Source organism: Aphelocoma coerulescens, chromosome 2 (genome assembly GCF_041296385.1).
Source record: "Aphelocoma coerulescens isolate FSJ_1873_10779 chromosome 2, UR_Acoe_1.0, whole genome shotgun sequence".
Taxonomy (NCBI): domain Eukaryota; kingdom Metazoa; phylum Chordata; class Aves; order Passeriformes; family Corvidae; genus Aphelocoma; species Aphelocoma coerulescens.
This window is the reverse complement of record NC_091015.1, coordinates 137,952,479-138,096,657: the sequence shown is the minus strand read 5'-3', so window position 1 is coordinate 138,096,657 and position 144,179 is coordinate 137,952,479. Positions and strand designations below refer to the sequence as shown.

Sequence of the window (144,179 nt, the reverse complement as noted above, 5' to 3'; positions counted from 1 at the left end):
GAGTGTCCTTGTAATATCCCATGCCAGGGCCCCAGGGAGCCAGCAGACTTCCTGTGGGAAGGGTCTGGTCAACATACAGGGTCCTCAGTTCCCTTCAGAAGGGAGTCACCTACTACAATGCCCTTCTTTTCCTCTTAATACCTGAGGCTGTGATCTGTCTGACAGACAGAGTGCAACTGGGAAAACTTCCAGATAGATTTTTTTCTCTAGTGTCATCTGCTCAACCCTCTGGATCCAGGGCCTTGTACCTATTCTGTAAGGGCACCTGGGAAGGTGATGGGGGTTGGGAGGGGATTATTTTACCTCCCCTACTAGGGACCCATTTGCATTCCCTTCCATCTACTGGGTCTCCTCCTTCTGCCAGATGGCAAGAGGAGAGGGGCTGCTTTGACTCCTGCTGAGCTTCTCTCAGGGTTGGAAGGGTGTAACTCAACCAGTCTATTTCTCTTTTCCTCTCCCTAATACTCCTTAGCCTTTCCACTTCTTCCTTAAGCTCTGCCACCAGACTCACCATGGTGAGAAATACTTCTCCACAGCAATTTTGTTCTGAGTCAAGTTTCCCCATAGCCCCTCAGTTTAATTCCTGCTATGCCAAATTTGTGACTGTGATGCTATGCAGCATTTTCTATCATGTTACAGAGGTCTCATCAGTCCACACTGAAAAACAGAGACACCTCCAGCATCATCAGTTTGGGCCAAGGAAGGGATTGCTTCCATAGGATTTTACCTTGTTTTTCTGCTTCATCACCTCTTACGTACAAGTTGGGGGTTTTGTCAAATGTGAATGCTACTTAAAAGAGTAGAAGAGGTACCCAGTGTAAAAAGTGTCAGAAATATCTCTTTTTTTAACTATTTTCATGGCATTTGGCATTTTTACTTTGCTGCCAGGAAAAGGTTTCTTCTTACTTTTCAGAAGCTGAGTGTGGCACTTGACCAGTGTGAGCATTACTCTTGTACCAGGAGAGCATAGTAAGGGAGGGAGGTCATGGAAGTGTTACAGGAGAATATTGTCATCTCCAGAAACAGCAGCCTCTGATTGTTCCATTGGCCTTATTAAAGCTTTTATTTATATTATATCCAAGGATGAGGGAACTGCTTCTGATAAAATAAGTAATAATTCATGGGATGATGTCTCAGGATCACAGATAACAGTATATCTCCTCTGGATGGAGCAGTCATCCAGATATTGTTTGACAATATCTGTCTTGTCCTGGATATGCAGGCTATAAAACTGTATTGAAGAACTGCCTAAATCTAACCATGATTCTCATCAAAACTCTTATTGTAGCTTATAAAATTTTTATTTATAGGAAAAAAAACTACAGGCATGTATCAATTTTTATTAAAGAAGAACAGAGCTGTTTCCTTGCAAAATTAACAAACAAGCTGGCATTTTAGTCTCCAAGGTATTTGATTTTTTAGATCAGAATGTTAAAACTTTCACCACAGAGAAAGCATTTTTGCTATCGTAACAGTTAAGAAACCATCTCATATATACCCACATCATTCCTTTATTCTGGAAATGAAAGATATGATTGCTTTAGGAATCAGTATTCAGTATTTTTTCTTGTTCCCCTGCTGAAGTAAAAAAAAGACTGGTGAATTTGAGTACAGTTAGAGTGCTGTGCCAGGTATTACAGCTGCTCCCTTGAGAACAGGACAAAGACCCCAAGGCACACAAAACCTTCTCCAGTAAAACAGCTTGTGCATGTTCCTACATACATATCTAGGTTTGTTTCCATCTGTGCAATGAAGATCAAAAGAACTGAGCAAATGTGTACTTTAGAGTCCTCTGAAATAAATAGATCTTGTAAGAAAGAAGTATTTAAATGTTTTGCTCAGTTCAGGTTAGAGCTGATCAATCCTAGAGAAAGCAGAAGTCTGGATTTTATTACAGTCACTTGAATGCAAGCTAAATTGCATGGGTTTGATGTTTTTAATCAGTGGGTTTATATGAAATTTTAAAAAAAATTGATTCATGGCATAAACAAGGCAACACGAATAGAAGTATCACCTATGACCTCCTTTTTTATTGTCCCAGAAGTTGAGCAAGAACCTTTCTATATAACACTATCTTTCTTTTTTATGGTCTAGTGGCACAGCAGCAAAAGGTTACTAAGAGAACAGTCCAAGATTTTGAAGCAGAAAAATATAACTGTATTGCAGCCTACCCTAGCAATAGCTTCCTTTTATTTAAGGTAGCTTTTGGGACTGTCAAATATTTGTGTGTTTTGTTTTAAGAGTTTGGACCAATGTGATTTACAATAGTAAATTATGAAAAATATCTTTCTAGTCCCTGTCCTTATGCATCATTTGAGATTAAGTTTCCAGCATATCTGTCACAGTATTTTAATGGTCTGTTAACACTGGGCTTCCACTTTCAGAGCCAAGCAGAGAAGAAATAGTCAAGAATCTTAATATAAATAAATGCTAAAATAAGGTTAGCTAAGTCTTAAAAGCTGATGCAGTATGCTAAATTCTAAATGTTTCTCTCAAATCCACAGTGCAATTTAAATTCTACCTGCTTTTTACTGTATTAAATTTTTTGTTGTAAGAAAGTCTGGCCAGTTTTTTGTATTCTTCAGTTAACTGTGATGGAATACAAGGAAGAATGGTTTCCTGAATGACTAAAATTAGAGTAATTCAGGATTCTGGAGTATATAGCTTTCCAATAAAATGTGCAAATGTTCAGTAATGTTTCTGGGTTTGTTACCTTGGTTATGTGGAAGATGGGGAGCATGGAGCAAATCACTTGGCTCAGCCTTTGAGTCGATTATAAAAAATTTGGTTTAGCAGAGGCAGAACTCTTTTAAGGGATTTCAGTCTTAAATGGCATCAGATTGTGGATGTGGGAAGATTTCACAACATCTACTTTCTAGACATAAAAAACTGAAAATCTGTGGCTGATTTGAGGAAGAGAGATGAGGGAGTGGGGAAGAGGATTTCAAGGCAATTTTTCTAATATTGGTCCAAGACCTATAAAATTCTGCAGTTGTGCAAGCCAGCAGAAGACTTCAAAACCAGGCACGTTCAGTATGAGTACAACACATCCTGTCTGTGTTCCAGCAAATGAATTGCTAGCAACATAATTAGGCTTTTAGTTACATAAATAACAATATGTACATACAAATGAAAACTTAGTTTTGAAACTCTCTGTGTTCCCTAAAATATCTCCAGTTGACAGTAAATATATCTGTTTCTACCTAGTGGGAATATCCAGGTAATTTGCTTAATTTTTATCCATATTCCTTCACAAAAAAAGAAATAGTAATCTAGATTTTGAATCAGCTGTATTTTGCATGTAATCCTGGAAAGGGAAAGTACATGATTTTACAACTTCAGTAAAATAATGGGCCAAGAAATACACATTTTGATTCATAAATTCATAGTGAAGTTCACAGCTTTTCACTTAATCTGCAGAAACCCTGTGCTGGCTTCCATTTCTTTCCTTTCTAGGACAAGTATCATGTGATCCACCCACCAACTCTCCTTCTTTGCTCATTTGCACATGGAAGAAGAAACAGGAGTCCTTTGGATCTATATAACTGAATTTCAGTTCCCATCAGTTGGAAATTCAGATGTTTTTCTTTTTATGACCATGAGGAGATCATCCACACACAGCACTTTACAGGGCTGCCAGCACCACCAAAATTACAGCCTCTGTCCTGGGGAAGGAAACCACTGAAAGTTCCCTCAGGGCATGCCATGTGTTGTAGTGGGGATTCCTACAACACATATATACAGTGAGGCCCGTGGAAAAGAAATATAAGGACGGATTCTTGGTAGATGTTTTCAGAGGGATGTTTATTTTTCAGCCGCTTGGCCGGGGCTCTGCCGAGGAGCTGCTCAATCACAGGACCCGAGGGTCCTTGCCCGCGCAGGGGAACACAAAACAACCAATGGGGAACGAGGCTGACCAGGGAGTAGGGAAATCCCGTGTCTCCACCCCAGGGTCCCCCTCCCCCCGGACCCCATGCCAGGGGGAAGGAACCCCAACACCATAGCTTCAGCAAAAGTATGATCAGTACGAGCTGTTTTCATGCTGAATTATTCTCTGATGAATGAATAAGCTTTCTCCAATGAGTCAGTTGCAAAACAACTTTAAGTGGAGTGCCCAGAACATTGTATTATGAACAACCCCCCAATTAACACTAGAAGGTTAAGGTATTTTAAAATTTTCATCCCTGACTTTTGAAGCTATATTTGAATTTTTCTCTCACACTATCCCCACAGGGCAGAAGTTATGTAACGATGCATTTCCACCCTTTTAAAGGTTTTCATGCTGACAATGGTGTTTACTCTGACCTGTAGAAAGGTACCATATCTCTTAATTCCTCATCAATTTTTGAGCTGTCTAGGAATATCTTTCACTGTTAAATTTTAGCAATAATAATACAATTATTAAGAAATCTAAGGACACATTATTTTTACTTTTTTTTTTAACGGCTCAATTCATAATCACTTAGGAGTTGTTAAATGTAACCAGAGCAGTCTAGCAAGACTAGGTTTCACTAAGCAGCTGGGTGACGTGTTACTTTTATCTTTTTTCCAATAATGACATTACTTTTTGGTTGTCTTCCTGTTACACACTTAGTCTTGCCCATAGCTATATTTGTTTAAACATGTATGTAAATTATACCTGCACTAGTGGAAAATAAATATCTAAGGGGAATCGTCACTTTTGCTGCTGTTTCCAAAGCAGCTACAAAAGCTCACACCCCTTGAGATCATGACCTGTCTGTCTTGTAAGGAGGTGCTGGATGGCAGCAATGACCATCATATAGAATCACAGATGCATTTAGGTTGGAAAAGGTCTCTAATATCACTGAGTACAACTATTAACCTAATACTGCCAAGCCCACCACTAAACCATGTCCCTAAGTGCTACATCTGAGTATTTTGAACAGCTCCAGAGATGGAGACTTTGTTGGGCAGCCTATTCCAATGCTCAAGACCCCTGTCAGTTGAAAGAATTTTTCCTAATATCCAGTCTAAACCTCTCCTGGTGCAACTTGAGGCCAATTCCTCCTGCTGGCCACAGAATCAGAGAATCAATTAGGTTGGAAAAGACCTCTGAGATCATCAAGCCCATACTATTGCAGACACAGGCCAGGATGCCACTGGCATTCTTGGCCACCTGGGCACAGCTGGATCATGTTCAGCTGCTGTCAACCAGCCAGTTTTTTATCCAGTGAAACACTCGCTCATTCAAGCCATGAGCATCTTTGGCAAAGGAAGGTTCTGGTTCCATTTGCATCAAGTGCAGTGGGAGGTAGAAGCTCTTTGTATACACAGCAGAGTCCTCACCAAATTTTGTTGGAGCATGACCAGCGATGGTGCTTGTTCTCCTGAAGAATATTTATTAGGGTCCTTCAATTCTTTAAAATCCATCAATGGAGGATGGATCCTTCCCATACAGTCAGGGGCAAATCATAGCTTCATTGCATTGCCTATAAACAAGCACTTGTATTGACTTCAGAGTCAGAAAGCCTTTGCAGGTCAGAACTCACAGCTAACACTGGAAGCTAACAATGTCTCTCTCGCTTTTTTTTTTTTTTTTTCCTATGACAGCCTTGTGGATGGAATATTTATCTTAGTTTAAATACAGTCTATATTTATTCACATGACTCTGTTCACATGCCATTTCAACTCATTAATTTGACTACATTGTCTTTTTGGAACACCTAAATACTTTCTGTCACCTAAAGTTATGTTTCTCATATGTTCAACTACTAATAAAACTAGAAGCCAAGATTGCTCCTTGTTTGTTTTCTTCAAGCTTTAGAAGCAGAAACCAAGCAGGGTTTTTTCAGGTATTTTTTCCTGGATATGGACAGACTAGGTAAAACAACAAATGTATTTGCTATAAATACTAGTTCAAAGTTGCCAACACTAACCACAGTTTATCTATTCCTTTTATGCTTTGTATCTTAGCAAGAAATATTTATGATAATCATGCCCCATCTTTATTCATATTGGCATTGAAGCCAGCTTACAAATATCTTGAGTTCTCAGGATTTTAACTGTACCAACTAGACAAATGCTGGAAGTTTTGTTGGTTAGAAACAGCAAATGCATATTAGTGTTTTCACTCCTACAGATTATGTTCTAATCACTCATTTTTAAATTAAGTAAAAATTAGGGTAGAATAGCAACAACAAATTGAGTCGTGCTGGTGTAGTGATAGATTCCTTCCTTAAGATTTCCTATGAATTCCTTTTCCATGCTTCTTATGAGTATACTAAATTCACTTTATCTGTTTACATTCTATCAGAGAGGAATTATTTTTATCATAGAGGTTTTGGTTTCAGAATATGCTATGTCTCAAAAGAATGAGAATGGGGAATAATCATGAACATAAAAACATCTGGCAATACATTTCTCTTTTTTATTTTAAATGGATAACTCAGAGGCTTATTTTCAAAGGACCTAAATGATGCAGCTCCTGAGAAAGTCAAGCCATTGTGAAAGCAGGTCCTAAGTATTTTGAGAGACATATTTTGTTCTTTACTAAACAAATACAACTTTTAGTAATACTGTTTTTATTGTATGTTGACAAATGCACTGTTTCCTCTGTAAAAAACCATGACTTCTTAACATCTGCTATGCTGTGAGGTCACCTAGTCCTGCACTGACTTGTTTAGACCAATATACTCTATACATTTTTCTTTGTTGTAATGGTGACTTTAACAATAATGTATATACTGAGTCTCTTCTGGCAACATCTTAGAGCATTCTCAAAGCAATTCTAGGACCTTGATATTAACAGTTTTCTTTGGTCAATAGTCCTCAGTTTTGTTTGAAATAGAGCTTATCTGGGTATATATACCCTATTTTCTGGATTCTTTTAGAGTCAGAGTTCTTTTTCTTGGAAATATAAGTCTTTGCCATAAGTATGTGTTTTTCCAGATGAGCATTCCCAACATACATGTTTTAAAAAAAAGATCTAATGCCTCTTTATCAGACTATAGTTCTACTCTTTTTTACAAATATCAAAGGATGTCATTATTCTTCCTTTCACAAGAACTCCAATTTCCCTGTCACACGTGCAGACTTTTGGATGAAGATTCTGGGATTTGTTTCTGTTGCACTTAATCCACTGCCAGCAGAAGTTTCAGGGCAAGGGGTGGAGGTTGAGCTCTTCCATGAAACCTTTAAATTTCTGGTGCTGCTTTTGTAGAAGCTTATGAATAAAAATTAGGAAAGGCATTTGATAATTCCATGCAATCTGTATTTCATCCTGGACTCAGAGTGACCATTTCTCCATCCAAATTTGTGTGCTTAAACTCCAGTTAGAGTATATCCTTCAGAGCGGGTAGCCTCACTCCACACAAGCTAGATGGAGAGATAATATTCAGTGTTTGCAATTTCATATTAAAATAAGCCCAAGGATGTTAGAAAATGTTGTGATTAACATTAGTAATGGCATAATGTCAAAGGCAGAAACATCAGCTACTTGTCTGTCTCTGCCACAAGGAATAATGAGTGACTGCAAACAACAGAAGGCAAATAGTATAATCATAAATGAAGAATAATTTTCTCAATATCAAAATGACAGTGAAGGAAGGATTTTTGCTGGGGACATTGTTGGCTGCTGTTACTTCATCTTACTATTTTTTCAGGTTTTTAGAGGATTTTCTTGGAAGAGAAAACTCCAGGGAAGAAAATAATGTCAAATAACAAGACTGTCAAGAATTAGGGTTTTTATACAGTTTTAACTGAATTATCCTCAGCTGCTATTATAATATTTCTTTGATTTATTTTAAGTTTATGGTTTACCTAAGTAAAATTCTTTCAAAGTAAATATATCTTCAATAATACATTCCCTTTATATGCATATTTTCTCAGAGTCAAGCCAGAATTTTATAGCCTGTTCCAACTTTTTAATTCCACATTTCATGAATGACAGCAGTATTTCTCTCTGGAGATTTTTGAATGTCCCATTAAAAAAAAGTAACAACCCAAAAATGTTGGGCAGTGGTCACTTGCGGGAAACACAAAAGGTGGAAAGGCTCTTAGGTGTGAGAAAAAAGCAGGCTTCAGAAACAAAGCCAAAGAATTTAGGAATCAGCTCTGGCTGAGAAAACTTGAAGATAGAAGAAGATACAATGGTATAGCAAGCAAGGACACTAAAGCAATGGTTAGAGTTTTTGGGTTCGGCTGAGATGGGTGTTGAAGTTGTAGAAAATAGGCTTAGCAAGATAGATAAGTTCAATCTTAATAATGGAATATTGTGCATTATTATATAAGGCATAACAAGCAAGTATTGTGTGCAACAGATACACATGTGTTACTGAAGTTTGGTTTAAACAGTTGTCTGTAAACTTTAGAAGCATACCATTGGCTAAAAGGCCTTTAAGAATGCTCTGTAACTGGGAAATCTTTGGCTGCCTGTGACGATGTGAGCCTTGTACCATCTCTTGTGTCTCAACTCTGTATATGAGACTGATGCTGGAATAAAATAATGAAAAGGCTCCTGGAACATCTGCCTGGGCTCCCTGTCCCGTTTGCTCTTCAAAAACGCTGACAGTCACTGAACTTATGGAAATCTGGTTACACAAAGTCTGCTCCAAGCCTACATAGCTGGACAGTGGTCTGGTGCTGACTGCTTATTAGAAGGTAAAACAAATTTCTTTCCTTGCTCCAGTTAGTAAGAATTTAAAACACTGGACGACAGAATTTGCATTGCTAAATCCAGTGTTTAGATGTCAAGTTCCAAAATAAGTTAGAAATTATAACTGTTTAAATCATGACTCATAAGATGTGCAAGACCATGCTTGCTTTTTCTTTAGTCATATTCATTAAAATACATGGATCCTGCATCAAAAAGATACCACACAAGGCATGTAACTTTATTTTGCTTATTTATAATTCTATACAAATTAAAAAGCAAATTTTCTTATTCAGCTTGAACAACAGCATTCTTTTCTCCTATGTAAATTAATGTAATGGTATAGAATAAGACCTTAGATGGTAACATGCACTCAGACAAAAAGTCACATGAGTCCAACTTACATGATTCACATCATATCAAGACAATGGGATGCAGTAGAAAATTCCATTTGCATGGAACTACATGCAAACACAAGTTCTTCATATTGAATAATTTTGCTTTTTTTTACAACAGAAAATATTCCAGGCTTCTCTACATATTCACTACAAAATGTGCTGTTAGATCATGTCACTGCTGCAAACGAGAGTAGAGGGGTAAAAACTCCCATTCCCAGTATATTTATTGCTACTGATAGTTCTTGTTCTTCATGCAGGAATCAGGCTCAGCTTCACAGTTCCAGCCTCATCTTCTCACATCATTCATGGCTTTTCTCTGTCTTTCTTCTGAGGAAGAACAAGGTGCCTATGGCTCCTGTTCACGGTAATTTTGTTAGAGGCAAAAATCTAAGAAGTTCCTATTCATTTAACCATTTACACTTTCACACAGAGAGTGACATAAATAGAGCTGAAGAGGGATGCCAGATGAATGAGTAAAGTGAAAAGAATGACTAGCTGGAAGTAAGCAGAGATGATTTTTTTTTTAAACTGGTATTAACATTTGGAAAATGTTAACATCAATCTGGAGTCTTAGCATGGGATCCACAAGGCTAGTGCACTGTACATAGATGCTCACTGTAGGAGATGGGGATCTGGAGACCCTTGCTTTTCTACAGGTTTTGAATACAAATCTCTGTACAGGAAGGAGTCATCTCCTACTGAGGATTTGAAAGCATGAAACTCCTCACTGAGATAATCACTTCCTCTTTTTGACTACAGCTCCCAAGAAAGAAGAATGCCAGTCTTTGTACCAGCAGTTCAGCAACCCAAACGTTCATTTAAAAGTAGATGTTCAACTTTTCTCCTACTTTTGCTAAGATAGCAGCAAACTAAGCTAAAATCTCCTACCTGTCAGAGAAAAGTGCTAAGCTCTGGGCTAGTGGAGTGTCCTGTCATGTCCTGGACTATATTCAGTTGCTCTTCCTAAAGCTTATGTATTTACTGGGTCAATATTCCACTAGGACAAGGCTAGGTATCAGGCTGCAAATTCTTGGCCTTACATATTTTTGGCTCAGTATTTTTTGACACATGATACTGCTATAAAACAGAAAAACGAAAGGACACAGCTTCCCACAGCTCCATAATACAGGATCCCACCACTGTCTACAATGCTTACAGTTATTACTGCAACCTTATAATAAAAATAACCTAAGAAAATACTATTTTCCCTACAGTTTCCATCTGACATAAGAAAAAATAATACAACAGTCTTGTAGAGCAGAGTCCTAAGAGGACTAAGAGGAATTGATTTGTGTCTAAAGTGCAGAGTGGACTCACAATGCACCATTTTGAAGCCTTGTACGCTGAAGATCAGATATTTCCTAGGAGATACCCAGAAAAGTGTTTGGTGGCTTCTCATATGCCTTCTGTTTTTCAAGTACTTGTGACTGTGGGGAATTGAATTCAGATGGCACCTTTCAGTGCTGTACTCCTGAAGGCTTCACAATTTTAAAAAATACTTTATTGGAATGTTTTCACAGCCTGTTGAAAGTGAGAATCAACTTCACTCAGAAAGGCAGAAAAAAAAATGTCTAGCACTGATGGATTTTGTGCTGCTTCAACTTGCTGTTTGCATCTCTGGCTCTGTAATGAGTTTGTATTAATTGCCTGAATTTCAGTGTCATTTATATTGTAAACAACACATGAGATGCAGTTGTACGATTATCACTCAGTATAGCAGTTCTCCCAAAGAGGGCAAAGAGAAAAGCACAGGCTTTACCATTACATTTTCATTGAGGGTACCCCATAGGCTTCAATGATCTTTGTAACCTCTCAATCCTATAACTGTGATAAGACCTATGTAAAATGATATAAAATACCCTCATGCTTAAAATGTAGATATGGTGAAGCTAAAAGAAATAGAGTTTGAGATTAATTCACTTCCAGTACAACAGAAATCTACAGAAGAAGAAATGTCTACTATAAATATAGTGGAAGTAAGAATTATTGGCTTTGATTACAAAATGCAAAGTAAATCACGTTGTAATGCACTCAATCTTTTTTATATCTATTGACTTTAATTTGTATATACTACTCTCTTCCTCTAGTAGGGTTAATTTCTCTGTATGTTTTCTTCTGCTATATGTGCTCCAGGTATCACTTCTATTTTAAAAGCCTGTGTGCTTGTAGACATACAAAATTACCAATGACACATTTCCTGTGGGGTGGGGGAGGGAAAAATAAGAAGGTACTTTGTTCACACAAATAAGACACAAAATTTTGCAAAGCAGGTAATTTCTTTGTCCCCATTTTGTTTTGGCATCTTTTATAATCTTCCTGCAAGTCCTGATGTGTTTTAACATTTGCTAATACCATTTCTTCCTGTAAGCACTTAATGCTCGCACAAGATTCCCTGAAATCCTTGCAGAACAAAGCTCCTGCTGTCATCCTGTGGAAGTCACAGCTCCATGCCAGTGCTCCTGAGCAGAGAATTTCTCCTGGTCATTTCCATATCATGTAACAGATGATGTCATCACCAGAACATGCCTAGATAATATCCTCCTGCTACGAGAAGAGTTTGCCTCTCTGTTCACCTTTTAATTATTTTGCTCTTGATAGCATATATAAGCAAGTGTTTTAATATGCATTCATCTCCAACACCCTGATTTCTCAGGAAGCAAAGATATCTCCACACAGAGATATGAACATATCAGCATTGCTGACAATACACAGAGCATTGGGATGAAAAGTCAATCCTCTGTTGTGACAACTACAGTGGTTAAACAACTTTTACAGCTATTTTAGTGACAATAAACAATCTGCCAGTGTTTGATCAATTTCAGGTTCTGAATATATTCGCAGAACCACAGAACAGCAAAAGAGTTGGGGTTGAAAGGGACCTCTGGGGATCATCAAGTTCAATGTCACAGTTCAAGCACTGGAGCAGGTTGCAGAGGATCATGTCCAGGCAGGTTTTGAATTCTTCCAGAGAATTTCTGGAACTTCTCTAGGTAGCCTGTTCCAGTGCTCTGTCACCCTCACATTAAAAAAGTTTTTTCTCATATTCAGAAGGCACTTCCTGTGTTTCAGTTTGTGCCCACGTCCACTTGGAAAAGAGTCTGACACCATCCTTTTGACATCCACCCTTAAGATATGTGCATGTATTGATAAATGATGTATTGCTTGCCCTCTGTCTTTTACGGGCTAGACAGAACCTGTTCAGTCAGCCTTTTCTCATCACAGACATGCTTGTAATCATCATCGTAGCCCTCCACTGGATCCTCTCCAGCAGTTCCTCATCTTTCTTGAACTGAGGAGCCCAGAACTGCACACAGCACTCCAGCTGAGGCCTCACCAGGACTGAGCAGAGGGGCAGGATCTCCTCCTTTGACCTGCTGGCAATACTCTTCCTAATGCGCCCCAGGATACCACTGGCTTTCCTGGCCACAAGGACACACTGCTCGCTCATGGGCAGCTTGTTGTCCACTAGGACCCCCAGGTCCTTCTCCGCAGAGCTGCTTTCCAGCAGGTCAGCCCCCAGCCTGTACTGGTTATGCTTCCCCAGGTGCAGGATGCTGCATTTGCCTTTGTAGAGCTCTGCCCTGCCAAAAGGTGAATCTACCAAGGTGACAAATAGGATAGGAGAAGAGAGCTACAGATATGCATAGAGCAAAAGGTTCAACAAAGACAACAAAAATCTGGATTAAGGGGTAGTGCTTCAGGGTTCTATAAATCCATACGTTCATTATCAGGACATAAATTTTATTTAAGAGGCTATAATCTAGACAAGTAAAATGTGCTGACGGTAATTCACTGTAGCCTAATGTGAATCATACATGTATGAATCAAACATGATAAAAACTGCAGAAACTTACATTTAAGAAGTGGCCATACACTAGCTTATAAAAGATTAAACTATTCTGAATTGTATTTCCCTGTACAACTAGTTGGGAAGCTTTTTGTTTTATTATAGGATATTGCTTCTGAAATGTTACAACCCTTTCACCAAAAGAAAAATGCAAGAAATTAATTCCTATGGTTTTCACATATTGAAACAGACCATCTTTATGCCAAAACAAAAGAAAAACTAACTGAATCAATAGCAATGAAAGTAATGGAATAAAGTTAGTATATTATCATTTACACTTCCACAACCATTCAGGCACCAAGTTGGACAGTATCATAAATCATCTCAGGCTAGAGAGAAAGATCTGGCAGAAAGAGGATTTTTGACAGAGGTAACTCCAGATAAAACAGTGACCAGGAGTTGAAGGCAGTAAAATAAAATTTCTGGAAGTTTTAATCTTGATCTTTTCTGCTACTTTATAGACAATGGTTTGTAATTAAAGACCAGAGATTAAGCATTAAGGATTTTTTTTCTAATGTTCGTAATCAAAGTATCCTTTTGACCATTTAAGCTTTTGTAGGCAAGACTAAACGTTTTAAAACTACAAGGCAATGTCACCTCTTGTTCTTAAAGGCTAGTTTCAGCATATCAGAAAGTTAACAATGACAAATAGATGTGGAAAGGTCATGACATTTCATCAAGAGAGGTCTCTTGTTCTCAGGCAATCAGGCCTGTAAATACACACCATTCTGGAAAGTTCTGCTGCTCCAGTAGCTGCCAGTTTAGAAAATGTTCTTAAATGCCATGAATCCCTGTTCTAGTAAATCTGTTTCTATAAAAACAAGAGTCTTACCAAAACATAAATTCAAATAAATCAATCAGTTTAGATTAGCAATGCGAATCTTGTGTTTCTGTGAAAACTATTTCTTTTGTTTAGTTAATTTTATTTATTTCTGTCACACTCTTTAGAAATATAGGAATGCACAGACAGGTAAGAAAGGAAAATTTAATAGCAATCAAATGAGCTGCAGACAGGTTTACCAATGGCATAAAATTTTGTGTGGCGATGAAGGCTACTTGTCACGAACACGGAGGAGTGTTGCTCTGTGGGCTGCTCTGCCCAAAAAAAAAAAATAGGATTCTATAATGCTTCCTTTCTGCTTTTATTTTGTTTCCATGGATCAGTAAATGTAGCTATTTAGGGAAGAGCAGTGATTAGCTCTTCAAAACAGAAGTTATGTTTCCTTGCAGTTAGGGGAGAAATGCAAGGGAAAAAAGTGAACCTGGACACAAAAGACACACACGCCCTGCTAATCATGGTCTTAGGGCACCAGGAATTCTCTGCTGTATTTAGTACTGGCGGGGCGGGGGGGGGGGGAGAGAAGGAGATAGTGTGTGGTTCTAAACTATGGATTAACACAGCTGTCTACAGATCAAGAACAGTAATCTCTGCCATATAACACACCACTTACAAAAAAGTGCCTACTGTTATCAGCTGAACTGGAGCACAGCTCCAATAGTTCAGAGTACCTTTACTGAAGGGAGAAAAACTACCTCAGTAGAGGCAGGTGGAAATTTCAGAGAAAAGAATGAGGTTCTGCCAGCTTCCTATCGACAGCACTGTGTTCTACAAGTACTTCCATTGATCCATGGAACTATTCATGCAGTAATGTTCTTTGTGTAAGGGAACAAAACTGGTTAAATGTAAATTCAACCTCAGCATGGTTAAGGTGCACAATCTGGCTCATTTGTTTTGTAGCTACAACCCACTGACTTTCTAAATTATTATGGAAGTATCAACAGCTGTTTTCTCCATGCAACTATTTCATATTGAGCTGGAATGCACACTTATCCATCGGTAATGAGAACCAGCCCTTTCAGAAACTATGAATAAGCAAAGAAAATCATACTGGAAAAACTGGAGATGTAAAAAGTTATTTAGAGATAAAAACATCCCAACTGTCTCAGTGAAAATAACACATAGTTGATTCACATGAAAAATCACCCTTGAGAAATGGGGAAAAAAAAAGAATGTTCTGTTTCTGTGCTAGGTGAATGAAAACGTGACAAATTTGGGAGGAGAGATTCATCCACCCCTGGGGTAGAATGTTATTAGCATTTACATACACAAAAAATGACAGCTGTTAACAGCTGAAACTCATAATTTCCTTCTGATCCTTAGCTGGCAGGGGACTTTACAGGTAGGCCAAGACAGAAGGACATTACAAATGCAATGAGGAATTTTGCACTGCACAACATTTCTCAGCAAAACCAGAGCTCTCACAAAAATATCTCTACAGTATTTAAAGGTGTAAAATGAAAGGAAAACTGGTACCTCTGCTATTCAACAGAAAGACGGTTCAAGCCCAGGTTCAGAAAAGCATTCAAAAATAGTTTAATTTTGACAAGGTTCTCTCAATTTCAGTTTTCATTACATGTGCTATTCAGGAAGGAAAAGGGGGAAAAGAGCTCCTAAAAATTGCTAGCAACCATCACAGGCACATTGCTTGTTCTTGACAAGACCTCTCAAGTCCTTTTTCTCTCTATGAAATTACCTGAGTTAGAACTAAGATGGGGACTCTTGGACTGTTGTGCTTCCTTCCACTGTAAGTCCCAATGGGGGTTGCATGAAATGTCATCATCATCAACAGCACCCAGCTCAGCACCCAGCTCTGCACCAAGTGTAACTTTAAAACAAAACAAAAAAAACCAAAACCAACTTTGATATTAAACTTAGAAGTATGTTACTTTATCCTACATTAAACATGAGAAATACAGCTAATGCGCTTTTTCACATCTTAAGCTTTAAAGTTGTGTTTCCAACCTGTTTGCAGGCCACAGAATCACAGCTGAAGACAACAGAGTGCAGATGGACTGCACAGATTGATTAGGAAGATATCCTGCACCAGATAAGGCAGGTGTAGACAGTCGTGTAGCATGTAACTCATTACTGGACAGAGACAATGGCAGGAAGTAAGGTAAAACTCTCAAGCAAGTACATCTAGGCTGTGATTTAAGCAATCATCAACCTGTTCTTGAAGCCAAATGTGTCTCTCATACTCCCTGATGGACTCTTCAGCTGATAATTGGAGATAACTAGGGAGAAAATGTCACCCTTGCTACTCAATGCATGCACACATATATAGTTGAGGGGCAAGATTGGCATTATTAATCTCCTCTGCCCTTGTTTTGTTGCTGATGATGAACAGCCATTTGGTCCTGTAAGCTTTTCTGGAATTGCCTAATGCTGCAAACTGCCAGAGTAGTGGGATTTATGGCCAGTGCAAGCTAGAGCTGTCTTGCATAATATGGGGTCATAACTGCTTGGCTACAGGCACCACAAAACTGGCAGAGTGAGAGCTGGTGCAAAGAGCTACGTTAACAAACAGGCACTAGCCCAATCCATTATCCAGTATAAAAGGGTGGGCATGGGGATGGGGTCCAAAGGAACACTGTTTACTCTTCATCATTGCTAACAAAAGCAGGAGAGTTCCACACACAGTGGTTGGAAGAATAAAGAGCAGTGGGTAACTAACTGTTCTTTACTGCACCCAGCTGGCACAGGACAAGATGAAATAAATCCCTTGGAATAAGTAAATTCACAGGAAAACTATTCCTGACTGCAAGCCATCTGTAGCTGTAAATGTTCCATGAATAGCAGTTTATATGAGACATGTTTGAAATTACTGAGTAGGTTAGCAAGACTATTTGGCCTTAGATTTCAACACAAGATTTTTAGCTGAATCACTGAACTGGTGTGCCAGTTTACTGCCTCCATACGGCATCTAGGTCCTCAGCACATTCATAGCTAATGCATACCAAATGCCCAGAGTGAGACCAGCAAAAACAACAGAAGGAGGAAAACAGCAAAATAGCAGGCCTAACTAGAGAATTAGGGATACTTTATCTCTATTTTTTTTTGTGCAGCAGAAAAACTATGACATAGTTGCCATCACAGAGACATGGTGAGATGACTGATACATATGGAGTGCAAGGATAGACAAGGAAGGAGAGGAGGTGGAGTGGCCCTGTATTTTAGGGAGGGTTTCAGTTGTATAGAGCTTAGTGATGGCAAAATAGGGTTGAGTGTTTATGCATAAAAATCAGGGGAAGACTAACAAGGCAGATATCACAGTGGGAGGCTGTCACAGACCAACCAAACAGGATGAAGAGGAGATATTCTATTTCCATTAGAAATTATTATTTCTATTTCCTGCCAGGAGAAGTCAGAATCGCTAGCCCTTGTTGTTTGGAGGACTTTGGCTTACCAGGTATCTGTTGGGAATACAATACAGCAGAGAGGAAACAGTCTAGGAGGTTCCTGGAATGTGTGAAAGGTAACTTCCTGGTGCAAGTGGTGAGTGAACCTACAGAGAGAGCCACCTGCAGTTCTTGTGAACAGAGACAGACTGGTGGGTGATGTGACTGCCAGTGGTCACAAAATTATAGTTTTCTTTTCTGGTCAGCAGAATTGCCACCTTGGACTTCAGAGGGCAGACTTTGGCCTGTTTAGGTGACTCTCTGACAGAGCTCCTTGGGACGCAGTCCTGAAGGGCAAAGGAGTCCGGGAAGTCTGGACCTTCTTCAAGAAAGAAATCCTGAAGGTCCAGGAGCAGGCTGTTCCCACGTGCTGAAAAATGAGCCAGTGAGGAAGAAGATTGGTCTGGCTGAACAGAGAACTTTGTATGACATTTGGAAGAGGGAGTAGACAATGTGGGAGGACTACAAGGATGTTGTGAGGTTATGCTTGGAGAAAACTAGAAGGGCCAAAATGCAACTAGAACTTAATCTGGCTACTGCTGTAAAAGCCAGCAAATAATTGTGCTATAAGTAAATCAGCAAGAAAAGGAGGGCTAAGGAGAATTACTGGAAGTGGGGGGAGAAGTAGTGATGAAGGAAGAGGAAAAGGCAGAGGTACTCAATGCCTTCTTTGCCTCAATCTTTTAATATCAAGACCAGTTGTTCTCTGTGTCCCCAGACCCCTGAGCTGGAATACAGGGATGGGAAGCAGAATGAAGCTCCTGTAATCCAAAAGAAAATGGTCAGGTACCTGCTACACCACTGAGACAATTGCAAGCCTATGGGGATGGATGGGATCCACCCAAGGGGATTGACAGAGCTGTTGGAAGTGCTCACTGAAGCATTTTCAACAATTTACCAGCAGTTCTGGTTATCTGGGGAGGTCCCAGTTGACAAGGAGTTGGCAAATGTAACGCCCACCTACAAGAAGAGCTGGAAGAAGGGTCTACAGGAAGAAGAGGATCTACAGGCTTGTCAGTTGACCTTGGGGCCAGGAAGGGTCATGGAGCAGATCATCTTGAGAGCCATCCCACAGCACATGCAGGACCGCCAGGGGATCAGGCCCAAAGAGCCTGGGTTTAGGAAAGGCAGGTCCTGCTTGATCACTGGTGAGGTTGCACCTCAAAGCCTTTGTTCAGTTCTGGGCCACTCACTACCATAAAGACACTAAGGTGCTCGAGTGTGTCCAGAAAAGGGAAATGGAGCTGGTGGAGGGTCTGGAGCACAAGTCATATGAGGAGTGGATGAGAGATCTAGGGTTGTTTTTCCTGGAGGGAGGAGGATCAGAAGGGACCTTATCACTCTCTATGACTACCTGAAAGGATGTTGTAGCGAGGTCGGGGTCAGTCTCTTCTCCCAAGTAACAAGTGACAGGATGAGAGGAAATGGCCTCAATTTGTGCCAGGGGAAGTTTGTATTTGGTATTAGGAAAAAAATCTTCATCAGAAGAATTATAAAGGAAGGGTTATTGGAAGTGGTTGAGCCACCATTCCTGAAAGTGTTAAAAAAAAAATGTGGTTGTAGCATGGCTTAGTGGTGAAGATAACAGTGCTGACTTAATATCGGACTCGATGATTTTAAATATCCTTTTCAACTTAAACAATTCTACGATTCTGTGAAAAGTCCTAAGATACTCACTGTCATGATCTGAGCATTACTGATGCTCTTACAACTGCCTTCCTTTTGTCAGCAGTGCCAAACTGAGAAAGGTGCTCATGCTGCCTTGTAGCTCACTGCCTGCTCTGAATTCTCACCCTTGAGTAGAATGAGTTTAAACCTCCCTTTTACATGACAATGTCCAACATTGTAAAGCATGTTCTTGTGATGCTGGGGAATGAATGAAATTATTTTCAGCTCTCCCTCTGACATAAACTTCCAAATCACACTGGGGAAAAAGAGATTTATTATAGAGCTCTGCCATTCATTTTGGCTTTTCCTATTATTTTTCCATTACTTGAAAGCATGCTTCTCCTACCCATATTAAGCACCTAAAGCTATTGCAGGCTTTTTATTTAAGACACATAAAATGGTTAAAGTATTCTATGCTTTTGGTGTAAAGAAAAAAAAAGTAGAAACTTTAAGGCAGCTGCTACCTAACAGTAATTGAAACATAATCTTTTCCAGATCAAAGTACATTTGTGTCAATATTTAAGTGATTTTCAGAAGCAGGGAACACTTTAGTGGTTAAAAAAATTACTAAAATTATTTTAAGACACAGATATTGCAACAAGACCGAAAATGACAGATTTCTTTGAAGATCTGAACCCAAATTCTTAAGTAATGAATAGCTCAATTAAGAGTAGTTTTTCTTAAGAGTCCAAGTGTTTCTTTTCATCTTCTGCTTACAAAAGAAAAGCAAAGAAAAATATTTGGCTGTGAAAACTTTTCCTTCTATGTGTCTGGATGCCAAATTAGCAGTTACATGATTTATAGCTGCCATGAGATACATTAGTAGTGTGCATTAAAGTGAAGCCTCTTGTTCCCTCTTCATTTGCAGTGAATTCACATGTCTTAAATTACAAACTAATACTGGGCGTTAGGGTTTACTAAGGAGATCCGTAGTTATACTGCACTTCTGTACTACAGAGAGAAGGGCTGCTGTAACACCACGTAATTTGATACACTAAGATTTTTAGAAACTAAATGCCAGTGAAAAGGAGAAAACACATCAGAACATAGTACACATTCATGAAAGATTTGATCCTTAATCCACGCACAGCCTGTTTATTTATTTGTGTTGTAGAAAATGTGGCAGGACTTAGGTCTCTCTCTCTCTCTCCCCATACACACAAACACCCAACACACCCACAGCCATGCATGACTTATAAAATTCTTTTTATTGACCTTCAATTTAATGCCCTTTAACATAATATATTACTGAGTTTCACTAAAATATGGCAAAGTGAAAAGAAAATAATTTCTCTGAGACTTTCATCACTCCTAAATTCTTCTTTGCTTCAGGCTGAATAATATTGGCAATTTATTTTCAGTTTTTCATTGTAATATAATGGTATTTTACCCTACAGATACCTGTAATTCCTCTGTGGTTGATCGAGGCTACTATCCACAGGAGACTTCTACTTAAACACAGAAAGAGGAATTCTTCTTGAGATAATTGATACCCAGTATTTGTGATTAGGTGTAAGTCAGATCAATGCAGAGATTGCTAATGATTACAAAGACACATTTTAAATCACAACAAAAATTCACTAGAAAAACATGGGGAAAATAAATAATTCTTTTTGCTGCTTCTTGGAATTTTTGTTTATTTTACTTTAACAAGAATAAAAAAGTCACAGGATACTAGAAACTAACGTTTGAAATAAAGCCCACACCCATCTGTATTTTGACTATGCTTTCATCACTCTGTCTTGGTAATTTTGACCAAGTGACAATAGCATGCATTTGCATAGAAATATTCCAGACTTTCTTATCTAGATCCAGTAGTAATAATTCTTTCTGGAACTCATATGAGTTTGGTTATTAAATATTTGTAAAGCTTTTCATAGACAATTGCAAACCCAAATTATACTTGTTTTGCTTTTTTTTGGCTAACATATATCCCATAAGCAATACCTGGACAGCCAAACTAAGCAAGACACCTGCACAGACTGCAAAAGCATTTTTCCACCACACACTGTGAGAACAAGATGAGAGATGCAAGGCTGTCCCATTTTCTAGCCTTATTTAACTGAGAATGAATTCCTTCTGAAAATGTCATATTCCTTCTTTAAGTACAAAACTGATATATCCAAGACAGCTAAAACTGGGACTGGAAACAGATAAGTCCATTTTTAAGAAGTTTTTTTTACTGTCCCGAGACCTAGGGAGATGAACAATTTCTCTGACAAAGGAACAAAGCCCTCCATAGGAAGAGGTTGTGGAATAGTTTAAAACACACCACATGAATGAGATGTGTTCTCATGGCTGGGATAAAATATTCTTTGATGTATTTCAACGAGAAGTTTGAGTCATAACTGGGAACTGTGATGAATAACAAAGCAATAGCTAGAAAAGGTCATGAGAAAGGGAAAGGAACACATGCCTGGCTGTGGCAAAGTACTAATTCTGTCTCCTGCTACAGCCAGCCTCTACCTACCTGCTCCTGAGGGTCCTCCACCCAAGTCTAAAAACCTCTTTAAGGCAATGGGACATTTAAATCCTGAGTATTATCTTCTTCTAATAGTATTGGTATATACTGAGGTGGTGGTGTGAACTGCTCATGACGCTCAAACCTCTGTTTCTTTTTGCAGTAAAGTCAAGCAGTGGTGCGTCTGCTTCCCCTGGATGTAAATGCTGATGAGGGGTACCTTGCAGCATGAGTTACAGAAATACTGTCATGGACAAGACAAGATCTGCTTGTTCTCTCCAGTGAGCTTATATAGCAGAGGGAGATGGAGAGAAAAAAAATATGAGGGAAGAAATTCTCTCATCTCATTAAAAAAAAATTTACATATGTGAGACTATTTCCCAGTAAATCAGACAGAAAAAAGCGGACGCTGCCAAAACACACAAACAACATTCCTTGCAAAGTGGCAGGACAGTGATACCTTCATTCATCATGTGCCTCTGAGATCATAGTCAACACCATGTTCCAGATTGACAAACTGTCAAGATACAAGATAAGTACTTCTTTTCACACAGGGGCAGCAGAAAAACTGGTGCATTATGTGTTCATCAAATAATCACAGGGTTTTTTTGTATTGAAAAAAAAAAAAAATCGAAGAAGTTGGATGGGAAATCTGTTTGCTCCTTTTAAGAGTGCTATATAAAGTATTACAGCTTTTATTTAGAAAAAAATATTATTTTCTTGTTCAATTTCACAGTAGTACTACATCTTCAAACCAGGGCCAAAGCAGAGACTGATTTATTTATGGATCAATAAAAATCAGGCGCTCTTATAAATCTCATTGCCCTCTCATCTTGTTCTGTGGCTCAGTTAGCGTTCCTAGTTTTTCACCAAATGATGCACAGTGTCTCAACACACCTTGGAGACCCCGGGCCACCTGCTACAATAACAATTAATACTTTGTAAGACCTTTCATGGTTCACAAACCCAAGTAACATGCAAATCATATGTATTATATGTGAATTATAGATATAAAAATGGGATCATAGATATGGATAATTTACATATAATGATAATTTATGATATTTTGGGCTTGAAGATAGGAATATAGTAACTGATTGAGACACAGAAAGTAGGCAAAATAGCTTAACTTGTTCATCAATGACTTGAACAACGGGATGGAGGGCCTCCTCAACAAGTTTGCTGATGATACAAAGCTGGGAGGAGAGACAAATACCCAAGTGCTGTGCAGCCACTCAGCAAGACCTGGACAACAAGCTGCAGAGATCGTCAGAGAAGAGCCTAATGAAGTTCAACAAAGGCAAATGTAGGGTCCTGCCCCTGGACAGGAATAATCCCGCTCACCAGTACTGGCTGTGGGCTGAACTGCTGGGAAGCAATTATGCAGAAAAAGACCTGGGGGTATTGGCAGACAACAAGCTGTTCATGAGCCTGCAGTGCCCTTGTGGCCAAGAAGGCCAATGGTATCCGAATGCATTAGGAAGAGCATTGCCAGCAGGTCGAGGGAGGTGATCCTGCCCCTCTACTCAGCCCTGTGTCCAGTTCTGGGCTCCCCAGTACAAGAGTGACATGGAGCTCCTGGAGCAGGTCCAGCAGAGGGCTACAAAGATGACTGGGGGACTGGAGCATCTCTGTTATGAGAGAATAGTTTGAGAGAGTTGGGCCTGTTCAGCCTTGAGAAGAAGAAACTGAGAGGTAAACTCATCAATGTCTGTCAGTATCTGAAGGGAGGGTGTCAGGTGGATGGATCCAGGCTCTGCTCAGTGGTGCCAAGCCATAGGAGAAGAGGCAACAGGCAGAAGCTGAGGCACAGGAAGTTCCACCTAAACATGAGGAAGAACTTTACTGTGCAGGTGACCAGGCACTGGAACAGGCTGCCCAGAGAGGTTGTGGAGTCTCCCTCACTGGAGATATCCAAGACCAATATGGACACAATCCTGTACAACTTGCTCTAGGAAGACCCTGATTGAACAGGAAGGTTGGATCACATGAACCAGGTCCCTTCCAACCTTCTGGGATTTTGTGGAAAATCATGTTACTGCCTGATCTAGTATTTGGGAACCTCTAGTGCTTAGTATGCTTGCCTCCATAAGAACTATTCAATACCTGTAACTCGTCCTAAAACCTACTCTGTTTCTATGATGGTTTTCCCCAAACTTGTTGGTCCACAGGCAACAGAAGCAAATAAGTAACCCACTACTTAGATTTTCTTACAGACCTGGGGAAGAAAATATATCTGCAGAAGGTGACATAAGACAGTTTCAGAACCTGCAAACTGGGGAACTCTGGGTTACTATCGTGGCAATGAGCAGAAATGGCTCTGTTTTATTCTCACTGAGTAAGGAATCTCTGGCAGTATTTCCCTTAGCCTTGTGCTGATCTACAGATCTTCACTAACTTCAGTTCTGATACTGGAAGGACTTAGGTCAGTCACCATGACTGCATACAATCACAATTATCTAGGAATCACAGTAAACAAACCACACAGGAATGACTCCTGCTTCTCACTGCAGGTATTACTTACCTAAGTAAGTAATTAGATACTTAATTAAGTACTTAAGTACTTACTTACTTAAGTAAGTTTTGTAGATATTCTATTCAGTATTCGGATCCACCCCAAGCTTGCTTCATTTGGAGAACTTGACAAATGTTGTTTCAAATCTGTATTGGTATTTTTCTTCCAAGAATTCTGATCTTATCAGAGCAAGACCATGACCAACATGACAAATCACAAGCCTGCACAGCAGATGTTATTCACTGAATTCAAAAGTTACCTTTGATCAAGCAGTGTGGGTATTGTCAGGAAGAGTATAAGCCTTCTAAGAGGACAAAGTTCATGTGTAACATGAGGGCCACAAGCCAAAAGAACAATTTTGTCTTTACTCCTCAGGAAACTGATTTCGCTTAATAGTAATCCCTGCTGTGCTGAATCTTAATTACAGGGCAAGTAGATTGCAACATCACTAAAGGAACACGTATGGGCCATTAATTTCTCCATATAGAAGTTTATAGTTTACTCATTGCACAAATTATTTTAAGGTAGCTGAATACAGATACAAATGTTTTCAAGGATGAGGATCTGGCTATTATCCGTGGGATAATTTTACTTGCAGTCACTGTGACAGCTGCTATTGCAGGACAGTTTATGAATCCTCAGCAACTCCAGACAGCCTGTATAAATGGTTTTAAGTCTGAACGATAAACAAGTCTCTTTTACTGAGATATATCCAAACCCTGGGAGCTGCTGATGGCAGAGCATTTGCAGCCTCGCCCTCCTGCGCTTGCAGCCGAGGAGCTGGGGCTGTCGCCCTGCCTGCTGCCAGCACTGTGATGCCAAAAGGGAGCATGGAAAGTGACTAAGACATACATATGCCTCTGTATCTATTGGTGAACACACACACTGGATTTATTTGCCTCTAAAACAATATTTAATGATTTAGTACTCTCAAGTTATGTGCACTTAGCCTGGACTTGTGTCACTGAGATCACCCACTGGCAGAGGAACAGAGCCAGGGCAGCATGAAAGCATATTCCTAGTGCTGTTATGTTCATTGACACATGCAGTTTGCTCTTCACTGACTACTTTTGTTCCCATGGCTTGCTGGGACCTGTTTCATATTGGACTGCAAGTTGCTATGAGCAAAGAATGTGTGTACTTGGCCATACCTACAGGACCCTGGCTTGGGGCTTAATTGTTTTTATTATAAGTAATGCATAATAAAATTAGTCACATAACCCAAGAGAACAAATAGCACTAGGCAGTTTCTAAACAACTTGCTGATGGGAATTGTACAAATAATTCAACAAGTATTCAGTATGAGATATTTGACTAAAATAAAAATGTCTCATGAGTCACTATCTATAGGCAAAGCTGTCCATGACAAACTTGAACAGAACCCTGCCTCATGTGCAAAGGCTTTACTTCCAATTACTTAGAACTTTTCTAATTGTTAGCAGTTTTTAATGAAAGTTGTCTATTCTACCTATTACCCGAATTGTACCTTCCCCCCCCCCAGTGTTTCTGTCGGAATATTTCTGAGAATGAGGTAGGGAGAAGAAAACCCAGCTGTTTGGTGTCATATGAAAATATTTTAATAGGGTTCAGGGTTTTACAGTTTGAAAAGAAACAACAAAAGATGCTTTTTATCTTGATCTAGAACACAAATCAAAGAGTTCTACTAGGAAATATTTAGAGATATTTTGATGAAACCTATGTGCACAGTGAATATTCTTCGAATGTGTTTGTTATTACTCTCAGAGAAATTAACCAGGAAAAATAAGTCATGTCTTTTGGTTACTGACAAAAGTATACACACCTAGCTAATTATCAAAAATTAGGAGGATCCAAAGCATGTTGTTAGAGCTGGTATGTTAGTGATCTGTATGTTAGTGATGAACATACTGCTCACTGCAGGGGGTTCGGATTAGCTCACCTCTAAAGGTCCCTTCCAACCCAAACAATTCTATGATTCTATGAGTACAATGTATGTTAACAAGGTCAAGCTAACCCAGAGTCTTATAATACAAAATTAATTCTATTTCTTTTTTCTTTTTCATAGAAGCTATTTCATATTCACAAACTTATTGAAAAATGCGGGCAAATGTCTTAAGAAAAAGTAAGTTAAGCTCCATTCTGATGGAGCTAGCATAGTGGGTAATCTCAGTGTATACTACAATATGGATATGGTCTAAAATGTTAACAGTTTAACACAGTAAATGACACTGGGTAGTCCATAAACCCAGGCATGGGCTGTGCTAAATGTGCTGATAATAGAGGTAGCCCCATACTCTAAATTCAGTTCTCTTTCCTGTGCACATCTTCACTCCTAACATTTGTGATGAGTATGATAAAGTTGCCACAGAAACTGACTTTATTCCTGATGGTAGCTGAGTTTGAAAGCAAGAAGACAGCATGCTTTAAACTGGACTGACAAAAGAAAGACACTATGGCAGTATATACATTTTAGGACAAAGTATATATACTTATGTTTATGTTTATGTTTATATTTATATTTATATTTATATTTATATTTATATATTTTTAATAAACCTTTGTGTTATTTGCACCAAGAATTCACTTGCTTTGGAAAAAAGGTCCTAATTCAGATCTTACTGAACATGCAGGTTTGTGCATTGCAATGCCATAAAACATCAAGATTATAATTTCTAAAGTTTATATAAGACAATTTCTAGCCATGTTAGTGAAAATGGTAGGGGTATGGTAGAAGTAAAATTATAATCTCAAGAAGAAATGCAGAATATATACAAAGAAATATGAATTCTGTACTACTTTCTTAATGATGAATGACAAAGATCATTAGAGCTCCAGATAATAGATTTCTAGACATAATTTACTTCATGCAACATATAATGAACCATCCATCTTACACGGTCTGTCATTCTGGAGAGACAAGACAGTGGAGTTGCTTTGGGTTTCTGTTTGTTAATTTGCTGTACAATTTACTGCTGAAAGCTTGAGCAAGGCACAGTGAGTCTAGGGTCAAGGCGTGACAGAACTGGATCAAGATCAAACAGTACCCTAAAGTCCGAGGGACTTCAGGTGAAATCTCAAAGCCTGTGTAAATAAATCTCCAGGAACAATTCTATCAATCTTCTGTAATCTGCATTTTTTTTTTCTGCCATCACTTCATGGTGTTTGGAGAATTGATTAGAGGTGTTATAATTGGACTAAATGCTAGCAAAACAGATACAAAACAAAAACGACTCAGAGTCCTCCAGGGGAGAGAGGCCACAGGAAAAGCAGAACATTGTCTTTATTTCTTAACCTAAATTCCTGATCAACGCATTCCATTGAAGGCAGTGAGGTTTTCCAATTTTTATTGCATTTGTTTTAATTAAGACAGATTCCTACTTTTTAAAAATCATTTTTATGAGTTACTATAGATTTCGAAGTTCAAGTATTGTCTGTCAGTCAGAATACACAGGCTCAGATACATACCTCCATAGAACTAACTTTCTATCTTATGCTCTGATATTTCTAGGGAAAAAATCAGGGCATTTTCAGAACTTCTATTTCTCCTGTGGGGCCAACCACAGAACAACTGAGAAACTCAGTAGTGATTCCCTTGGACACTGAGCTTTCTTTGCAAAGATGAGCCCTCAAAAAGATAGCTCATGATTGAGCCCAAATTCATTGTGTCAACAGCCAGACTTTCTTTTTTTTAGGGCTTTTTTGGCTGGACTTCCTTATACTTCTAGGAAGTTCTGAAGATCAGAAAAAATAATAACTCTGTGTGCAAAAGATATTTTTCTGGCTTTAAAAGGATTCTAAGGAATTGAAAATGTTTTATGCTGTTAATATCAAATTATAATATGAACTTCCCACAAAATAGTCAGTGATAGAAAAGACACTGTGTCATTGGGCAGTTTTATTATCATAAAAAAAAGCACATGTAATGATATACAGTGTTTTGAACACCACAATTTATTTGCCTTGATTTACGATAAGACTGAAGCATATACTCACTAGGACTAAGTTTGAACGCTTTCCTGATTGGCACTTCATTAAATTTGAGGAAAACCATAGCCTGCTTTTTCTTTTTCAAATTCAATAACCATGGTATGAAAATTAATTTCCTTTAGCTAAAAGGAAGAGAAACCAGGTAGGAGCTAGTACTGTCCCAGTTCATACAAACCATAAATGAAAATACAAGCTTAACTTGCACTACAAAATCCATTCTAAAACATGCAAAGAACCTCTGTGAGTTATCTTGTTCTCCCTTGTTTCTGTCTCCTTTCTGCTTCCAAAAAAATCCTCTGAAGTTGGTGATGATTTGGCAAAAGCTCTGAGTTCCCCATCTGGTTCAGCCTTTGCTTCCTAGCTCAGAGCAGAATCACTAAGGTAACTTTCAATGCCAGACTAATGCTCCCTGAGGGTGCTCTGACAGTGCATGTGTGACTAAATGACACGTTACACTGCATATTTCACACTGTGAGAACTAAAGGGATTTAATAATGTTTATTGCCTAGTTAGAGTTCTCCTCTCCCTCTCTCTAGCCTTCCTTTCAATCCATAAACCTATGCAGAACTGATGGATTGCACAACATTGCTGAGGAGTATACCCATTGTTTCAGCAAAGGAAGAGCTATTTTTCAAACCACTCATCCAGAAATTTGGCTGATCACAATAGCACTCTAGGTCCCTTAGGGTATTTCCCTTTTCTTCTGGATAAGACAAGACACTGGAGAATATGTAATTAAAAAAAAAAAAAGCCAACCAAATAACAGGAACAAAAAAACCTCCAAACCCTACATATGGCAAAGTAAAGCAAACAGGCATTGGAATATTTTGCTTTTGTGACTCATTATATTCCTGAATTGGGTATGACAAGTATGCTAAAGAAAACATTTGGATGCTTGAGTAGCTCTGGATGTCCTGAATTTCAGCCTTACTTCAATTCAGGAGTGTACCTCTGAGATGAATTTTCTGATCATCCTTGCTTACCAGTTAGATTCACAGGGGACCAGGCTCTGGATACCCATGTGTTGCGACCGGTTTAAACCCAGAAAAGCAAAGCAAGCTAAGTCTCCGTGCATAAACCAGAAATAACTTAGAAGGTTCAAAATATTCCCAGAAACAAGATTAAAACCAAACGAGGTTAGATGTTGATGCCAAAAAATTGATGTCTTTTATTTAATAGTAAAAGAGGCAAAGAGAAGGGAAGAGAAAAGAAAGAAAGAAAGAAATAGAAAAAGAAGTGTGCGTGGGGGGTGGGGGAACAGGGAGAGGTGACAGGGGTTATGTGGAAGCACATCACCCATCCGAGGGTCCCAATGACGTCTCGTTGCTCCCCTCCATCTGCTCTGCTGGTGGTGAGGGTCCCCCATCGCCGCCGTGGCCGCGCTGCCACACGGCGCCACACACCAGAGAGTGCAGAATCCCGTGGATTAATACACACTTTGGGCCAGGTGGGAACGCCCACGTGTGTCCCCTTGCAGGGGCCAGCTTGACACTGTCCTTTGCAACACTGAGGGTCTGTTGCATCATCTCTGGCGCACTGGTGCAGGGTCTGGGGACCCCTTTGGGGGGCCCCTGTGATGGGCCATGTCACCCCCTTCTGCTGTGGATAAGCTTCCCCCACCCTGGTGAGGAGCCCTCAGCTGGGCTCTGCACAGAGGAGGATGGGCAGTCACTGCGCCTCTGACCAGAGGCTTTTCCAAAATACCCAGAGCCTCTCTTCCCTCCGCCCCTTAGTTCGAGGGTCTGTGTGAGCCTGGCAGCTGATAGCCCTGGGGCTGTTGTCCTCATCTTGGAGGCGTTAAGCCTGTGTTTTGTGAATGTCCCCAGCCCTGAGCTGTTACTTTATCTTATCTTCATCATCGAGCAGTGTGAGGAAGGCCTCAGTCAGGGCCCCATTCAGGGTGCAGTAGTCTTTTTTGCAGCTTTTGTAATACAGTTTTAAAAGTCCTTCAAGAAAATATTTAAGTCTTAAACGACAATATTTCAGTCTCTGACACCATGTGAAATTTCTTTCAGATTAAATCAAACCTGAAGTGGGGTCCCAAAGGATGCTCCTCCAAAGTCTAAAATATTTGGTCCACAGCCTGTAAAGCTGTAAGTAAACTTCCCCTGAAGTCCATATGGTGTCAGTGTCAGACCTTAGCACACATTCATTTGCTCTCCAAGTGCTTCTGTAGTGCTGTACTGATTGTCACTAGGATCGCTGCCTCTATGGCCACATTAGGATACAGTTTGTGCACACAGTCATGAAACCTATTTCTACAAATAAGAAAGAGTTTTGCCTACAACCATTCTGGGAAATCAGGCTCAGTGAGTGTTCTTTCTGTGATACAGCTACTCTCCAAATGCTGCAGGTCAGTATTTCAAAGCATATGACAGAATGACTATAGCTGAAATCAATAAAGGCAGAAACTTGGGGTGTTTAATCCCTTAAGATTTAAAGACCATTTTTATTTGTTAATAAAGATATATCTAACAAAAATTGCTGTTCAGAGATTTTCAAAAGATGTCACAATTTTTATTGTTGTTCTTATATTAGCATACTTACACCTATCTATAGCTTCAAACTGATGAACCATCAATCCATTTGATTAAAAAGACCATTTGCAGACCCATGTTCACAGTGCTTCTATATGTCTATAGGGACAAGATCACAGCAAATTACTACAAAACCTGATGGAAGTCTCCAGAAGCAGAAAAATTTTAGTTTATTGCCAACACGTGTGACCCCAGATATGATGAACCCCACTAAAAGCATTTCGGGCAAGTATATATGGATGAACACGTGAGAATGATCAGAGAAAGCTGGATAAATTACTCTATGAAAGCATCAGTGTCTCATTACACAAAGAAAGTGTAGTTTGGCAGAAGCAAGTATTTCTGCCTTCAGAAGAAAATGGAATATGTACATGTGAGTTGCTTAAAAAGTTGAGGTCATAATATTTGTGTCATATTACAGACTTTTTTTGAGTATGAAAGCACAGTTGTGCTGTGTTTCTTAAAAAAATATGTATGAAAAGTAGATAAAAATGGAGTCCATGTTTTCACTGTCTTTGGGGACCACGCAGGTAACAGCTGAAAATAGTTACTAATGGGAAAAGTTTTGTACAAAAGCTCTGGCTCCTTGCAAAGAACAGAAACAGAAGACAGTGCAATAGAACAGCATATCAACGTGCACAGCTGGTTAGGAAGAATTTTTGACTCAGGCAAATGTGGGAGGAAAAAGTGTTGCTCTGCTGCAGTTTTCTGAGATGTAAAGCCCTAGATTTTTAAGCAACAATTTATGGAGTAAGCAGATAGTGTACTGTAGAAATGAACTTGCATTTATAGGACGTAGAACAGGGAAGAAGGTAATAGGTCTTTTTCAATTCAATTACACTGTTCCTTTCCTTGCTGAAATTAATTCTGGAAAATGGGTCCATAGATGATGATCACTGCTTCAGAGCCAAAGTTGCAAAATCCAACAGAGTATAGTGTCAACTACAGCCAGGGGGTAGTTTCAAGAGACAAAATACAGTTTAATGTGACTGGTTTCTCAGCTCTTTTTCAGAAGGGCATGATGATTTTTTTTCAGAAAAGCTCTAAAATATGAAGGAAGTTCAGAACACTGAAGTACACTTTTAACGATTCTTTATTTATCTTGTTTCAGACATTTCAAACTCCTGACCAGGGCTACTCTCTGAACAATAAAGTCCCATATTAATATATTTTTCTGAAAAGTATTGTAGGCTGAAGCCAGAGATTAAGTTAAACTAACCTATGTTAGTGTCTTTGGAATATTGTTGCCTTTTCTCTCAGTGATGCCATAGTAAAGATGCTGGTCAATGTAAAGAACAAAACAGGGTGATTACTCAGACTTTTGTGGTTTCAGCATTAGGTTGGAACAGAGTTTCAGTGGCAGACACAGCTGGATACAACAGTGATTTTGTCAAGATGGAGAAGAGAACTCCAAAGACTGCAAGAGTCCCCAAAGGTCTTCAAAGAAGAAAATATCTTAATATTTTCAGACATATCATATTTGTCTTTTTGATTGCATTTTAAGGTTCATTAAGTGTAGGCAGACCCTACATTTAGCTCAGGAATACACAAAATCAGTTATTCAAGAGTGCAGTCAGGCCCTTAGGCACCAGAAAGCAGATCAACTCTGCATCCTGAACCTTGCCAGCTGCTTTTGTTCTCCCCCTCTCACTTTGTTAGGGCTTTGTTTACATGGAAGTATGCTATAGGGAGTGTATCACTTTTTTAAAACTATATTTAATAGAGTAAAATGATGAAATGGCCTTTTGGTGAAGATGGCTTGGACTGAAATTCATATATAGTGACGATCAGGATTAGGGGTTCCAAATAGAATGGGTGAAACACCATAAAATACTGTAAGATGACTTGAAGTATTGATTAAGAGTTCACAGCTTTCCCTGACAATGAATGGCATTAGTCTATGGAGATTTTTTTGTTGTTGTTTGGTGGGCTTTTAGCCCTTTTGTTGCAAAACTTTGTTGTTTTTAGGTTAAATGCTTGTACTACAATATCTTAACTTTATAATGGCGTTTTAGAAGGAGAGCTGTCAGAAAAGCTAGGGCCCCTTGCTTGTTCAATGGCAATATGTTTTGCTGAAAAGTTTTTTAGGAGTATGTGGAAAACATAAGTGGTATCTGTTCTGGTAATACCATAATTGTGTGTCCCACAAATGATACTTGGTCTTTCAAGGCTCCAGCATGGTAAATCCTGGTGATGCATTTCCTCATAAAACATATCAATACTCCAAAGCAGAGAAAAATACCCCACCACTTTATCAAAAATATAATTAGAAATAAATATGAGATTTCAGAGACTACCAGAATATTGACGTGTAAAAATCAATTTAATTGTAATCATAGAAACCCATATTCTTTACAATACACATCAATGATTAGTAGAGTTAACAGTCTGTGAGGTAATTTTTCAGGTGATATTTCAATTGGCCATGCAATGATATTATTACCCCTGGAGATATTTAAAAGACATGTAGATGTGGCACTTAGGGACATGGTTTAGTGCTGGACTTGGCAGTGCTGGGTTAATGGTTAGACTCCATGATCTTGAGGGTCTTTTTCAACCTAATGATTCTATGATTCCACTGCCATAATGGCCTTGTAAAGGCAACCACTCCAAATGCTCCTTTCTGGAATTTCACTCTGACCGGAGTCCACAGCTGGGACTATTTGGCTTGGGTAAAAGACCCAAATCAGCATAAAAACTCAAACATTTTTCTCTTAGGATTTGTTCCTTGTGAAACAATTTTTGCAAGGGCAATTGTGAGTCACCAGAAGGACACTATGACACAGCAGCCCTGCTGATGGGGTGCAGGGGCACATTGGATAAAACGGTGCACAGCTGAAGAAGCAGCATCAGAGGCTTTGCAGATGGAATATTAGGGATCATGACACTGGCCACAGGAGTACTGCCAGGCTGATTGCAATGCAGTTCCTCTACAGTGACCTCCACAAGGCTTTCTTACCCTCCTAAAGAAAAAAACTTACTCTTCATCCATATTAAGGATGAGTAAGATGGATCCTTTTCATTTCCAATTCTACTCATTTTCTATGTTCGTTGTTTAAAACTGGTCACCCGGCACCAGCATATTTATAAAAACTGATTAGTTATATCAATCTAGCTGCTGGCTTGTTTATGAGGTTTGTTATTTACAAGATAGGAAATTAAACTTTGCATAGTGAATAAAATCAGATTGTTACTATTCCAGTCATTAATTGTACTTCACTTGTAATTTTCATACTGTCAAACATATATTCCCGTTTGCAATTAGTTTAACAGCTTTTGTTTATTCCATCATATCAACTTTCCTCTTAATTTTAAAAAACTTTTAGGTTTCCTAATCTGAATCCTGTAATTTCATGATAGAATTATGATTCCAATGCTGATAATACTTTCCAAGGCAGTGTTTAATTATTTTGGGATGGATTGAACCAAATGTTCAGGAAGAAAAAGAGAACAGAGAATACAATATCACTTACTTGATAGTTTGGTGTCATTATGGATTTCACTCACTTATTCTGACCTGGATTCTCAAAGAGCCTTCTGCAGATGCAAAACATGCCTGCTCACTTACAGCCTGGATATTCTATAGGCAGAAAGAGAAATTTAACTGGATAACCGGTCCCACATACAAAGTCCACTCCTACATACATCTGCAGTTACTTACACCTAATCACATCAGTCTAAGTCTATTTAGAAAATTGCTTACCTTCTCACGTTGCCTATGCAAGCATAGGAAAAAGAAGCTATAAATGTCCCTTACCCCAGTAGTCTGGCCACATAACAGATATGCACTTCCCATTTAACTTCCCACACTGTTTTCCACTTGAATATGAGCTACAACTCTGTTACTTTAAGAGACAAACTATTTTTTGCAGAAATATCATACAAAAGCAAAATATTAAGGATATTTAATGAAGCCCTATCTTCAAAACATAATGGAAATTGGACAGATTACAAACAACTAAGTGAAAATTTGACAAATATTTTAGGCTTTACAATATTAAAATTAATCCAGATGAGCAGAATAAATTAGGTTAGCAGCTTGATTATTATTGTTTAAGGCAAGAATAGCAGATCCTGATGGACACTCCTATTTTTATAAACTACATTTATATTTCATTCTGTCACTTTTGCCTGCTTTACAAATAATTTTTAAAATCTAATGTTAGACACACTACTAAAAATTGAATAGTTCAGACGTATAATTTGGAAAACTGAGCCATAAGACTTCTGGATGGAGAGCTTGTCACTTAAGAATGTGTTTGTTTGTCATTTGGTTAAATCAGATCCAGACAATGTAAGTACCACCAGCTGGGAAGTATTAATTACAATAATAGCAATAATAATAATTACAATAATAATAATTACAATAATAATAATAATAATAATTTAAAAACCTTCAGAGAAGTACATTTGAATATGCACTGCTTTGTACTGGTACATAAATACACAAATGAAATCTGTGGAAGTAAAGATACATATGGGGTCATCCTGAAACTTGCAAAAGCGTGGAGAAGCCTCCACGGAAGGAGTTCGACTTCTTCTGAAAGACAGTGGAAAACTCCAGCCAAGTTTTATAATGGCTGAGTGAAACAGTCACAGTAATTGAATCCTTCTCCAGCATAAAAAACTAGATGGCTTGTAACCCAGTATTACTGCATCAGGCCATATGTGCTGGATCATTAAAGGCAGTTAAATAAACAGATAAGCAGGAAATACAGTCTGGCTTTACAAATCTAGAGTGCAATCAGCCACTTCCACAAACTTAGTGAAGTGACCCAGAGCTCAGCAATGAACAATGAAAAATGTTTATGCATTTTACTCATGAATTGTCCTTCACTGAATGCTTGGGGCATGCAAATAAAATGCTTTGTTTGTGGGTTTGTGACATTGAGAGAACAGGTACTCTTAATCCATAATAAATATATATTTTAAAATCTGTTCTTTAAAACACTTAATACATTAACAAGGAAATGAAAATCAAGAAATATCCGTAGTCTGTTTTTCAGTGATTTTTCCAAACAGATATTAATATAATAATATATTAATTAATGGAAGAAGCACAATTTTTAGTTAGTTTAGGGTACAGCCAGCCAACATATCTAGGTGATTGATATCCAGTATGCATAGTCTTGTTCAAATGGTCTGCTGAAACCAGAACAAAACGTCTAAATCTGAGCCAAAATTAAACACTCAAGAAAGAAACAGGAACAAAGCTAATTATTTGTAAGGCAGATATTATATATTGGTATTTTGAACTGATTGTTTGTTTTGCCTGGAAGCAAGCCTGTCATTTTTATACCACTTTTTGGGGATTTTTTACCAGTTTTATGCCACTGGGTAGTATCTACTGATGAAATGCAGTCAGAAGAGCTTTCTGCATAATTGCACTTGCAGTGAAGCAGTCAGATCCTCTTCTTCAGCACTTGCTTGCTCTCACACCCACATATTCTTATTCGTATGCAGTGTCTTATCTCTTGCTGTCTGGCCTGTGAATTATGTGTCTGCTTTTATGTTTTCTGCCTGTGTTTGCTCATCACTGGTTGGTCATTTTTCACCTCCTGAGCTACACAGTCATCACTGTTACCACTCATACTTCCATGATAGAAAATGAAAACTATGCCCCTTCACTTCAATATTTAACCCTGTTTCTGCTGAAAGAGGCTGAGGACTATTCTAATGACAACATATGGGAGTTTTTTTCCTAATCAAGATGGATCTAAAGCTGAAAAATAAGGTAATGTTTCCATGGTATATTGTTACTAAAATTATCAGAGTCAGCAACAGTCTTGGCCTCTGTCTATGAAATACTGGGCCATAACAGATGACTGTGAGGTTAAGTCTGCTCTTCCATATTATGGTGCACAGCAGGCTGAGTGGGGGAGAGACAAATTAAATGGAGATGCACACAAGTGTGTGCGAATCAGAGAACACTGCAGGGCAGCAAATGGCTTCCGGAAAGCAGCAAGAAGCACTTAATCAGAGGGACCATGTGAGTGGCAGGAATTACTTGCTCCCTTAGCTGGGAGGTGTGAGAGCATCTGCTCCCATGCTGCCATTAAGTCATCATAAACACCCACCATTCTCTGCCTTGCAGCACTAAGAATCAGATATTGGTGGAATGACTGTCTTTCTGGTATTGCTGCCAAAAATACTTCAAGGGCATGTGGGAACGGAGGAAAAAACCCAACAGTTTGCTTTTCAGACTGAGTTATCAGCACAAAAATACATGCATTTCAATGAAAATTCTGTTTACATAGCAAAGTGTTCAAGAAATTGAAATACCTATGGGATTTCCAGTAGTATATCCTGAGAGGATTCCTCTATTTACTGTGACTTTTTAAAATAAATTAATTGCTGGCAAATTTGTTACACATTGTGTGCACAGATCTTCAATAGTCTTTGGCTGTGCATTTCTTTAAAAGCACTTTGTTCTTGACAATACCAGGAAAGTCTCTAGACTGAAATGAGTCTGGAAATGCCAGAAATAGTAATATTTATGCAAATTCCTTGGTCCCAACTGAAAGTCAAGAGAAAAAAATACAGTTAACCATTTGCTAGAAAAACACCAGTATTGCGTACAAAGGAAAAAAAAAATACTTAAATGACTATTTATTTCTGAAATGCTGAATCATGGAACCAGATATGCCAGAAACCTTGCCAGGATGTTTCCCATCCTGTCTGGGTTTTTTTTTACTGAAAATGGATTGAGAGAAATGAGTGCATTCTCCAGATCACAGACTCTTTTGCAGCAGTTACCAGAAAAAGATTGATCATGAGAACAAACCCATCTCCATCTGGGGAATGGGTTCCATGGGTTCTGTGCCCATGGCAGAAGGGCTGGAAACAGATGAACTTTAAGGTCCCTTCCAGCCTGAACCATTGTATGACTGTATGAAATTACAGTCTGACAGCCCACTTTGCACAGCAAAGCCCTGTGGCCAGACACAGGTGGGACTCCAGCTTCAGAAGCACGAGGCTGTCTGCCCTGACCCCAGGGTCCAGCCACACCCCTCCAGGGGTAGCTCAGGGGGAAAAAAAATCCCCCCTCGCCCAGCCAGGACACTAGCAGCCTGCCAACATGGGTGAAGCTGAGCTGATCAGAGGCACAATCAAGTGCCTCTTACATGGTCAAGTACCATGACAAAGCTGGCCAGTCCTCAGAGAGCTACAGGCATGTGTTGGAAGTCATAGCTCCTTATTTCCAACAGACACTCAAGGAAAATCAGCACCCGAGGCAAGGTCAGAGGAACGCCATATAGGACAACTTCTGAAACACCTCCAGTTAAAGTTTTAAAAAGCACAAAAGCCTAAAGAAAAGCAGTTAAAAGTTGCCTTTCTGGAGATTGGAGCTAAATCACGAGTGACTCGGCAACTTGTTTCTCAGGAGGTCTCTGAGAACGATCAGCGAATTTGCTGCTGGGAAGTATAAAAGGTAACATATTCACAACTATGGTTCCCATTCCTGAAATGGCTGTGCTGCCGGCAGTGGTCTATAACCCCTGTGTATTTTGTGCTGAAACTGCCCATTCTTTCATGAGAGCTAGAATTAGGGTGAGAATGTTCAGGCAAAGACTGTCTGGACTGAACTGAAGACCAACACTGTAGAAATGAACATGCAAAAATTCATTGTCGTTTTCTGCAGTGTGCAGCAGTTAAGTATTCATACCCAACCTTGTGGGCCTGAAAATGTACTGGAAGCCCAACTGAATAAAACAACTGCTGTAGGGCATGGAACAGTATCTTGTGCTGCTTTAGAATGTAGCTGTGTAGCTAAACAGTGCTGCTGGTGGGAGCCTCTTTTATACAACCAAAACAAAGGACTGTGAGCAGCCTGTGGACAAGTTGAGTTTTGTGCAAGTGACCTGTGCTGCTAACACTCTTCTGACCAGGGACTCATTTTTAAATGTATGGAGAAAAGAGTGCCCTAAATGAGGCTTGCTCCTTGCAAGCAGACCAACCTGAAAATGTGTGAATCTTGGGGTTTACAGAGCAAAAGTCGAGACAAATCTAGGAAATTTAATACATTTTGAAAGGCTCAGAGGGGACACATACTTGCTTTCTCTCCCATTCAGGACCTAGAAGCATCTTCCATAGTCACAGTAAAAGGCCTTAATTTTTCACCTTCCAGCTCACTGGAGGGCAGACAGGCCACTATTCACAATTCATGTTCACATTTTGTTATAAAAAAACATGTGCCATTCTGGTCATCTATGTCAAATACTTGCCAATAAAAACCTAAAATTTGAAAAATTCTCCTCACATGACACATGAATTTTCCTGAGGGCTGAAAGATTTTTAGGACATGTCTTTTACATGAGTTCTCCATTGCAAAATATCACCTTCTGTTACCTGCAGTTTTGGAGGATCTGATTGAGTTCCACTGCGCTTGAAGAGAAGAAAAACAAGCTGTTTTCTCTGGCTCTGGAGACTGAAACCACTGAAACAACATGGTTCTCTAACGCAAGAGCCAATTTCTGTAACGAACATCTTGAAAACAAATCCCAAACCTTTCATTACCTTGAATATTCTAGAACAGACAAACCTATTTTATCTCACACTTGTTATTTTGATTTCAGAAACATCATGGGTTCAAAAAGTGGAACAGCTGGACAAAAAAAAAAAAAAAAAGAGATAAAAAGGAAAAGGAAATCACAGCAAACAAAGCTGATGGGATGTTCAGTTGTGGAGAGATCTGGAGAAATAGGAAAACAAGCCCTTCCCTACTCCAGTGGGCCAATTCCTGGTGCCTGGGTTTATGTACCAGTCATGACTTTTCCTGCTTTGCAAAGGATGCTAACACCGTAAGCCCTTGCCCTTCCCTCCACTCTCTGGCAAGGAGAACAGTCATGGCAGGGAGAGGGTAGCACAGTTTGGGAGGCAGCGAGGCCTGGGAAACCCTCATCTCCCCAGGGATGCCTCTCCCAGCTGGCTTCCCTCTCAAGGCTCCCACTGTGCTTCCCCATCATCTCCCACTGCTATGTAAGACTCCCAAATGCTTTGCTGTGGGCATCTAGCAGAGTATCACCTTCAGGAGGTGAGCAAGGGGGAAAAGTTATTCCACGTGCATAAGGCGAAATTCCAGGTAAAGCTCTCTGTGCTGCTGAGTAAACAGCCTGGCTTATCCTGCGCAATTGCCTCCTATCTCCCCGTGAGATAAGGACTGGGGTAGTCCGTTGGGACAGTGACCCAAAGTCTTTTCCAAAGCACAAGAGATAAGACAAAATTGAAACTGAAAGAGATTACATTTAATTTCCTAGCTGCTGCCAGAAGTCGTGATCCGGTGGGAAAGACTGTGTGTGTGCATACACATTCACATCCTCTGTGCTAAAGGGAGTGGTCAATGTCTGGTGTTGCCAGCAATTGTTGTTTTGCCTTTCAGGACAAAAGTTCCAGAAAGGAGTAGGAACTGAAGCATCATTTTAGTCTGGGGATGCAATTACATACTTCCACTTACACTTTTTTTTTTTGCTTTTTTTTAAAATCAGTAGCGTTCTAGCAAGTTTTAGATGTGCTAAAGCTTATGCCAAATCAACAGCACGCAGTTGTGGACATGCACTTCTGAAAAGTGAAAGAAGCCCTTGTTCCTGAGCCACTTGTTGTAAGCAAAATGCACAATGTAATTGTGAAAAAGGAACATGAAAATTCTGCTAAACCAGACCTTTACATGGTCTACTCCCTTTCATTACGCAAAAGTTTTCAGGTTAAAATAACAGATTCAGTAGGTTATTTTTCAGTAGATAGACAAATCCTTTCTCAGGCAAGCACAACACATTCTGAACAAATTATTACCACAAATGCTGTTTGTAGACTATTCTCCTTTCCTCTTTCAATGTTTTTCATTCAAATTAACTTTTATAATTTCTTTTTTTTTTAGAAGTACATTAGTAGTAATAAATACTCTAAAATAACATGAAATTATCTTTCATGTTTCAACTTTCACCTTTCAACTACTCTCAAAAAGAGTAAAAAAAATCTTGCACAAAATTTAATTAAAATATGATATTAATATTCAAGAATACAAACAGGAAAATGAAAATCCCTTGAGCTATTATAACTTTCTCTGATTCAGCAGACATAAAATACTGTAGCATAAAACCAGTTTAATGCTGCCAGATAAATCAGTGTGTCATGCTCACATTACTATGTGTTCTTGTTAAGTAAATGTTCACTTGAGACAAAGGATATGCTACATTATTTTTTAAAAGCATGTAGAAATGCATGTATATATATATGTTATGTGGCACTTAGTGTAATTACAACTGAGCTGAATTTTGCAGGAAAATTGGGATTCACCTGACTTTCAAACCTCTGCAACAATAATTTCAGCCTGCAAACAACAGCCCCACAGTCAAGAATTCAAAGGAGAGCTTTATATCAGGGATTCAGTTGACCCATCATTTATTTTCACTTCATGAGAAATATTTTTCTTCATTTGCAGTAATCATCTAAAACAGAGAAACATATTTCCAAACAAAGAGATGAGGTAATGTTATACATCTTTACCAGCTATCTCCTTTTGTTATGTGCATTGATAAAGATGACTTTTTAGCTTAAGATTGTTTTCACTAATCATTAACAAATGTCATCTTATCAAAGATGTTATTCAATACATGTGTACTTTAGAGTTTTCTAGGGAATATTTATTGGGAAATGTATTTAAACCCATGCTTTTTTTATAAAACTTATTATATGTACATCAATGAATTCAAGACAGCTTCAGTTTTAATTATGTTTTTTATATTTTTTGCCTATTAGTCCTCTTTTATTCCTGAATAGATTAAAGCAATCTCTTGAGGCATTGTTTATAAATTCCAGAATAGCTTGGATTTTCTTATATCCTTTTAGTTAAAAGCTTGTTTTCCTTACTCTTTTCATATTCCATGGAGATATTTTAAAATTTCATGTTTATCTAATTGTTCATTTCAAATTTTCAGTTGACTTGTGTTCAGGATTACTGCCTGTATTCAGTTTTCATATACTTTCACGCCATGCAGATAAACCCCAATAATTCTGGAAAGCTTCCAGTTGTATCAGCACCATTGGCACATACTGAAGTCCCATTTGTTATAACAATGATCATAATAAGTTTGTCCTGTTCCAGTGAAAATTCCCAGAGGGAGCCCAAAGTGCATGGCAAAGGCCACAAAGCTCTTATTTTAGAACTTGTTTTGAGGTTGCCATCGCCTGGGGATAGTATCCAGCCATCAGAACACCAACACTTCACAGCACTCTGCAATATTCAGCTGTCATGTTCTCAGCCTCTGGCTCCTCTTTGATACCTGATTAATTTGTTTTCTCTGTCTGTGGGGCTGACTGATGGTGCCAAGGCTCCCACAGTAGCAGCTCCCCAGTTGCTGGTGACCAGGAGCAGCATGGGGTTGGCCAGGAGATCCACATGCTGTGGAGCCTCACTTCAGGAGAAGGCTGACAGCATGGAGAAGTCACAACACGAGCTCCCAGTTCCTGGATGTGTGGCACATGTGATGCTATACAGACATCAGAACAATCTGTACCAAAATGCTTTAACTTAAATTGCTTAGCTGGACTTTAACTCACACTTCAGTTTCACAGCAGAATGCACTGTTAAGCTAGGTTACAGGGTCAGCGTGGGAGAGCCAGGCTACGTTCCTTCCATTGTATTCTGCTCATTATCCACTGTGCTGGATATTGAGGCATTGCAGTTTCATTTTTGTAATGATTCAGCTCTCATACTGGGAGTTAGCATCTTCTTATATACTTCTTCGTCCCCCTGCAGTTTTTCATGAGCTTCATTCAAATTCCACTGAATGAGAGCACTGCCCAAATGAAGCCATGATACTTTTTTAATAATAACATTTTTCATCCATGGTTTTGGCTGCCTTTATAAGAGAAGTTTTAACAAATAAAAGAGAAAATGTGTAGCCATTCAATCTATTTTAAGGAAAACCAACAGAGACAAGCTGCTAACAGGTACCTACTACTCTGGATGTCTTCTCTGATCACTGAAGTCAGGATGTCTTTTTTACATGATATGTATTTTCTTTTTCTCTAAATAAATATGTACCATGCTGAGTCTAAGGTTCCTTAATTTCACAGGTTAACCATCATTTGTGTTTACATAATGAGCTTTAGTCCTATTGTCTGTACTGTGATTACATCTATACCTAGCAGAGACTTCTAATTTTCACTCTTTGCTTTAGTAAATATTGATTATCTGTAACTATTTTTGATATCCAGATATGCATTGGGAACTTATGAATTTTGCATAAGCAAATGATTAACAGAGAGCCTTGTAATATAGAGAAGACATGGAGAATTATGTAGTGTAATAATCAGAATGTGAAATTTGGGATTATGTGCACAGTGAGAAAAATAAATACAGAAAGCAAAACAATAAATATTTTAAACTAAAAGATTACCTTGAAACACTAACAGAGAGGTAGCTTATTTGATTAAACTGAGTTTATTAGAGTATTTTATAGTTTTTGTAAACAAGATGATCTGTGTAAGCACACTTTTAGCCTTAGAGAAACAACAGCCTGAGGTTGCATTTGACTCACTGGGATAACAGATGACTTAAACATCTTCCTTCACTACCTTTAATGGTTGAACTGGATAGCTTCCTGTCTGTCAGAAAGAAACCTTCTTTCCCCATGGACCTGTTCTTTCATAAAGGTCAGCACAGCCTCTGCTTTGCCTTTGTCACTTTAAAAAAAAAAAACAAGTCTGTAAGTGTACCAGTATATTTGCTAACCTTTGACTTCCTAAGGGGTTTTTTACCCTTTTTTTAATCAACTAAAAAAAAAAGAAAGGAGAAAAAATGAAAGATACTTTTCATTGAAAATGTTTGCTTTATGATTTTGTAATATTTATATGACAGCAATCTTAAAAAAAACCCCATATTGGCGTTCTGCAAGTATTTCTTCCCTTGTCAGAAAAAAAGTTATTTTTACTTAACAATTAAGGCACTTGCTAAGATGCTTCTCAAAGATATTTCTTCCCATGCAACTGTTTTGTCATATAAAGAGGATAAATGACTCTTAAGAGATGTTTTCAACGAAACAAGCTGGCTGAAGAAAAATATGAGTGCACTTCCAATTGCTGGGCACATGGTATTTTAAATACATTTTGGTTCTATGCAGTCTTCCAGTTGTTTGCATTAGCTGTCAACCATAAGTTGACTATAAATTTTAGCCACACTTTACTTGGTGTCTGAGCTTACTAGTGATGCATTTTGTATTTTTAAGAATCAGTCATAATTCATAGAGCATGCAAGTCTAACAAAGAAGCCTGAATATAATCTTGCTCAGTGTAATTTGAGGGGGCACTGCTAGGCACATGCAAGTGTCAATATTATTCTCTATATGTAAATATTCCTTTTGTTTGCATAATCCTCATGGGTATCATGTTTCAGTATTTGGCTGCTTCTAGCAAACCAAAGGGTAAAGTGATGGACAGATCAGCAGTAATGTATATTATAAGAAGCCTTCAAACAAGAAAAGCCTTGGCAAAACCGAAGTCACCAAAGTCAGTTTCTGGTTATGATTAGGTCAGTTTTACATATGACAAGTGATGTTTTCAGGAGTCAGACCAACTAGGGCTTCACCCTTCTCCCACAACCCCCACTGCAGCACAAGTATGAGGAGAATATGCTAACAATTCCACCCTGGGGTGTGATGCAGCAAGTGCTTGTACATCCACACACGTTCACACTCCTCCACAAATAAATGAAAACCATATTTTACAATCCAGAACATATCCCCTGCCTTAAGAAAAAAATTTTCATTCACTCTTTTTAACCAGCTATTAATGCCCCTCAGCTCTGGCAATCAGGTCCATCAGACCAGGCTCAGGCCAACAAGACTAACTGGACACACGCAGTAGATCCCAGAGGTGAGGCAGCTGTGTCAGGGGACCTCATCAATGTCTGTCAGTATCTGAAGGGAGGGTGCTAAGAGGATGGAGCCAGGCTCTTCTCAGTGGTGCTGAGCAATAGGACAAGAGGCAATGGGCAGAAGCTGATGCACAGGAAGTTCCACCTGAATGTGAGGAAGAACTTCTTTACTGTGCCATGACTGAGCACTGGAACGCCTTACCCAGAGAGGCTGTGGACTCTCCCTCACTGGAGATACTCAAAAACCATCTTGTAATAAATGAGGGTATTTTGTTCATTGAAAAGAGCTGACACAGGCCACAACGTACATAACAGGAAATGTCTTAACAAATCTATATGTAAAGGTTGTAAGTGCTGTAAGTGTACTATTGTTTAAGCTCCAGGAAGAAAAGCAGGGGATACTAACTGACCAAATATGGAAAAGGTCACCCAGAAGGCACTTGAAGAAGACTACTAGCCTTCAGCCATCGACCACCAGAAGGCAGAAAACGACCCCCTAGCAACAAGTTCACACATGCGCAGAGTACTCCCTTAAAGAAGAGTTAACAGGAAACGATCCTGCATAAAAAAAGGACTGAAATTTGCAAACCCCTGCGGCAATTCGGTGAAGCGGGGACTCCCCTGTCGCCCAGCGCTGATTTTGCTTATGCCTTGCTTGCTGTAATTAATAAATTCTCTAATTTGATTAAACCTCTTTGTCTGCCTCCATCAATCACAATCTGGACACAATCCTGTGCCATGGGCTCTGGGATGACCCTGCTTGACCAGGGAGGTTGAGCCAGATGACCTGCTGTGGTCTCTTCCAACCTGACCCATTCTGTGATTCTGTAATTGAGGGGGTTTGCCTCTCTTTCACACAAACTACTTGTCAAATCCTGAAATTCTTCTACCTTATGCCTGAAGAACAGTGTTTGTTGCATTGTAAAATCCAGTGATGCAATAAACAATAGTTTTCCCTGTAAAAATGACACTATTCTTGCTTGATATTGTTGACTTTAAAACAATGGCATTTTTATATTTTGTTCACTTAAAAGTTTTCTAAAATGTTTCATTCTCTTTTATGTACCTACAGGCTTTCCTGCTTGCAGACCTCTGCCTCAGATTTTGGACACTTGTTGACCCAGAAACCTCCCTGAAAAGGCATCTTCACAGGACGCCCCTCAGTGCACAGCCTTGCTCAGTTAGCTCCACATTTCCAGCATGGGATTCAGTTTAAGCTTCATGTGTTCAACCAGCAGCTCCAGCTGACCTCCTTAAGGGACACGTACTTACCAAAGGAGTTTTTTGTAGCAGTAGCATTTTTTAGTATCACTGACTCTTACTTCAGATCAGTTTACTTTTATTGCAGCCAATTTCAAAACTCCGAGTTGTTCCAAAGTCCACTATCACCCACTATCTGGCTTTGTAAATCTGGGTTTTTTTCCATGTAGCACATGTATTCCTAGAAGAAGGACTCCAATTAGAGACTTTGTTGTTTTTTGAGTCTTTAAGTCAGTAGGAAGCACATCTTTGCATATGCAACTCAGTGATCCAAAAAGTATTCTTACCTTCTATTGCACTGTCAGGTGCTAAATATTTTAATTCCAGTTTCATCCCCTCAGTTTGCCCCCCGTATTTACTGCCTCAGCTAAACAGAATAATAAACTCCAAAAGCATATAAGGGATTGTATTCTTTGCTGATTATCCCAACAAGGCTAACAGCAATGAGACACATTCGTGTCTTTGCACAGCCACGGCAGAATTTCTTTGCATTGCTGGTAATTCCTCAGCACGGTACACACCGAGCGCGAAGGAGAAGAGGAGGAGGAGTTGAGAATCCAGCCGGGGTGGATCAGAGCATGTCCCTCACTGCCGTGCAAGCCTGGGCTGCCCTGATGCGAGCGGGGCACAGCCTGTGCAGCAGCAGCTCGATGGGTACCAGCCTTGGCCAAAACACTGCCTTGGCCAAAACACTGCCTTGGCCAAAACACTGCCTTGGCCAGAAGGCGATGGCAGCGCCTCGGGTCGAGCTTATAAACTGCATTCTTATTTCACAGGGTTTACTGCTGACATTTTAAGACAGTTCTGGCTCCCTCTGGTGGAGCATGAGTCACAGGCAAGGTTTTCCCATGCACTGGTTACACGTTTACATATTCCTGGCCCTAAAGTTCATAGAATAATAAGATAAGCCTTTTCATTAAACAGATGAAGAGGACCTCGCACTCTGATTTCTAAAAAAAAAAATATAGTTCCTTTGTCTGCACTGTCTTCCTACACTAAACTACCACACTCACCAGCATAATGCCCCAATTCTTCACCAGACTTCTGCTCCAGAAGGCTCCTTTCCTTCCTCAGCACTTCCCTGGCTGCCTACCTGATATTCACCTTCCACCTCTAGCTCCTGCATGCACCAGACCTGAAGACAGAAGATGCTCTTGCCAGTTTTCCCTCAGCACACAGCATCACACAAATTTCTACCTCTAGGATAAACAGGACCAATATTGAAGATAATATTTCTAGTCCATTCTTGTGGTTGTTTTCTGAGATGTTTCAATTTTTTTTACAGCATCTCTTTCATATGAGTGAAATAAAAAGTGACACTGCAATGTGGTAAGAATAGCTAATGTCAGATACATAAGTAATGCATATTTTCCTTTTCTTCCTGTGTGTTTCAATTCAGCTCTCCATGGATCCATAAAATATGAAGATGACATCATCTTACTCAACGCTCATGTTTATTTGATGGTTCTTCATGATCCGAAGTCCTTTGTTTCCTTCATTAAGCAGAAGAAAATGCAAAGTGAAACAAGAACCAGGGGAGAGAAAAAGCATAATTTAGACTTAAATCTAAGAGGATCCCATATTGTGTTTGGCTGGTGAGATAATACCTTGCTGTTTCACTTCTACATGAAGTTTTCTATGCGATTTTTATATGAGGTATTAATTCTTATGGCATATCAAAATAAGCAACACTTTTTAAGATGAGAATTCCACTATGTGCCATGTTCATCATTGCGCTCAAAGTACAGACCACAACAGAAGTCAATTTTTTGTACAAAAACTGTTTTTAAAAAAGCAAGTTGTATAGCCTTATAGATGCAAAAAGGAAAGTGATGGCATTGCAGGCATAACAGGATTGTTCTGCAGCACTTAAAATGCCATCCATTAGTCTTACTGTTCATTAATAAACTAAAGCAAGTAACTTTTATATTACATGTTTTATTTCTGTCTATAAGTGGTAACAGATATTGAACTGATAAGTGAAAAAAAAAAAAATCACAAGACTGTCAATAAGAGAGTGTATGACTTTACAAAGAAGCATGCCCCAGAAGAGGGTTACTTACATTTTTCTCAGCCTCTGCAGGCCTCCACTGAACCAGTGAAATGCTTCCAGCACAGTAAAGTGTTGTGTTTCCCTCCATGACAGCAAAGAGAACAAATGCAACAGCTGCTTCCTAGGAAATTGCAGCCAAAAGGAGTAATATGGGTGCTCCTGGAAAAAGAATGGACACCTCCTACACCCCTCACATGTATTCTAGTCTTGAAAATGTTTATATAATCCCAATCCAATCCACAGAAGGCTACTCAGTTATCCCAGGCTGAACTGTTTGGTTAGCCTAATCCTTCTTACTGTGTAAGCACTCATGCCAGCAATCAAATAAATAATAATAATAATGCTAAGTAGTGCTCCTTGAGAGACTGTAATAATTTTGATTTGAAACTTCTGCACTAGTGAAAACTGTCAGAGACAACAACCATCTTCGGAAAATTCCTGCTCCTCATAAATTAAGGCTGTTATGGTGGTTATACTTTTTCCTCTTACATTTGTTATGTGTTTTATTTTCATTTTTAATTTTCAGAAAAACAAGTGCCCCTTGCAAAGAATCTATTTTGCAATAACACAAATCTGTGAAAGCACAAATGACTCCGCCAATAAGAACTCATTCATTTCAATAAGAACTCATTTCATTATGGTTGTGACTGGTCTTTGCAATATTTTCTTTCAGTATTTTGAGGCAGCTCACAATCAGCAAATTCACATCTACCAGGAACTTACCCTCCTACTCAGATGAACTGGAAGAATTAAGTGGCAAACACTGATTCTGCCAGTATTGCTGGTTCTTAGCCAGTCAAAGCTCTCAGCAAAGATGACTTGCACAGAATTATACTTTTTTTGGCAAAAATATTTTTAAAATATGATATGACAGGATAAAAAAAAAGCCAAAACCAAATGAAAACCCAAGTGTGCTTCCTTATTCCACCCTTGAACATAAACATAAATTACATACTGGAAATTGTTCCACGCATAACAAGAGGCTTACAGGAATGTCAAAAACAATGCATATGTCTTGCTAAAACCTTCAAAACTCTGATAAAATCAAAACTTTAGGCTTCTTACCACCATTACAGGGCAAGAAAATATTTTATTTGTATGTAAGGAATCAAATTATATCATAATTGCTTTTCACAAGGCAACCATTGATTTTAAGATGAGTGATCAGTTCTTGGGGACAAAGTAAAAACATAACCAGGAGTTACCAGTTAATTCTTTAAATAATAATTAAAATCAAAGAAACTCTCTTTTCTTTCCCCAGAAAACTACTCTTTTTAACTCCCACCTTCAAAGAATCAGCAGATACATTAGTGTGGTTGTGCTAAATCTGTTTTTGCTTTTAATTATGTAGGAGATATAAAAGTGTTTATATTAAAAAAAAAAGTGAGTACAAGAGACATGCTTTGAAAATATTTTCTATAGGACTGAAAGGTACTATTGGGTCATTTTATTTTGTCTCCAATAGCCTCCTAGCAACAGTATTTTCGTATTGTTACCACACCTTTTTTTTTTTTTTTTTTTTTAATCTCTATTTATCTCTGCCACAACACAGGTTAAAGGCTAAAACACAAAGATATGGGGTTTTTTCCCTTGGTTAGAAGCCATCTTCCAGGATCTTGCCTGAAGTTATTTGCAAACTAATTACACACATCAATCACCCATTGGTTTATCTAGCATCAATTACCCATTAGTTTATCCAGCTCTTTCCCATAGTGCTCAGTCTCTAGATTTACCCTTGAGTAAACCCTGTTCTCCCTCTTTGGTAGACAATAATCAGCCAGTTAAGTTTGCTTCCTTTTGCACCAAAGGATCTCTGCCCCCTTGATATCAAGTGTCTGCATCAGTTCTTGTCAACTTTTATTTTTCCTGCGTATGCTCCAGTTGTCTTCCTTCAGATCTATATTTCAACAGCACCTTAACACTAATGTTTCCTCTATTCATGGGAAATGCCTTTACTGATGATCTGCCAGTTCTCTCTGCCTAGAAATGAGAGTGATCTGGCATGATTATTCCTTAAAATAAGTCCTTAAAATTCCTTAAAATACAAGCTGGAAAGGGAACGGAAATGAACAGCCCTTCTACAAAACACTTCAGACATCTGTACCAGTGAAAGAAATGTAGGATTCTGAATGGAAGTCCCTAAAAATCTGAAATACTAGGTGTGGTTGCCCAGACCAGTTAGCATAGCTGAGAATGGATTGGGTAATTGATGTAGGCTGAATGTGTGGCTGAGCAAGCCTGGGGGGGGAGGGGGAGGGGGAAGAAACATCCTGTTATCTTGTACCAGGAGAGCATACCACTTGGCAGAGTGGTATATACCTTGGCAGTGGGAAGTGTTACGCTGGAAGTGACCTGGTAAAGGTGATGAGACCCAGAATCCCGTCAGAGGAGCTACCCATGTAGTTGTCCAAAAATCTGTGTCCTAGTGTTGAGAAAGAAAAGCAAATTCTGCTAATGATTTCAGGGAGGAGTGAGTTTGGCCGTGAAGGTGAAGAAAGCAGTGAGAGAAGAAGACTACAATGGTCAGTAGTGCTGCCAGGAGAATCAGCTGTGCATACATAGGTAGGTCAAGTAGCAGAACATTATATGCTAGTTTAGCATTTCTAGGGGAAAAAAAAGAGTAAGAGCAACAAGGGACACCAAGAGAGAAGATACCAGTTTCAAGGAACTGATTATATTTCACTGGCAGAAAGGAAGTACACCTCCAAAAATATTTAAGCAATTGAATCATCTGAAAAAAAAAAAAAAAAAAAGGAAACTTAAAAATTGAGAGCAGTTGTGGGTCCTCAATAATCTGAACTCAAGAAGAAAGTAAACAATAGGAAATGAATGAGGGGCAAAAATCATTTTGAAGCATGAAGGACAGAATGTGGCTGTTCAAAGTACAAAAGCAGATCCAACAGGCAAAGGTCATAAAGAACAGAAGAAAACATGCTGTCCACACGTATTGTAGTGGGAATGTTTATTATTCATATTGTAAGGGCAATGTTTACTCATTGTCTGCTTTAGAGTCACACTCACAAGTCTGTATTTTGCTTTGTGTTGGCTCACACCTACCAGGTGCATCTTCTTATTGAAATGCTTATTTTCCTACTCTTGCTCCCAGAACTACCTCAGCTCATCAAGGTTATTTACAGTATTTATCCTCCAGCATGCATTATACCCCTCACAGTTCCATGGCACACTCTCCATCACATAGGTAATATATGGCTTAGCATGGCACACAGAATACATCCTTGCAAAATTATTTTCTACGTCTTTGATAGTGCTCTCAGTGTCAAGTTTGTTTGAAATCTGAATTCTAGGTCACGCACCCAGCTAGTTATACATTGCCTTGGCCATATATCTCTTACAAGCCTGTCATAAATAACAGTATCAAAAGCCCTAATAACACCAAGGCAGATTAAATTTACTGCTTCCTCTCTGTTCAAATGACATGTCATCCTAACAAAGAAAGACGTAATAGTGGCTCAACACAACTTGTTGATTATAATTCATCTCATTTTGATCTTTCAAGTACTTACATGTATTTAGAAATTTTATTCCAGAATTTATCTGGAAATTGGAGATAGCTGACTGGTCTACAACCGCCCACCTATCCCTACTTTTCCTCTTTCCCTTCTTCCTCTTCCCTGCTTAAAATGAGTTCCACATCTTTTTTCTCAGCACTTTTCCTGTCTTTCACGTCTTCAGAGAGCGCAAGCAGCTCTAATTTTCAAACAATTTCAAACAATTTTAATTTGGGTTTGCATAAAATGTTGGCTGATGCAACATCCTTCCTCTTAATTGCTGCTCTAAATTCTATTATTTGAGAAGGACTACTATTGAGTAGCTCTCAATAGTATAAATTACACACACATCTCCCTACAAAGATTATTTCCCTGTATCTCAGAATCAGAGGCAAATAGACATGTTTTCAACCCCTTGTTGAAATTAAGACCACTGATATAAAGTTCAAAAGTTTGCACTTCACATAAAGTAAAAAATGAACATGAGTATGTTCAAGTAACCAGTAAAAATTCTGTTACTCTCTTAGAAAAGGTGTATGAGATAACCTATTAAAAAAAAAAAAGGACTGGAAACAAAGAGTGAAAAAGATTAATATATTACAGTATTATGTTTACACTAATAAGCATCATAATTTATTTCATGGATGGCATATTTTTGTTTTCTCTCCTCATTTCTGAATCAAAGTCTTTGAATAGCCAAACACTTCTAATCACTACATTCCCAAAAGCAGAACACAGTGTAGCCTGAGAAAGGAGAGTATTGGTGGAAATGGAAGACAAGAAAACAATCCATATCTCATAACAGATGTCTGGTCTTTGGCACTTTAGATATTCTTCCTTCATGTTTGCTGATTCATTTCTTGACTCTTTCTTGGAAGTCTCAGCTACTTAGTCACACCCTTCACTTTTGTATCTTTTGAAAAATAACATAATTTTTACCTAGTGCTGACAGCTTGACATCTTTCTCCCAAGAATTCAGACTGAGGGACGCTGATCTTGATGTGTATCCAAGATTGAAAGAATCTGCTTTTGGTTTTCACTTAATGAGCTAAAATCTATAAAGAGCTGTGGTTCATGAGATTGCACTGAAATACTGAAATCCATTTTTGTTTACAACTCTTCTCAGTGCAATTCTCTCATTTTTAACCCTTTATTTAAAGGAAGCTTGTCAGGCATAGCCTTCCCTGTTTGAGAAGAACTTGAAGGATTAGAGCTCAGGGTCAGAAGGACACAGACCTGTGTCCAGGCATCCCTACCTGGAACCTGATTTTGCAAAACTGGTGCAAACTAGTTTCTTGTAACAGCAGTGTTTGACCTCCTCTCAGGAGTAGGCCCCCGGAGGTAATTTTGCTTTTCCCAGTCCTTTGTTCTTTCTGCAGTGAACGGTTCAGAAATGAAGGGCTAGCCTACAGGAACCCTGGGGAGGTACTGTCACCAATTTTCAAGCCTGAAAAGTTGGTTAAAAAGTCCGCATCATTCAGACATGGCTATACCCAAAATCATGACAGTAAAGACAAATGGAGTTTTACTTATGTAATAAAATCCTCAATAATTAGGCTAGGGAAAAATCTATTTAAAATATATCTCATGTACCACCACAATGCCATGACATACCACCGAAGAAGATGAAGTCTAAGAAACACACACAAAAAAAACCCCAAAATCCTGAGAGTAGAGCGGATATGCAAAGGAGCAAATAAAACCCTGTAAAAGTAATGGTTTGTTCAGGTTAGTTTAGTTGCTTTTTTTTTAATTGAGAGAGAAGACCTGGGTGGCTATAATTTCATTACAGGGAGCATTACCCTTATTTAATATTAGAATGGAAGTTCTCAAGTGCTTTTATGATGTGGTTGTATCACAGTGAACATACAAAACTCACTAATTCCATTTGCAGTCACACAAGATTCCTGTCTACCCTGCAGAACTGGATGAGACACCATCCTCTAAGCATGAAGTGTCTGGAGCAGTGCCTGCTCAACATGAGCAACCAGCTGTCTTAAGGCCACCAACAAGTGTTTGTGGATCAGAAATTCCAAAATCCTTCAATAAACAAATATTTAGAGCATCCATGTTTACAAAAATATTTTCCTGCTACATTTCCCAAACCCACAGAGTAATGTTCAGAGACAGAAAAGCGGTGAAAGGTCACCAGAAAACACCATTCCAACATCTGTGCTTCCTTTAAGCTCTTCAAAATGCAGACATGATGACTCATACAAACTCACACATGATCATAAATGTAATATAGTTTTTCAGGGCATCACAAATCTGAGGACAAAAATATGAGCACACTTAGTGTCATCTACTTTTCACCTTTGCTGTTTAGAAAAGGGCAAGTAATTTTTGGTACTGCTCCATTAGGAAAAACCATCACAACGAATGAAAGAGCTGTGTTAGGACACTTCAGACATTCCCCTAAAGCCCTGCTCCTGCACAGAGTGGTGGTAGTACAGCACCACGAACTGAAAAAAACCAAAACAGGGACTGAACCATACTTGGTTTTCTCTAGCTTTGCTTATCAGGTTGGCTGCAAACTGCAAGGTTTCATAATTCCCTCTCTCATGTTGATTATCTGATTTACAACAAAGCACAAGTTTATATTAAAGCCACTCCTTCTTTCAAGGCATTGAGTTTCTTTCACCCAGCTACCAATTTCACAAAACTTGGAGGAACTGTGTATCATCATGATAGCCAGCTTGCTGTTCGTATAAACCAATGAAACCAGCATTTTGAGATAATAAGGCACAAATCCTTTGGTAGGAGTGCTTAAAAGACAGCATTAGGCTAAGAGGAGGTGGATGCAGTGATGATGTAGTGTGTAGGGAAGGACTCCTTAAAAAATATATTTGCTTATGAACCAAGGATTAACTGGCTTTAAATAAATTCTCTTCAGTAAAGTACTGACAACAATTAAACGTTTCCAAAATTTACTTAAGTTGATTCCATTTCTAATGTTTGGAAATCTTGGCTTTAACAATCTTATATATTCTATTGAGCCTTTGAAATTTTTTTCTCCTGACCACAAAAATCTCATATATTTTTTGCACAAGAAAGGGTTAATAATGAGGGTTGTCCAATTCCTCTATAATCCTTTCACTAAAAAGGAAGAAGATCTAATGGAAAAAAGTTGAGATTATAGTTTTATAGTTTGCAACCACATACAAAATGTTAGCAGTACTATGACAGGGTGTTTTGCACACTGGTGATTAGTTACAAATCAACTGTACAAGAATTTAAGAGTACATTACACAGGTATTCTTAAATACATTAATGTAATGCAATATTATATGTATAATATAATAAAAAGGATTCTATCAAATGAGAAAGTAAAATGTGTGCTTTTTCAAAGACATTGCTTTTGCAATATTTAAACAGTAAGTACTGGTTATGGTCTAACTATGAAAGAAGCTTGACAGGTGTGTCCAACAACTACTGCATTATAGTGTGACTTGGTGCTACAAGGAAGTAAATTATTTAATAAGTGAATCACCAAAGTTTATAAAAGAAGAATTTATATCCTTCAGTGTCAGCACTTTACACCCTCACATATCAAATCACTATGCCACCACTTCTCAGAATAGTAGCCTGAATAGATTTGCAGCCCAGAATTTTAGATTAATTAGGAAGACAAGGTATTCCAGAAACCAATCCACTTCTGCACTGGTTATTTTTTTAATTTTTTCTAATTTCATCTTTCCAAGAATGTAGAGTATGGATCCAGAAAGAGACATCTGTACAAATATGGCACATTAGGAAAGTTTGGTGCATTTGGAAGGAATTAGTAGAAGTTAAACTACTACGAAAAGTCACTTAGTCTGTTTTTGACGCACATACAGTTTCAGATAAACACATACAACAGGAAGTCAGAGTGTTATAATCTCAAGTAAACCAGCAGCTATAGGAATACTTATTAAAACCTCTAGGAGTACACAGAAAATCTGACCTTGTTAAATTGGCATCTATTAAGGACATGGCCTAAGCCAGAGATGAGCTACAGGGAAAGTTTCATACCCACTGCAGTTTTGTACTGCAGTACAAATTTGATGTGTAAACCATCAGCCATTTAAGTTTCCAAATTGGCAAGGCTACAGCTCCAGTTATCAGAGCACAGTATTTGATGTAATCCCTCAAACATGTTTTGTAGCTAACAAAAAGGTAAACATGTCTATGCAGAATTTAACACTGCAGGCTACCTAGACTGCCAAGTTTCAGCTGCATATGTTGGCCAAAATCTGTCACACTAAACAAGGATTGCAGAGCACATCTCTCCCAACCTCTGAACTGTGTTCCAGTCACCTAAATTAGGAGGCAGAGGAACTCAGAATGACCACTGGGCCTTCGTGGTTTTGGAGATGAGACTAAATATATATTCTCATTTTTTGCAAGTTTCTGAATTTAGGCAACTTTCTTTGTTAAAGACCTACTCAGGGTTCTCCAATGTGATTTCAGGTAAGGCAAAAAAAGGCATTTTTGTTCAAGAAATCTTTTTTATTCTCAGCTCAAACAGTTTTTGTTCTACAAATGCATTTGAAATAACATGGCATCTTGAGGTGTATAATTATTCACTTTAATTTAAAAATATCAGGTGGACCATCAGTTTTACTCAACACCTAAGTGGCAGAATTCAAAAGTTTTTGGCTTACTGACCTGTTTGGCTTGAAGTTCCACCAGAAATAATAAATGTGTAACAGAAAGAATTCTTCTGGTTTCTAACCAGCCTTTATATCCCATAATTACCTTCTACTTGGTGAAAATGTAGAGCATTACTTCTACCTAATGGGTCATTTTCTTCAGAGCAAGAGGCAAATGACCTATTAGATAAATGATAATTTTATCTGCCTGCTTCTTTTTCCATGTCAATGAAACAACCAGCAGGACACTTAGAAGTGGTAGTTCTGAGTGTGCAGGCACCATGTTAATTTTTAATGACAGCACTGAGTGACAGTGGCACTTGGGTGAAGCAGTTAACTGCATAATAATCACTGTGGCGAATGCCACTGGATTCAGTTAGCAATACACTTACCAGTTTATCACTCTATAAATCAAATAAATCATCTTTCAGCCTTGGCCCTTCTACTGATACTACTTTTCTGCATATCTTATTCAGAAGCATGTACCTCTGAAATCAGTCTGTATTCATGGGCAAATCTGTATTCATGGGTAATCTGTATTCAAGGGCAAAAAAACTGATTGTCTCACAGATGACACAGAAAGGGGAAAGCAAACAAAATCTTCATTGGTTACTGAAAAGCAGGATAGGGAATCAAATTGCTTGTTGATAAAGGACAAAACAAATAATAAATTACATAAGAAACAGCATGAAAATTTTTCCACTATATGCAACACCTTTTATTTTGGTCCTAACTCTGTTGAGCAATGAAACACTTTCCATAAGCTTTTGCCGCTTATTTTCATGCTGCTCCAAAGCAGGTCCTTCTTTCCCACCCCACTGTAGCAAGGGAAACAGCAAGGGAAGGGCACCCTTTAATGCACATACAGACAGACCCAGCCAACACTGACAGATACCTGCAAAAGCCAGAACAAATATTTGCTACAGCTGACAGATTGTATCAAGTTTTAACTGGAATATTAAAAATGTTTTGTGTGAACTATGCCAATTTTCTCCCACTTGTGGGCAGCTAGAGTGAGCAAGTTCCATCCTAGCAAGTATTTTTCTTCAGCGCTTCTCCTCCTTTCAGAAGTCAACCAGCCTGTTTTTACTTAAATTTTCCTGAAATAATCTATCAATAGTATTGCCAAGCTGGGAACAGACATATCTTTATTCTGCTTAAATAAGAAAAAAGCAGCAGCCAAGAAGCTCTTGGATCAACAATTTACATATAACTAAAGTCAAAAATTATCTGGGGGGAAGGGGTGTTCCAGCTTAAAAACTCTATTCTAGTCGACTTTCTCCCCTCAAAGTAGCCTTGGAAAAAAAGACCTTCAACCTTTTTTGGTGAAGATACTAGTAAATGATGACACTTGAGATATCCTGATAATAGTAGAAGCTAAAGACATCTTACTTAGAGAAACATGCTTTATTCTCTTTTACCACACTTGTACTGTGCATTTTTTTTTAATCTCCTAATTCCTCAGCACTTATTACAGAGATACTGAAAACCAAAACCTGAAATATGTCAATCCTAGTCCTCACTTCCAAAAGTGTTTTCAAATTGCAAGAAATAGATAATTTAATTTTAAAAAGCATGAGCACTGTTGAGAGCACCAACAGGCAGATCTCCCTTAGTAAGCAAGGCAACATATCAGCAACTTCATTCTCTTGGGGCTAAAGTGTCCTGCATTCCTGATTGCACCTTAAGCTTCTCCACACTGTTTAGCTTACAGCCTTGCTCCAGAAATCACTGTGAGGCACATAAACCCGTGCAGCAGCAACTGCACCCTCATGGATGCTGCCAAACCCCTTCCAGCCTGCCCTGTTTCAGGAACAGCTCTCACCTGACTCATGGTTTTGTTTAGCTGCTGGCTCTGTTCGATTGCCATGCAGAGTTTCCCATGCAGCACAACCACAGCCTGTCTCACGTCCAGAGCATCATGCAGAAAGCTGCCTGGCTGAAAGATGAGACCCATTTCCAGAATACTCACTTTCCCCCCTCCTCCTCTTCCCATTTATTTGGTGCCCCTGTTTGGACAGGAACAATCAATGAGTTTCTTACCATCTGGTCTGGCACTGGCCTGCTTTTAGATACTCCTGGTTCTACCTAAGCCACTCATCCAAGCTGTGCTCCAGGGCTTAGTAGTGGTAACTCCAACCTCGACAATCCTGAGCAAGTTTTAAATTTCTGGACCTGAAAGCTTTTTGAAAGACTTCTAGAAAAGGGCATAGAATAGATTTAATTGGCAATTGGCATCAGAAGGACCTGGGAGGCAGGTATCCCACTGAATCCAGACATCCAAGGGAGGGAAGCTGGCATGCCATTGAATTTTCTATAGATGTGCCTGGTGAAAAATGTCTTGATCACTTTCTGAAGCTTGTGTTGGAAACACCTCCCCAGGCAAGGAGCAAAAGAATGTCCTCTTGTTCCCCCTCCCTAATGGGGCTGCCCTGTCTTGTTCTGACCACAGCAATCTCTGGACTGCCTGGGTAGATCTCCATCTGGGATGCAGACAAGTTTGAAAGGTCACTGTAGGATGTAAGTTTTCTCAACAGGCTCTTCGGTAATTTGCCAAGCCAGAAGTTACTGACAATGGAGGGTTTCTTTGTGGTGCAATGGCTAAACAGATCTTTTGACAGAGTCAGGGAGAGGCACTTTTCCAGCAGTTTAAGCTTCCAGCACCTGGTTAAAATTTATTCCAGAATCCTTCCTCAGGGGGCTTCTAGATGAACAGAAGACACTTGTGACTTGACTTGTTACAGCCTTGTGCCACACATCAACTCCAAACAGTGTGAACAGGAAGGACAGAATAGGAAGAGACTGTCGGGGTCTCCTCCCCCCGTCATGTAGCTCTGGGAGAGGGGCCCTGAGGGCACAGACACACGGAGTTTCCCTGCCCCTGGTCAGCCTCGTTCCCCATTGGTTGTTTTGTGTTTCCTGCGCGGGCAAGGACCCTCGGGTCCCGTGATTGCAGCAGTTCCTCGGCAGAGCCCCGGCCATGCGGCTGGAGAAATAAACATCTCTGAAATATCTAGCAAGAATCCGTCCATAGATATTTCTTTTCCACAGGACTCCTGGTTTGATATAGGCGTGTTACAGTATCCCCACTGTAACAAGAGACATAATCTTTCAAGGAGAAAAATGGAAAAGCTGGTAATTCCTAGCACTTGCCATGCACTAAGCAACTCTTGGTAAGCTATATACACACACTAATACCAACATGCAAAATGCACTGAGAACCCAGCCCAAGAATGGCCAGTCTTGGGAGATGGAGCCTAACTGGGGGTGATGACAGGGGTGCCCATGCACCATTGTATCCTCATACTGTTCTTTATGCAATCCAGTTTCAAGGGAACATACTTCTGATGTTCCAGTGCAAACTCTTGTATAATATAGTCTTCACAGCTGCATATGCTCCACTGTATCAACTAAAACACTTCTTGTGAGACAAACGTGGCTTTTTAACAATTTTGTAACCCATGCAGATAGCACCAGCTTGTTTCTGCTATTTTATTCAGCTATGGTGAGGCAGCAGGAGTGGGGGTTCATGGTCACTGGCTGCTGTGGGACCAGGGAGTTCATACAATAGTTTGGGTTGGAGGAGACCTTAAAGATCATATTGTTCCAACCCCCCTGCTGTGGGCAGGGACACCTTCCACTAGAGGAGGGTGGTCAATGCCCCCGCTGACCTGGCCTTGCTGCCTCCATACTGAGACCCTGAGGGCAACTTCTTCTGGGTCCATTCTCTATTTACTATCTCCAAATGCTAACGAGCCAAGGTGTCTTGGTTTATACAACAGTAGAGATTTGTTTTGTTCTTTTACAAGGGTCAGAAAATTTAGTACTTTCTTTGCATCTGTCTCCTAGACTCACATAGGAGCTCTTTTCCTAAAAGCACACAAACCAAGGAAGTTCCCATTCTTCTGCTTGCTAAACAGTAACAGTGAGCTCTGATTCCCAGTGAGGAGACATTTACATGCCAGGGAAATGGAGGGGATGGCAATTTCAGCTTGTGTCCCAGGATCTGCAGCTAGAGGAAGCTGTCCTTACATCTCCTTAATGCCTCAGTCCAAACCCATGGAAGCAAAGGTGCTAGCATATTCACCAATTGGCACTGCAGAAGCCTTTTGTCTGGGTTCACAAGCGGTGTTATGACCACCAGTGGGTAATATTTGCATTTAAAAAGACCCTTATAAACAGAGCAGGGCACAAGGAATACTGAATTGGGGCAGGATAAGTGCAAGAAGAATGTCCCATGGATTTGAGACTGGGTTTTTTCCCAGGAATACCCCAAGTAAGGATGCATTTGCCGTACCAGAAGTCCCTTGAGAGATCATAACACAAATATGCCAACACTGTGCTACAGGGATCTCTTTCTAAGGTATTCTTCAGAAGCAACCGAAGGCAGCGTATATGATGCCATAATATCTGCAAGGCTCTGCCTCTGTGGAAGATGGGGCAGTTCTACCCCTTACAAAGCCCTCCTGATTTGCCACTAGTGGACTAGCATTCCCAAAGAGACCCATGTCCCCCTGCTGAAACCCCTGTTCACCTCCTTAAATATCCTGGTCACACAGTCTTACCTAAACACATCTTCAGCTGCCTTGCTCACAGCCTTGCCCTAGTCTTAGCCATACACAGACAAAAGGCACTAAATTGTATCATCTAGGTCAGGAAAGATAACAGATAATGCTGGGTGTGACACACAGAGAAAATGCCACAGCTTCTTAGTGCCCATATAAAAACACATTAAATAAAACATGTGGCAAAACGGAACTTTGCCTGTGAATGACTTGCAAATTACTGGCCAGTTATTTTTCCTTCCAAAACTGTATGGCCTAGAATTCCAACAAATAAACCAGGGATAAAAAATAAGAGATGTGTAGTATATTTCTTTAATACTTCTAGAGAGGAAGGGGTTAAAAACTCCTGAGTCAGGAAATCTTTACTAGTACTGTACCAGCCTTTATTAGCTGCATCTCCTATTGCTGTTGTTTCTTCATAATTACATGCCTTTTTAATACCTTGAAAGACACCCAAACCTTTGATGCAAGGTGGGACATTCTAGAATATGTTTCTGAAATCACAACAGCCTATTAAAGACTGATTAATTAAACAGCAGTAATTGTGGATGCAAGGCAAGGAGAGTCTCAACAGTCATGTTTAGCTTTGGCTCTTCATCATCGTTCTGAAAAGTGTCACTTGAATATTTTGGGGACAATTGTTGAACGTGATTTAAAACAATAACAAAAGAGCTACTACTGGCACTCATTTCTTCCCTTTCATTTTATAGCTCACATCATAATTTGATCCATTTTCTGTAGGTTAGAATAATTTCAGGTCATTTTTTTAGAGCTGGTGTTATCTCTGCTCTGAGGGAGAGAAAATAAACCAAAGGCAATAAAAGGCTCAAACACCACAGAACAAGCACACACATATCCACTCACTGTTTCAAATTCAGCCCTTTAAAATGGATACAATAAAGCAACTAATTGCTCTTGCAAAATACTGTGGCTAGATCTTCATGTAATATATAAGTGTACATTGTTAAAAAAAGAAATTCAAGTCTCAGCGTGCACCGACTTGATTTCCAAGTGATGCTTATTGGGCAAACTGCATCATATTTTAATTGTAAGTTTTCTTCTTTCTTAACCACTCCCTCCCACTCTAACCATGCACAGATCACACACTCACTGCAAACAAGGAAGAAAGGTGCATTTGTACTGGTTTACACTACTATTACAACATAATTTGTAATCTTCAAAGATATAGATGTGTTTGGAATTACTTTAGGGCAACTCCAGACAGCAGCAAAATAAATGTCAGAAATAACTCAAATCTTCAAAGGGGAAATGCTCTATTTTCATTCAACTTTCAAATCTGCAAATTAATCTTTTGCTTACAAATAAGCATGCAAGATAGTTATGTTAAACTGGGGCTAAGCAGGCATAGGCTTGCAGGATTAGGCCCACAAAATCTGCATTTACAATGAGAGTTCTCTATTTTAAACCATTTGTCCTGATTTTTTTTTAATTAAATCAGTTTGAAGAACAGGCTTCCTCTTCAGGATAATTTACCAACATGCAATAAATGCAGCTTCTTGATAGTAAAGAGTACATCTCATAAGGTTTTTTAAGTGGGTGGATTTAAACATGTTGCTGGACTAAACAAATCAAGTCAAAGGTGATCAAGTAAAACCATAGCAAGGCTGGAAAGGAATGATTAGCAAAATAAAAAAACCCTGAAGTTCACAGAATTCATCACATTTAAATAAGTTTTCACACTGTGAGAAAGGAGTCAGCTTTATGTTATGTATGAAGGACACCGAATATCTTTTTCTAAAACAAACATTTAATCAGAGAAGGGATTTTACAAGGAAAACTGGAGAAAAATCTAACAAAATCCTCCACACCTCTTTCAGATGGAGAAAAAAATGTCTTTTAATTAATTTAGGAACAAATCTAAACCCTTCATCAGAACTATAACAGACATTTATTAATACAAAGCAAGGATAAAATAGCCTTTAGCATCCTGCATTATATTTCCAAGATTTAAGACCCAAAACTCATTCCTCAGGTAGTCCTCTGGTTCTAAAAAAATTGTAGAGATTTAATTTTACTCCCTGGCACAGGGGCTCCAATTAAGTTGCTGTCACTTTTCAGGGCGATTTTCTGGCTGCCTTTAAAACCAGGAGGAAGACTTCCAGTTCTCTTAAAAAAAAAAAAATAAAATAAAGCATATTAAAAGGAAAAAAAAAAAAAAAGGAAAAGAAAGAAAAATGGAAGAAATTGAGTACTATTTCAGTGACAGTTTGCCTGAAATCAACTCAGTAACCACATTTTCTCAAAACGAATAATGGGCAATGAAGGAGAGAAAACTATAAAGTGCAATAAATGCTTTTTTGTACTTGTATAAGTAACATTGTAAAAAGAAAGACCGCTAAGACACAGAGGTTCACTCAAATAATAACAAATATTTTACTATCATTTTGGAAAAGAAACTCTTGAAAGAACAACACCAAACCCAAAAGAAATTCCACAATCCTGAAACACAATGAAATTTTCATAATTTCAATATGGATTAATATCTGCAATGATTATTGCTGTTACCAAACCTCCCCATCTCCCTAAAAACGCACTTGTTAAAGTAGGAAAAGTAAAAGAATATGCACTGAGAGAAACCAACACCCAAATCCTTCTTTCCTCTGTGCCTCACTAAAGCAGGAACAAGATTTTCATAATTTGTCCTGGTTGAAATATTCATTTCTCCCACATTCAGCCTTGTCTGAAGCACGAAAACAAACAAGAACCATCTCAAAACCTCCATGCAGTGAGGAGAACTGTCCTGCTGAAGCCTCTCATCGCTCCCAAGCTGACACAAGCAGATGATGTGACCCAGGGGCACAGTCCCAGCTGGGTTTCGGGCACACCCAGGCACCAGCAAACACAGACCAGGAACAATTCTCGTGCCTGATGGAAGCCGGGGAAAAGCTGGATTCGTGCAGCGGGCTCTGGGGCAGTGCCCCGGCAGGCAGGGATGAGGATCCTCATTGCCACCATCTTCTCAATACTGGTAGTGCTGCTCCTGGGGAACTTCCCCTTCCTAGTGGTGGTTTCTCAAAATACCCACGTTTGGCATATTGCTCTTGGTAAAATCTTTATTGGCATCTTCCTGCACAGCACGACAGGAAGAGAAAGTAATTACCACTTCTGTTTCACAGCTTGATAACAAAACATTCGTGTGAGCTTCCCACACTTCCACAAAACTTATCTTAATAGTTTTCCAGAAATATTTTTGTTCTTTTTTTCTTTAATTCTCACCAAAGAAATAGAGATTCATACATTACATCTGAATTAACGTAAGATATAATTCTGCATTAAAAACAGTTTATCAGTCAGTTCATGTAGTTTTTTTCAGTGCTCATCTCAGTGACAGGACAAATGAATTGTACACAAAAAGTAGCAACAATAATTACAAAAAAAAAAAGGGTGCTCTAGTGCAATGATAAAATTAGGTCCCTTGATCTTGCCTAAATACAGCAGATTAGAACTTCCCAGACCTGAGTACCAATGAGTTTTGGGTGCACAATAAACAGAACCCTGAATCCCAGTTAAGTAGGGATTCTCTTGTGGGTTCGGATGAATTTGGAGGAAGGAGTAGGGGGGAATATGTCTCTTCTTCTTCCCATCCCCCCTAGTTAGTTGAGAAAAATTTAAGTGTCAGACACATTTATTCTTAAAAATAAGAGCATAATAACAGTGGTCAGACTTTCCTGAGTTTCACCAGTTGGTGACAACTGGAGCACATATATTTCATTCCAAAATGACAGAAAAAATGGGTAACTTTTTAACTAATGTTATTCAATAATAAAATAATTCGCTAATAGTACTGTAAGTTTGCAAGCAGCCTAAAGTCAAATCTAAAGTCATGATCAAAGGAGCTTTTCAAGCTGACAAGCAACAGCTGGATAAAGACAGCAACAATCCCAGAAGTACTTAGTCTTTGGAGAACTGAATCCTAACAAGAAGTTATGTGCTTTGCAATCATGTAGTTCTCACGTAGCAATATTAGTATTCTGGTGGAGGTTAATGTGTAATGCCTGCTTTTCTAAGAATAAATTTGACCATGTCGGGAGACAACTGGATCTCTAAATTTAAACTTTTTTAGGGAAACTGTCCTCAGGAAAACTACTGAACATGAAATACGTTCATATATGAACAGCTAAAATTACTGGTGCCTTTCAGTTGTTAGATATGCAATTTGCAGTACCCTCCTTTATGGTTTAAAAAGCTATTTTCAAAAATAGTGTGAAAGAGAAAACTGCACACATTTGCAGCAATGCCCTGCACTGGACTACATCTTTCCAGAGATTGCTTATTTGGAATCTTACTTAGTCAAATTATCTACATAATAAAGCTAATATATCTCCTATTAAAACAGTCAGCTCTATAAACTGTCAAGGTATGAAAGTGAAGTGGGATACCTAATGTCTCGGGCATTCTACAGAAACATTTCAGTTTTATTCTCCCCCCAAAGGTTTTACCCACAGCCCCTGTCAAGCTGCAGTTGAATTCCACTCCAGAGGGGAGGTCTCTACTACAGCTCAGCACCAACCATGTTTCACAAAACAGGAAAACTGATACCAGACATTTAAACAAAGTCAGTCTCAGCTGGGATAAACTTTTATATGTGCAGGACTCCTTCCTTGATTCCTTGATTAAAATGGATTGTTAAGATGATATTTGCATAATTGGTCTTAAATTCCTTCTTTTAATTTTTCAACTGGTTGGTGTTTGTTTTTCCTTTAAAAAATACAGTATTCTCTGAACACTTGAATTTGATATTTCTGCAGGCAATCTTTTCAGAAAGAAACCTCACAGCATTGCTAAATTAAAACTTTGAAAATAAAATGCATATAGTGATTCAAAATGTTTTTCAAAGCACATAAAAGTTACAGACAAAGTTTGACTAAGCATGCTCTACATACAAATACATCAAACAACGTCTTTATCACAAGTTTATGCCATGGTCCAGGGTTAGGTCACAAAGGAGGGATTGACTGGGATCTAAACACATGATATGGGGCAAAGTACAGATCACACCATCTATTTCACTTTGACTGAAGAGAAGGTTTTCCATACATTTAACAGGCATTTCATCTTAAAAAAAAAAAAAAAGAAAAAAAAGAAAAAAAGAAAGAAGATAAAATCCTTCCACTACTGAAGAAAGGAGCAAAACTTCTGTTAAAGACTCCAGCATCACCTCTCAGTCAAGTTTCCGTTAATGTGCTAAGCCACTATGCTGACTTCTTCCATCAATTACATTATCTAAAGAAAAAATTAAAATTAAGCAATTATCAGTCTTCCTGATGTTTCAGCCAGAAAACTAACACAAATAAAGCAGCTAAAGAAGTTTTTCCTTTATATTTTGCACCCTAACAATCTGCATAAACTATCTCATTTTCCGAACACACATGTACTATCATAAGAGATTGGAAGAACTACTTGCCTAGAAGTAAAGTTGATCTTGGTGATATGATTTTGCGTGACTGGAGCTTCATGGTGCAGCTTTTTCAAAATATTTGACTATTGAAAGTGCAAGTCTCTAAGTACCAGACCCTAGAAACCGTCACAAATTTGCTTACACCGGGTACTAATCTCCCCCCAAAAGAAGAGCCCTGTAGCATTCTCTGAGTTGCACATGCCAGCAAATTGGAATGCACAGAGATGTTTTCAGGCAGTATTTGACGTAAGACAGAAAAGAAAAAAATAAATGAAAACAAGCAAAAAAGACAACTTAAGACACAATAAGAACTAGATAATTTAGCCATTAATGAGGCAAAATCGTTGTTCAAATTCAAGAACTGAACAACCCATCACATCCAGCCTGGCATTCATTAAAGGAACAAGCAAGGACAGGCGCTCCTTGTGTGGAACTGTGTTGATATTGATCCCTATTCTTTGCCATCATAGTGATGGGCAGTCATTAGTAAAGTCAAGCAGCTCAAAGCTAAAGAGTTGGAAAACCACCTCCCTCTGGAATCTTGACAGAATACTTCTGAAGAAAAATTGATTAAATTCTTTTCCGAAGAAAAAGATATGGGAAATGTATAGCCAATCTAAAGCAGAGGGTAATTCACAGACAATAAAGAGGACTAAGAACTTCCTTACACGGGACGGAAGCAGCACAATTTCAGTTCAAGAGAAGGGGAGGAAATTATCCTGAGCATTCCACATATTTGCTCCCTAATAGTCACACCTCAACATCTTTCTTTCCTTAGAAAAGCACTCTTGTGAGAAGAAAAGGGGGTTATGGAATCAGCTCTCTGTGCTCATGTAGAGCAGGAAAAGTGATAGAGAACTGAAAACAGAAAGTATTCTGGGCAGGAGATGTGAAGGGGACACTACTAAGAGATTTTATATCCTGTTTTATTCCAAGCCTTTTCAACTGCACATGACAATTTTTGAATTTTGAATCCACCTAGAAAAACATATCTTGCTACAGGTTTGCCTCTTAGAATTTGGGTTTTAGCCTATCTTCCACGCTAAAACACCTTCCTGAGCCATTCACCATCCTTTCTTAATCCTCTCAGATACCACAAGATGAACTTTGAGGGGGAAGGGGTGGGGTGGAGGAGGGGTGTAGACGACTAACTGCTGAAACCATCCACCTTGCGCTTCTGAGCCCATGCCAACAGCCTGGGGTAACCCTTGACCGGAGACAGAGCCCTCTTGGCAGTGCCTCCTCCCACAAACCCATCCAAGGGCAGCCCATCAGCTTTCAAACCCAGCCGCTCTCCTCCGAAAAAGCGACTGCACATCACGGAGTGATTTTTTTTTTCTTAAAGGATATCCTCCCCGCGGATGAGCGGCTCTTTCCACGAGTAGTGCCAAGATCCATCATCCCCTCGCCGGCCGCACACACGGCACTGGGCGTGTAGCCGGGGCTCTATGTAACCCCCGCCGGCACGGCCCGGCCCCGCCAGTGCCGCTCCGCCCGCCCCGAGGCGCTCGCCGACCCCGCCGCGGCGGAGCGGGGATGCCGCCTGCCCCGGGGGCCGCGCAGCCGCCCGCGCCCGCCGCCGGCCCGCGGAGAGCACCGCCGCGGCGGAGCAGAAAGTGAAAGTAGCCGCGGCCGGCGGAGCCCCATGGGAAAGGCAAAGCCCGGCCGTCCCGCCGCCGCCTCGGACAGCGCCGCGGCCCCCCCGGGCGGGCGGGCGGCGGGGGGCTGCTGAGCCCGGCCCGGCCGCCGCGGCCCCTCTCGGCCCCTGCGCGGCGCTCCGCGGGCTGCGGGCGTCATGGGCGAGGCGGCGCCGCCACCATGACCGCGGACCCGTCGGCGCAGCTCCCCGACAGCCTCCCCACGGACCATGTTCCATGGTAAGGAGCGCGCCCCGCACCGCACCGCTCTGCAGAAAGCGCCCCGCTTCGCCTGCCCCCGGGCTGGACTGGGCTCCGCCGCGCTGCTCCGCACCCCCGGCCGCGCTGGCTCCTCACCTGGTCCGCTGGCTCCCAGCCGTCGGCCCCGCCGTCTCGCCTGCTCTGCCGGCGCGGGGCTGCCCGGTGCCTTTTAAACTCCTGGTGACGGCCGGGGAAATTCCCAGTTTTGCTTTTTTTTTCCCTTTCCCCCGTAGAACGAAAGTAAAACAGACCGGTTCCCATCACGCCTGATGCCGGGAAGGGCAGCTCGGGAGTGGCAGAGGCAGCGGGACAGAGCGGGGCGGGGGAGTTGCGGGAAGCATTGCTCCGCGCCGGTCCGCGCTGCGCCCACCGCCGGCACCTGCCTTCCCGCGGGCATCTGCCTCCCGTGGGCACCTGCTGCCCCGCGGGTGCGCCCGGAGCAGGTGCCGCGCAGCGCCGGGGGTGCCTCGCCTCCGGGCGGGAGCGCTCGCCCTCCCGCCCCTCCGCACGGGTCCAGCGGGGCAGAGGGACAACTGGCAGTGATCCGCTCCCCGCGGGAATTGTGGGCTGCGGAGCGGGGCCGGGGACAGAGGGAGACGCCCGCCGAGATTGGGGTGGGTTGTGGGGCACCGGGGCTGCTGCAAGGATCCCGCTGGGTGCGGCCGAGGACGCGCCTCGGGCTGTATGCACAGGAGGGTTTTTTAACATAAAAAAGCCAAGAGGTTTTTTTAAAGTATTTGGAAATACTGGAATACTAGCTCTTCCTGTCTTTTCTAGGAGAATTTTCGGGGCTTTCCAGATATGACCTAGGAGTTTCTGGGAGTTTACTGGAAAGATGTGCTATTACCAGCAATACATGCTCTCCTTCTTTTGAATTGCTGGTCATATGGAGTGCCATAGACTCCCATTCTTTTGAAGTTTAAGAAACTTTAAGAAAATCCCTTTCAATTTTCAATCTACATCTCCTAGAATTTTTTATGACACTTGTCTAATGCTTTTTCCAGAGGACTCATTTAGGAATGTCTAAAAAGATTTGATCACCATCCTGCAGTGGCTCAAGGGACTTCCTGAATGCGCAACTCGTGACCTGCTTTTACTCTGTAATTTCCTCATTTAAAAAAGATTTGCTATCTGTATGGGACAGAGAAAGTAAAAATGAAAAAATAAAAGTGGCTTTGCGTGTTTCACCTCTTATCTCCACCTGTTGCCAGACAACCAAGTTTAAAATGATGGAGTCAGTAAGGTTGCTTTAATTTAGAGGATTGCTGTTTTTGTCCCTCGAAGCATGTTTGTGAAGCAGCATATCTAAGTTGTTTGTATCATCCTATTTGCAAACAAGCATCACAGTTTATCTTTCGCACTGGAATCGACAGGTGAATGAGAGATTGGAAAAATGTTGCCCTATAATTGAGTTCTTGAATGTTTTTTGTAAACATCTTTTAAAATATTAAATCTTAGTCCTTCAAACTGATAAATCATTCAACAGAGATATTGTTAGTGTAGGAATTTACAAAGATAATGCTCTGTGGAAGTCAGATGTGTCCACTGGGAGCTTGAAGATCATAATAGAGTCACCTTACAGAGTTTTTAAATTACTACATGTGGGATCCATTTAAGATCCACTAGCCAGGAAAAGCATGCATTCTTCTTTGAAGATTCATTCTGCTGTGTGTGGTGGGATTCGGCTGGAATGGGCTGTAAATGGACTGTGTTTCTTTTAATGGCAGTGAGCTTGTGGTGTGACCACAGCTTTTGCATCACAGAAGTAGGTGGGTCAATAAAAGTTACGGTCAAGTTTCATTGCTTTCTTCTTAATTGTTCAAAATGTCTCTCTGAGGCTGTGATTTACTAGTGATACCCAAGTCCAGAGGTGCCCGTTTCTTGAGTGCTGAACTGGCTGTACCGAACAGCCCACCCTCACCAGAGAGCAAGGAAAGTAGCAGCTGGGGCCAGGACATCCCTTCTTCCTTTCCTGGCTGCTATCCCACAGTTACTCTGTATGCAGTTGTTGTTCTTACTCAGTAGTGGAGATGGGCAGAAACAGTGCATACTCCTCCAGAAACCTGCTGGGATCTTTGCTAGTCCTCCAACATAAATTTCTAGCTTTGGGGTTTTTTTCAAAACCTTCAATTTAAGCATCATCCTAGCCAGACTAGCAATAGGCCAGAGTCCAATTATGAGCTTCCTAATAATGTATTATTATGTGCTTAGTCTCCCTCATTCCCAGTACCAGGTGAATCACCTGCAGCCTCCTGTCAGTCCCTTCAGGCTTTTTCGATGTTTCGGTCTTTTCTCTCTGCCACAGAACTCATATTTTCCTGGATGTCATACAAGGATAGAACACCAGGGGTCTGAGCAAAGCAAGATGGTCCATTAACGGGAGAAACAGAGTGAGGGGTAGTGGCAGAGAAGGTTGTGTTGCTGCTTTATCTCATGTTACAGCCAGTAGCATGGATTTGTACATTTGGTCAGCCTGAAAATGTGCTTAAACACACCTTTGTTGTGTGTTCATGGGGATTTGTAGAAGTTATCAAAGGAAAAAAGGACAATCAAGGTGAGATTCGTCTGCTGATTAAGACACTTGAATGTCTAAACATACATGATTAAAACACTCCTCTACACATGTTCGATGTGGTTATGGTCCAATAAAAGTCAATGCTTGCAGTGAACCCTGGAGGTGAATTCAGCCCAAGCAGTCACCAAGTATCTGGCCAGCTCAATAGTTGTAGGCTCTTATCCATGCTGGCTAAATCATCTTTGGGTGTGAGGAAGTTTAGACACTCAAAGAGTGTCTTAATCTGGACCTGAATCCTTCCCTCAAGCAAGGCACAAGTCATTTGGTTGTACAAAGATCCCTTTTAAACTCTTTCACAGATTACAGAATGTATTTGTTAATACAGCACACACGCTGTGACATTAATATGTGCCTAACTGTTCTTCTTGTAATCCAGCCTTTTTCAGATCTACCTTACCAGTTCTGCCACTGCTCCTTGTTCTGTCTCCAGTGAATTCATCTAGTTGTGCAATGGGAAATAAAACAACTGAAATCCGTGTGAAGTATGAGAATATACTAAGTCACGACATCAATGAGCTGGTAGGTAATAGCTCTTGGGCTTCCAAAAGAATGTTGATTATTTTTAGATGCTAACAATTAAAAATAAAAGCTTTAATGTTAAAACATGATAAAAGACCAATGTAAAATCTCATGTTATGATGGAATGGTGGTTTTATTTGAGGGGGTGGAACAATTCAGTCTCTTTAAAATCTCTGAAATCTGTAGATACTGCCTATTTGCATGTACAAATACTGTGATACAGTTTTTTGTGCCTGTGCATCATGTACCATTTGGCCATGTCTTGGTTTGAAAGACCAGTGTCTGCCAAGGAAGGCAGAAGCCTTCCTTGGAATAGCAGATGCAACCCCCTTCCCTCCGAGTTATTATAATTTTGAAATCAAGGGGGCTTTTAGGCAAAGATGTGGAAAATAGGAATAACAGTTCTTTACTATTATATATCTATATGTGTATAACCAGTCAAACAAACAATAACTGTGGCAGTAACAGCAAACAATCCCAAACCCAGTCCCGGCCTTCTCGGCTGTCAGGCCCTTTCCCCTCGGGTGCAGTTCCACTCACAGCCGGCAGGGGCGCTGGCGGCTCCCGGTGAGCAGGGCAGGTGCGATGGTTCCCCCGCGGCTGCAGGGGGCGCTCCGGAGCGAGCTCGGGGAGCACGCGGCACTGGCGCCCTGGGATCCCGGGAAGGGATGGGACAAAGGCTTCACAAACCCCTGGGCAGCCGATCCCGGTGTCCGGCCGGACCCTCGGGAAGAGCAGGCTGGAACGGCAGGGACAAGCACAAATCCCGGGTGGCAGATGAGATGTATCCAAATGGGGAACCCCCTGGAGGTCTGGGCAGGCAGGGCAAGCGGGGCTACAGAGTAGCGAAGGCTCAAAGCAGCAGCGGGGCCGGGCGGCCACAGCCTGGCTCCCAGTGGGGCAGGGAAGGTGGACTCGGGATCCTGGGGCTTCTCCAGCAGAAGGAAAAGCAGCCGAAGAAAGCAGCTTCCCTCTCGGTCCAAATGCTGGAGACCGACTGCCCACACACCCAAGTGAAACAAAAGAGTAGCCAGCTCTTTTGTTTTTCTTAAATACCCAGCCATGTGTCCCCCTAGCAACATGTATGGGAAAATTCCTTTAACAGAAAAAAAAAACAAACCAGGAGAGCTCCTAAAACCCCAACATTATCCACTCTGAATTTTTCCCATACTAACATGTTACATGAAACTTAACCCTTTTAACCATATAAATACATGCATCACCTGAATTATATACATATATACATGCTGATACTGATACAAGTACAGAGCCATGGGTAGTTCACCCTAAAACAAGGTCCCCTTGAGGTATGCATCAGGTCTCTCCATCCTTTTGCATCACCCACCAGATTGCAACCTGGTCCCTGAGCAAAGACAACCCCATGGATGGGTTAGTGTAGTGGTTTGGTCCAAAATACTCTTTGCTCAAGGCAGAATTAACCCCCCAAACAGTTTTTCCAAGCATACCTCTCATGTGCACCACAGACCATAAATCATATATTTCATTAAAAAGCACTCTCTAAAGTAGTTTCATGACTACTTCTGTTAGTATATTTTTATCAAGAGAAGAGAGCATTACACAATCTGTAATTTGTTCTACTAATTAGAGACTTCTTGAGTGAAGTTTTATGTTGTCCATTGAATACAAATGCACAGAGGCACAAAATTCATATGACAGTAAAAGTCTTTTCGTATCTTAATAGGTTTCTTTGTACCTATTAATATATCTTGTTTAGCCAACAAAAATTATCTTTTCTAGATGGCAGAAGAACTTAACATTCTCATGTGTAAATCTCCTCCATTATGGCTTTATCAGCCACATTTACTGCAGCTTTGCAAAACAGTTTCATAAGAGTTTACCAATCCATGCCCAAAATTTACCTTCCAACTCTTCCTCATGAATTACTAGCCATTAAAATCATCTGTCAAGAACACTTCCATGGGAGAACACTTACCACAGTTGTATTAGTAGAGGCATTCCCACAAAAATGGGATTTTCTGACAGGTTGTCCCTAAATGAGAATTCACCACTCTGTTGCAGTCTTAAATCAAGATCTATTTGCATTAAATACAAATAATATACAGTGCTTTTCCAAGGGCAAAATCAGGAGTCATTGCATTTCTTGACACGTATGAACTACCCCCATCCTTCAGAGCATTATGACAGTGGTTTTCAACCTTTCTGTACCAAGACACATCAACCCTCATCTGGAAACAAAATACCTTTAGGGTCAGGGAAAGATCTTTTAACATTTTGATCACGTTATGTTTGTTGAGATTATGAGAGAAAGGTACTTCTCTGCAGATAAATTACTTTATCCTGAATGAGGCATCACATTTGGGGAGAATATTAATGGCCATATTAGAATAGATAAGTATTCCCTTTAGTTTGCTGTTTTATTTCTGACAAAGATAACTATTCCCTAGAGAACAAAAATAAACCCTCTGGGTGAGCAGTTAGAAGATAGCTGACCTATAAGAGAGAATGATATGAAGGAATAACACCCTCTAGTAGGCAGATCCTGCTGCCTTCCTGTGGTGGAGAGCCACAAGGCGCATCCCAGCCCAGCTCAAGATGCAGGGTCAGGGAGGCTGGGGGACTGTCCCAGCGTGGATGGGGCAATGCCTTGCCACTATCTTGTTGTAGGATAGAGCTTGATGCAGTTGGTGCCCCAGGTTGCCATCAAGGATTGGAATGGAGGAATGCCATTATTCCAGATATATTTTGGAAGTATTTTTTTCTTTTTTTAGTTGCAGTAAGCATTTTAGAGATTTTTTTAAGACGAAGAGATTTTTTTAGAAGACTGCATGAAAACTAGAAGAGTTATCAAAATAAATACATAAATAAATAAAACCTTCATGAATTAATGTTTGTGAAAACTAATGGGAATGTACTGAGCTCTGAAGCTTTTACTTCCTAGAAGACATACACAAGCAACTCCTGTGCAAGTTTCTTCATTTTTTGTCTTTACTTTTCCCCATTTAAGAGAAATTTGTCTTCTATGTAAAATCAGTGTATTGTCACTATAAGTTAACAACAAATATTATGGATTCTGTGTGGGTGATAGAAACTGCCCACTAGGCACTTTCCTGCAATTGCAGAGTCAATAGCTTTCAGTCCCTCAGCCTGATGGTTGGATCAGCTATAGGTTTGCTACAGAGCAGGCTAGTGAGTTATATACTAGATCTCTGTAAAGTAATTTAATTTTCACTAATGCCTTTTCTGAGGTCAGGATTTCCCTTAGGTTGGTTTAGTCAGCCAATAAACTGCCTTCAGACATGGTTACTGTACATAATACTAAAGGCGATCTGAGAAAACTAGTGATGATGGGGAAATCCCGTAGCAGTAAGCAAATGAAGCAACAGATATACAGTTTCTAGGGTGAATATATGTATATATAATTATGAATTTTGGTGCTGTGTGACTGCAGCAACATTTCATTCTGTTGTGGTACAAGAAAAGATGTGCATCAGCTTCCAGATATTGGTGGTTGGGTTTTTTAATTTGGTTTTGTTGGTTTGTGTTTTTTTTTCTTTGTCAGTGAATATTTGATTCCTCAAACTCTTGGTTTTGAAAACCCTTTCTGGACAAAGTTCTGTTTATCTTGGATGAACTTCTGAAACACAGGCAATTTCTGCAGAAAAACTTTAAGAATTAACTGTCTAATGTGTTCATACACATGCCTAAGTGAAGAGAGCTAAAATAATACTGTAGTGAGCTAACTTTTTAAAAGCCATTTGGCTTAACTGGATTATCTAGATACAGGCTGAAGAAGAAAACAAAGGTTCTGTTGAGTTGGCTTCCATTGTCATCTTGATGACAAGTGTGAAAGTGGAAGAAAAAACAAGAGAGCATAAACTATTGATAAAATACTACAATCAGGCAAAACACCATGTGACGATGCTTAGGCCATCATATGTTATTACCTATGCCAAGTGAGTGCTACCATCTGTTTAGAGCTGAGACATGTATTTATGGAGACTAACATTGACAAACACTGTATTCAGTGTATTCAATGTTACAGTTCAAATGTAAGATTTAAACATTGCTCTATGTTCCAAAATTTCCAAAGAACAAAGCAATTCAATAGAACATGAAGATTTAAATTGAACAGATTTGTGTCCAGTTCTGGGCTCCCCAGTATGAGCGGAATATGGAGCTACTGGAGAGATTCCAGCAAGGGGCTGTGAAGATACTGAAGGGACTGGAGCATCTCTCTAATGAGGAAAGGCTCAGAGAGCTGGGACTGTTCAGCCTGGAGAAGAGAAGGCTCAGAGGGATTTCATCAATGTGTAGAAATTCCTCAAGTGAGGGGGCAAAGGGTACAGAGCCAGGCTCTTACCAGCAGTGCCCAGTGACAGGACAGGGGCAGTGGGCACACACTGACACACAGGAGGTTCCCTCTGGATATCACAAAAGAGCTTTTCATTGTGAGTGTGACCAAGCACTGGCACAGTACTTCCATGTCTAAACATGTATGATATTTTACAGGTAAATATGTCTGCAGAGAATCGTGACAGGTGCTGCAAGAATAAAAAAAAAGAAAATATCAAAGTGTTTTTCTGCAATGATACTGAGGTAAAATTTAGCTTTTCAGAATTTAGAGAATACAAACTCAAATGAGTTCTCTGTACAGTCCAGTCCCTGAATAAAATAGTGTGATAGAGTAGTATTTCCTTTTGAAAGTCAAATCACAATGTTCAGGACGATTTGTTTGTTGAATCTGGAATCATATGACGTGTTAAGTAAATTGATATTTTAAGCATTTAAATATTAAGCAATTCCATATCCAAGAAATGTGGGTGTTTTTTTCTTAGAAGAAGAAAATAATATAGAAGAATCTTCTATATTTTTAATCCAAAACAGACACAAAGACACAACACTTTATTTTTTGCAATAGAAGTAAACATTAAAATTTCTCAACCTCTGTTTTTATTTCTCTATAGAAAATTATATTAGCTAAGCATTTCACTTCAGATCTGAAAGCTTTAAAATAGTAGTTTGGGCAGATCCCAAATGCCAGAAAGCACAATTGTCAGCTGTTGCTACAGATTTTATAATAACTTGATAAAAGGACTGGCTGCAAAAATAATTTGTTTTCCTAACTGCACCAGTTGATTTCGTTATGGCTGTGATTTCTCCCTAACATCCTTATGCTACTATTATTACTACTAAAAATTGCTGCTTTAAATATCTTGAAGAGATGGCAGATAAGTTAGATTAGTTATGTGTTTTATTGAAAAAGATTTGCACTGTGAAAGCAAGAGAAACCAATAGTAATAGATGGTGGGTCTGGGGTTCTTTTAAAGACAAACCAACATTGCAAAGAATTAATGGTGCACAAACTTTTCAAGACGTATTTTCCTTGCTCTCTTGACAGGAAATAGAATCACTACAGAGCATGGCATGCAACATGCTCAGATTCTTTAATAAGACGAGAATCAGCAAAGCCTTTAGATGGAAAGCAGCATTTGTCTCATGTGGGACATTACAGGTTCTACAGTGCAAATGTGAAAGACCTAAAAAAGAAAAGGTGAGTTGTACTCATTCTACAGTTTAACTATTTGACTTATTTTACAGGAGCTCTTCAACACAGACTATCTGAAAGATAAAACTATTGTGCACATGCTCCTCCATGCCAGAGGAATTTTGCTCTGTATAGCATTTGTCTTGTAGTAGACATTAAGCCCAGTACAAAGACTAAGACAATCATCTGTAAGTCTATGGTGAAGATTTCTGCTCTGGTGAAATATCTGAGTTAATTCTTGTGAGAGACAAAGACCAGACTTGTGCAAAGAAGGCGCTTAAACTTCTCCAGAGTATAAAATCGTAGCTGTTACTTCTCACTAACCCTAAGAGCAATGTTTAATTTGATTTGTTTCAACAGTTAGGGTGAGTTTCTCTCTTTTCTGTAAATTCTCTGGTCTTTATTTTAACCACAGTATCTCAAATTCAACAAAAACAATTAAGTATGATAATATTTGGATTTTCAGTCATTGGCAGAATATTCTTTTTGATGTGCCACTCAAATGTAGCACAGTGATCCACAGACTACCGTAGCAAAGGAAGAGTGTTAAGTGTGGCTCAGTGTTACCTATTGAACACAAAAATATTAAACAACATCAAAAAGTCTCCACATAGGCACCAAAGAATATAATGCTTAAACAGATGCATTGAAGGCTTCATTTAACTCATTCTTTTTCTCCTTGAAGTGGAGAGACTTATAATCTGGGACCAGATCTTCAAAGTAATATTGGTGTGTCTACATTTTGCTTTGTCACCTCTGGTGAATCCAATATTTGCGTTACATTAAAAGGCATCCCAGTCAAGTTATAGAAGTCAGCGTCACCCTTGCAACTCCTGCCTAACCTCATGGATTCCTGTTTTTATTTAAAGATCAATAATGATGAGCAGTCATTGAATATGAACAAGAACCACAACAGTTTTGTCTGGCTGAGATGCTGAACACTAGGGCACAGCACCAGCCCCTGGAACTGGTCTTTCCACTAGTCTCAACACATATAGTCAAAGTTTGGCTCACAGTTTAATTGGCTTTATTTTCTCAGTCCTTCAGACAACAGAGGATAAATTTTAAACTATGATAGAGGATGTATATGTTCTCAGTTGGATACACTGGGTTTCAAGTCTCCTTATTTGCTGTGTGTTAAAGCCACGTTCTCACAGTCCCGTGGGGAGGGTCTCTCCAGTATTCAGATGTAATGTAACTGGTTTGCTTTGAAAGATGGCTATAGGAATAGAATAAGCAGTTCTCAGATAACAATACAATCTATTCTGTTTCAGGTTTGCCCACGTGTATTTAATACAGAAGATACAGAGACAGGTAAACAGTCCAAAAAGAAATGTAACCAAGAAGTTTGTGAACTGAAAGAAAATATATCTAGCCTTCGATCCTGCTGGAATAAATTTGAAAAAATAATTTCCAGGTGATTCCAGGTGAATCCTGCTCTTTTCTTTCAAAGTGGCATTACTTGGTATCAACCATTTTATATGCATTCTTCAAGTAAACTTGCTCGCTTATATGAACACTTTATGCCAGAATTCTGATGGAAGGCTACTGTACCTTGTTCCTGGAGATGACAGAAATGGCTGAACCAAGCTGCTGAAGTCCAAGAAGTGGAAATAGAAGACCAGCATTTGAAACAAAGAACTCTGCAGAAATCTGTGTCCAACCTTTGGGCTCTGGAAACTACTTTGAATTTTCTGATTTTTCAAGTAACTTTATAATACTGTCATATGAAAGCAACCACTTACACATCGACTGCAATTTATAAAAACATCTTGGAATCTGCAGGTGAAGAAAACAGTATAAAAAAGTAGCTGGTTTCTTTATAGCTATGAAAAAGGTATCAAGGACCAAAAGTGACAATTCACCAAAGCAGCAGCTTATCTTGAGTATGTTCTCCTGACACAAATGTTTTTGGCATGGGTCTGATGGGTCTGCAAACTGATTTGGGTTTGGAAAAACAGGGAGAAATTTAGCTTTTTAAAAAACTTAGGAAGGGTACTGACTTTTAAGAGATGCAGCATGCTTCTGCTGGCTGAAGCAGAGGCAAGACAGTGAGGCCCGTAGAAGAAGAAAAAGGACATGCCTGAATGCAAATTTGTTCAGTTGACTGGAAACAGCACTATCCTTATACATTTGGTCAACCCAGAGGTAGCTGCAGGAGGAGCTACAATTCCTCAGCTTTGGATTATGATTTCTCATGTACAATTATTTTATATAACATGTTTTAAGATGTTAGACAAACGACTTAAAATGTGTGAATATTGTCAGAGAATAATATATTGGCATTTAACTAATAAAGTACTCATATTTAATTTTGAATAAATATAAGTATTTTTATAGTTGTTTATAACTCTTTTGCAGTTTCTTACTTTGATATAACTCTTTTGGTAATAAAATATTTGTCTTCTATGGAATTGGGCCGTTCACTTTTTGACTGCCATTACTCCCTTTTTATTTTTTTTTCAGAGATAGTCAGTCATTTGAAGCAAAGCTGGGGATTTCCTGTTTTAAAATACCTATTTCCTAGCTGCTTGTAACCTGCCCAGTTTAGGTAAACATTTCCATACCAGCCATCTACCTTGGACTAAATACTTCAGGAAAGCTTTAGTTAAGCCAGCCTGTTGTTTCCTGGTTGAAAGTAAACTAATATAAATTGTTTTATCTGTGCTTAAAGAATTTTTCTGTAAAACTACTCTGTACAAATTTTGGTGTTCAGAACAAATACCTGAAAAAGCAGTAGGATGTGCTTCAAAAACTGTTTGCTCAGTTGACTGTAAACAGCACTAGCCTTATGTATTTGACTGGAACAAGATGGCTGTACTGAAACTGTGAGGGAAGAGGTTAAGAGCAAAGCAAGCATGCCATGCTTTCCTGGAATACACCCTCTCCAATCCCCTATCTATTTATGGTGACAATGAGGCAGGAGAGGAAACTTTGTAATACTGTGATTGTGATTTTTCACATATGCTCTTTAGCTCTTCATGTAAGAGATTGCAACTTTAACTCCTAACACTTTAAAAAACTGAAACCAACCCCAACCCATAGATCTTTTATGGAACAGGGAAAGGAAACATTTCCCAGGATTATACTGCAGATAAGAGAATGTAATCACAGTTACAATCCCTTCTTCTGAAAGATGACCCAGGAGACTGCAGATTCAGTTGGTCTGTGAGACTGAAAAAAAGGTGTTCTGATATTTTTTGGAAATTCAGGAACAGTTAAAAGCCAACACTTATTTCCTAATAACCACTTGGCAAGGAAAGGGCAATGTGAATTAAAGAAAAAATACACAGATGCAGTATTAGCTGCTACAAAATTTAAAGGTCAGTCAGTTTAAATTAAGCCGCAGTTCTCAACATAAGTCTTGAGAGAAATAAAGCAATTCCAGGACTACCCTGGGGAAAGACCAAGGGTTGATCCAGAGCAGAAATTTAAATAGTGATTATGAAATAGTGGATTTTTTCTGATTACTTATTAAATATCCTGCCCGATTCTTGTTGCCAAATTTCTCGAGTCACTGCTTACATGCAAATACTAACTGCTAAATGCAGTGACTGGTGCTCTTTGGTTTGTTCCTTCCATTTGAGAACTTCCTCTTGTGTCCTAAGCTTACAAATGTGGCACTAAAGTGCTTTTCAGGAATTGGCAAAGGGATGAAAACCATGCATGGTATTACCACCATCATGCCAACCTCCCTGCCACTTTCCCTTACGCATTTATGTATTTATTTGGCCATAGAAAAGAAATAATATGAATAGGTCAAAACCATGATTTAGAAGTACATGGAATTTTTGGGAAGGTGTCAAGGATAAAAAAGTAGGTATTTAAAGTAAAAGAATTTTAGCACAAACACAACACAACCTCTTGCTGTTGCAAGAGGTTCAAGTTTGAGACCATCTAAGGAACCTGAAGGTGCACAAGTCCATAGGACCTGATGCGATACATCTGTGGGTTCTGAGGGAACTGGCAGAGGAAGTGTCTAAGTCACTATCCATCATCATACTTGAGAAGACATGGTAGTCCAGTCCCTTTGGATGGCATCCAGTCCTTCTGGTGTATCAACTGCACTGCTCAGCTTTATGTCATCTGCAAGCTTGCTCAGGGTGCGCTCGGTCTCACTGTGTCATAGATGAAGATATTAAAAGAGCACCAGTCCCAAAACAAGACTCCTGAGGGACAGCACTCGTTACCAGCCTCCACCTGGACACAGAGACACTGACTACAACTTTCTGGCTGCATCCATCCTGTCAATTCCTTTTCCAGGAATTGAACAGTTTACCCTTCAAATCCCTATCTCTCAAAGTAAACTAAAGAGGTCAGTAGAAGGAAGTTTCCCCTAAAAAAAGGAATGAAAAGAGGAATTGATTTCTATTCATCCATATTTAGCAATCCAAATCCTTATTGCAATTTCTGCTCACATATGTGAACTTCTGAAGAAAAATATGAACTTCTGCGCTTTTTTTCTTAATAATTTCATCAACAAAATAGTGTTCAAATGTCATGAAGGAGAACAAATCCAGATCAAGCTTAAGTTTACTATCCCTTATAGTTTTATTATTAAGAAAAAAAAAAGAAATACTACAGATGTCACAGTGATGAGCTCTACATAAACTAAATTCACAGTATAATTGGAGAAATAGAGGAGATACAGAGTTAAGTTTATATAAGCAGATCACACTGATTTAAAGATCTGGTATGTTTTTCAAGGTGACTTAGGAATCCAAATCTCATCTCACTCAATTTAAAAATTCTATTCTTTGTGTACCTGAGATCAAACATCACAATATTCTTAAGGTTGAAATTATATTACCTACCTGTATGCTATGTTATTTAAGATAATTTCACATTTGACTACAAAAATTTGCACATCACAAGAAGTTTTATTGACATATTTGCTTTATTGTTAACAAGTGGCAAATTAGCATTAGGTGGTGATTTACATTTATTAATTAAAACAGAACTGACACTTTAAAATAAACATAATATACGAAATAAGATGCAAACAAACCCAGGAATTCTGGCAAAAAAACCCCCACTGGATGGTCACAAACAAATATTCCACATACTAAGGGGCAAGGCAAACATAATAAATGCAATGATGAAAGAATTAATCACCTCCAACACATGAATGAACACGCCATTTAAAAACATGGAACATCAATAAATAAACTTATGAAGAGAAACATATTAAATGTCATGTGAAGGATGAACACCAAGAGCTAGAAAGATCATATACAGTAGGTTTTGTAACAGTTGCAGTGTCCTCAGCACTTCACAGATCCCACCCAAATCCATTCACAGTTCTGCCAGAAAGCCAAATAGAAATATAGAACTATGGTGAAACATGCATTTCTATTCAGAATGTGGGTTCAATATTCAGCTATATTAAACTGAGTATTTGATTTGCTGACTCCAATGTTCAAATTGGGGAAATTTAATTTCCCTACTGATCATTTTTGTAAAGAACAATCACTAATTAAGAGAAAATACAAAGAAACTGTTTTCTGGCAAGATGAAGTGGAATGGGACTAAATAGGATCCTCCAGAAATGTGTATTATTCTGGAATGACATAACACCAAAAAACCAAACCCAAAACAAAACAAAAAACAAACTAGTATGCAAGAGTAATCTCTTATACTGTGAATACTGGAACAAAAATATCAACCAAGTAACTACTGAATCCAGCTAATGGAGTCTTTTACCTAACACTTCTTCCAACAACACAATTAGGTCACTCAAACCTTACTTAGCGAGTTGGAAAAAAACCAATCAAACCAACCAGCAGCAAAACAATCACAAGTTGGAGTAAGCTGTACTTGAAAGGCAATAAAACTATTTTCACCAGAGTCACTAAAACAAATTTTACCAAAGATGAAAATTCTACCTTCTCATACAACCCATACAACTATTCATAGCTTAGCCAAACTGGATAGAAGTAAAACTGAAAAAAGTGCTCTTACTAACCACAAATTTTTCAGCCAAGATTAAAAACACTCATAACAGGTCTGTTCTTTGCAGATATACAAAGTCTATGTGATGGAAACTAGCACTTCTTGTGACCTTTGTAATACATAGACAATACAATTTAATTTTATATGCAGACTAATTACATAGTCTGCATCAGTGTGCACATATCTTGTTTATTAGCATTTAAAGTACTGCAGTCATACCTCCTTCCACTGACTCGGTGAGCAGGCATCATGGAAACGCTCTCCCTGCATTTCAGGCACTAACTCTCAGCTGTGATGGTGAATTAGGAGCTATTCCCTTGCAGATGACAGAGAACTTCCATGATGGATAAAGACCAGTTTAGGTGTTACAATAAAATTTGGAGCTCCCATCCTGTGAAGGCGCAGGACGCGTGGCTGCACTGGAGCAGCTGCTGCCCCAGCACCCTGGGAGAGGCTCAGTGCCAGAGCACCATGGAGAGCTCCCCCTGCCTGCTGCCCTCCCTGCCTGGCCCTCCCTGCCAGGGAACTCTCAGGTGGAGCTTCCCCACTCCCTCCAGGGAGTTCAAGGGCTCTTCGAGTCTCTTTGGCAAATTTGAAAAATTCTGCCTATATGTTTGTTTCATAGTTACAACCTGAAATGGGGGTGAAGCACCTCCCTGAAGTGGTGTATAAGACTAATTATCCATATAACACATTTAAATTGCTGCATATTTAGAGATTCCACTTCTGAAACTACCTAGGGTGTGGGCATCATGCATAAATATAAACCTCTGTAAGGTACATCATATAGAGATTAAGCTATATGCTATGCTGTTTTTACTGTTGAAGCTAGTATTTTTCATAACTCCACTGCACTTCTATCAGCATAGTTCCAATGATTCTGCACTACTTCCTGGCACAGAGAGGTCCTTTGTATAAGATAGAATCACAAAAGTAGAATGGGAATGCAAACTCCCTCAGGCCAAACATCAAAACCAGCCTCTTCCTTGTTTCTTTAAATGAAATTTTACCTTTGACCTTGCCCTCCCCCCCTCCCCTTTCTTTAATAAATGGAAGAACCTTAGTAAGAACATTAGGAAGATAAAATGGCAGACAGTAAAAGAAACTCTGTCATAGGGTTAAACATTGGTATAGGAATCATCACAACAATTGCATCACTAAATTTCACTATAAACAGACAGTGCATAGTCCGTGTTTTTTCCTCTCATGAAAACCAAGGCATAAAGGTGTGGGGAAGACTAGGGCAAGATGGTTTGGATGTCAATTACCAATAAATTAAATCTGGAAACTTCCTGACACATGTAATACGCTAATGACTGAAAATTCAGTCCAACTCCCTAAATTTTCTTTTCTTTAAATATAACAAATTTGTTTCCCACATATAGTTCTGCAGGGACATTATGAAAACCAAGCTACTGTTTTGTATAAACATCCATTGAGATGGAATTACAATGATCTGTGCTGGTAACTTGAGTAATACAGGTCAGGGTCTGCAACATCACAGACTTCAGAAACCTATGTCATTCAGTAACAAAACCAGCTGAGATAACAGAACATATTGGGCCTCCCATAAGTCTTACCATACAGCAACAAACTACACAGTCAAGAAGAATTTCATCGTCTGCTTATATTTACTGTAGATTACAACACATACACATTATCCAATGTTACTATCAACAGTCAATTATGTTTCACAGACCTTTGTAAGGCCAAATTAAAAGATCGGTTTTAAAAACCTTTGTTTCCGTTCAGGTTAATTCCCTATCTAATCCTCATGATAAATCACAGAAGTGTAAATGAAGCAAATGATGTGCTACTCAAGTAATTTACTAAATGCTGCATTGAAAGCAAAGAGTCTCAACAACAGCTCACAAAGCAGAAAATACAGTAATTGTATGAGGATTGATTTGAAACTAGGAATCTGCCACCTACAGTTCAAAGGAGAAACAGTCAATATTTTTTTTCCTACAGTTACAATAATCCTGGAAAATCTGAAAGGTATTTAGTACCATACTAAACATTCCCTTTGTAGAAAGCATTTTTAACAAATGGTAAAATGCATTTTCCAGCAGAAACAACTAAAAATTAATCAGGTCAGAGTAGATTCACTACCTAATCAAACCTATTCTGGACTGGTATCTTTGCTGATGGACTCTCAGCTCGCAATAGTTCAGTCTACAGACCTCCATGGCCCAAATCCAGGGCAATTTTTCCAAAGCATGCTTATCTATGGAAAGAACACAGAATTCCAGTTTTTCCAAGTACAGATATGAATGTGCCATAATACGGATCCTAGAATCTAAACTACCTAGAAAATAAATTGGCTAGGATTTGTCAGTTCTATCATAACCAGTCATCCATTCTATCATGCTCGGTAGCCAGCTTACACCAATTATAATAAGACCACACTGAATGAAGGATAATTAAAAAAAAAATTGTATAAAAAGTGCAAGACATGCATTGAACTAATTTTAAAACATCAATAGCTTGTGGCCTGCAACATGACTACATCAAGTCTCTTAAATCTCTCATTCTCTTAGACTGGTATCTGCTTTGAAGATGCATTTCTTCAATCATGCTTTCTTCCAAAAATGCCCCATTGATAATCACAATTTTTGAGAATGCAAGCAATGAACATAATACTATAATGGAGCACTACATTATATTTTGTATAAGTTACAAAGAAATTAAATGAATTGAAACTAATGGTGTTTGTGAGCTGAAAGTACCAGTTTCTGACAAAAAATGTATTTACTGTGGGAAAGGCACAGTTAAGTTGTTTCAGATTGTTTTGTCACGCATAATGAAGATGGTGCAAGTACCTCAAAGCAAAACTTCACAAAATAAATTACTACATTAAGATACAAGTTAAGTGATTTGGCTTGTGAATGGTTTTAGTATCCTGTGTATTTAGTAAAAAACCCAACAACTTCAAGTCTCCTCCTCCTTCTCAATGGATTAATGTGAAGTCTATTACTAACTTGAAGAGATTGTTGTTCTGACATTAAGAGTACACAAAAGTGCAAAAAAAACCCAAACCACATCAGGTATTGACACATAAACCTGTGAAGCACAGTTACTCCCCTATGCATTCATATGTGTAAGTTGTGCTGTTTTCACAGGAGTAAGAATAAAACAGAGTCACTACTTACATCAAGACCTACTGCTCTAATAGCATTAATTTTTATAGAACTAATTTTTTTTTTTGGTATTGGATACATCAAGAAGGCTGTTTTCAAAATAAGAATTCAACATTTAGGTAGTATAAGCATAGACTTTGACTTTCCTTCAGGAAATAAGGGAAGAGACAAAAAAAAGAGCAGAACCTTTGGAAATAGGACAAAGACAAAGCACAACACCTTTAGATATGCTAATCATGGTGGAGCACAGGAGGAGGAAGACAAGTATTTCAAAACAAAAGAAACTTAACAAAATGAATCATAATAAAATGAATACCATATTTTTCATTATAAATAGATAAAAATATGAACATGTTCTTACTGAAAAACAAAACATGGAAAGCCACAAAAAGAAAATCTTGCCTTTCTTCTTACATGCAAAGAGAATTCTCAGGTAGTCTTTCCACTTTGATTCTTTAAAAAAAATCCTAGGAAGCAACTGGAAAGTCCAATTAGCATATTAATGTTAAAGAGTTTAAAGATCCAGATTTTTACACTTTTATCCAGGAATTTATAAGGAGTTGCTCATGGTGTTTTCACTTAGAAAACAGCATCTAAATTACTGTCACAGATGCAGGAAATGCCTCCACAGAGAAACTTTTGAAGCCCAAGTTGTTCATGGCTAGTTCCCTATAGGTATTACCCTACATAAGTGATCTAAAAAATCCTTTGTCTAGTAGGATTTACAGAAAAAAAAAACAAACATTGAACCACTTCTGCTACCTAGGTTACTTAACACATTTTTACTTTAATTTTAAATATTTTCAACAAAGAGTAAAGAGTATTTCCTTGAATGGCACAGTTTTAGGTAGCTGCTATTTTTATATACAGTATATATATTTGTTTATAAATAACTGTGTAACCAGAAGATTGCACTCAGAAAATTACAAAATGGTGTTTCAATGTTTGCAGCATGAAGTCTAACTGGATGGAGTGCTCAAGCTTTCCATGCAACAGTACCTAGCAGATGTTCCAATTTCTCGTTTTCTTTCTGCTTGTAAGAAAGTGTTCACACAACCATTCTTCGAATTCCACACTCACAGCAGAATTTCGCCCATTCCACTGGATACTTTGTTCCACATTCATGGCAGAACTTGGATAACTGTACAGGTGAAATTCCTTCACTGCTTTTCGCACTTCCTCCGTTGACTGAGGATGGGCAGTCTCCACTGTCATACCCAGTTTTCCCGTCAGACCTGAAAGTTCCCAGATGAAGAACATTCTCTGTAAGCCAGTTCAGTATAACTTGATGTAAAGTTAGTCTAATCCTTGCAATTAATATAGTTATTGTTACTGTCATTTTCATGCCTGCATTTCCTATTTACAGTGGTATATCTTACATTCAACACTATCCAGGCTCCCATAAATATCTCCAAATAACCACCTTCTGTGCAAGAAAACAAAAAACACCAAAGTTCTAGGAGCAGGATCAAATATTTCACTGACAACTTAGATTAACTGGAGTGTTTGAAAACTTTAAACTTAGCATGTCAAAAAAAGAAAGGTTAAACCAGCAATACAATTTTCATCCTACCCTTTAAAAGGGTAGGACAAGACAATTTGTGTTCTTAGCATGCAGATTTCATTCAGTTTCTACCGAAAGAATATTTTCTTATTTTTTCAACAGCTCCCAAGAGGTTTTTGACATTTCTAAAAGGGTCTTCTGTGCACATCTGAGACAGCTGATGACCAAGGTGTGCTGTCAGATGATAAACATGCAAAATATATTGAGCATCCCAAGCCAAATAGTACTGATCATCTATTAACTGCAGAGAATAATACATTCCCCAACTTCTTTTGTAGTAAGTAATCCCCTTTAATGAAGGCTCTATTGATGACAAAATCCATGAAGTTAAAAGCCACCTTAAGTAAATGTCTGAATTGCTAGTTTTTCTTCTGTTTGTTAGAGCACCCGTGCTCATGGCTCTTGCCACACTAGGAGGGGTTGATGTCCGGGTTTTTGTTGCGCCCCTAAAATAGAAGAAATACCTGATGATTTATACACACACAAGACAATACATGCAAGAATATGCATTTTCAAATTTTATATATATTTTTATATATATAATATATATAAAAGTGCATCAATCTACACATTAGTTAATTGTATGAAAAATAACTAATTTCCTACCAAAAGCAAACAGAGGAGCTTTGGTAGGAAATTGCATGGTTTGAACTGTTATGACTTGAATCTTACAATGACAAATTAAATGAAACAGTAAGTCCCTTGTCTCACTTCCTAACAGGTAGATCCTGCACTACTGGCTGCTCAGTGGATTCTAATGTCTACCATGACAAATCACAAGTCACTTTTTAGGACTGGCAGGTCTTTTAGAAAAATAGAGAGCAGCTGACTACAGGTTTTAATAGTTTAAGATCTGTAGAAAGGATAACATTCTCAATACTTTGTGACCAATATGAAGTTAGTCAACAAGACCTTTTTCTTCTTATATAATGCTGTAAATCCTTTTTCTTCAAAGCATAGTTATGAATATAAATAGAAGGAGAAGAAAGAAATTGCATCCAGCATTAGGGCCTCAATTTTTTCTAAACTGTCACAGTCTTCCTAAAGTTGGCGTCAATATTATGATCACACAGATATGAAAACTGCTTTCCTCAGGACTCATGAGTTTTATGAGAAGCCAGTATACAATGAACAGCACATCCCAAACATTGAAAAAATCTTGCTGCTTGCTTTGATGAGTAGAGAAACATCAGAATCCCCTGAAAAATCTGAGTAGCACTAAGAAAAATAAATAGGAAGGGGCATTGATTTATCTTCAGTGACCGAGGACAGAAGTTTTCATCATTGCTCAAAAGAATTACCATTCACTGGGATTTCTTCTTCTTTGGCAAGTCTTCGACTATGACATCTTGTGCATCACCAAGTTTTTCTGTTCTCATTCTTGAACACCAATGCATAAACTCAATTTGAGACTTGCTCAAGGACATTAAAAAAAATTAAAACAAGACTCCATTAAAAAAATCAGTCCCAAGAGACCATCCATTCTCTTCAGATAAACCTAACTGCTACTTTCAGAATTATAAGCTATCTGGTCTTGGTTTGGTTTTGAAAACACATATAAGGAAATGCCTTCAACTCCAGTAGCTTCAAGTCCAACAGTGACACAACTGAGGAACATGTAATAAGTCCTGAATTATAGACATGCTGCATAAAACATTTCTCCCTTCATGTCATGAATATGGAATAAAGATGGCTTTTCAGCTCCTTCTATCACTTCAACCAGTGGAAAAGTGATCAAATAATTAAGCACAAAGGTGGAAATCAGCAACTAAATTTAAGATTAAATAAATTGAAATTATATCTAAGTATTCAAGTTAACAAGAATGGCTTCTACATGAAACAGGTAGAGTAGAATGATCAAAGATTATGGATCACTGTGCAGAACACTAGCCTTCTCCATTAGTTTTCCTGTCTGCCCCCTGATTTAGCAAGGAGATTCTAAAGATGGACTTCACTGAAAATAAAAAATACTGTGCAGACTGAAAAGCACTGCATCAGTTATATCAGAATTAAAACTTACTGAAAGTTATGTCAGCCTTTCAGAAGTTATAGAATTCCAGAATAAAAGTTCTAAATGTAACCTAAATTACACTATTATGATGTACAGATGCTAAATACTCATCTTGTGCTATTTTCCCCATCTCATTATACAACGAAGAGAGACCTTTGCTTATAATTGAGTAAAAACTCATTAGAGCTCAATAGTAGAAAGAACATAGTGGACTGTTACTTTACCTGTCATTGAAGACAGAAAAGCATATAAAGGAAAATTCAACTGTACACACAGAAACATTATGGGATCATCATGGATCAGGGATTATCAGGCAATGAAGCAAAGAATAGAATTGTGTGTCAGTTTCTGTTTAGACAGCTCCAAGTAATTAAAAAAATATTCAAATTTATTACTGACTCAGTTTTCTCTGGATTTTCACCTTGGGACCAACATGCTACTTTTTCAAAATCAACAGCATTAATTTCTTAAATTGAAGTCTCTTCAGAATGTACTTTGAATCAGTTTTGAACATCATGTTAGGAGTCCTAGATATTTGAAATAAATTGACGTGACAACCAGTCCACTCTTCTTTCCTGTATTTCAACTGTATCATACAATCTTCATCCCACTAGGTACTCTGAAAATTCACCTGCTGCTTTAGTGCTAGGTGTATACTAAAGAAATTTCAGAGAAATCAGTGTCTTAATACAGCATTCAGGCCACTGACTGAGCTGGGGAGGGGAGGAAATTGAAATACTGAAAAGCCACATTCAAAGTGCACAGTCCACCCTGTATATCAAACGAGGCAAAGTCTCATGAACAGATAAAACATCACTCATTAAAGGTTTAACAGGACATCTCCATTCCAAGATGTTTAAACACAGCTTTCTGCATAATTTCTGCAGTCTTTTTGCACAACTAATTTTCTAAAAATATAGAAGAAACCCCAAATATATTTTCAGACTAGCAACTTCCCTTCCAACCTTATCCATTCTGTGATTTCTGACATTTTTGATAAGTAAATCAACACAAGGAGTAGGCTGCCACTGTCTACAACTTTATTCAGCCCAAATCTAGGCACACAATCAGCATCACGTTTCATTTATGTTTGGTGAAAAATCTTGAAATTACTCCCTTAAGCATCAATCTGTTTGGTTATTTCAACTTGTGCCACCACAGCTTGGTTTCTTCTGATCTGCCCCATCTCTGCTTTCGCTATCTACTGTTGTTTTCCTGTTTGGTTGGATTTTGTGTTTTGTTTTTAGAAAGCTATATAAGCTATATAGAAGCTATATAAATCCCTGCTCTACACTGTATCACATGAAGTATGAATTGAGCTTGACAGGAGATGAGACTGTGTACCAATATCAGCTGGAACTCTTAAAACCTAGACATACTTTAAAGGTATTTCTTACCCACTCTATATTTAAAAAAAAGTAAGATTGAAAGTGAGTTCCTTCCTAAAGCAGCTCATGTTGTACATCTAGTCAAATTACCACTTGCTTGCAAAATAAAAATCTGAAAGTAATTTGTAAAAGAGCTTGTCTTTTTCTAAGCATGCATTCATGATTTGGTTGAATTCTATCACAAAATACTGCTACATAAAGCTTGCTTCCTAGACAGAGTGTTTTCAGATATTCTTGACAGCTGTCACTGTTACCCACAACAGCTCATAGTTCTGTGCAAAGTCATAAATAACTTTCTGCTGACTAATGGCATGCATCCTAAAGTCCAGAAACCTCTGCCATAAACTGCAACATTCCACATTGCTATGCTGAATTTATGAATGGTTAGGAACTAGTCACATTTGCTGAATGCTGCTGACATGCAGCGTACTGAATATGCTACTGCAAGTAAGGCAGATTTAATTCTTCAACTCAGTAGATACCAGAGGAAGAACAACAGGGATGGTATGAAGAGCAGGTAAGAAGTGCCTATACTTTTAAAGAATTTCTCTCAAGAAGAAGAATCAAATCACCGGTCTATGGATAGGGACTACTTTAAGCAATTGTAGTAACTCATTAAGCTAAATTTTCAACATCTTAACAATGTATTGCAGAATGAAAAACTGAGGTAATTTTTGATGGTTCACAGGACTCATAACTCTAACCAAACATGCAAAGGAGTAAATAAAAACATAATGAAATTCTGCTTGTCTAAAAAGAGCTCCCATTCCTTTCATTGCTTTTGCTTCTTCAAATAAAAGCCAAAGTCAAATATTCTTTCCCTGTCTCAAAGATACTAAAGCTTTGGTTACAGCATTAAGTGATTCAGACACATTTCTACTATGTAAAGCAATACATTTCATGTATGTGCCACATAATTCGTTACTTATTTCTCTTTTACAATATGAAAAAGCAGCCTATTTGAATTTGGCATCTTCCAAAATAAATCAAAGGCTTAACTACAGTTTAGTATCTATTTCCTTTTTAAAAGATTAGAATAATTGGAATAACCTTCCTTCCAAACTTAGATCTTATAAAGACTTCTGAATATCCAGAAATCTTCATATGAGGTAGGTTAGACTTAACCAAAGACTTTACCTTTCATTACTAAGTCTGCCTTTCTCATGGTTTTGGGCCATCACATCTACCACACAAATGTAGAGTTAGAGAAGTATTTGACCTTAAGAGAATAAAATTACTTTGTCAAAAACCAGTACAGTTATCAGGCTTAACTGCTTACTTCAGCTTTGCATTATGCAAATCAGTTCTATCTCGGGTTTAGAAAGACAAGTTCATTACTTTTAATCTGTAATCAAGCACTGACAGAAGAAATCAAATCTGAGGGAAACCTTCACCTTCCCTGTCCTACTGTGAAGCTGTTTACCTCACACTGATACTAATTATATAATCTATTCTTCTCCCACAACACTTTTATTGAAGACATACTGGGCACCTGATGTTTGTCAAGGACATATGTCTCTGCTTAGGAGAAACATTTCTGCAAAACAGATAAACCACACTGATTTTTAATTCTTACTTCTTTACAAGCAACAACTCATTTGGCCGTTGGACGGTACAGTCTGTTTTTGTATCTGTGTCATAAAATCTTTGCACACCTCTTCCAGTTCGCAGTGGTGGGTCTAACTTGTCCATCTTGCTACTAAAATATATAAAGGGGTGCTCATAAGGACAGTGCTAAATTGCTATTCAAGTTACGCAAAAAAAAAAAAAAAAAGAAATTAAAAATACTCACAATTCAATACTGATCTTACCAAAGAAATCCCATTGACTTAAAAAAAAAGTACAAATCAGACTTTAATTGTCCAGCAAACAAAAGGGTTTCTTCTTGTTTTGATAAGGAATGGATTTCATAGACATTGGATTACATTTTGAATACATTTTTTAAATTCTTTTTCAAACAAAATATTAATGCCAGTTATCCTCACACTCTGCACAATGTACTCACATTTAGTCTCTTTTAAGAACAGCTTTCATGATGTCATTCAACACTGGGAAAGGGGGGCTCAAAATTACAAGTCATAGTAAGTTTAAAACATTAGAAAATAAAAGATATATAAGTACAAGCCACGTTAACTTTAGAATTAGCAAGAAGAAAAATTTTTCCTTTTTTCATTTTTTTTTGTTGCTTTTGTTTTGGAAAGGCAGAATAGAGGACAGCCTGAATGAAACCCAGCTTTGTTTTAACAACAAAAACCCCATTCACAATAGACAGTACTATATACATAGCCAATACTTTATTACTTTTTTTTTTTACTATTATGGATAAAATTTCAAAACCAGAAAGAATAAATCAAAAAATCAAATTTTAAAAACATTTAAAAAAAAATTAACTAACAAAATAATAATTAAAAAAAATCCCTCCCTCACATCATCATAAGGAAAACTGTAGCTTTTCAGAAATCACACTTAGATTGGAAAATTAGATCAAGTTAAGATCTGCATTTTTATCATCTTATCATCATAAAGTAAAACCTACAAATAGCCTCCCAAACAGATGTTGTAGTTCAAATTAATTAACTATAGTTATATAGTTATCATAAACTAATGTTTGACCCAATATAAACTCTTAACATACTTCCAAGAAACTGAGACGCAAGATTGAGGTCTCTGACACTGCAAAACACATACCTCAACCTAACATCATTGTCTTGGTTATTTTTGAACTTTAATAAATTATCAGCATAACCTGTGAACTCCAGGCACATACAGAGTAGAACACCAAAGAAATATCCTAGAAGCAGTCATAATACTATCAAAATAAAGAACTACAGTATTCTTTCACACCTTAACAAAACCAAAAACCCAAAGCTGAAAGCCTTTTCCCATTCTAATGAAAAAAACCATGATCACAAGAATCTTTTGAAATGCAAAGATCTCCAAGATGACTCCTCACTTATCTTGATTTCATTGAACAAAGCCCTGTAAGTTATGGTATTCATAAAAGGAACAAACTGTTTTAAAAAGATAATGTTTATAAAGGGTACAAATGCTTTATAGCAAACATGTAAGTGAAATTTAAAATTTACTGTTATCGATTTGGTGTGCAGTTCATATTGTATTTCAGCTGTAAGACAGTTGCCGATGTGTCACTAACAGACTTATTTTCCAGGATGGAAATATTAACATTAAAGTGTATGTCTTAGCCCCAAAATAAAATATAAATTACAAATTAAATTCTATGGGTTCATTTGCCATATTAAAAAATATAATGTAATTTTCCAAGTCCCATTAAAAAAACAAACAAGCGTAACTGTTCACAAATGAAACATGTACAGACAATCTGTACAAGCAAAAGATCCCTGGCTGGCCACAAACAGTGGTGTCACGTTCTGCTGCGAAAAATGGTTTGCATGTGGGTGTGGAGCTCACCTGTTTGGTTACCCTTAGGTTAGGAAGAACCTACCCAATTTTTTCCTCCTGAACATCTGATTATTTCTGGCAGTGTCTTGGGGTGACTTTATGATGTGTATCCCATATCGCTGCCTATGCCCAGAAATTGATTTCTGGGCCTTTCTTTCTATACTTCTAAACTGAGCCTGAGAGGGGGAAGGAAAAACTGAGCAAAACTTCTTCAAAGCAGTTTGCAGCTTGTTCAAGGTCACACACAGATAGCAATTGGTTTCCCAGCTGTGGCAGGGGAAGGAGGAAGCACCTGGCTTGCTGTTTTCCCGAGGACAGTTTTTTTGGCCAGTGGTTCAGCTGCTTTTTCTCTGGAAAGAGACGGAGAGTTGAATTTTTCCTTCTCTGGAATTTCAGATTTTCTCCCTTTTCTACTGGACTGCTTGATTCCTTTAACATCAGAGCACATTGGGAGGACTTTCCACCGGGTACAGAGGGCCTGGCCCTGGCCCAAGCCCCAGCTCCGAGGAGACCAAAGGGAGGACTCTGACACTTTCCCAGGTTTTTTCTCCACAGCGAGAGATTTTATTATTTAGCATTATTATCCTTTTCCCGTGTGTTTGTTAAATAAATAGCTTTTATCTCCTTCACTTTCCTTCGAGGAAAATTTATTTTTCCCAAAACTGGTGGGGGAGGGGTGGTTGTGCCTTCTCTCAGAGGATGTATTTCTAAATTTGGCCAAACTGGAACAGGCAGCTTACTACAACTGCCACACGCCTCAAGAAATGCAGGACACTGCTAACCTCTATACTATTATAAAATACATATCAAACTTGGGTTCATAACATGATATCAAATTATAAGCCTAATGACAACTTATGTAGAAGTTTCCTTTTCTTAGTTCTTCAGTATCAAAAAGATAACCTATTTTCACCCAAATGAATGAAGATTTTCTTACTGACTACAACAGTCACACTCTACTCTTGCACTCTCACTTGCTCCTGTACCACCCAGAAATTATGCCCTTATGCAACACTTTCCTTCATACTGGAAGAATTGTCTGTGTTCTTACTCTGTCCAGGCAGAAAAACAAAACTCATAGCAGAACTCAGCTGAGACATCCTGATCTACACATACAAAGTAAACCTCACTGGCACTAACATAGCTTATGTTGATGATACTGTGCTGTGCTCTCTCAGCAGTCCTTTACCTGGGGAGCAGAACAGGAGAATTCAAATTAAAAAAAAAAAAAGACACCGCATAGTAAAAAGAACTTACAATAAGTGAGCTCATACAATAGGGTTCCATTTCTGCTCATACAACACAAAAAGTGCTTGCTGCGATGCTGCACACGAGGTTTACGGGCGATGAACTCCGAGCTCCCTCCCCTGGCGCAGCTCCGGGGCGAGGCCCGGCCCGGCCCCGGCGGCAGCGCTGCGCCAGCGCCACCTGGCGGGCGCGGGCGGCGCGGCGGGCTCGGCGCAGTCACCTCCCGCCCCTCCGCGTATCCCCGCAGGAGCGGCGAGCGCGGCTCCACAGGAGGCAGCAGTGTCCCATTCCATCGCCCTCTCCAACGCGCATACAATTCACCCTTGATATTGCACAATGTAATTGTAATTCTACTATTAAGCCTCTCTACTAGTACCTCTCTGGAAAATCCAGAATTACAATGATCTGGGCAAAGATGGAAGTTTACACACTTAAGTAATACCTAAAAAAACCCCAGAAGTTAGTTTCCCTTAGTGCAAACTGCAGGAACTTGTTTCTAACAGCAAAACCTGGAACTTAACCTGGCCAAAATAAAGTGTGTAGGCTCTTTAATATTTGTCAAGGAGAAAAGAAAAAGTGACTGCTTACCATTCCATTTAAAAGATTGCCCTTAAAACAATCCCCACAAAACACTGCTCAGTAAAGTGTTCCACTAACAACTCAGAAAGAACATGGCATCTTATTTTACAGCATAAGCTCTCTCTCACTTAGGTATAACAGAATCCCAGATCTCACACTAAGGCTTCTCATTCTACTGGTTAAATCATAAATGTAGTAGCAAAAGAAATAAATCTTCTTTAATCCTACTGAAGATTAATGTTCAAAAGGTCTTCTATTTTAGAAAATAATTCCAGCTGTGTTTAGCTACAGCCTAAATTATAAGATGTTTTAACGTTTAAAATCTGTCACTGCAGTATTAACTATTTTCACTCTGATGTAGGACACTGACTGTTGGTGTCTCGGTCCCGGCTTTGGTATAATTTTGCAGGTATTTCAACAGAACCCAATATATTTCCCCCTCGTGCCCCAATACTAAGGCAGAAGTTGAGATGATTAAGGCCGAAACTGTCACCAGTGACCAATCTGAGGAACCTAACTCTTCCATGTTGTAACTGCTCCTACACCTCTTTGCTTCAATATACCTTCTGACAAATTTGTTCCCAGAAGTGAATGCAATGAAGCTAAAAAAAGAAATGGCAGGTCACAGATACAACACTCAGAAATGAGACACATTTAACTGGTTAGTATGAGCAGCAAATATCATAAAGGCTAGTTAGAAAACAAGAGAACAAGTTTTTTAGAGCAATAAGAAGGGCTGCAGGCAGAAACACACTCATCACATCCATACTCTTAAAATCTGGAAATTGCGTAGGCAATTGAGGTTATAAACCAAGCTAACGTTTACTGCCTTTCAGCAGAGATTGTTATCCAGAGCTGTGCCAACCAGAAGCCATCTATATGTGCTTAGCAGAATGCATAACCAGAGAGAACCTGGGCAAACATCTCCCCAGCTGCTATTTGGCTTCATCATGTCACAGTTCTTTCTCCAAGCAGCAGAGGAGAAAATGGAAGACTACAGAAAACAAAGTGCAGTAAGCAATTGTGGAAAACTGCCAGACTTAGTATGTCAAGATACAGAGATGCTGTGAGTTTGTGGAGAATTCATGAGGCTGTTTGGGCAAAAATGTGAGCTTGCTTTTCTTGCACTAGGCTGGAGCAAGGCTTAACAACTGAATGATGCCTGGGGCGAGGCAGAGCCTCACAGCCCATTGGTGTCTCAGTGAAGCACAGGAGTGCACCCAGGCCTCGGTAGCAGCCTCACTCCCCCTTATCCATGCACAACCAGCCTCTGTTACCAATCTGTTCCCTTGGGAAGATAATGATGTGAGGCTGTCACATGCTGACAGGAGTAATGTCAGGTGGCCTTCACTGCTCCCTCACCTGGTGGAGGACGACACTGAGGTATTAGGGATTTGTGCTGCCTTTGTTAGAACCAATTCAGCCAAAGGTATCCAAATATAATTAACACATTGAAAAATGCACCCACCAATACAAAAATGAGAAAAAAGCTGCCTCCCCAACTACTAAGACCACAGCAACTGGTAACCAACTATATTTGGCTATAGTCACACCTTTTTTCCAAAAAGTCTAAAATTGGTATTTGAAATCCTCCATTTTTGGAGTATTGAGAACATGACCTCACTTCATGGACAATGGGCTTGCTCCTCTCTCCCCTCCCCAAAGCAGGGATGACCCTTTGGTGAGATTTGTGCCTCCGGCTGCATCAAGAGTATAGCTGGGAACAGTTATACATAGCACTGTACACTTAGATTTTGTAGATCTAGAGAATTTATCACCAGCAATCTAACAAGAGTCAAGAATCTATTGCTCAATAAACTACATTATTTGTGAATCTGGAATTGTAGAAGTTCTTACTGAACACAACCAGACATAGTGCCTAACTGGTTATAATCAGAAATTAAGCCATGCTGCACCCAGCCCTCCTGATCTCTGAGGAGTAGCTGGAGAACACAGGGGTTTATTTTCTACCAAATTCCATATACTTATTTCAACAGCAACTGACAGGTAAAACTAGATAGAATTTCCTTGTTAACAAGTAAAGACCAAAATTGCTGCACCCTCAGAGACAAATACAGATTTCACTTAGGAACTTTCAACAGGAAAAAGCTTTTCCAGACAGTTGGGATACACTGCTGGGCTCAGAAACATGCCTTCAAATTATCTCAGCTGAATTTTTTGCTGTGGTTTGCAGACCTGCTTGTTTGCCACTCATCAGTAGGTGTTAATTCAACTTCTAAAACTGGAGAAATAAAGAAAAACAGTGAATAAGAGGCTGGGATTTTCTGACAGTCACAGCATAAATGCCTACAAATGGTAGTGAAGCTGACCAAATACTAGTGAGACACCAGGAGAGGGGGGAAATAAAAAAAAAAGAAAGGTATCTGTCAGCCTCATGGACTCTGTGTGTGACCTGTGTCTGAAACAGTTATCATGAGTAGGTAAAGCAAGCAGGGACAGAACTGAATCCTGATGCTACAGGGTATTAGGAGGGAAGCATGACAGAGTTGTAATTCATATTCATGCATAACTTGTAAAACTTTAGAGTGATAAACTAAAAATCTCTAGTTTTGTGTAATTGCTGTCCAACCCCATCAGTTTTCAGAACGTCCTCTTTCTTCCTCACGAATTTAACACATTGTTTTTTTCCCACCTTATACCGTCTTCACCAATCTGATACTCATTTTTATAGGAATAAATCTTTTTCAATCACCAACGTTATAACTGCAACTGTGTCCTTCTATGTTTTGTGTTCTCAGTGCTCCTTTGAGGTGGTCCTCAAACTTCTGCAGATTTGCACTGCTTTTCTTCAATCCCTTCCACAGACTTCTCTTTGAGATTCTGTGAACTCTCTACCCCTCCAGCAAAGTATGAGTCACAGCCTTGATCACACCAGCACTTACACTGAACTCTAGTAATCTTCATGGAGCACTCCTTGCTGTTGTAAGTGCACTGATTTCCACTTGTCTTATTTGTGCTCATTCATTTGTTGCCTCTTAAGACAAGGAAAGGAAGAGAGAAAGCATCCATCCTCTTGTGCGGAGAGGAAGATCCTGTCACAATTGGTTTGTAGTCTGTGGCAGAAGCCTCTTTCTTCTATTTCCATGGAGTGTAGGAAATTATGCCTAATACTTTCTGCTTCTTTAAGTCCCTTCATTTTTACCAGGAAAAAATTCACTGCTCCAACCACTTCTGCCTATTCAGTGATTTTTAATATACTTTATATTTATTTTTATCTCTTGAACTCCTTTCCTGTTACTTCAACTTGATAAAACCCACCTTTGCCTGCTCCAGTGGTCCTTAAACATATAGCTGTATTTACAGATAAAGAATAAATGCAAAACACTGTACTTCTGAAGCTCATAGGAAAAAAATAAAAAGCAAGTGAAACAAACAACAGAGATTTCTAGAACTACAACAACATAAATATGAAATTAAGCAAAAATGACGACATGAAACAGAACTTACCCTGCTTGTGGGTTCACCATTCCCAGTGAGTTCTTATGAGCTGGTGATAACGTTTGAATTTTGCTCCCACTGGATCCAGACGAAGACAGTGCTTTACTTGAAGAAGCACCTTGCAGTTGAAAGCAAGCACGAGAATATAAGAAAATGTAAGATTTTTGCTGCTGAAATGATACAATTTATTTTAAAAATTTTCATTGCAAAATTCAAAACAAGAGTTTCAGAAATACAAAGATATGAGCCAGTATCAAGATAATACAGAAAGAAAATATGTTCCAAAAAATTTATAGAAAATACGTAATTGAGACAGTGTTTTATTCTAAGAAGAAGTACTGTATCTCAATTACTTTCCTCAGGAAAAAAGGAAAAGTCAAAGTATGTACAAGCAGAACATGTTTGATATCCGATGATATCTGAAACCCAAATTAGACCACTGTATATTTTAATATACATGCCTTGACTATGTATTTTCACCAGTTCATGACCATATTCAGCATATAAATTAGTTACAGAATTATACATCAGATAAATTTCAGGTGAGAGATCAGTATTCAATACAATCATGCATTACTACACTGAATGATTTTTCATATTCAATTCAGAAAAAAAAAATCTGATATATAAACCAGAATCCTAAGTACTCAAGAGTCTTTTTAGATAGATGGCAATCAGTGCCCCTTCCGATTTTATTTTAAATGAGATTTTACAAACCACTATATCAAATAAGTAATAAATTTTTACTGCATACTTTGAGAACTAATATTTAGAAGGGGAATGGAACAATTCATAACATTAACTTCATACCTACAACAGTTTTGCTAACACCACTTGGCTGTGGTAAGCGTGATGATGGTGATGGTGTTGATCCTACAGAAGGCATCTTCTTAACCGCAGCAGGTTTGTACTGTAACAAAATACAACCTAGAAATTTAAGCAATTAAATCAAGCTATCTATATAACACAACAGGTAGTTCTTTCGGGTACTGTGGGAGAACAGATGATGATTTCCTACTAGGCAACCTGTTTCTTGTATGAGAACATGCAAATGGTTTCTGATAGTCTAATACTTACAGATGATACTAGCAGGAAACATTCTCTAACTTAGTGGCTTTGTTTTGTTGTTCAACTGTATGTCTCTCTGCATTTTTTGCTTTTCTACAGATTTTATGATCTTTTTCCATAGCTGGAATTAAACTAAAGTTAAGATAAAAAGTATCACCTCATTACCATTTAATTTTAAAAAGAATACTCAAGGGCAGAACTACTTTTGTCTTTCAAATCCAAATCTTACTTTCACCTGTGGCGCCTGAACCAGTCCCTGCACTGATTCAAAATACTGTGTAATACACCTGAATCCTCCTAAAACCTCTAAGCAGCCAAAATACTGTTGACAGTTGTCCTGTAGTCAGGAACCTTTGCTTGCCCCTTAAGCAACTGTCTTTAATAGGATTCAGAAACTAGCACAACAGAAATTCAACTTCCTTTACAAAAACTGCATCTCTATTTCCTCCTGCTATCTTTACCTGTCATTTGCACATTTCTCAATTACATTTATGACTGGTTTTGGCTTTGCAGCTGCTGCCATCTGACTTACGGACCTCTGCAGTTTAAGAAAGCAAAAGCCTCATCTATACTTAAGCGTCTAATTTCAGTTAGTAAAAATAATAAAATTACAGAATAAAACAGTTAATTCCATTTAAAAGCAACACACTATTTGACAAGCTTCATTTGACATTGAATACAAGTTCCAAGTTAAGAAAAAGTGTTATAGCTCACCTGTGTTCGAGTAGGAAGCTTCCCTTTGGTATCAGCTGCCAATTTCCCCTTATTAGTAATACGTGCAGCTTGCTCCTTACAGAAATTGATGTGTCTGTCAGCTGCATTTTCATTAAATCTCCTCTGACAGTACGGGCACTGAATGTAATCTTAAAAACATAAAAATCTAACATTAATAATATGTTTTAAAACTGAGAGTGTTTGAAAGTCTTTTGAAGACCAGCCCCTCCTCCAGGGGAAATTATGGCTTCTTGAATCTGAAAATGAAATACAGATTTCTAAGCAAAAGAATATTATCCACATGTAACACAAAAGATGTTTCTCGTTTGATGGATAAGAATAAGAGTAGTTGAGGATTAGAAGTAACCTCAGCAAAATCAGAAACACTTTAAGAGATGCTGTTCTGCAGAGAAGGTAGCCAAAGAGGTACAAGGACATGGCGGAGACATCAGCTAGAAGGAAGTGGAGAAGAAGCTAAATAAACAAACAATCAAAAATTTTTAAAAAGTCACAAACAGTTCAGTTTGTTCAAGATAATGGGAATACATTAAAACCTTTCCCACACAAGCAGAAAAAGACAACAAAATCTGTTTCCTCTGGCAATTTTGAAAGAACTGAGAAATAACTAACTGCAATACTAGAAGTGATCATTAAAAAACACAAACAGAAATTTAACAAATAAAAAAAATCTAAAGAAATTCAGCCACAATTAGGAGCTGTCTCCAGAGACATGCAAAAGAAAGTAACTGGTGGCTGTATTACTTTTGCATAGTACACATTGCAAACAGTATTACATGCAGGAAATATTACTCCCATTGGGGAAAAAACAGAAAGGGCAACATAAATGCTTAAAATATTAAAAGAAACATCACCTGTATGCTGGAAATAGACTTTAAAATACAGTGCCCTTGGAAAATTATATGTTTGGACTGCAGTTTCAGACAGGTATTTCAGTGTCTAGAGATATTGATGCTGTATGCCCCAGATTAGAGTATTCAAAACCATGTAAGCTTCAACTTAAAAAAAGCTTGATATTGGCAAAGCAGGTTAAATCAGTGTGTTTCTAGGTCATTTTAGAAATGTACTGAAGAAAATGAGGTGAAATTCAACAGTCACTGCCTCCAAAATTACAATTAGATATTATAAAATCTAAAATAAGTTTTGGATTACATGTTACTAGTCCAAATGTGGTAGATCTGCTTTAAAGACTTGTCCCTCTAAAAATTAATAAACTGTTTTGAGTAAGTTAAATGATGTAATGGCCACCAAAGCATGAACTGTGACCCAACAAGTGTGAGCTAAGAACACAGGAAGAACACAGAGAAGTGACAGCATGGGAATCTCATGGGGTAAAACAACAATTATTTATTTATTTAACATATGCTCTGCTACTGTCAGAACACTCAGACATCAACTACACCTTAAGAGACAAAAGCTCAGAAACAGAATTGTAATATCCATGTAGTCAAACTAAAATTGTTCCAAAGAAAGTAAAAAAAAATTAAAAAATTAATAAAGCAGCTGTGAAAGCCCCTAGATAATGCCATTGCTGTCTGGTGCACAGCTCAGTTCCCACAGAAAACTTTCAAAGTCCACAAACGTATCAGACTGTAGAGGATGAATGTATACTCTTAAGAATCAGGAATTGTATCTTCATCCTTTTGTCAAACACATAGTACCAGTCAGACACTTGGCTGATGCCTTGAAGTGGCTACCTGAAAACAGAGGCTAGACAAGATTAAAAGAATAAAAGCAAAGCAGGTACTTATTGAGGGCCTTCAATAGGAACACCTTGGGAATCAAAAAGTCTCCGAGGGGCTACATCTACAATGGATGCTGGGTCACGGGTTTTTCAAACTTTTATAAGTTTGGTCCATTTGCATATTAGGGTTAATTTTCCAATTACAATTTCAGGTAATGACGTAATTACCCCAAGTTTGTTCCCCCTCCCCAGAGACTTAGTTTGTATATTTTGGGCCTGGGACAACAAGGTGTCCTTGAGTCCAGGCCCAGAGAGGGTTTGTTATGTCTAACAGTAGCTAACAGGCTACATGAAGTTTTAGAGCTATACACTAAACCAGTACAGGGTCTGAAAATACAAAAGCTAAATCCTACGGCATAATGGCTATCTGAAAGTACTGCTCATACTGTCCAGATGAACTTCTAGGATTCAGTGTAAGCTTTACAAAAAAACCTAATCAAAATAAGAGGGCAGTACACATACACAGTCAAGTTCAGGGAGATGGAAGAAGCAGCAATACTGTTTATTTGCCAACTCAGAGCAGTTAAGTAGAAAATATGAATACAAGATTCTTTTCATTAAAAGGAAAAAGACTTGCTGCTTGTTAGAAACAAAGACAAGAATTGCCTAGGAGAGGATGGATACACTCACGGTACCATGCACAATCTTCTCTCTCTCCTACAAGAGAAGTGGAAAAAGAGCAACAGTAGCTGCCTCTGTGCTATTTGTAAGAAGAGTATCCACTGATCATTTTGTGCATGGTCTCTTCATTCCTGGTTTCCTCTCCCTAAGTCTTACCCACTGCAGCAGGATGAAGTCAGGAGACTAAAACCAACTACAACTAGATAGATTATAGATATGCTATAAAGATTATTAATGATTCTTTCCATGATCAAGCCTTGTGATTCTTATCCACAGCAAAAGCTATTAGCCACTGGCTTTACTTTAAGATGGCTTTACTTTTTAAGATTAGCTATATCGCTTTTCAAGATTGTGAGTACAGAAAGATGAATAATACAGCTTCTTGCAGTGAATGAACAATTACAATCCTAACACTGGACTAACACATCTCCTGCAGAGAAACAAGGTGGGGAACACTTTACATCCTCACTTGACCACAGACAGGCAGAAGCAAACATGTTTTTTCCCAATCTTTCTGAAAATAGCCATTAAGCTGATCAAACTGTTTAGCTCTTAGGACAAGAGGAAAAAATATATTCTTCAACCTATTATCATATCCCAGAAGTTAAATGAACAGTGTATTTCCTTCTCATTAACATCAGATGGCTTGAACACTTTATCCAGTCTCAGTTCTGAAGGTACTCATGGACTGTCACACCCTTGATAATACGAACTCCACACATCTCACCTACCCAAAACACAAGTACCCCCACTACATGAGGGATTAAGGCATACACTGCATACATGAAACCAAATGTGAATTCAGCAAGAAATGGGAGAGATTACATTTGAAGAACACAACAGTGCATTCCCACAACATAAATATGTTGTGGGTGTCAGCTAATTAAAAAGGCAGTCTGCTATTTCTGTGCAGTTCCACTGTTGTGAGCACAAAAAAGGTATTGAAACAATTTGTCCAGCCTATGGTTTACAAGACAGTATCAAGGTGCAAGGTGGCCACAGCTACCTTTCCACACATTAAAAACGAAGTCATGGGCTTTGAAAGCTACACAGGATGTGAGTCAGCCAGATCCACAGTCACAACCCAGCACCTGCACAGGGATAGTAAGTCATCTTCAAGAACTTGTGAATGTTGTATTCCAACAAATTCCTTTTCAAGTCAAATTTCTACACATTAACTTAAAAAAAAGTATGTAAGGAACTTGACTACTTTACATACCAGGGTCATATGATGGTGGGGGTGGTGGAGGGAGTTTTCCACCATCTTTAAGATTAAGTCCTTTGGCTGCTCGTATAGTTGCTATAAATTCCTCGTGCTTTCGTCTCCAGTTAGACGGTTTTTTGGGTGGTTCTGGCTAAGAGGCAAAAAAGAAAGCTTCGTATGTTTGAAGTTTCTACTCATAGCTAAGTATGCACCTTATTTTAGTATATAACATCATAGTTAGATTTCTTCCAGATTTTAGTTGATCTAATTAACACAAACTGCCAGCAGAAATAAGCCTTATTAAAATGTATATATATTTGCCTAAAATGTTCATATGCAGAGTAAATTATAACATACCCGTGGCTTAAGAGGTTTTACTGTGGGAATGTCAGTTCCTTCTGCTCTCTGTCGGCTGGAATCAAATGTCTTCCTTTTCTTGGCAGAAGTTTTTTGGCAAATGGGTCCATGCTTTTTCTACAAGCAGAAGCAAAATAAAAGGAGAGTACAGAACTCACTTTGAAAACAGAAGTTATTAGCACATTATTTCCCTCTTTCTTGATACAAAAATTAGCAAAAAAGGCCCAAGTCTTGATTAATAAACTCATATTGTTTTAATTCAAACATTTATGCCAGCCACTACCTTTAAAACAGAACTACAGGAATTCACGAATGCATATACACAGTCACAAAAACATGGGTGATAATGAAGAAGAAAATTAGAAGGCAGCTATGTTTGCTCCTTGCACATAAAAAATTGACGATAGGTAGACAGCATTTGCATTGAGTGGCAAAACAAATCATAGGTGTCTGAAATTCATATTCACATTTAAGGACAGATTGATTTCTATTAACAACAGAGAAGAGAGTTTTGGAGATGGCTAACAAAACATTGCATTTACTAGCTGAGACTTAAAACTGCAGAAGACAAGGATTGATTCTGTAACCCTAAAGAAGATGCTTTTAGAGGCATGTATTTCAGAAAATGATGGGAACCTTAAAATAAAATTAACCTCCTTCAAAGGAGCTTCAAAACTGAGACAACTGGAATCTGTAATTATTTGGGGGGGGAAACCCCAAAACAAAACCCCAAAAACAAAGCACCTAGATCTATTTTATTTAGCTATAGTGAGCACTGCTAAACTTTCATAACAGCTTATCAAATCTAAAAGCCAACAGTGTTCATACCACTTACCAGTGCTGCTGGAAAAAAAGTTCTTCCACAAATCTTACACGGCAACAGATCTCCAGTTTGCACTGTAACCTCACCTTAAAAAAACCAACATACTTCTTTAAGAAAATTTGATTAAATTAATGACAAAACAATATTTCAAAAATGCTAACTTTATATACACTTAGCAATAATAGCAGTTGTTATTACTGTTGAAGTATACATCCTTTGACTTGTGCAGAGACTATGCAGATAAAAAAGGTAAAGAATATATTGAAGTCATTAGGTACTTTTGGAAGCTGTCAGGCCCAGAAACATGTCACCAGCAATTCGGTTAATTTAAAATACAGAACTCCACCCCCTTAAAAGGATGCATATCAACATGCAAATGACAAATCCCCTGTAAGTCCCAATGACAGCTTAAATACACAGCAAGAATTGAGCTATTTAGTGGGTATTTCTGTGTCTTTGGAAGAGATCAAATTTAGTATCGAATATAAAAAATACATATTCCATCATTTAGTTTGCTCTGCTATGTCAAACCATTCCACTTTCTCTTGTAAAGAAAACAGTATTTAATGCTATTTTTACTATATATTTTATTCAGATTATTATTGATGCTTTACAGAAGTGTTTCTGATGTTGCTATTCAAGCATTGGTAACAAAAATGTAAATAGCATACTTGACATACAGCAGATCCACAGAACCAGACAAAAGACCAACAAGTCAAAGTATCAAGACCTATGCAAGCAAATATATTTATATAGCATGCATTATGCAACAGAGTCGTGGCAAAACTTTTATTTCCCAATAAAAGGCATCTATTATATCTAGTACTATACCGGAGGAATGCAGGGATATTTTTATATCATGTATCCATCAAGACAGAGGCAGTAAGTTTGGATTAATTTTGAGACTTACTAGTAGCTTTCTCTGTACTCAATCTGACTATTGCAGACAATACGACTGCCTCTATTTAAACCACATTAAAATAAAACCACTTCAAATTGACTTGTAATTTAGGCAAAGCAGCATCTTAAAAACTAACAAAGTTATCAGCATAGCAATGTTCACGGATTTGATCAGCTTTTGTTCCCAGTTTCCCAGTGGAAAACTGTTTTCCACCTAAACATACACACTTGCTAACTAAGTGTACGACCAGTCCTAAAAAAAGGGATAATTTCATTAAATACTTCACAGCAAACAAACAGATAGATTCAGGCAGCCATGGTTCCCACTCAAAACTTTTTCCAAAATGCAAAGACTAAAACTGAGATTTCTATTAACAATAAAGAACTATTGTCTATTTTTGACTTTTTCAGTAACTTAAAGCAAATCCATCACCAGTATGTAACTACACACAATGTGTTAGTTGTATGAACATACTATGGAGTACAATGCATTTTAAGAAACATAAATCACAAGAAAAGTGCAGTTTAAAACATGTATGTTCATACCTTTAATTAATTTATATACCTTTTCCATGTAGCTATGAATAAGCCTGTCCTTACCACAGCATAGCAGGACTGCCCTGACAGTAGCCAAGTTTTACAACTTAAAGTCATAATCAAACTTCCTTTTGTGCCACCTAAATATCTGTGCATTTAGATGTACACAAGTAGGAGAAGTAGGAAAAATGCAAAACATGCAGATAAATCTTGGTTTTCTTCTATTCTTGCATTTGAATTATACTCGAATGCTATGAAGATTTACTAGGAACTTATTTTTTAACTGTATTTTTTGAATGTCTTTTTTAAAAAATCATGTCTGAAAATTTTTCCATAGGTCTGTTTTATTAAATCCACAAGTCTGAGCACATGAACACTGGTACAAAGCTTAGATAGCTGGGAAACTGCCTTCAACACTGATCTGAAGGGTAAGCAGCCATGGTTGTAAGCTTTTCTCAATTATTCCACTCAAAAATACCAGGCATGCACAGATTTGTTTGTTTATTTCATGACTTCATTCTTCAGAGTCCCTAGCACTCTTACTAATGATAACCTACATCACTGCAAACTCACTTCTGCTAAAGAGTTCAACTTCTTTTTATGACATCATTCTAATACAACCCTCAGCTTTGCAGAAACAAGTGAGAGAGGCATTTCCCAAACCCACAAAGTGACACTGTCTGTGTCTTTAACAAATTAGCTGAAATAAATCAGAACTAGTGATCTTGAAATAAGGTATACAGTATATGATTAAGGATTTGGCTGAGAACATAATTCATTCAAATACCTGCCTTTTTAAAAGAAGCTACGTCCCACAGTTTTCTTCTGTGTTCACTGAACTCTAGAATTTGAGCTGGTGTTTAAATTCCACATTAAAAGAAGCAGACTTGGTAGTTGCTCACCTGAACAAGCAGTATTTACATACGACACATCAATGCACAAAGAATGCCAATTACCACTTAGTGCAGCTACAGTTACAGAGCTGGATTTCCTTACAGCATTCCTACCCTCCCTTGCTGCTGGCAGGTAATCACATTTGCCTAGAGCTATTTCTACTGCCAACCGCACGTAAGGAAGTTATTTAAAAAAATGAAAGTTCCTGAAGAAGTTTTGTTGAAAATGAGAAGCCAAGTGTCCTTCATATTTGCACACTTACCCCTACAGCTTTTTAATTCCTCTGTGATTTTCCTCACTTTTAAAGTAAAAAAAAAAAAACAAACTAAACAAACCAAAACCACAAAACCTTAACATTTCTCTCTAGGAGTCCATGAGTCTTCCCTTACAGAAGGGTTAGCAATGTTATCTGATAACTTAAAATAACACAAAATCTGATAACTTAAAAGAAAGACCTGGGAATAAAATTGTGAAAGTTGCAATTGAGTTAATTTTGGCTTTGTTTTGTTTATTTTTTAAAAAGACATTCATGTGTGATCTCTATTGCAATTTTTTTCCTGAAAAATGTTAACCGAAGTGGTTTTTAATTTGGGATGCACTGCAGGGAGGAGGTTAAAAAAAAAAGAAACACTCAAATCAGGAAACAGAAGGAAGATATGCTTGATAAATTGGTCTGAGAATAGAAACTGGTAGTAAGATAGCTTCATGGCAATTTTCTTCAGTCAGTAAATTTAGCAACAATGCAGGACTTCTTTTTAAAATCATTTTGCTTATACAGCCACAGGAAACCCAAGATCCAGCAGGTACACTTCTTCTCCTTTTTACCAACTTTAATACTGCTAATCACCGGCAGTTTAGATGCTTGTATTAAACATGAATGTAGTTAACTTGAAGAAGGATTGAAATAATTACTACTGCTTATCTAATCAAAACACATCTAGAGAAAAGATAAATATGATCAAAAATGTTATGTGAATACCACAGAAGTGGTATTTCAGTGGAAGTGATGACAGAACTACGATACAGAGCTTTACTACTGCCTGCCTGAGACCAGGTCTCAGATAAAAACAAAGTGTACAACCTAGTATGATGCTGGGTTTCTGACCTAAACAACCAGACTGGAAGCTTATTAGCAGGATATATTACAATAATCTTATCATTTGTGTTTATAAACTGCCCCTGTCAGGGCTCCTCCTCCTCCTCCCACTACTTCCAAATCACTGGGTTTGTACCTACACAAGTTATTACACACATTCCTTCTGAGTATGGTCACAGTCTAGTTGCTTATACTTTCTGATCTTGAAGTTAAGAGTTTAGCTGTAAAGCCTGGGTGGACCACTAAGTCTGACAGTACAGCTATACAGGCAGTCTCCAGATGTATCAAGGTGCTTTCAATATTACAGATAAGTTTAGACTTCCTTGAAACCTAGATTTCCAGGGAACAACAACTTTTTTTCTCTCCTCTCACATTCAAATACTGCAATTGATTTACAGCAGAAAGGGCAAGCTGACAGTTCTCAGTCTACCTATCTCAGTACAGTGTGTAGATCCCATCAATACATACAGGTTCGATCTGACACAGTCACAGCCATAGCACTTGTTCTTGCTGCCATGTTTACAGATAAAGCAGTTGTGTTAATAGACCTAGAGGGAGAGGAAGTCCTCAGTATTGCTGAACAGCTAATAACTGAAGTTTTGTTACACTTTTCTCTTTTGGAGAGCTCTATATAGCCAAGTATGTGTGTGCATTTAGACATAAATTGCAAAAAACAAGACTGCACTTCATAACAGTATTTTGTCATGCTGTAGAATCTGTCTGCCTGCCCTTCAAAACCTTTTATTTATCTACAGCAGTGACAGTACTAAACTATTTGGGCCAGAAAACTGTGATAATCAGAATCATCAAGTCTCTCTGAATTCAAACGTGCAGAAACATGCTGGTACAATTCCCTGCCTTGGGACTAGGTACCTGTCTGAAGCCAGTAAGTAATCTAGAAGTGTTGAAAGTTGTTGAAAGTGGAGACTTGAAGAGCACATGCCAAATTCTTTTGCAAAACTGTATTTATTGCTTTTAGCATAACTCCATTCTCATCTCCAAAAGCAAGGTATTTTTCACTAAAGAGTTGCACATATTTATGGTACAATAAAAAATGCAGTTAATTCCCCACATTAGTTAGAATCTGTATCAGCAAGCCACAGTATCTGGTTCTTTAAGGTCTGCTCAGTCTCTAACATATGTCCAATAATCAAAAATGACTGGATTATACTTTTTTAATCAACATATTAAATAACTGTAGCCTAACTAATGGCAAATACTGCAAGTCAGAGCCACCTAAAAATTACACCAATGCAGTGAGACAGGTAGGGAACACTTCACAGAATCATAGAATAGTTTGGGTTGGAAGGGAACCTTGAAGATTATCTAGTTCCAACCCCCCCCCACCATGGGTAGGAACACCTTCAACTAGACCAGGTTGCACAGACCCTTGAACATTTCTTTAAACAGCCAAAAACAATATAGAGCATTAATTTTTTAGAAGCAGTTTGAAAGAGAATTAAAAAACATAATGAAAATATAAATGTACCAAAGTAGGAAAAAAGTATTCCAATAATGACCTAAGTTTTGCAAATTTGCATTATTTTGCCAAAAGGAATTTTGAAATGCAAATGCAAGTCAGGCAAATACACTGACTGTAATTCTTAACAACAGGCAGTACTTGCCATACTTCAGTCAAGTCTGCTTGATAAATGACGATGTGTATGTTTTAGCCCACCAAGCACATCCCTTCTCCTCTGCTATTCTGCAGTTTGCAGGAAAGAGACAAAGGAAGAGGAAATCATAGCAAGCTCTGCCTCTTAGTATTCAACAATTCATATACTTTGAAATTTTTAAGCAGCTAAGTTTTCACAATTGTCTAACAAATAGAAAATCAATCTACTTTTATCCATCTACTCCCAATTTTAGAGCAAAGCCTCATGAATTCTTCTCTATTCCTGTATTGACAATCTTGTATGAACCTGTCACTTCTGCTTCAAAAAGACAACAAAAAGCACTGCAGCATACATTCCTTTGAGTTGAAAAGGCTTTCACAGTACCGCTGCACGTTGTTATATCAGCTTTTCATCCTGACAATGAAAATGCATTATATTTGTCAAAAAACGTGTTATTGCACTGTACATGAATGAGTCTGATGATGGGGAGTTTGGTTTTAGTTCCTTGAAAATAATGTAGCAAGGCAAGACCCATTGCCTCAAAGTGACAGCCTGGAGGAGGATTCTATACAGGTTTTTTTTTGTGACTGAGAAATGAATTGCATGCAGTCAAGAATGACTGTAACAGCAGCACACACACAACTCACATCATGGTGTACTCCCCTTTACTACAACTGTCTGTCCTTTCTTTCCCTCCTCCCTTCCATGAAGCATGACTTTTAATATGAAAACATGCCAGTCACATTATACATCCTTAAAAATAACCAGCTCTCCTGGACTCCTCTCTATGGCCATATCTCATGGGACTCTTGCAAGCAGATCCCTAAAGTCTCAGCCTGTTCTCCTGAACTCTGGGGCTGAGGTCCCGATATGTACCCAGCTCCCTCCTCTCAGGATCCTGAATTCAACCATCCTATAGTCACTGGAGGAAAGGCTGCTGACATCTCACACGTCGGTACACATGAAGTACTGCAGGACTGCTTCCCCTTGTCAGCTCCTTGATCACCTGGGTCAGGAATTTGTCATCCATGCATACCAGAAGCCTCCTAGCTGCTTGTGCCTTGCTGATTTGTCCCTCCAGCATATTAAAGTTTCTCCAGAGGTTAAAGTCTCTCATGAGGACCAGGGCCTGTGAATCCATGGCTTCCTCCAACTATGAGGGAGACCTCATACTTTTCTGATCAAGTGGCTTTTAGCAGACAGCCACAACAGCTTTTCCCACACTGATCTGCCTGTTAACCCTGATTCATACTCCCCCAGGTGGTTCTAAAGCAAACCTCCGTTGCATTCTCACTGCTCTCCCACACAAAGGGCAACTTCCCCCCTTGCTGTCCAGCTGGTTCTACCTGAAGAGCCTGTACTCATCCACCACAGCACTGCAGTCCTGTGAGCTGTCCTACCACCTACATATGATCCCAACTAGATCCTAGCCCTGCAACTGAGTGCAGACCTCCAATTCCTCCCATTTGTTCCCACACTGAGTATTAATGTACAGGCATTCTAAAGAGTCACTCAGTCATGACAGTCATCCAGAAAAATCTATGAAACCTTGCCCTATAAAGCCTATGGAAACACAACTAAATCAAAGGCAAATAAGCATCACTATTTGATCAATCTGAATTCCACATATTTTGGTACTGCACTTCCCCATATCATACCAGCCTAAACTCAGCTTTCAAGATTTTTCCTTAAGTAAAATAACCATTCATTAAAAAAATAAAAACATACGGCTTTGAAAAGAGTAAATACATTGAGCAGTTATAGAGTGTTAAATGTCAAAATCAGCTCACTTAACAGAGGTGCAAGTATGCCCAGTGCAAGATCAGTTCAGTGCAAAGTCACATTTATCATTGTGTTTTAATGGCTAACAGAGACAAAAAACTTCTTAAAAATAATATACAATAATATTAGTTTTGCATTTCAATCTTTAATAGTTTCCTAGTTGCTTATTTATGAACAGTGTACAATAAAATGAATTTTTTCTTCTGTTGGACAAAAGATATACCTATTAAAAAAAAAAAAAGCTGAAGTCAACTGTAGCTAAAGGAAATGGCTGCCAAAGTAAGGAAGCTGCTGCATGGATCCAGTGACAACTCTAAAGGGAAAAGAACACTCACATGAATATTATTTTTGGTTTGAAATCCAATAATTTTCTAGGCTATTAAGGAAAAAAATAAGACTGGGCATTCAGAAATTCTGTCAAAGCACAAATAAGCACTTGCTCTCAAGAGTCACATTACTAACATAAAACCCCAAAGGAGAAATCTTGCACTGTTAGGGGTGGAGCAGGGCATTCTCAGACATTCCGCATGCCAGGGCAGGGTCCAGGGACAAATACTACCACAGCACAGACGCCAGCTCTCAGCAGAAGATGCTGTACAGAGAGACCTCGAGGACACACCCAGGCTGCTCAGAGTGCACACACTTAATCATAGTAGTCCCTACGCAGATCCGCAAGGGTTTGACACTGCAGGCTACTTCCTCAACAAGCAGCCGCCCATCCCCTTCCCACCGAAACCAGACTTCCCTGGCTGCTCGAGCGTGGGGCTGGGCAAGCACTGCTGTTACCTACCACAGAGAACTGGACTTCTGCCCTCCCCTCTGCCCCTTATTCCTTAGGCTGGGATGGGCTGTGAACAAGTGTGGGAAGCGGCATTTAGTTGGCTCAAGCAGCTGTTGTCGGCATCCTCCCAGAAAAAACAACAGACTGGAGAGAAGCCGATCAAACACCACCATTGGACTGTTCTGGCTTAAATGAAGTCAGGAATTCAGCGCTTGGCTCCATCTCGCTCAAGCAAAACAGAGAGCAACAAACACGCCAGTGTGACAGCTTTTTTCTTGACATCCAGCAGCGAAAGCAACAAGAACATGTTGATCCATCAAAAATGGTTCTGAAATTCAGCACATGGTGAACTACTCATGAACGGATTTTAAAACTCACCTTAGAGATCACTACATTTTCAGACAGAGCCAGCCTATTGCTCTATTTTCATAAGTAAATTAAATGAAAATTGACAAACAGCCAAACAGTACACAGGCTACAAAGTAACAAATGCTAGCGACTTTAGACTTAATATCAGATTTGTCACCTGTAATGACAAGCAAGCACTCATTACTTTTACGAAACTTTAAAGGTACAAATTTGACTCAATCTAGTAATATAACAATACTGATAAAAAATAAAGTATTAAAGCAACAGCCTTAAAGGAGCAACAAAAGTAGATTTTAGAAGAAACTTTTCAGTGACACAGAAACCTACTTTGCCATTTCACAAAACATTTAAACTTGCGCAGAGTGAGAAAATGCAACACTGAAAATATTATTTAGCGTTTAAAATGTCATTAATGCAGCTCCACATGCCAAGTATTACACATTCATCTCTCCACTTTCTGGAAAGGATCATTATAAACTGGGTAGAGTTCTTTCTTATTAATAGCACGCTTATATAAACCAAAATAAAACAGATCTTTCATCTATAATGCTGAGCTTCAGCAAAGCAAAAGCACCAGATTCTGAGGCTGGAAAGTCCAGGACAAACATCTTGAGCCTGAGGGGGTCTTGCACAGTCACAGACATACCAAGAGACTGCTGTCAACAGATAAAGTCCTGCCCTTCCCCACAACCATGTCCCTCGCACACACAGCTGCCAAGCACCTACTGCACCAGTCAGATCTGGGAAATAATTTTACTAAGCACTAATACAACGAGGCAGCAGGCTGAGCCAGATTTCAGAAGCTGCCCATGCTTCTATGTCAGATGGGTATGACTGTGCAATTGTGCATCCAAACAAATTTAATCAAAGATGGCAACCAGTAAGGCTATTCTGGGTTGCCAATGGAGCAATGACTGAATAAAAACATAATACCTAATGAAATAATTTATTATTATTATTGGCTTATTTTTTCTGTCCTAGGGTGACCTTTCTACAAAAACTTAATCTGAGCCTAAGCTAATATGCATGAAGAGAGACAGCTTAAACTGAAAAACTGTAAATAAAAGCAAACTCACTTGCTTCAAATATTTGGAAGCAGAATGGGAAGTATTTTATTTTGTGGCAGTTTTTAAAAAATAAAAACATGGCACAAAATGACCCACAAAAATGTAGAAAATTGTTTTTCAGTTTCAAGAACTTTTGCATTCAAGGACGCTGGATAACAGTGTGAGATATGAATGCTCACAAGGCAAGGACAACAGGAGTTTTAGACATGACTTATTTTCTGGGGTATTCTGAAATTAATCTCTAGTGTTCAGCTCTAGCTTTTGAAAGTACTTGCAAGAAAAGGTTCAATAAAACATGAGATTTCACCTATTTAGCAGTTCTTCCTCCCTCCACTTCCAGTACCTTCTGAAAAACAAACAAGATATAAACCACTTCCAACAAAGTCAGAAACTGGACAAATTTTATTGAAAAAAATCACAAGTTTTTTCAGCATTCTGCTGTTATCTGTACATCTACTTTCCTCCTATCCTCTGTAATGAAGGTGCTAGAGCTTACACAACACAGCAAGCATAGCTGGCCTTGGTAAATTAGCACACAGCCAAATCAATTGATAGATGGACTGCAGATGATGTACAGTCTCAAATGCAGTCAAACACATAGCTTACTCAAAATTAAGGCAAACTCTCCCCTTTTGGAGAGGTAACATACAATTGTCCTGAGAGCTGGAAGGCCTGACAAGGCATTATTTGATAAACACTGGACACCACCTTTCAAATTTCAAAGGCATTAACAGGAAGCAAAGAAAGCCAAGTGAATCAAAGAAATCGCCTGGGATTCTAATGCCAAATTATGTCCAAATTTAAGAGTCTTGATGAAGTCACTAGGCACAAGATTAGGGTCTGATTACTGTAAAATCTACTAAAAACAGAACACAGGTATTCTGTGAAAATTACTTCACTACTTCAACTGTTCTAGAAGGGATAAAGAACAGACTAGTTTGTGCTTACTCCTTTTTAGGCACTCAGTTACCTCTAGAGAAGTAGAGCATGGAAGACTTAACGACTGTGCTGTATAGTTTCTCGGAACAGGTCTCTATTTTTTTTAAGTATTACGGTTAAAGCAGCACGCAAAACGCAGTAATGACAGGCCTACCAAAATGCTCAGATTGCAAGCTGTAACTTCATGAATTCCAAGCTGGTATCTATGTTATGATGGATAACATCATCGATGAAAATTATGTTATCGTTTCGGAGAGCAAGGATATTTTCATTAATTCAAAGGGCACAGGATAAAGTTGCAAATACCCTGTCAGCAAATTCATACCCAGTTTTCTTCACCGCACTGAACATTTCCCTAGCATGATAAGCGGATCTTAACACCCACCTTAGCCATCTGTTACCACAAAAAAAGGGCTCCTGGCAAAGATGCCCGCACGCTGCGCCGCACCCCGCCCGCAGGGGCCCCGGCGAGCGGGCTCGGAGCGCGGCCGCCGCAGGGAGGGGCCGGCGGGGCTCGGTGCGGGAGCCGAGCAGCGCCCGAGACAAAGCGCGGGCAGCCCGGTCCTGCCGCCGCCCGGCCCCGCGGGCTCCGCACAGGGGCCGCTGCCTCCCGCCTTTGTTCCCTGCCCCGTCCCGCGGCGCTCGCCCGCCTCAGCGCCGCCGCCCCCCAGCACTCCCGGCCGCAGGGCTCCGGGAACGGGGAAGGCGGTGCCCGGGCCCCGGCTCCCGCCGCCGCTACCGCCCGAGCACGCCCCAGCCGCAACACGAAGCACACACCCGCCTCGGCCCGGGCGCGCGTCGGCTGCCCCGGCCCCGCCGCCGCCGCCGCCTCTCACCTTCCAGCCCCTCCATGGCGCGCCCCGACCGCCGGCTCGGGCTGGGCTCGGTTTCCGACCGCCGCTGCTGTGGCAACGCCGCCACCTCCCGGCCCGCCAACAACCGCCGCTCCCATTGGCCGGGCGGGCGGGCGGCCACAGCCCCGGGGCGGGCGGGCGGCCTCTGCTCCCCGGCACCGCCGCCCCGCCCGGCCCGCGCCCTTCGCCCCGCCCGGCCCGCGCCCTTCGCCCCGCCCGGCCCGCCCGCTCTGCCGCCCGCTCTGCCCGCTCTGCCTCGGCGTCCCGACCGCGCCCCAGCCGCCTGGAACCCGGCGGCCCCCGGTAGCCGCCCGTTGCCGGGGATCGCAAGCCTCGCTCCGCCTCGCCGGGCCCGGGCGGTGTCACCCGCCCTTAGGCTGCGCCCCTGGTTGGGTCTTCCCAAGGGAGCAGGGCACCAGGTCTGGGCATCTCCCGGCAAAAACCAGGCTTATCCTGACTCAGGTGCGATCTGACGGGTCCTGAAGCCCATACGTTGAGGTTATGCTGTGATCAGGATCTCCTTCCAAGAGCAGCGCTTGTACATGAAACACAGGATCACAGAATCGTTACGGTTGGAAGGGACCTCTGGGGATCATCCAGTTCCAACCCCTGCCAAGGCAGGGGCACCTGGAGCAGGTGACAGAGGAACGAGTCCAGGTGGATTTTGAATGTCTCCAGAGAGCAAGACTCCACAACCTCCCTGGCCATGAAGACCAAAGCGAAGCACATAAGGAGAAATGACCATGCAGTCGACAAAGCATCTGAGCCTTCAGTCTCTGGATGGATATGGGCAGTAGCTGGGATGGTGCCAGGGGTCCTCCACCCTCAGCACCCAGTAGCTGAACACAGATGGGTGCTGATGTGTGGCCATATTGGGTGTCCCCCTGCTTATGGGAAAACCAGGACAACTACAGGAAAACCACAAAAAAATTGTTTTCAGGTTCGTGTCCTGAAAATAATTGCAGACAAAGGATTCCCCCACCTTTTTTTCCTCCTGTTATTTTCTTAACTGAAAAAGATGCTAATATAACATTTGTGTCTTGAGGGAATCTCCTGCTACAGGTAACATTTGAGTAATGGATGTTTTTGGGAAATAGTGCTACTAAATTGCCGTTGGGTAATGACTTTTAATAATTCTTGATACATATTGAAATTCTACTGTTCCTTTTACAAAAGGTCTCCACATTTTTAGCAACCAAAGCATTTCAGTATTTCTTTCTTCAAGACATTATTTTAAAATTAATTCTTAAGATCTTTTATTTGTCTTTCTTGTGGCAATATGCCATGAGCAACTAATAAAGTTTTCTAAACTACAATAAATCTTATAGAAATTACTGCTGTCTTTACCAGCACATGCAAATAATTTCTCTTCTTATGCTAGACAAGTTGGTTGATACAGATTCACTGCACATCTGTGAATGCAACCCAAAGAAACAATACTTAAAAACTACATTAAATTGGAGATTATGGTCATGTTGTTTTCTCTGCATCCCCTTAGCATGGAACAAATAGATCCTGATGCTGCATGCCAAACAGCCAGTATGTAAAAAATGATTAATATATTATTAAAATCATCATTTGAGACCAAAACTTGGATATTTATGGTAATTGTAGCTGCAATTTTTCTAGTTAATTTAGTAAAAGTACATTTCAGATTTGCCTTTGGTCTCTAGAGTTTATGCTTATAAAATTACAGACCATGCCAGAAGTAACTAGTTTGCTGCCAAGTTGCAGAGTTCTAAACTTTGCAAACGATCCTTTACATCTTTAACACAGAACTTAAATAAGCCTATAGCTAGCAAGCATTTGCTGATAAACTAACCATTAGGATAGTGTACCAGAAGTGCACTTCCTTTCATGCTATTTCCATATGTGGATTGCAAATTCAAAACCAGAGGAGAAGATGTTCTCAATTTAGTGAAGGGTTTCATGTTAGAGGTGCATTTGATTTGGTTTGGGGTTTATTGTTTCTCTTTGAAATTTGAGGTTATTTTTGTTAAAAACTGTGACATGTCACAGTAAAAGTAAAAACTTCAGGTCACCCACCTTTAAGTGTCTACAATGTGGTGCTCACACCTGAGGTACCTGTCAACTCCCAGCACAGTTTATAGAGATTTGTCCCTGTAGTTGGTATGGTGTATGGGGTCTGCTTGGCCAAATGTATTGTCTGTTCCAGGGTGAGAGACAAGTAAATAGTCAATACCTGCCTCAGAGTAGGATTCTGCTGCAGAGCTAAAAGATTCTTCTGGCTCTTGTGGCTGATATCTGAGCATTTGTTGTGCACCTATTACCATGGACAGCATACTTTAAAGGACTCCTGATGCTGAAAAGTAGCTGTCTTTTAACTGTGTTGTCTGTGTGGGGAACAGGGGACTAGTCCTCCATGATCATAGCCACTGTATTACATGAATGCCTTCATAAATTTGCCTTTACACTGAAAAAACCCCCAAGCCTGTATTTTCCTTCTGTAGACCTACCATGCCAAACTCACGGCTTTGATGCAATGACATTCCTCTAACATTTAGGATTTTTTTTCCCAAACCATATGCTAAATTTGGCAATTGCTACTTAGCACCATGTATGCTTGTGCCAACATTTATTTCTGGCTCCCATATTTTATTGTTTACCTCTTTGATGCATTTATAGGGAATTAACATCCATTCTGTTTCAGTATTTGGCTTGTTAGCTGTCTTGGGGTGACTTGATGTTGTATTCCCTATCGCTGCACTATGCCCAGGAATTGGTATATGTGCCTTTCTATGCCTTTAAACTGGGCCTGAGAGGGGAGGGAGAAAGGTGTACTTTTTCAAAGCAGTTTGTTTTTATGTTCCAAGGACACAACTTATCTGCTTCTGCAGCGGTGGGAGAGGGAGGAAGCAGCTTGCTTTCCAGCCAGTTTTCGGCTTTCTTTTTCTCTGGAGAGAGACGGAGAATTGAACTTTTGTTTTCCTGGGACTTCATTTTTTCCCCCTTTTCTCTGCTGGACTGTTTCAACATCAGAATACATTGAGAGGAATTTTCACCAAGGCCTTGGCCCTGGAGGTGGGCCCACCACCCTGTCCTAGCTCCAAGGAGGAGGACAGAGAGATCTACGGAAGGACTCTGAAATTTTCCCAGGTTTTCTCTCTACAGTGAGAGGTTTCATTATTTAGCATTAGTATCTTTTTCCTGTGTATTTGTTAAATAAATATTTTTTATCTCTTTCACTTTCCTTCAAGGGAAAAGTTTTTTTTTCCCAAACCTGGTGAGGGAGGGGTGGTTTGTAACCTGCTTTCTCTCAGACCATATATTTCTAAATTTGGCCAAACTGGCACATTAGCCTAAACAAAGTAGAGCTCTTCTGAACTGTTCAGAAACTATGCTTTCCATTTCCATAGCCACCATGGTACCCTTTATTGGGCCTATTCCATGTTAGTTCATATTTCATGAGTGATCAGAATCTTAAAGTGTCCCTGAGAGGTGATCTTAGTGCATCACTTAGTCTTCTTTGCCTTTGCTGGGAATATTTCTACTAATACATTTTAGGTTACATTTGCTATGCTATGGTAAGCCTGTAGGCACCAGTATATATTTAGCTTCTCTTCCATATCAGTTGTTTTGCAGAGCCAGCAATGATGATAGAAATTTTTGCCTCTAAAAAGTAATGCAGTCTGAACATCTACTGTTCAGAGTCCTGAGTGTCTCTGAGAAGAATCAGGAAAAAACAGCCCTAAATGCAAAAGCCACATCTTTCTTACTCAAACTTTCAAAGAATTGGAATACAAACACTAGCACAACCACACCTACCTGTGCCCAAACTCCAGAAGGAATTCCAAAGAAGAGAGGTAAAAGTTAATATGAGGTATGCAGAGGCTGCCTAACATTGACACAGTTTCCAAAAATACTCAGGCCTCCTTCTGCTGGCCAGTAAAGGGAAAGTTTTTCATTTTCTGTTGGTAAAAAAGAGGAGTTTGCCCACAGGGATAAGTTGCGAGAAATAAATTATGGGTTTGTGATAAATTAGAAAAACACATTTTCCCTATGGTTTGTGGGCATAGCTAAAAGTTACAACTTAGTCTGGATCGTTGGTTGGATAAGTCAGCATTTTCAAAAGTGCCTAGAGACATGGAATCATGCTCTAAGATTTGAAAGGGTCCTGAATTTCAGAACTTAGGGAAGCAGTGACACCAAATCTTTCTGCCAGAATCTGTCAAGGCCTCTTGCAGAAGAACTGGAGGACTGTCCTTACAGATCCCAGGTGTATTACTGAGACATAAAGTTGTCTCTTTGCCTGCTTATGACTGGCAGATGTTTATGACTGGCACAGCCTGACTGGCAACAATAAACTCGACTCATTTCCTATGTGTAAGCCCTGTTTGTCATGCAAACCCTCATGTGTGAGAGATACCTGGATTTTGCTCATCTGAAAGGTGCATATTGATCACAGGGCATATTTAGTAAAATGCAATGCTGAAAGAACTCTGGAATTTACCAAATAATCATATGCCCAACAGTCCCTCCAGGTAAGTCGGGGCTGCTCTGGGAAATGGGCTATGAATTTTATAAGCAGTTTAGACAGGCCAAGAGGAATTATTGAGTAAATGTGGCTTCCTGTATATATCAATATAGAAAAATCCCTACACTGTTCTGTTCCAAATCTTTAATTACTTTAGAAAATGACTCCAGGATCCAGAGTTTTGACAATACCTTGCCCTTTATCTTTGCGAAGCTGTGCAGATCATTCGTTTAGGGCAGAAGTGTCAAAAAATGACTAAGTCCTGTAAAACGATCAGAATTTCATTAACATTTCAAATACTCTTTTTCACCATTTGAATCCCTGTCACAACGACTAAAATTTTTATAAAAAATCAAAACCTTTCCACTATCTTTCATGTTAATAATGAACACTGGATAAAGAAGGATCTCCCAGAGCAGTATTTTAATTAATACACTTGCACTATAACTAGCTTCTGGGAATTCAGATATGCTTGCACAGGGGGACTTTAAAATTTAAATTTTCCTAATAAGCTTTTTCTTACAGTTAATGCTAATTGAGGACTACAGACAAGAATGATTACTCTCCTACTAAAGTAATTCCTCAGTTGAATTCCTACAAGAATGCCTTTTGTTCTTTTGTGGGTTATAGTCACAATTTATATTCAGGAATGGAGTATTGTGATTTTGCTATCAATCTTTTTAGCAACTTTTTTTTTTTTTCAGTACAGTTTTATAGTTTTGTTTGCTGTGGTTGTCCCAAATTAGATAGAACAAGACCAGAGACCACAATAAAACCTGGTAAGCAGTACTGGAATAAACAGTTTTTGCTCTCTCAGAACACGAGTTGGTCAATTTATAAAGCTGAGTCTAAACTGAACATATAAGCATAAATTAATTACAATAATGCCCAAAAGACAAAGGAAATATGAGTTTAAATTCTAGGTCGCCATGCTGTAGTGTAGATTTTCTCAAGCTGAGTAGCCAGTAATAGAAGGAGACCAGAGACTGTGACTTTATCACTGGGTGTAGTACCTCTGCAGTTTTCTTATTTCCATATATTGGCTTTTGCAACCTGCATAACAGTCTTTATATGTGTGGTGGTACATGCCTCCTTTCCAGGCTGCAGTGTGATCTGAGAAAATGCTTGTTAGGCCTTGTCCTTGAAAACACCACCTGGGCTCAGCCTTCTGAGCTTATCAAAAAACGCTGTCCACTCTCAGAAGCTCCTAACAAGCTTCTGTTTTTCTCATGACCAGCCTTGGAAAATATTTCTCTGGCCTGAATGGCATAACATTCTTATTCTCACACTTCCAAAGAAAGTGCCAACCCAAACGGTGGCCAGGATGAAACATTGTTATGATTGAAGCCCACTCTCTTGTGACCCTATAAACAGCGGTCCAAAATGGGCCCCTTTGAGCTCTCCTGGACCACAGCAGGCCTGTGACCAGCATCTCCCTCTGAGGGGGACGCCTCTCAGAGCCAGCAAACCCTCAGGTCTGCAATACCTGGAGGATTGCCGAGACACGGCGTGTCCTGAGCCGATACCCTCACTCCCTGAGGCCTGATCCTTCGCCCATCAGGAGACACAAAAGCGTCCCAAGTGAGTATTTTCACTGCCCTCACAGGTACCTTATCTTGCACTGACTGTTTCTGTCTGTGTGCACGCCCCTTTGCGCACATGCTATAGCAAATCTAGAAGTCATGTCAAGTTATAATTTAGGCTAAGTGATGTTAAGTGTTATTTCTCTGTTAGATAGTTAAGGGTAAGATATGAATTGAGGTAGAAGTTAAGTTAAAGTACTGTTAATTTTAAGTGTTGGTAAATTTTAGGCTGCACTCCTTTTCACCCTTGTTTACACTGTCTTTACACACAGACATACACACACCCCTAGGTAGTTTCAATTAATTTCTGTTTTGATTGCCTGGATTTCATTTGGTTTTGTTGTCGTTTACTTTCCCTTGTTGTGCCTTAGTTGCCCTTGTAAGTAGAGTGAATCTTGCCAACGAATCTGTTGTGCTTTGTAGTCTAATATTAAATCTGACTTTTGCTCATACCCTTGCTGGTGATTTTTTGAGCGATTTCAAGCACTCATTTGGGATATCATACAACACCAAAAATAAGATCACTGCATGCATATATTTAATACATGGCAACTAATTAATTTAATATAATGGTATGCATTATCTACATACCTCCAAATTTTATCCTTAGGACAACCCCACCCTGAGGACTGACATACCCATGAACCTGAATAATGACAGCTTTCTACATCATCCTCACCATTTTTTCACTGGGAAGGGTAAAGAGGAAATTCTCGTATGCTAAATCCTTTTTACCAGAAACATGGTGCTTTTTTTGGAACTTATTAATGATACTTGCTGAGGTCAAGGGATGTCAGCAGTACACTTGACTTTCTCATTGTCCAAAATCGGAGCTTTATAGGAGAGCAGATATAACTTCCTTCTAATAGAAACCATTAGAGTGAGTGAAAACAGTGAGCTGGTACACAGAGAAGTTTTACTTCCCTGTAGGACCAAGGGCCCAAGGGCATAAGCCTGAGTTCTACAATTTAGACGTTCAGTGCTGTGTTCTATGAGGGTTCATCCCATGCCTGCTAGACCCTACAGACCAGATCTTTTCTAGGATACGATGTCTGGTAACTGTTCCACAATTTTTGTTCACTCAAAATATGCAGAGGAAGGTAACTTTGTCAACATCATATACTTCCAAGTTACACTTAATTACAGTAAATGTATGTGAGATCTATTGGAGGAATTATTCAGGATTCGAATGCTTTAGAAGAGATGACAGCGGACAGTTGGAATTTAAAACATTGACAAAGCAGAGAACACAGCAGACAGACAGACAGCGTGCGCAGAGATTCCGGAAACCTGATGAACATCACACTTTTGGTTCAGTTTCTGGTTTACAGCAGTATTTTTAAGGAAAGGTAGGGCAGTTAGATTTCTTTGCAATGACAGACTTATATGCTGCTTTTGTGAGTACCCTTCTCTGACTTTCCCAGCCTCACTTTTCTTTTTGAAGTGTGTCATTAGCAACTCTGGTTCTAGAAGTGTTGGGCTTTGTCTCCAGTCCTGCTGGTCACAGAAAATGTTACCTTTCTCTTCCAGCTGGGTCTGGACCTCTCCAACAGCAAGTCAGACATCCCAGACTGGGGCATCCTCCAAGAATTGTACAAACAAGTCAGAATTTTGTTTTCCTGTATAACTGTAGATGAACCTTCCCTCTTAGACACTTCACCATGTCCCATTTCATCTTTTAAGTCTTCTAAGCCTGACTTATGGAGTGAGATCCTTTTCTTTAGGCATTTCAGAAAGCCATTTGTAGTCACATAGCAGATGGATGCAGCATAGCATTCTCAGGCTATGAAGTCACATAGCAGATGGACGCCTATTAAGGCAGTCACAGATCATGACGGTCTCTTCTTCTTCTTCATTTTTACAAAAAAAACATTTCTTATCAAGTTTCTCAAGCATTTTGTTTGACTGTATTTCATTAAGGAAAGAACACTACAAAGCTTCTTCTGTAAGCCAGTACTCTGTACCCAAAACAATGACAGCTTACACTTCTGGGGACCTGAGTAGAAAGGTAGCACAGCCAGTCAGGGAAAATCTCCTCACTGGGCAGAGGCTCAAATGCCAAAGGACTCCACAGTCACTTTGGCAGCACAAGCTTTACTGTTACCACTTTTCATAAAGTCTTATCTGGAAGAAGCTACTGCAGAGAGAGCTCTGTTCCCCTCACAGTTCTTGACCAAGTCACAGACTAACAAACACAGAACTCACTAATGAAAAAGCTGCAATAGATTATTACAATTATGATAGTTGTAATTGGTGACACATGCTTTTCGTCACCCATTAATAAGATTTGGATAGAGAATGATAACTCTTAATAAGTAACTAAGTCTTACTGGTTAATTAAGCAATGTAGAAGTAAGATAAGACTATGGAGCAGTCCCTTCATGCCTTACTAAAAAGCTCTGGGATTGAATGCCTTTGCTGTTTAATATAATATTATAATAGCTTGTATAAGAAGGAAAATGAGTACTCTTTAAGGGCCTGCCTGGATTTCAGGAGGGGTGTTAGGCAAATACCAATAGAATTTTTGTAATGGCATTTGACCACATCATTGTTTCACTCTCTGCTCCTACTTACAAGTTTCCTGACTGCACTGAACCTTCTGCACAACTCCTTCAAGCAAAATCCTCTTTGCAATGAAGGAAATGTTTGCATAGTAACTATAAGATCTCAGAATAACGTAAGAAACTGTAAGAATGTGAGGTCAGATCTCAGGCTGATGGCTTTGGAAGCACATACTGAATGCACAAAATGATAAAAGAGAGCTTTAGCATCTACTAGTAACAAGGGGTCACATTGTTTTCTACACCAGTTATCTGAGTGTAGCCTTCTTTAGTCAGAAAGTCAAGCACTCAGGTCAAGCCTTTTAAGAACCACTTTTCTAGGTATTATTAAGGGGGGAATAGTTCACATCTTGCAAAATGAAAGGCAGAGCCTGAAAAAAAAATTCTCAGTCTGTTTTTCTACCCCACAGCAGATAGATGAATAGTTATAGACAGCATGATCAAAACATATAAAAATGATGTTTCACACCTACTCTCAACTGTAGAGAAGAATTTATACCTTTTTATTATTAATGTTTCTGGAATTACGGAGTTGCTGTGAGAAAAAGGCACAATAAGCTTGTTTTGTTGTTCTGATATTCAACAACAATGCATACCCATATCGAGTCACCTGGTTTTCACCTAGTTCTGGTTGGATAGTACTTTTCAGTCCTTATTATTTAGCATGCAGCTAACTGGACCAAGAAATTTTTTCATACCTTTAAGTATGTCCTTCCACTCACACAAAGGCTTTCTACTGGTCATTTAAAAGAACTGTAGCTAAAACAGATTACTGGGAAAGAAAGAATTTTTGTTTCTAAAAAATCTTGTCTATCTGAAAATGAAACTAAAATAGTTTCCTTGCCAAGGCCTGCAATCAAATTGCAAATCAAATTGTATCTGTCAATATCACTTCACAAAGCATTACTAAAAGAAGCATAAATACATAAATCATCTGTACTGCAGCAGCATCCAAATTCAGTTCCTCTGCTGTTTTCATGGTGGTTTAATGATCCATAGCAGTAACGGGAATATTTCATAAATAAACAAAGCTTTCTTTTAAAATGGTGTTTCCTCAAACTAGGAATGGCAGGAGTTTTAAAGCTGCAAACAAAAGCCTTGAAATGGTACCAGGAAAGAAAGAATTTCTCTTCAGCAAACAAAACCAGGAGAATTTGCCTTACAGGGTGTGCATATGCTATTTTGATAGCAAGTACAGATTTCTGAATTCATGGTGCAAACAGGAACAATGCAGAGCTCCTGTAAATTACTGTATCAAGTAGAGTACTGCATGATGATCCATATCTCCATAGATATGAAACAGTGACATCATCCCTTCTACTGGAACTATGCAATCTGTTATATACAAAAATAGCTACACAGTAATTGTAAGCCATTGGCAAGAAAAAACCAATTACCTCAAAGAATGTCAGTGGCAGCATTTGCTTTTAATTTTTGTTTCTGTTTATGGCAAAAATACTAATAATTTTGTTAGCAATAACCAGATGTTTATGCATCAAATGTATTAACTGAAGTGGCACGCACACAACTATAGGATGACATATACAAAAGATGACTGATTAAGATAATGGATGATTAAACACATCAGCTGATGGAAGTTACATTTGAGATTTCTGTGGAGAACTTTGAGGGAAGTACAGAACTGGAAAGAGCTAAAATGACAATTCAAATACAAGGTCCAAGGTCCAAAAAGTTTGAGGTCTGAATGTCGGGAAACTGAAGGACCTAAAAGGTATCTACTCATTCATAATACACTGTAGTTCTGACATAGAAATATTAGTACAAGGGCACATTCAGGTTCTGCCAGGAACTGCCCTGGATTTTTATGTTTGAAATGAATTATAGAATCACAGGACAACATCAACATAGGATGGTTGAGGAGGGAAGGGACCTCTGAAGGTCATTTGCCAACCCCCTTGCTCAAGCAGGCTGCCCATGACCATGTTCAGGTGAATTTTGAATATCTCCAAGAATAGAGACTCCATAACCTCCCTGGGTAACCTGTGCCAGTGCTCAGTGTCACCCTTACAGTAAAAAGCTCTTTCCTGATGTTCAGAAGGAACTTCCTGTGTGTTAGTCTTCCACTGCCCCTGTCCTGTCACTGGGCACTGTTGGTAAGAGCCTGGCTCTGTACCCTTTGCCCCCTCACTTGAGGAATTTCTACACATCGATGAAATCCCTCTGAGCCTTCTCTTCTCCAGGCTGAACAGTCCCAGCTTTCTGAGCCTTTCCTTACTGGAGACATGCTCCAGTCCCTTCAGCATCCTGACGGCCCTCCACTGGAAGGCACAGTACGTCCATATTTCTGTTGCACTGGGGTATCCAGAATGGGACACAGTACTCCAGATGCAGGGTAGCACTCACTGGTACTGAGCACCTGTGCTGAGTGGGGCAGCAGAGTTTCCTTCCTTTGCCTGTTGGCAATGCTTTGTCAGTGCAGTCCAGGATATCTTTCCCTCTCTTTGCCGTAAGAGCAAAGACACCAAGACTTGAGGTAACGTATCCTGTAGGACTGGTCAGTAGGGAGGGCATGCCTATCTGTAAATATGGGCTAAAGGCCATATTCAGCAGGTACGCAAAGTGCTGACTTGTGAGACATAAATGGGGCTTGCTTTACAGTGACTCAGCCACCATGCTCTAAGCAAAACTCTGCATTTGTCTGCTTGTACAGCAGGCGCTTTGAAACCCACTTAGTCACATATTTATCTGAAGTGCAAACAGCCCCAGCCCCTCAAGACATGGCTGAGCAGCCTCCATCTATGCCAACTGCATATGGTGATTTTATGTAGAACACAGGATAAGTGAGAGAACTTGGGGTACTCTGAAATGCCCAAGAATCTTCTTTCACAAGGTCAAATCACATTTGTATGCTTAAGTTTGGTTTCAGGAAAAGGTAGGTACAAGTAGTCTCCTCTGACTGCTGTCCCAAATTTTGTTTATGGTGCATAAAATGCATTACAAGGGATAATATAGACATAGTCATCCAAGCCAGATCAGAAGTGCAAATGAGGAGCTGGCCTCATTTGGTTCTGCTTAAAATACAGAAATCAGTGAGGGAAATAATAATGAGAGGGAAGTGAAGAACCTGAGGTTGCAAGAGCAATTCTTGAGAGCAAAGTCCTGGAAATAGTTGTTTGACTACCTGGACAGAGTACTTATGAAATAGCCCAATCTGAAATACTGAGAGAAAATCAAGCCAAGAAAGTAACACGAGAGACTGATTTTAAAGCATTCAGAGGAGTAATAGAATTCAGTGGGGTTTCTCCCTGAACTGCCAGTTGCACGGCACCGCTAAGCCAGCTCTTTCCATTGTATTCCTAATGAATTAGGTCCACAAAAAGCAAGAATTTCACACTGGTGGAAATTGAATGAAGTCACTCCTAGAACCAAAGGGAGGTAGACAGAGATGCAGGTAAGAGGACACTGTATTGCAAAATTTTCAGGAAGTGTAAGCAGTATCCTAGAGCTGTAAAAGATTTGTGCTAGTTTAGTGGCAGTTAGATGCACATGAGGAGGATATTCGAAAATAAAAAATTGGGCTTGAAGCTGAGTTTGAGTTCCTTGTTTATTCCTTCAGTTTTAATTAGACTTTTTATAGAATTAGTTCTCCAAAAGTGTTTAAAGAAAAATCAAAGGAAGGAATCAATAAGAAAAGAGAAAACCAGCAGTGCCTGCCAGCAAAACACTTTTTCCCCCCTCATTATTGCCTGTGTTTGATCTCTGACTAACTCCTTTGCATTTTAATTGACAATACTTGGCACCACTTGATACATTTATGATCTGAATGGCCTTCCCAAATGGACACAAAAATATAGTGAACTCTTAAAACATATTCATATGTTAATGACTAAGAAGAGGCCCATAAGAAATAGTGACATACAGAGACACAAAATAAAAAAATGTTTATTGAAGGAATTTTGCCCAGCTCATTTTATCTTATTTTATATGTAATCTGTTGAGAAAAGAAAATTGAATCCCTCTTAAAATCAACAAAATCCTCATAAATATCATGGAAGTGGCATCAAGAAAACATAACAAACAAACAAAAATCCCATCATAATGTGCTATAATCAATGTGGATTACTGTCTCCTCAAAATCTCCTTTGTACCCATTATTAAATGAAAGCCAAAATCACACACTTAAGTTTTTATTTTGCATGTATTTACCTCTCTTCGAGCAAAAGGAATTGCGAGTAAGAAGGCAGAGGGGACAATTTCAGCTCTTCATTCTGCTTGTGGTTTTTTGTGCTTTCTTTTCCTCTTTCCATGTCTTATTCTGCCAGTGTCAGTAACAGCTTGAGATCAAAAGAATTCCATGGTTGCTGGATATTATTTTCATAAGTAACAGCTTCTATATCTGAATAGGTTTTTTTTTGCACTCAGTATCTTAGAGGAAATAGCCTAATCAGGCCCTGAATTTAAAGTGTGTCTTATGCTGTTGGAATAAAACAGAAACCCTGACTGAATTTCATTTTTGAGATCAATGTATATAAATCTTTTAAATCAATATGAAATTTCACAGTAAGCCAAAGAAGAGAATCAAGGAAAATCTATGTCTAATCAAATACAATTCAGTGAATCAAATAATCAAAGATTTTTTTGCATCTCTAAATTCTATAGTTTGATCAAACGGCATGAAATATTTAAGAATATATTGTGAAAATTATTCTGACCTAGCATGTGTCCCCTCTATTTCTGATTTCTGTGATTAAAAACAGAACTATGCCACAGCCCAGTTGCTGCTATAGTCCAGTATGATGCAGTGTGATGGGCCTATTCCCCAAAGTGGAAGCATGGACTAATATTTCTGTGTTTTTGCTCAAGCCTGTGTATATTTGGTGAGTTTTTATAAAGATATGGAGAAGAAAAACTCCTGCCAGATGGCAAATTAGAAATGAAATGCAACATTTTGTTCTTTATATTAAAGTCACTCATGAACAACCATTTGTCACCACGAATAATGTTTTACAACCTACTATGTGCCAAATGTGTCAACATTTTTCCATAAGTACTCACATGAAGCTGGAAGGATCAGTGGAGTTGTATCATATGGTGAAATTAATTTCTTATCCAAGCATCTAACTACATAGCAAAGCAAACTTATACAGAGAAAGCTATCTCAGAGTAGCTCAGGCTGAAGGCCACCATCTTTGCCACGAAAACTTTCAGTTTGTTGATAACTTCCAGTGTACTGATCAATACTTAAAAAGAAATTTATTGCAATACCCTGAGCTGGGTGTTAGAAAGGCTGGAGCATCAGTTTTTATCCCACACTCATAGTAGATGTAATCACTGATATATCTTAATACTGGAAAACAACATGGGTCATGCAGATATCTAGCATCTCACCACTGCCATGCACAAATGTTACTGGCAAGACTTAGAGGGAAAAAGGTCAAAGACATGTACAGAGTGAGGCTGTAGCTTTGAAAGGAAAAATAAAAAGAGACAATCACTGGGAGATCAGCTACAACTAGAACAGGCCTGGGGAATCCATTGATTGGTCTCTTTGTTTAACTTAGAGGAAAGTACATCCAAGTTAATGATACCTGGATTAGACAAAACTAAAAGTTCATCTAAGACTAGATAAAACTTTAGTGTTTTCTTTCTTTGCAAAACTATTAGGTAAAAATGATTTAAGCAGGACTTTTATTGGCATATCCATGGCTATGTATTCCCAAAGAGAAGAACTGCAAACATGCAAATTTAGTCACATCTCACAAAGTGACAAAGGATAATATGCACTGCATAATAATCTGTCCAGGTTTTTGTTGAAGAATAGATGGATCACAAGATCACATTGTGGGAAAGAAGCTAAGTATCTTCGGTGATAAATAAAAAAGGAAACTTTCCCCTCTATTCCTTCAGAATATTTTATTCAGAAACAAAGTTTAAGTTCAGCCAGAATTTCTAGTCTTACTATGATCTAATATGACCTGTTCCTCTTCATAGCGAAGAAATACACTATCAAATTACAATATAAATATAAATTAATTCATAATGCCATTTTAATTTCTTAATTTAAAAAAATTGCCTAAAAGGGTGAAATCATCTCATTTCATTGACAGAATCATGGCACATATGTATAAATTTAATTTTATTTACTGTTGCAAGGCATCTGGAGGGTTCCAGAAGAGCAGAATATTTCACCAGCTGGGTGGTCAATTTGTTGGTACATTACATAAATGCACCCAAGTTTTATATGTCTACCTAGCAAAGTCCATCTTCTAAGTGAGCATTTAGGAAAGACAAACATGTAAAGCGCTTTGTGGAACTCTCTGGCTTTGCAAAATCAACTTTGAGGCATTGTTTTGATTCTCAGTAATCTCTCACTTTTGGCTTGTGCTGTGCCTTATAAAACAGATTGTGTCCTAAACCAGCAAGCTGAAGCATGGAAGTGTGTTGGAAATGAAATACAAACGGTGCAGGGGATTTACCAAAAGTCAATTTGTTTAGCTTACATATTCTGTACTCTGAATTGCCCACTTATTTTTTAAGAATTTGCCTCCTAGTAGAACTGTAAAAAATAACATCCCAACATCTTGTCCAGAACAAGTGTTCTTGAGACCGCTCAAAAAATCACCAGCAAGGGTATGAGCAAAAGTCAGATTTAATATTAGACTACAAAGCACAACAGATTCGTTGGCAAGATTCACTCTACTTACAAGGGCAACTAAGGCACAACAAGGGAAAGTAAACGACAACAAAACCAAATGAAATCCAGGCAATCAAAACAGAAATTAATTGAAACTACCTAGGGGAGTGTCTGTATGTAAAGACAGTGTAAACAAAGATGAAAAGGAGTGCAGCCTAAAGTTTAACAACACTTAAAATTAACAGTACTTTAACTTAACTTCTACCTCAATTTATATCTTACCCTTAACTATCTAACAGAGAAATAACACTTAACATCACTTAGCCTAAATTATAACTTGACATGACTTCTAGATTTGCTAAGCATGTGCGCAAAGGGGCGTGCACACAGACAGAAACAGTCAGTGCAAGATAAGGTACCTGTGAGGGCAGTGAAAATACTCACTTGGGACGCTTTTGTGTCTCCTGATGGGCGAAGGATCAGGCCTCAGGGAGTGAGGGTATCGGCCCAGGACACGCCGTGTCTCGGCAATCCTCCAGGTATTGCAGACCTGAGGGTTTGCTGGCTCTGAGAGGCGTCCCCCTCAGAGGGAGATGCTGGTCACAGGCCTGCTGTGGTCCAGGAGAGCTCAAAGGGGCCCATTTTGGACCGCTGTTTATAGGGTCACAAGAGAGTGGGCTTCAATCATAACAATGTTTCATCCTGGCCACCGTTTGGGTTGGCACTTTCTTTGGAAGTGTGAGAATAAGAATGTTATGCCATTCAGGCCAGAGAAATATTTTCCAAGGCTGGTCATGAGAAAAACAGAAGCTTGTTAGGAGCTTCTGAGAGCGGACAGCGTTTTTTGATAAGCTCAGAAGGCTGAGCCCAGGTGGTGTTTTCAAGGACAAGGCCTAACAAGCATTTTCTCAGATCACACTGCAGCCTGGAAAGGAGTGGATGGGGGGCGGGCACGTACCACCACAAATGGATTTCACAACAGTTCCATTTAGGTGACTATTTTGTGAGAAAGTTTTGCATAATCAAGCTATGATGAAAGAAAAATGAACTCAGTATTATATAATACAAACAATATCAACAATAATAGTAATAATAATCCTCCCTCATGACTCCTTAAAGTCTCAAAGCTGAATGTCAAATAAATATGCGGGGAATGAAAATAATCAAGATTTTGTTTGAAGAAAGGGGATTTTATTTGTGTTTCAAATGTCTTGTTTGGTCTTCTGAACTTTCAGAACAATATGCTGTTCTCAGATGCTGCCATACAGCCCTGATGCTGCAAGCAGTAACAATATTTGTAGTCATATGTTCAAAGAAAGAAGTGAGCTCTCAAATATCTTCACTGGATTCTGTTAAGGATAATTTTCTAGGATACAGACATTTTGCATTAAAAGGAACCACACTACATCGTTGGACACCTCTCCCTCCCCTCCACTGATGGACCTGTAGTAGCAATTTTGCAGCAAATTCTTAAGAATAAGTGCATCTATGCACAGATTCAGATTCTGATGAAAGATTAATCTTATTTACAGCATGGGCTTGATGAAGAAATTACAGGGTACAGTTGATTCCTGCCCTCAAAGCCAATAAATAAATTTAATATTCACTTCAACACCATTAGCCTAGATTTACACCATAGGAGCTGAATTTGCCTCAGCAGTCTCACATCTACTCAGGAACAACGGATTTTAGAGAGATGGAGTCAAGGGAAAATGCCCACTTGTAATTTTCTTTTTTCAGACGACCACTTAATTTTAGTGTCTCTCTTCATCAATTTCTCCAGTCACACTTAGAGATTTATGGTATACTTTTCTGTCACATAAACACCTATTTCTATGCATATCAGATAAATCATTCTGTTAAACACAGCTATATAAATTACATTTTTCCTATTAGTTTTAAATGTAATTTCTTAGTGAAGAATAGGTCTTTATTTTTAAAAGGGTTGTCAAAATATTTGTTTGGAATACTATAAAAGCAACTGCCAGGTCAGAAAAGGACTAACTCCAAGGTTTTTGTAGAATTTTTTTCTTCTTCTGTCCCCAGATTTCATTCTTCCAGATGTATGTTTCTCTTGATAAAGGAGGTTTTGGGATTTTTTATGAATTATCAACATAATACATGAAAAAGGCAGGTTGTGTTATAAAGACCCTAGGATGGAGAAGCAGTGAGTAACTGATAGCTTCAAAAGCAGCTGTTTGTCACTAACCTCTCCCAAAATTAGCCCGGAATATTAATGCAGGAAGGAAATCTGCTCCTGGATGCCAATGCTTGGTTGAACAGTTATAGTTTAAGGATGCTTCATTATTCTTGTTGTTGGACAGAAAATGTTGGTTATATCTAAATTTCAGATCAGTTGTGGTTTGTGATCTCTCCTGTGAAGAGTTAATAAATGTTGGACTGTGTTCATGAGGACAATGCAACTCTTGCAGTTCTTTTTCCTTTGAGGATGCCTACTGACTCTGGGTTATGGGCATAGAAATGGGATCTGCAGAAGTCACGTGCCTGTACATAAACCCGTACAGAATAGCACAAGGTAGTGTCTAAGACCTGCTTGTCAAGGATGTAAATGTCTCCCTTTGAGCTTGGGATGCCTTTCTCTTGCTTGGTTTGACTGCTCTCATTAAGTATGTAAATTCCTTTGAGTAGTTACCTTTGAAGATGAGATTATCAATCCTAGTCTTTTTCCTTAAAGAAAATAATCAGCGTAGTTTTGGACCCATTGTGAGGTAATCTAGTGGTTGTGGCATTCACCTGGGAGAAGGTAAGTAAGGCCTTTAATTTCTTTTTACACAGTGGGGAAACACTTTAAAAGGAAGGCTTGAGAGTCTCAGCACCAGAATACTTTCTTGTCTAGAAGGTAGATGGTGGAGATTCAAAGCCTCAGACAAAGCATGGGAATTATGCTAAACCTTTGATGTCACAGATCAAAGCTTTATTCTTCAAAATGTTGTGGAAACAGGCACTATTGCTACATCCTTTAATAAAGTGGTGTCCTAGGAAGAATGACTGTTAGATTAAGACACAGTGAACTGTCATGATCATCTGGCCTTTATTTTGTTTCATGTATGCTTGAGGTACTTTCTTTAAAGAGCAAAATGCCCCAAAGTTTCTGTGGCTTTCAACAGGAAAGAGGAAGAGATCTCACCTTCAGCCACAACGGGACATGGCATCTGAACTTTGAGTTATGTTTAGGACTCTTACTTAAGGTTTTGAGTTTTGACTTTAAAAGATCATTGGTAAAAGTGATGAATACCTGTCTAAAAGAGTAGGAACTCGATTTTCTGGAAGAATGAAGGGTTTAGGGAGCAGTTCTGAGTCTTGTACTCAGTGGCTGTCATATTCAGAGCCTCTAAATGAGCTTAGTCAAAAAAAATCCATGTGCAGAATGCTTCCCTCCAACATTTATTTCATGTCTCTGGCAAGGACGAGTGAGCATATTGGCTTATGGCTAAAAGATGGTAATTGAAAGAGAGGGCTAACTTTTCCTAATTGTGAAGTTTCAAGATTACATGCGGCACCTTCACTTCATGTACAGCACGTTTGTACTTCCTTGTGATGCAGCCTGGCAGACTGGCTCATAGAAATCACAAATTTCAAAGCCCAAGCTGAAAGCTTTTAAGATAAAATGGCTTCCTTGTCCAGTAATGTGTCTGCAAAAAGCTTAGTGTATTATCTTTACTGGAATATAAATGCTAACAAAGACATTTGAACAAAGACAAAATAAACTCATCCTACCTGGACATGTTAGGTATTATAATGCTCAAGAAAAATAGGTTCAGCTTTTCCTGTTCCTGAAGCTGAAAAAAATAATAACTGAATTGCCATGTGATTATGGTTGGTGAGTTGAGCAATTACTCTGCTTGGAAAACTGTACTGTTCTACTCATTATAGATTACAGAGATGTATAATATATACCTATAATATTCCTATATATCTATATGATTGTATCTGTATAAATGTAGCTAGTATATCTCTATATGGTTATATCTAATCCATATGATTAGATGGAGATATAAATAAAGCTATATAGGTCTAGATATAAATACACGTATTTTATTGATGCACTGCATGGTCCAAGAAACAAGTAGTAAGAGAGGGAGCTTTTCACTGCTCTGAACTCATTCACATATTAAGTGGGCTAAAACCTGTTACTCCTGGCTGAGCAGTGGAATAGATTGATGTTCTTAGTCAGTATGCCTCCACATCATGAAATAAAGCCTCATCAGTATCCTTCTGAAACTCTTCCTAAGTGTTCTCTGTGCTGTAGGCAAAAAAGCAGAATCACATTGAAGCTGTTACCTACAGAGTGCACATACTTCCCTGAAACTGCGCATTTCCTATGTAAAAAAGTTCAAAAAGCCTTTATATTTGACTTAAGTCCAATGGGCTAATTTTTAAAGCATTAAAAGTAGATGTCTCAGGCTTAAACAAGCAATGTCTTCAGAAAGTGGAGAGAGAAATGTCAGTATATGGTACAGAAATAGTAAAAAAGGAAATCAATTTACTAATATTGATGAAACATATATTGGTAAAAAACTATTAGATTATATTTAATTGTATTGAATTCCATTAAATATATTAAGTTTCAGATATTACCACTGGTTTAATTCATTTTGCTAGTCCTGTTATATTCACCTTGCAGGATTACTCAAATATTCAAGTAGAAAAGAACAAAGTATAGATGGAAAGGAAATACATTCCAAGTTCACATATATCTTCTACCTCCTTCTACATGTGAGTGCAAAGAAATAAGATAATATGAAATACAGTACTGTCATCCTCTCCCTTTAAAATAAAATCACTGGTACAACTCAGTCCACAGCTTTTCCATACAGGAAAAAGTTTTCAAGATTTCATGTTAGAACAATTTTAAAATTCACATTGAATAGCACTGAAGGTGCTCTAGTATGACCCTGCTTGTGCAGGGCGGCTGGACCAGATGATCCCCTGTGGTTCCTTCCAGCCTGACCCATTCTGTGATCCTGTGAAATGCAGAGACTTGTAGCTGTTACCACTGAGGACACTTAATTGTCAGCTCAGTCATGTACTTTTATGTGCAATGCAGTTGCTAAAGTGAACAAACTCCAAATGCCTGTTGCTGGGGTTATTGATGCCCTTTCTTTAGAACCTCGCACAGCGGGTCAAATTAGTGTCTTTTGAAGTACTGCTTTGATTACCATTTCAGTTTGGGTTTTTTCAGGTTGGTGGCTCGTCATATGTTGAGTAGTTGATCACTGTGTTTTTGAACTGCAACTTCGTTGTGAATCATCTTGTGTCTAAATCTGCAAAACCCCATTCACTCAGTTAATGTGGTTCGTAAAATATAATGATGACTATAGTGAAACTGGTACCTATGTTTGAATACCAGTTCCACTTGTGATATGAGCCTTTGCTATCTCATTTCATGAGAAGGAGCAAAATTAATAGAAAATGAAGGTGAAAAGACAAGTTTGTGAGTCTTGATTCTTCATCATATTTTTAGAAATATAGAAATATTTGTGCTAGACATGGAAGGGAATTGGCTGTGTAACTAAACCGGGAAGTCCTATCAAACATTTTTTGTAGGGTGCAATTCAAAGAACCTAAACTAGATTGTGCTCCTTAATCATCCCCTGGAGAAACTTCTCTCTCTCGACTCAAACCAGTACAATTGATTAGATGAGGGATAGGAATTTCCGGGTTCAACTGGGGCAATTTATTTAGTGAAACCTCAGGACAACAAATACCCCATTAATTCTCCTTGTGACTGAAACTTGAACGCAAAAATATTATCAGCTGAATCTGCTTCTGCTAGTCTCTCCATATGAGTTTTATCTCCATATGAGTTTTATACTTCTCCAAATCTGTTATCTTTAGTCAAGAGAGTTTTTATGAGATTTCTCTGTAACCTGTATAAATCAGATCCACATTTTTAAAAAAACGTGTTATTTTTGCAAAATGTACTGAGCACAGTCTAGTAATTACTGTATATGTACTGTGCCATAAAACTCAAGGTCACTACTTGTTTTTTTCCAGCTTGAAATTAACGGCTCAGTTCTTCACATTTAGTATTATTGTGAAAATATTCAGGAAGCTGGAAAATCTACTGAATAGTTTTACATGTCCTAAAGAAATAAAAACAGCAGAGAAAACAAATCAGTTTTAATACGGGAGATAAAAGTAGTAATCCCTAAATACTTTTTGACCTCAAAACACATGAACAGCAGTCACTGAAGTATTTTAGAGAAACAGTCATGCTTCAGAGAACAGACCCTAAATATTTAATGGAAGGAAGTAAGGAGGAACCATAAAGAAGCTGTGAGGTCTTGGGAAGATGTTGACTGGTCTTGCATGTAGCTGACATGAAAGCAGGTCTCCTGCAGGTCAAACAGGGATAAAAATATTATCTTGACGGATCTGTGTGCAAGTTTTGCAAAACTACTGTAATTAGGGCTAGGGTTTGCTAAACTACCATGGTAGAATAAATAAGGTACTTTGTCTTTTGGAAACAGTGTCTTCAGGACACCACAGTACAAGGTGCTGACATTTACATTAATGTCAGGTATTTTACAGCCAAAATTTGGTAGAAGAATGCTATTTAGTACAGGATGTGGATTTTTCTCTAATATTTAATATGTGAACATGTTTTTCTTTGACAAAGAATCAGAGAATCCCAGAATAAGCTGAGTTGGAAGGCACCCTGAAGGATCATAAAGTCCAGCTCCTGGCCCTACACAGCACTATCCCCAAGAGTCACACCCTGTGCCCGAGGGTATGGACTGTCTGCCTAATTTTCCAGTCCTTGAATACTTATACAAACACACATATACACATATGGAAAGTAAATAGCTTTCATCAGACAGATCTATCATTTTCAGCTGTGAAAAAACCAGGACGTTTTAGGGAAGAACGTGTTCCCAAACAAAAGAAACAGAATTCACAACTGATATAGTTGACAGGTGGCTGCATACATTGAGGTTGCCAGTAACTCCTTTGGAGAAAGCTGTGCGTGCAGTAAAGATGTGTTTGCAATAGTGAAATAGCAGTTTCTGGTTTTTGAGTGATACAAGTGTAACACTTTTGCTACGTATTGAAGAAATTCATTACTGTGAGGGTGTCAAGGCACTGGAACAGGTTGTCCAAGTGATTATGGGTGCTCCCTCCCAGGGAGTATTCAAAGATGGGGCTCTGAGCAACCTGGTCTAGTGGAAGGTGTCCATGCCCATGGCAGGGGGGTTGGATGATCTTTAAGGTTCCTTTTAACTCAAATCATTCTATGATTCTGTTTGGAAGTACCATTGCAAAACAACTTACCACCCCTGTCACAATTCATATTCCAATATTCTGTGGGCTCTGTATTTGTGAAAGCATAGATAGGCCACTTTAAAGGGAATAAAATTTCTCTGTGGCTTTGTTTTATGCAGAACTGTTTCATAATCCTAAATGATTGGTCACAAGACTTGGTGGGAGAAGGAACAAATTACAGAGAGTGAAAAGAGAAAAAATTTGTTGATATAAAATTGAACCCACTGCAGCACTAGGTCACCTTTCAGACATCAGGAAAGAAGGTAGAAAATAGGTTTACTCACCAGAGCTCTCTTCCATTTTTCTTTTCTCTTTGAAACATCTTGGGCTACTTATGGTAATAGCCACCAAATCCCTTCCTTATTTGTCTTTTTAAGAACTAGTTGTTTGGCCCTGATCATTGGAATAGCACAAGGAAAGAGAAGTCTATCATAAACACCCTGTAATGCTTTGGAATTTCCCTTCTGAATTTGCCTTGATAAAATTTCTGAGGTTTGTTTTCTTGCTTGTTTGGGTCTTTTTTGGTGTGTTTTGTTCTGAGGGTTTTTTTTGGGGGGGGGGGGGGGAATTCCAATAAGCACAAACTTTTCATAAATTTCAGATGACTATTCTTTGTTTTTGCTATGATGACTATTTTAATTTAAAGCTTATTTTAAATACTCACATTATTAATTTCCTGATAGTAAATGTCACCCAGAAGGTACACTGTTTTGTCTGTGCTGCCAGACTGGTGAACATAGGCTGGGATTCTATGGGCTGTCCTCGGAGCTATCAGAGTTTGCATGAAGACCAGCCAATAATGCATTTCTGATTTCAGTTCATCTACTGCAACCAGTTGCAAGGCCTACTTTAAAACCCCCGGGTTTATTTCCAGTAGTTATGGAAATCTTATTTATGGGGTATGGGTGCAGTGCCTGGGGAAACTCTGAAAAATAATGTGTTTTAACAGATTAAGTACAAAAGCCAAGGCCATAATTCATTCATGTAAAAGATGTATTTATAATACTTTGCTCTCATGACTTCAAAGATTTTTCTCAATCCCTTAATCACCCCAGATCCATCATAGCTGTTTGGACCTTTGATTCTATGGGTTGGTTTAATTCCGAATCCTTTTATTTAAAAATACACACCACTGCCACCAGGAGGTGTCAGTGTGCCATTTATTGGTTACTTTCCAGGGTGCTTGCCTTTTTTTATTTTTGGGGGGAAAGCTCCATAATAACGCCATAATAGTAGCAGTTTCTACAGAATCATTATTATTATTATTATTATACATTGCAGGTATTTGCACTTCCAAACAAATGAGAATGTTGTGTTTGTGTCCAGAGAGTTCTTAATTCTTTCCATGGATGCAAGAATTACGGATGAAAAAGACCTGTTGAGTCATCCATCTTCCCTTCTGGCATGCCCTGTTCGCTGAAATAAACTGTATAATGTATTGAGTGAGGATATCAGTCTGTTGCTAGGGAAATTATGACTATAATCAGATGTTACACAGTCTACATTTTGACTGCATTGCAGGATCAAAGATGAGGCTGTGAAAACAAAGATTTTTACTGAAACACTTAGGTTGTGCCCTATTTGTACTTGTGCATAATTTCCAAGAAGACAGGAGCGTGTACTTCAAAAAGCTAAATATCTCACAGTATTTTTATGTTGCATATTCCCATTTGGTCTGTGATGTTTAACTGGAAAGTATATAGTGTAGTTTCAGTGCAAATACAGGCATAAGATATGTACAGATCCCTGGGACATTACACATAACTACAAGACATCCTATTACACTTCAGCCTAAAGTAGAGCCATTTTTATTACCACATGGATATTCAGAAATATACATCAGAGTGAATAGTAAATCTATTCTCATTTGAACATCGGATAGGAAGAAAGTATTAATTAATAAAATGAGTCTGGTGATAGAAGGTATGGTTCAGTTGTACTCCACAGGGTCTCTTGAAAATCCTGTTGCAACCAAACTAAAATACAATGTTGCAACAGTCACAAGCACGACCTGTAGATGCTGTGTCTGAGGGAGGGCAATGTGCAGGAATGACACTTTTTTCATGGCTGTACAGCCAGATTGACTTTTTCTACTTTTTACTGCATCTTCTAACCACTGCATTTTGATAAAGTGCACACCATCCTTGTTGAGAAGAAATTGTTAGCCTGCAAATGGTGTGTTTTATGGGTTATGGCAAAACTTTAAAATACTAAAAGCTTTTTAAGTTTGCCAGATCTAATTTAGTAGCCACATTTCTGTGAGGATGTGGCTTTCAGGCTGGCTGTGTAACACTGTAAGCTTAAAGCCCCCCTTCCTCCCTAAATTTATCCATAGTGTTGGTCTTTTATATTCATCTGTAACTATAATACCATTCCACCAAAAACTTAACATAGCCTCTTCCAGGACCATTACTGGATTCCCACAAGTGACAGCAGTCCCAGGACGTTTTAAAGTAAATCCTGACCCCAAGGACTCATAGATGTTGTGTTCTATTGATAGAGAGAAATATTAAAGCAGCAGATAGATATCATTACAGTACATGTGTGCTCACATCAATGGCCAGCTACTCACTGAACTGGAAAGAATGTGGATAACAAGGCATTTTACAGGCAAGTGAATTGACTGAACTAAAGTGAGTTGATTGAACTAGTAGGAAATGCAGTGAAATTTCACTGAGACTTAACGATAAGATTCCCACATCAAAGACATAGCTAATACACACTGGCTAGATACTTGCCCTTTGAGGACCCTAAAAATAACTGAATTCTACTAAGAAAAATGCATGGTTTTGCTGATGTGCACATTGTAATACTGAATTTCTCTGCACAATCATGTGTTCTTTTTTTATTGAAAAGAAGGACCTGCAAATAAAAATATATGAGTAATGAAATGGATCTGTTAGCATGCTGTGTGGTTAAAAATAACATATTTTCTTCTTTGCTGCCTTGGAAGGCTCTCTTTCTGGGTTCATACTTAAAAACTGTTTTGTGTATCTGTCTGCAATACCCATGTTTGATGAACACAATGAGACATCATTTACATGCTAATGCAACAAACCAGATGTAGAATAGATCAACTCACATGCAGAGCTGCTCAAGATTTGATCTCTCAGCAAAGATTTCCCATCCCTGTAGGTGATATGTCACTATTTCGTATAAATTACTGCCAATCTATCTTTTTAAAAATCCCATCTCTTATCTTTTTGTATGCAAAAACCTGATTAATTTTTCAAGATCATAAGGTGTTTTTTCATGAAACTAGATCTAAGCATTAACTGATTAGCCACCGATAAAATACGTTTATTATTTAGCAAATACAAAACACGTATCATCTGTCTTTGCTATTACAAGAAGGTGGTGTGCATTTTTTCATGAATATTTTTGTCTCAGATGTTTTGAGAGCACTCAGGATCATCTGCCTCAGTCAAACTTTTATAAGGCTACCAACTATCACACTACACTCATGGATCAGCACCAGAGAATGCCTTAATAACAAATAGGATTGAAAGTGTATACTGATGGCTAATTTGCTAAAAGCTTACCTTAAGAAGTCATAAGCAAATCATCACTAGCACTGTTTTTTTCATAAACATTTGGTTTCAGGGTACTGAAGCATGCATTGCCTTAAAATACCAAGAGATCATTTGTACACACACGTCATGTGTTGACAAGTCCATCCCGTCCTCCATCCTAAAACATCAGTAGCTCCAAAGCCATAATGTAAAAATAAATGTGAAAGGATAGAACATGAAGTTCTGCTGCTTTCAGAAGATGGGGATGCTTTTTGTGCTTTTTGTAAGCATGAATGCACTATATTTTTGTTTAGCTTTACTCTCTGCTTTTAAGACTTGTTCATATTTTGTTAACTCTCTATTAGATAGTGAGTTAACTCTCATTAGATAACTCACTATGTAACTCATTGTTAGACAGTGAGTTAACAACAATAGGAACTGATTCAGTACCTTGTTATCTGAGATTTGTCCACACCATAGTTTGTTCATTATCTTCTCTCAGACAGATATTAGCAATATGTTACAGAAAGTAGTGGAAATGTACCAAACATCCACATTGATCATTTCTGTCCCTACACTCTCACAGGAAAAAAATAAGTTCAGACTGAAGCTATAGAGAACAGTGAGAATGTTCCTACTACTACCTTTATTTCTATAATTTTCTTATCTGTTAAGTATTTCTCTTTTTAAGAGCATTCTGTGTTCTGTGTTAGAGAACAAGAGATATCTTTGATTTCATTAGAACCTGTTGGATACTATGATTGGTCTCAAGGGTACGTGCCACAGATTTATGGATGCTTCTGTTCTAGAGTACTGTTGAGAACCTGAAGCTGGTTCTAAAATCAAAATATCACCTAAAGTTGAACTATTTGTCTTCTTTTTAGCTATTACCAGCACATCCTAACTGTTCATCATATGATGGAGGAAGCTATTTTGTGCACTGGGCCCACCTGCTTTACTATTAAGAAAAGATATCCTCCCTATATTGCTGGCCTATCTTCTTGAATCTACACTTCCTTCCTGGGTCTACTGCTTCTTCTTGAAAAGAACTTTGTAACAGATCCCACTCTGTTCATTGATCAAAAAGATTAAGTGAAACAATCTATCCACTACCAGACTTCAGTCAGTACATACACAGTAATACAGCACTCCGTATTTCTAGGGTATTATTTTACATCAGGGAACCACAGGACAGAAAATAAACCAGCCAGAAAGAGATGCAGAGCAAAACAAAGTAACAAGTTGGCAAAAATAGAGCAGTTCAACATAGGAATACTGCTGAGATAAGGGAAACTTTGTCAAAGCTGAGGTTACTATACTGTGCTCAGTCTCAACAGCAGCTCTCAGTCTTTCCTCTGAACAAATTCAGTGATGTTTCTGAAACATAAAATACAAACATTAAGAACACCTGAAATTCTCCAGTTTATCTGAGAAAGGCATTCACACTGCAGAAATTCCATCTTAACCACTTTGGTATTTGCTCCTTCTGGACAACAGATAATTAGTTATCCATTTGCACTCCTACAAGGATACACCTTTTCCCATTTCAAAATTGTGGGAAAAAAAATGCAACAGAAATTACGTAGATGAGGAGCAAGTATACTGACATTTTTTCACATTCAATAATTGTGTTCTGGAAGGTCGTGGTGAACTTTTGGCTCTAAAATGATAGTTTGATGAAGTAACAAATGTGTGTGCTTGCTGCTGTCTTTTAACACATGCTTTTTGAAGCACATGGCCAACATTAATGGAAATAAGCAGAAGAAAGAAATGCTAGTATCTCTGTCCAATTCTAGTTTTAAAAGTTCCATGTGTTTCAAGTGGACAGGGAACCTGAACCCTGCAAGTGCAATGCTTGTGGATATAGTCATAGACTTTATTATGGAAACAAGAACATGAATACAGAGACTTTTTAAGAGATGGTCCTTCA

General features: G+C 38.9%; 2 protein-coding genes and 2 long non-coding RNA genes across 5 annotated transcripts; 1 reads left to right on the top strand and 3 right to left on the bottom strand.

Annotated features, from left to right (window-relative positions):
- Nucleotides 1-30,197: 30,197 nt before the first annotated feature.
- On the bottom strand, nucleotides 30,198-45,522 carry LOC138105237 (uncharacterized). Its single transcript, XR_011148426.1, has 3 exons — nucleotides 45,388-45,522; nucleotides 33,716-33,822; nucleotides 30,198-30,341 (listed from the first exon to the last, which is right to left on the bottom strand). It is a non-coding gene; the product is annotated as an uncharacterized lncRNA (long non-coding RNA).
- A 16,443-nt stretch (nucleotides 45,523-61,965) lies between these two features.
- On the bottom strand, nucleotides 61,966-67,947 carry LOC138105235 (uncharacterized). The gene is made up of 2 exons (XR_011148425.1): nucleotides 67,547-67,947; nucleotides 61,966-65,377 (listed from the first exon to the last, which is right to left on the bottom strand). It is a non-coding gene; the product is annotated as an uncharacterized lncRNA (long non-coding RNA).
- On the top strand, nucleotides 67,074-78,369 carry IL7 (interleukin 7). The gene is made up of 5 exons (XM_069004987.1): nucleotides 67,074-67,429; nucleotides 70,402-70,544; nucleotides 75,036-75,122; nucleotides 75,925-76,077; nucleotides 77,346-78,369. Exons 1-5 carry the CDS (start codon nucleotides 67,420-67,422, stop codon nucleotides 77,490-77,492), a joined length of 540 nt encoding a protein of 179 aa, XP_068861088.1. The 5' UTR covers nucleotides 67,074-67,419; the 3' UTR covers nucleotides 77,493-78,369.
- Nucleotides 78,370-80,638: 2,269 nt separating this feature from the next.
- On the bottom strand, nucleotides 80,639-116,275 carry ZC2HC1A (zinc finger C2HC-type containing 1A). Of its 2 annotated transcripts, XM_069004986.1 has the most exons (10): nucleotides 116,199-116,275; nucleotides 105,394-105,467; nucleotides 104,559-104,675; nucleotides 104,217-104,352; nucleotides 100,615-100,763; nucleotides 99,643-99,742; nucleotides 98,842-98,950; nucleotides 91,703-91,825; nucleotides 87,066-87,173; nucleotides 80,639-86,398 (listed from the first exon to the last, which is right to left on the bottom strand). In XM_069004986.1, exons 1-10 carry the CDS (start codon nucleotides 116,212-116,214, stop codon nucleotides 86,212-86,214), a joined length of 1,119 nt encoding a protein of 372 aa, XP_068861087.1. In that variant the 5' UTR covers nucleotides 116,215-116,275; the 3' UTR covers nucleotides 80,639-86,211. The 2 variants fall into 2 exon arrangements, with proteins under 2 accessions (XP_068861087.1, XP_068861086.1); XM_069004985.1 differs by lacking the exon at nucleotides 91,703-91,825.
- Between the last annotated feature and the right edge of the window lie 27,904 nt (nucleotides 116,276-144,179).

Coding starts and splice junctions, on each gene's coding strand:
- IL7 (XM_069004987.1), top strand. Junction 70,545..75,035: donor GTCACGACATCAATGAGCTG/GTAGGTAATAGC, acceptor GATATTTTACAG/GTAAATATGTCTGCAGAGAA. Junction 76,078..77,345: donor AAAGACCTAAAAAAGAAAAG/GTGAGTTGTACT, acceptor ATTCTGTTTCAG/GTTTGCCCACGTGTATTTAA.
- ZC2HC1A (XM_069004986.1), bottom strand. Junction 104,353..104,558: donor TAAAACCTCTTAAGCCACGG/GTATGTTATAAT, acceptor TTTGCCTCTTAG/CCAGAACCACCCAAAAAACC. Junction 98,951..99,642: donor TGTTAGCAAAACTGTTGTAG/GTATGAAGTTAA, acceptor TTCAACTGCAAG/GTGCTTCTTCAAGTAAAGCA.